Source organism: Acinonyx jubatus, chromosome B4 (assembly GCF_027475565.1).
Source record: "Acinonyx jubatus isolate Ajub_Pintada_27869175 chromosome B4, VMU_Ajub_asm_v1.0, whole genome shotgun sequence".
Classification (NCBI taxonomy): Eukaryota; Metazoa; Chordata; class Mammalia; order Carnivora; family Felidae; genus Acinonyx; species Acinonyx jubatus.
The window spans coordinates 44,108,644-44,221,081 of record NC_069387.1 but is presented as its reverse complement, the minus strand read 5'-3'; the positions used below and the strand labels follow the sequence as shown (position 1 = coordinate 44,221,081).

At 39.6% G+C, this 112,438-nt stretch overlaps 3 protein-coding genes and 1 pseudogene across 9 annotated transcripts; 3 read left to right on the top strand and 1 right to left on the bottom strand.

Annotated features, from left to right (window-relative positions):
• Positions 1-13,119: 13,119 nt before the first annotated feature.
• STYK1 (serine/threonine/tyrosine kinase 1) lies at positions 13,120-58,227 on the top strand. Of its 4 annotated transcripts, none has more exons than XM_027035570.2 (10): positions 13,120-13,208; positions 41,656-41,800; positions 42,480-42,614; positions 45,017-45,283; positions 45,988-46,169; positions 48,743-48,826; positions 51,180-51,388; positions 53,189-53,229; positions 53,841-53,937; positions 56,675-58,227. In XM_027035570.2, the coding sequence occupies exons 2-10, from the start codon at positions 41,755-41,757 to the stop codon at positions 56,877-56,879; spliced, it is 1,266 nt and encodes a 421-aa protein (XP_026891371.1). In that variant the 5' UTR covers positions 13,120-13,208; positions 41,656-41,754; the 3' UTR covers positions 56,880-58,227. The 4 variants fall into 4 exon arrangements, with proteins under 4 accessions (XP_026891371.1, XP_014917293.1, XP_053081805.1 ...); XM_015061807.3 differs by lacking the exon at positions 13,120-13,208 and adding an exon at positions 13,268-13,425; XM_053225830.1 differs by lacking the exon at positions 13,120-13,208 and adding an exon at positions 19,389-19,542.
• Positions 58,228-59,225: 998 nt separating this feature from the next.
• Positions 59,226-63,715, bottom strand: LOC128316352 (40S ribosomal protein S20-like; annotated as a pseudogene).
• Positions 63,716-64,872: 1,157 nt separating this feature from the next.
• Positions 64,873-73,980, top strand: MAGOHB (mago homolog B, exon junction complex subunit). 3 transcript variants are annotated; one of them, XM_027035566.2, is made up of 5 exons: positions 64,880-65,057; positions 68,712-68,814; positions 69,779-69,889; positions 71,848-71,930; positions 73,629-73,980. In XM_027035566.2, the coding sequence occupies exons 1-5, from the start codon at positions 64,897-64,899 to the stop codon at positions 73,726-73,728; spliced, it is 558 nt and encodes a 185-aa protein (XP_026891367.1). In that variant the 5' UTR covers positions 64,880-64,896; the 3' UTR covers positions 73,729-73,980. The 3 variants fall into 3 exon arrangements, with proteins under 3 accessions (XP_026891369.1, XP_026891367.1, XP_026891368.1); XM_027035567.2 differs by having other exon boundaries at positions 64,884-65,057; positions 68,756-68,814; XM_027035568.2 differs by lacking the exons at positions 71,848-71,930; positions 73,629-73,980 and adding an exon at positions 70,579-71,841 and having other exon boundaries at positions 64,873-65,057.
• A 5,295-nt stretch (positions 73,981-79,275) lies between these two features.
• On the top strand, positions 79,276-111,563 carry LOC106965724 (killer cell lectin-like receptor 2). 2 transcript variants are annotated; one of them, XM_027035564.2, is made up of 8 exons: positions 79,276-91,889; positions 92,326-92,362; positions 93,509-93,625; positions 95,187-95,276; positions 96,435-96,641; positions 98,538-98,680; positions 100,769-100,875; positions 103,544-111,563. In XM_027035564.2, the coding sequence occupies exons 3-8, from the start codon at positions 93,511-93,513 to the stop codon at positions 103,701-103,703; spliced, it is 822 nt and encodes a 273-aa protein (XP_026891365.1). In that variant the 5' UTR covers positions 79,276-91,889; positions 92,326-92,362; positions 93,509-93,510; the 3' UTR covers positions 103,704-111,563. The 2 variants fall into 2 exon arrangements, with proteins under 2 accessions (XP_026891365.1, XP_014917292.1); XM_015061806.3 differs by lacking the exon at positions 92,326-92,362 and having other exon boundaries at positions 79,278-91,889.
• The last annotated feature ends 875 nt before the right edge of the window (positions 111,564-112,438 follow it).

Sequence of the window (112,438 nt, the reverse complement as noted above, 5' to 3'; positions counted from 1 at the left end):
GTCTTTCAAACATTTTTTAAATGTCTTAAAAAACACTACGCACTCCCTGGGTTGCCTGGGTGGCCCGGTCGGTGGAGCGTCCAACTTCGGCTCAGGTCACGATGTCACAGCTCGTGAGTTTGAGTCCCATGTCTGGCTCTGTGCTGACAGCTCAGAGCCTGGAGCCTGCTTTGGATTCTGTGGCTCTGTCCCTCTCTGCCGCTCCTCCGCTCATGCTCTGTCTCTCTCTGTCTCAAAAGTAAATAAGCATTCAAAACCAAAAAACACTCTACTTCCCGGCACTGAGATTTTTTTGCCCATCTGGTATCTTTACTGTTATTCCTTTATCAGTATAGGTAGAGTCCTCTCATTTGTACTGGCTATTCAACGCTTCAGTTATATAGCTATCCATAATTTTGTCAGCCCTCTTACTGGATATTGAAGCTTTTTTTTAAAATTGCAATTATACTTTATCTCATAGTTCTAACATCCTTACCTCTAAACACTGTCGGTTTCTGGTTTACATTTATCCTATTGCTGGAGGGAAAAACAATAACAACGAATGCCGAAGAGTTGGAAAGTCTTCAGTAGTGGACATAAGTACGACCCTAAAACACTGGTTGAAGGTACAGAAGAAAGAGTACGAATTGGATGGGCCTGAAGTAGGTTTGTTTTGTTTTGTTTTTTGGTTTTTGTTCCTTTACAGCAAGGTATCGGGGACTTGAATTGCTTTACCAAGAGACAGAGGCTATCTGGGTGAGAACATAGCCAGAGATTAACTAGAAGGCTATCATCCGGTGGTCACACATTAGCTGTAATTGGTATAAGGCTCATGAGTTTTGCATGTTTGATAGAATAGCACCTGTTGAGACAATCCTGCACCCGAAATACTTGCATGCTTTTCATTTGCCGAGAGTGATGCTATCACAAATAGCTCAATTGACACGTTGTAAGGGGCTCCTGCATTTATTGCAAGGGTGCAGTTTTTGAAAGTACTTTTGCTCTTAGTGGAATGGAAAAATGTATTTATACAGACTAATCCTTTGAGATTCTTGAATAAAGTTCATAAATCTCTAATAATGTTAAATAAAAAAGCTCTTTAAATCTTGGAGCCAATGCAGGTTGAAACTTTTGGGAGCTTGTACTTGGTTTCAGTTGAAAAGGGGAGAAGACAAAATCTCTTGACTTCAGAGGAGTGATTTTGTATATTATGGCATAAGTGTCTTTTTTGTTTAATAGGAAAAATCTAGAAAGGAAATTGGCTGATATAAATCTCTATAAGTTAGGTAATCTCATCCAGCAAAGGTAAGACTTCATCAGTTTCATCATTCTCTTAGGGTGAAAGCAATTCATCTGACAAACGAGCTCCAGAACCACCCAAATCTTCACTATTAATAGGGCCAGTAAACTGTAACGGGACTGAAATCCACACTGGGAATGTGATACATGTTGCTTACTTTGTTGATCCCTCCCTACCCTTCTGTGGTTTGGTGGGCAGTATTCTATTGAAAGGATTGTAGAATGGAGGCATAGTGATAAAAGAGAGGAGAAATCACTGCTTTGTTATTACCATAGTATCTTTCCTTTCCTGCATGGATCTCACTGTTTAATTCATAGAAGATTTCACACTGGTGGGGTTCGAAATGACTCCTGTGCCTCCCGGGTGTACGGGACACCACTGGTGAAAGTCCTTTCATCAGTTGAGGCAGAGCTTCTCGAGCAATAAAAATACTGGGAAAGTGTGTGTGTGTGTGTGTGAAGAAATTCTTAAACTATTAAGAAATTCTTAAACTATTTTCCAGAATGGCTGTTGCTGAATTGTGTCCCTCCCAAATTTATGTTCTACCCCCCCAGTAGGGTTCTAACCCCAGTAGGGTTAAGTTCTAACCCCCCAGTAGCTCAGAGTGTAACCATATTTGGAGATGTGGTCTTTAAAGAGGTGATTAAGTTAAAATGAGGCCGTCAGGGTAGGGTCCAAAAGAACTGGTGCTCTTACAAAAAAAAGACACGTAGGGTTTGCGGGCACAGAGGGATGACCACGTGAAGAGGCAGCAAGAGGGCAGCAGTCTGCAAGCCAACAGAGGCCTCCAGAGAAACCAAATCTGCTGGCACCTTGACCTTGGACTTCCACCTCCAGGAATGGGAGAAAATAAATTTTGATTGTATAAGCCACTCCATCTGTGATACTTTCGTGCGGCAGCCTTTGCGAACTGATACCATTTTAATTTGCAGCAGCAATGTATGAGCATTTCTCTACATCCTTGTCAGCATCTGGTGTTGTCCCTTTAAAAATTTTAACACTTCTATAGTACGTGTGTGGTGATACTCATTTTGGTTTTAACTTACATTTCCCTAATGGCTAATGATGTTGAACGTATTTTCATTTGCCTGTTTGTCGTGTATTTATGCGCTGGAAAATGTCTCTTCATGTCTTTTATAAAATTTTTTATTGCACTTTGTTTTTGCTTAAATTGTCTAAATTTTGAGAGTTCTTTATGTAATCTAGATATGAGTCCTTTGTCAAATATCTGATTTGTAAATGATTTTCTCTCAGTTTGTGGCTGGTCTTTTCACCCTCCTTAACACCACATTTTGTGGAGCAAAAGGTTTTAATTCTGATGAATTCCAATTTATTATTTTTTCTTTAGGGATTATGGTTTTAGTGTCGTACATAAGAACTCTTCACCTAGCCTAAGCCTTGAAGATTTTTTTTTCCGTTTTCCTCTCAAGATAATTTTTGTATGAGATGTAAGATTTAGGGTGAGTTTTGATTTTTTTGCCTATGGATTTCCAATCATCCCAGAAACACTTCTTGAAAAGACTATTTTTATTTAATTGCACTGCTTTTATAACTTTGCTAAAACCCAGTTGACCTTACTCATGTGAGTTTAGTTCTGGTGTCTTTCTTCTGTTCCACTGGTCTAGTTTGTCTTTCCCTCCACCAACCACACATTGCCTTGAGTACTGTAAATCTTACAATCAGGTAGTGTTCCTCCCACTTTATTCTTTTTTTCAAAATTATTTTAGCCATTCTAGTTTTTTTTGCCTCTCCATGTACATTTTGGAATAATCTTATCTATTTCCACAAAAAGTCTTGCTGGGATTTTGATAAGAAATGTATTAAACCCATAGATCAATTTGAAGAGAATTGACATTGAGTCTTCTAATCCATGAACATGGTATGTATCCGTTTCTTCAGAGCTTTGGTTTCTTTCATCAGTATTTTGGTTTTTAGCATACAAAAAGAACATTCTTAGTGAATGTTCTATGGGCTTCTAAAAATAATTTTGTTATTTTTGGGTGGAGTGTTCTATAAATGTCAACTAGATCCTATTGATGGTGGTGGTGTTAAATTTTTCTATATTTTTTGCACTGAGGGAACATCTAACTGTCTGGGACCTGTGGCTTCTGCTCCATGAACATGATACTGCTGAGTTTGGGGGGAGACAAAAGAAATCTGGGGCCCTTTAGTAACTGAGTTTGTCAAAAAGACTTATGAGCCAGGCTGTGTGAAGTAAGGGCATGATCTTAGTACCTCTCCCTCTTTGAAACCTCCGTTATGGACTCATTAGACCTGACTTAAACCTATCTTAACTCCTTCAAATGTTCAAGAAACTGGGTGGGACAAAACACAAGATCATAAAAATTTTGTGAAAAAAAGTTAAGTAATTATAGTATCATTAACTTAAAAACTTTAAAGGTTCTTGCATAAATGAAGAATATGTTAAGTACCAACATTCTCATTGTTTTGGACCTTCACAATAATCCTGGCTAGTAGTTTTTTGTTTTTTTTGTTTTTAAGTAGGCTCCATGCCCGGTGTGGGACTTGAACTCACAACCCTGAGATCAAGAGTCACATGTGCTACTGACTGAGCCATCCAAGAGCCCCCTGGAAACTTTTGTTGCTATTTAAGTAAGGGCGTTGTGGATCTAGGTCACACAAATTTATTTATAAGGCTCAAACTCACAGAAATGGAGGCTACAGAGAGAAAAGCCTGGAAGTGAGTAGATGTAGGTTCAAGTCCAAAGCTGTCACAATCTTTAACCTCAGGCTACTCATCCAACATCATGGTCTCAAGGTGTTTGCCTGAAAAGAAGGAGTCATATGGATCAGAGGTTTTCAACCAGTGGTCAGAGTGAGGTCATTTAAGAATTATCCTCGGGGCGCCTGGGTGGCTCAGTCGGCTAAGCGGCCGACTTCAGTTCAGGTCACGATCTCGCGGTCCGTGAGTCCGAGCCCCGTGTCGGGCTCTGGGCTGACGGCTCAGAGCCTAGAGCCTGCTTCCGATTCTGTGTCTCCCTCTCTCTCTCTCTGACCCTCCCCCGTTCATGCTCTGTCTCTCTCTGTCTCAAAAATAAATAAATGTTAAAAAAAAAAGAATTATCCTCAGCCCTCCCTCCACTCAAATATGCCATTGTTCTTTGCGTGTTACTCTGCCAAGGTCACGCCTAGGGATGGCACGAAAGAATTGTATTTCACTGGCTGAGATTTGTAATCTATAGCTGTACGTAATTGAAGGACGAAGGCTCGTGGAGACCACAGTCAATGTAGAGTGTTCCCGGTGTGTGGGAACATTGTGCAGTAAGTATAACTCCAATAAGGGAGAGGCTGAGCAAGGATTACACACCTTGCCTTCTCTGCTCACTTAGTGTCTCTTTAGAATACTGTTTAGAATTCTAAACAATTCTAACAATTGTTTAGAATTGTTTAGAATACAATCTAAACAGATTGTAATATGAGAGCCTTTCTGACAAGTATAGTTTGAGGTAACCCTGAAGTCATTCAAAGGAAAACATACTAGTAAAGGTTAAAAATCACTGAAGTCGTTTTCTTTCTTTTTTTTTTTTTTTTAATTTTTAAAAAAGTTTACTTATTTGAGAGCAAGCGAGTGAGCAGGGGAGGGGAAGCGAGGGAGGGAGAGAGAGAACCCCAAGCAGACTCTGAGCTGACAACCCCTGACATGGGGCTCCATCGATGCAGGGCTCAATCTCATGAACTGTGAGATCATGACCTCAGCCAAGATCAAGAGTCAGACGCTTAACAGACTGAGCCACCCAGACGCCCAAAATTCCCTTGACGGAGCTGAACTTTTCAGGCCTTTCCTTCTTTGCTTCTCTGTTTAGTCTTTTCCTCCTCTTTCTTCTTATTCACGTTAGGAGTAAATTACTGCTCGTGCTGTGTGCAATTGCTGGTCATTCCCATCATCCCAAACAAGCAGCAATCGATGGATCTTGAGATAGTGATTTAATTATAGCAGTACCATCTTCCCTTACATATATGACCCCAGTTCAAAAAGTTGTAGACAAAACCCAGGAAGATTTTTCCAGTGCTTCGACTCTGCACTTCCCTTCCCGATCTCACTCCTCACAGTGCCCGTTTGTGTACTTCTAACGTAGAGTGTGCAGGTGGGGGGTGGGGGTGGGGTGGGGGGAGAGGGGTTCCCTGCCACAACGCTCAGGAATAAGTTCCCTGAAGTTCATGAACAGAAGACTCAGTGGTACAGTTTTTCTCATGATATTTTGCTAGTGATTCCAAGCAGAGTTATTTACATTTTAGATATACCATCGAGAGCAGTCATCTCTCTGTGCTTTTCATCATTCATTCTAATTAAAAAATCAATTTGAGGGGCACCTGGGTGGCTCAGTCGGTGAAGCCTCCGACTTGGGCTCAGGTCATGATCTCATGGTTCTTGAGCTCGAGCCCCGCTTGGCCTCTTTGCTGACAGCTCGGAGCCTGGAGCCTGCTTCAGACTCTGTCTCCTTCTCTCTGCCCCTCCCCCACTCCCACTGTCTCTCAAAAATAAATAAACATTAAAAAAAAATTTAAAAATCAGTTTGAATCCATTTTTTATTTTATTGTTTTCAAATTCTTTTTTTATCTGAGAGAGAGAGAGAGAGAGAGAGAGAGAGACTGTGAGCGGGGAAGGGGCAGAGAGACAGAGGGAAAGAGAATCCCAAGCATGGAGCCTGATGTGGAGCTTAATCCCATGAACCGTGAGATCGTGACCTGAGCCAAAATCAAGAGTCAAATGTTTAACCGACTGAGCCACCCAGGCGCCCCTGAATCCATTTTTTAAAGTAAGCATATACCCTGATACATGTATATTTTTAGTATACAAACCCCATGTACGTACATATGAGTATCCACTCACAGCATGTGTTATAAAACAAAAAACAAAATTGCAAGATGAAATATTTTGCAAATATTTTATTAATGTAACAAACTTCTTACTAAAGTACTTTAATACTAATCAGTATAGTGATTTAAATGTTTCATTATTTGTAAATGTGTCTACTTAATCTACTTTTTGTTCAGTTTAATTTGATAGTTGATTTCGACGGCTGTAACAGCAGAAAAGAATATACAGTTTCGAATGGAAGAAAGTATTCTGGCCCCGTCATACGTATTTTTTACTTCATCGACCAATTATTTAAATGTTTTTGTTGAAATTTACATAACTTCCATTTCCCTTGTATCAAAATAGTTTATGTAAACCAGTTAGAAATTGTTACATAACTTCCAAAATAAATGGAAACCACTTAGGATAATTTGCAGAGTTTAGAAAATTCTTTTAAGTTTTATAATATGTAAATATGAGAGTATTCTATGTGAGACATTTTTTACTTCAGCAACAAAAACACCAGATGATGAATAGTGACATTTCCAAAAACCTATTTTGAACCCAGCAAAGGTTCTTTTCAAAGAAATTCCATTTTCACTCACCGTGAAGAATTTTGCTCATTGTAAAAAATCACTTTCCCTTTGAAGATGTTCAATTTTTTCTAAAACTATCTGCTAGGTAGCATATTCCTGCCAGCTACTCATCATAGAAAAGAATAAATTTAGGAGACCTGACTTTATGTAAAAAGAAAATAGTTAATATTTTATTTTATTTTTTTAAAGTTTATTTATTTTCAGATAGAGAGACCATGTGCTTGCGTGCACGTGCAAGTGCAGGAGGGATGGTGAGAGAAGCAGGGAGAGAGAATCCCAAGCAGGCTCCATGCTCCCAGCAGAGTCCGATGTGGGGCTTGAACGCACGAACTGTGAAATCATGACCTGAGCAGAAATCAAGAGTTGGATGCTTAACCGACTGAGCCACCCCGGTGCCCCAGGAAAATGCATAATATTTTAAATGTGACAATTCTCTTAAGTACTTTGACAGTTGTTTAACACTAAGCACCTGGGTGGGACAATTTTCTTTTTCTTTATTTTCCTTTTTTGAATTTGGAATTTCCTTTTAAGTCTGGTTGACATCCAGTGTTGCACTAGGTTCGGGTGTGCTTCACGGTGATTCAAGTTCTTTATGCCATGCTCACCCTAGGACAGTTTTAGGTATTAGTCCCCTTCTTATTTCAGAGTATTGCTCTGTTTATACCATTTACTGGTTTGGGTTTTATAAAACAAACCACACTGATCCCACAGGCGGCATCATGTTAAACCCGCACGAACACATCCATCTTGCAAATGATCGACTCCGTTCTTTCATTCATAGCCCTCCTTTGCGTCGGGATGCCTCATCTTCCACGTGCAGCTAACACGGACGCTGTGACACACAGACGCGGAGGGTGCCGTCATCGCTCTTCTATATGAAAACGGAGTGAATGTTAGTGAAAGCTGGCCTTCACGTGTTTCAGGATAAAAATACAAGCAAATCTTGGTATTTTCCTCCTAACTTAGGTAGCTTTCACTAATGTAACCTCGGCACCCAGCGTTGTAAATCTGTGGTCTTCTACCTTTATTTCAAGACATACTATTCCCCATGTGGAGAACAGTGGCTCTGGAAAGTTGGAGGTGCAGAGAGATGCACTGTGGATCCCGCATGATGTACCAGTGACCACACATGCTCATGTCATCTGATCAAGGCGTATTTCCCCCTAGGTTCCGGCTAGCTGCTGTAACGACCAGTCTGAAATTTCAGTGGCTTGATAGATTACACTTTTTCCTTGCAGATGTGCTTGGGAGGGTGGCTCCCCTGGGCAGTTTTCCTCCCGAGGGCTCCTTAGGAATAGTCTCCTCCCATGCCATGGTGCTGTCATCTTTAATATGTGGTCTCAGCTTGTCCCACTGTCATCCAGCAGGTAGATGGGGAAGTGAGAGGACAAGTCTGTTTTGGATCGTAAGGGCAACATCACTGATGCTCAGTCCCTGGGCCAAGAGCTAGTTACGTGGCTGTACCTAGATTTAAGAGGGCTGAGCAAGGCCTTAACTGCATCGGGAGAGAGGAAATGGGTTAGGTGAGCAGATCTGACCATAATCTCTGCCCCAATTCCAAAGCGTGATGTGTTAGGAGATGAATCTGGGCTTTGATCGTGGTCTGATTGACTATAAGATCTATGCTTTTCTCTTTATGCTACGTTGCCCTGCAAAGCAAAGGAAGGACCAACAAAAAAGACTAGTTGGTTCTTCGTGCTGCACTTGGTAGGGGCCTAGTCAGGTCCTCAGCTCTGCTCCCTCATAAACCTTCTACTTGTTAGCTCACCGAGCATTGTTTATTGCTGTGTTTACAAAATATGATTTGTTACAAATGACATTTTAATAATCTAAACCTAAAAACTTCCCTAGGCTTAGTGATATTTGTCTCCTCCCTATTCTAAGATGAATTACAATGATATATGACAAAAAAGATCAAATCAGTGAAACATTGACAAGAGAACGAGGTGAAGGACGGATGAGGTTCGAGTCAAGACTGAAGCAGAATTGAATACGTTAGCCATGAAATCATATACATAATAGGGCAGGCAATGAATTTGGTTCTAAGATTTGTAGCAACTATGGTTCTAAGATGGAAACACAAATAGTTATAGGGTGCACTGAATCTATGAGAAGAATTAAATCATTTGCTTCAAAAACATGTACAACCACAATAAATATTCAAACCAGAAGAAAATATAACCCACGGAATGTTGGTTCATCCATTCATCTATTTCATGATGGATGAATACTTATCGAGTGACTACTATGTGTCAGATACTATTTTAGTTCTGGGGATACATCTGTGCAAAGAATAAAATTCTGGCCTTATGTAATTAAGGAAGAGAGATGATAAATAAATGATGTTTTAGTACGTGTGGGGCTGCTAAGTCCTAAGAGGGGGAAATGGTAAGGGGGATAGAGGTACCAAAATGGAGTGCGTGGAATGGTCATGAAAGCCTTCACTGACCAGATGACATGTGAACAGAGAACCGAAGGAAGTGAGGTGATCAGCTGTGCAAAAATCTGGAACGTTCTAGAAGCAGTAAATGGCAAGGACACTGGTCTGGGAACATGTTTAGAGTTTTTGAAAGCAGGAAGCCGGGGGGGTGCAGTCAGAGAGGTACTGTGGATCTTGCATGATGTAACAGTAACAACATGTTCACATCATCTGATCAAGGCATATTTTCCCCTAGGTGATGCTGAACGCACTTGACAAATTTCCCTCGTTGGTTTTTCTTTTTCTCTACTCTACTTAGACCACTGCATTGGTATAACATAAATGAGTCCTTAACAGGATTTGGGTTTCCTAATCTCAATGCATTTCTTAATCACTTCTTAGAGACTTTAGATATTTATATATATTTTAAAGTTGAGTTTTTTAATGTTTATTTTATTTTTGAGGGAGACAGAGTGCGAGTGGGGGAGGGGCAGAGAGCGAGGGAGACACAGAATCCGAAGCAGGCTTCAGGTTCTGAGCTGTCAGCACAGAGCCCGAAGTGGGACTCAAACCCATGAATGGTGAGATCATGACCTGAGCAAAAGTCAGACGCTTGACTGAGCCACCCAGGTGCCCCTAAAGTTGAGTTTTATTATTAATTTTCAGATATTTAAGTACAAGTATGTACTTAATAAAGCATTTAACTTGGAAAGAGATCTTGGTTCGGATCCTGACTCGGAAGCTGACTTTCTGTAACCATGGAGGAGCCATGATTACCGAGTCTCAATTACTCTACAGTAAAGAAATACACATTCGAGGCACCTGGGTGGCTCAGTCAGGTATGCGTCCGACTTCGGCTCAGGTCATGATCTCACCGTTCATGGGTTCGAGCCCCAAATTGGAATTCGTGCTGACAGTGCAGAGCCTGCTTGGGATTCTCTCTCTCTCTCTCTGCTCCTCCCTGACTCATGCTGTCTCTGTCTCTCAAAATAAATAAATAAACTAAAAAAAAAAAAAAAAAAAGAAATACGTGTTCTTCACAGTATCCATTTTCTCTGCCCCATAAAGCTGTTCTAGGGATCGAAGAAGATGGTGAATCTCAAAGTATGTTGAGACTTGAGTTTAAGACCGTTACTTCTTCTGATCTGCTTCCCCTATTCGATAAACCTGTGCCAGATATTTTGCTAGGGTCTAGATATAGTGATAAATTGTGGTGTCTGCTCTCAGGGAGAATATAGACTAATAGAAAAAATAAAGAAACTTCTACCAATGAGAAGCACTCTGGGTGCTAAGAAGATGGAGAAGGACAGTCTGTGTAGGAGAGGATTCGAAGTGAAGGTTGGGAACACTTCTCAGAGGTGAGCTGAATCCTAAAGAACCAGGAAGAATTATTAGAAATGTTAGGAGAGGAAGGGCAGTGCAGGCATAAGGACCAGAGCGTGCAAATGATTATGGGGTCAGAGGACATAGTACTTCTCATTTATTTTTTCTTATGGTAGGGAAAGGGAATGTGAACAGTATGAATGAAGGATATTGAGGCTGAGGAAGAAGGAAGGTGTTTATGGAGATGTGTAATCAGTAAGAGATTTCATTCTTCAATAGTGTCAAGATTCCAGATGGGAAGAGGTGTTCCATGGCAAAACTTGCTTGTTGGAGAAATCATTCTGGCAGCAATACGAAAGATGAGAGGGTGGTGAGGCTGAGGGATGGAGACTCATTAGAAGACTTACAGAGATTCAGGCAAGAGAAGAGGGGGTGAACTCAGTGGAAAAGGGGAAAGAGGAATGATAGAGATGTATAGGTAGGACTGTCCTTGGTGCCATCTGTTGAGCTGGAATGGGGTAGAAAGAGTGATAAGCCTCAACGCAGCATTTCCCAGCTTAAAATTTGCACAGTTAAGTGGATTTGGTACTCTAAACTTGAAGCTTCTTAGAGAGACTGGTAGCTTTTTGGAAAATCATATCCAGAGAGTGTTATCAACTAATTGGGGTCACTCTTTAGAGAATTATTTAATGGCACATTTTAAAACCCTGTTCTTTTACTGTTATCAGTGAGGTACATAGAAATATATATATATATATATATATATATATATAATAAATATATATGCAGTCAGCACAGAGCTCAATATATAAATATTTATAAACATATATATATTTCTATGTACCTCACTGATATATGTATATATATCATATACATGTATATGTATATGATATATATATACCTCACTGTATATATATGTATGTGTGTATATATATATATATCTATATATATATATTTTTTTTTTTAAGTAGGCTATACACCCCACATAGAGCTTGAACTCACAACTCCAAGATCAAGAGTCACACATTATACTGACTGAGCCAGCCACGGGGATCTTGAGGTACGTAGAAATTTTTAAATATTTATTTATTTATTTATTTATTTATTTATTTATTTATTTATTTAAAGGGCACAAGTGAGCTAGGGGCTGGGAGAGAGAGAGAGAGAGAGAGGCGGAGCTCACCTGAAGCGGGGCTCATGTATTTTTTCCTTGAAGCAGGGCTTGTGTTCACCTGGTGTGGGACTTGAACTCATGAACCACAGGATCATGATCTGAGTCAAAGTCAGATGCTTAACTGACTGAGCCACCCAAGCACCCCTCATTTTTTTTTTAATCAACTTGTAGTTGACCATGTCTCAATAATACAGCCAGAAAAGTGTAAGTTGGAGATTTGATTCAGGATTATTTTTAATGTTTTGCATGAAGGGGACTGAAATAACATAAAATTTAAAACAACAACAACAACAACAACAAATGTACAACCCATCAGAGCTTGCACAAGTAGAGGTTAATAAAAATCTAGATTGTTATTAATACTTTCAGATAATATTAGTTAATATTTATATAGTGCTCTTGATTTTTGAGTACTTTCAAGTGTATTTTCTTTCTCTTTCTTTCTCTTTCTTTCTTTCTTTCTTTGAGACAGAGACAGCATGAGCAAGGAAGGGCCAGAGAGAGAGGGAGACAGAGAATCCCAAGCAGGATCTGCAGTCAGCACAGAACTCAACAGCTAGAACTCAGGAACCATGAGATCATGACCTGAGCCAAAATCAAGAGTCTGATGCTTAATCTACTGAGCCACCAAGGTGCCCCTCAAATATATTTTCTTTCTTTTTCTTTTTTTAATGTTTATTTATTTATGAGAGAGAGAGAGAGAGCAAGAGAGAGTGAGAGAATGTGATAAGGAGAGGGGCAGAGAGAGAGGGAGACACAGACTCTGAAGCAGGCTCCAAGGCTCTGAGCTGTCTGCACAGAGCCCGACCCGGGGCTCCAACCCACAGACCGTGAGATCATGACCTGAGCCAAAGTCAGACACCCAACCGACTGAGCCACCCAGGCGCCCCTCAGAGAGCTCACCTGCAGTAGAGAAGCCTCTAGAGAACTAAAGAACCTCAGTGTGTAAATTTATTGTACCCATATTACATTGCCCCTACCTTCTTTCTGTTCAGGTACTCCTTTCTGTTTGATATGCTATCGGTCCTCAACAAACTGGTCCCCTACTTCAGTTATCTGTGACCCGCGTTTCTTTACCAGAACTTGTATTAAGTGTTAGTATCCAATTTGGAATTACTTCAGCTGTGTATTTTCTTCAGTGTTTCCTGTGATTATAAATGCCACGTGGGCAGGTAATAGAACTACTTCTGTTTATGCTACGTCCCTAGAAGAGAGCCCAGAATGTATTTAGACAGTATGTGCTAATGACCGATTACCTACTAATGACAGTTTTGTTTCCACTTATTCCTTCGCGATTTCCCAGCAAAGGCTTGAGGTGGAGATTATCCCAGGAGAGGACTGACTCATCAAGCTCAAATTCTCCTCGAACCCGGACTATTGCGAGCACCGACGAAGGCTGCTGCTATGAGGTCGGGCATGAGGTGGCGTTGTTGCGCTTTATCATGACTTTTTTTTTTTTTTTTTTTTTTTTTTTAACCTGGGCTGCCTTCTCCACAACGGACCATGTAGCGATCTCTAGAGGAGGAACACAGTAAGCAGAACAGCAGCAAGTGCAGCTTTTACAGCTTCGGCAGAGGTTTCCTGCTGGCTGGTGCGCGGTGAGTCCCGGAAACCTCAGTTGTCCGCAGACTTCCCCTTGTGGGGAGCCCGCCCCAACTCCATCCTTTGCGGGCAGCCACGCCCCACAGTGGGAAGGAGGGACTGAAAAGCATTTCCTTGAGGCTGGCACACCTTGTCACATCCAAACCGATCATTTTCTACCCCCCTGGCTGGGCCGGTTCCATCTGAGAGCAGAGTGGCCGGAGGAGGGACACGGTAGTGACCTGGGGTTCAGGGGTAGGGGCGTGGGAGGTGGATAGCTTGGGCGTTTGGGAGGGAAACGGGGGAGAAGGCCAAGAGTGGGAAGGTTGTGAGAGGCGGTTCGAATTTTATCTGAACGGGCAATGATCACCAGGTGAACGAACCTGTATTTCTTTGGAAGGAACATCTTGTGGATTTTGACTTTTATGTTTTTATGATTGTACGATGTGATATGCTGTTCCGTGTTGACCGGATTTTTGCTTTCTTCTGAATTTGTCTTCTCTTTTTCTGTGTCTCTTTCCCTTCTACCTACCTGTCAATGTCATCCCCATTTGTCTCCTTTTTCCCTTTCATTTCTTTTTTGAAAAAAAAAATTTTTAACATTTATTTATTATTGAGAGACAGAGAGACACAGAGCACGAGCAGGGAAGGGGTAGAGAAAGGGGGAGACACAGAATCCCAAGCAGGCTCCAGGCTCCGAGCTGTCAGCACAGCGCCCAACGCGGGGCTCGAACTCACCAACTATGAGATTGTGATCTGAGCTGAAGTCCCTCCTTAACTGACTGAACCACCCAGGCGACCCTTTGGTTTCTGTGACTGTGGCGTCTTTCTGTTAGGAATCCCCATGCCATCTGAGTTTCTCATACATTTCAGACCAAGCTTTCTTCCTGCTACTTAGCGAGAATCATCAGTGGTTGTGGGAATCAAGCACCAGAGCTCCTGTAATGTGCAGCTCATGCACACACAGTGAAATGCACCTGGAAATGGTGACTTCGACCTGATTGACCCTCCTCAGTACTCCTAACACTCAGCGAGGGGCCATCTGGGTCTCTCAGTGAGACATGGGGAGATACCATTGATCCTTGATCATCCCGGGTTTGAGTTAGGTGGGTCCACTTATGCATGGATTTTTTCACTAAGTACAGTACAGTACTGTAAATGTGTTTTCTCTTCCTTACGATTTTCTTAATGGTGCTTTCTTTTCTTTAGCTGACTTCATTCTAAGAATCCAGCGTATAATACGTGTGATATGCAAAATATCATACACATACAGTGTTGCTCGATTGTTTATGTTATTGGTAAGGTCGACTGTAGGCTATTAGTAGTTAAGTTTTGGGGGAGTCAGAAGTTTTACCCCTGTTTTCTGCTGCACAGGGGATCGGTGTCGCTAAACCCTGTGTTGTTCAAGGGTCAACTCTATGGGCATACTTTGGAGATATTGTGGGTTTGCCTTCAGACCACTGCATTAAAGTGGAATTAATATTGGAATGAAGTGAGTCAGATGAAATTTTTGGTTTTCCAGTGCAAACAAAAGTTATGTTTAGTCTGTATTGTAGCCCGTTAAGTGTGTAATATGTCTACAAAAGCCATGTGTATACCTTAATTAAAAATTCTTTCTTTCTTTCTTTCTTTCTTTCTTTCTTTCTTTCTTTCTTTCTCTTTCTTTAAAAATGTTGATTTATTTTTGAGAGACAGAGACAGAGTGTGAGCAGGAGAGGGGCAGAGAGAGAGGGAGACACAGAATCTGAAGCAGGCTCCAGGCTCCGAGCTGTCAGCACAGAACCTGACGCGGGGCTCGAACTTAACAAACCACGAAATCACGACCTGAGCTGAAGTTGGACGCTTAACTGAGTGAGTCAACCAGGCGCCCCCCAAATACTTTTTTTTTCTAAAAAAGGCTGTCATCTGAGCTTTCAGAGAGTCATAATCGCTGATGGCAGACCACTATAACGAATACAATAATAATAAAAAAGTTTGAAATATTGTGAGAATTAGCCAAAATGTGACCCAGAGACACAAAATGAGCAAGTGTTCTTGCAACAAAAAATGCAAAGTTGCTACAAACCTGCCATTTGTAACAAAACAAAACAAAACAACCTGCAATACCTGTGAAGCACAATAAAACAAAATGCTTTAGGACCACACGCCTGTGTTGCTTCCGTGAAAATCATACACTCTTCCTTGAGTGCCTTCATCACTATTAGCTTGCTAGGGCTGCTCTACCAAAGGGCCACAAATCGAGTGGCTTAAGCAACAGAAATGTATTGTCTCACAGTTCTGGAGGCTGAAAGTCTAAAATCAACAGCCATGTTGCTTCTCTCTGAGCACTGGGAGGGAAGGATCTATTCCAGACCCTTTGCTTTGGCTTGTAGATGGCTGTCGTTATGTTGGTATGGCATTCTCCCTGCATATGAGTCTGTCTTCAAATTTCTTTCTTTTTATTTATTTATGTATTTATAATGCTTATTTTGAGAGCATGTGTGCGTAATTGCAAGTGGGGGAGGGGCAGAGAGAGGGAGAAAGAGAGTTCCAAGAAGGTTCCGAGCCACCTTTTGAGACAAAGAGAGGGAGAGAGACAATCCCAAGCAGGCTCTGTGCTGTTAGTGGAGAGCCCGAGGCAGGGCTTGAACCCACAAACCATGAGATCATGACCTGAGCCAAAACCAAGAGACCAATGCTCAACCGAGCCACCCAGGTGTCTCCAAATTTCCCCCTTTTTAAAGGACATTGGTCGTATTGGATTAGCGCCCACTTTAATGACCTCCTTTTATGTCTCTATTCCCTCTGTTAAAGACTATTTCCAAGTAAGGTCACGATCTGCGGTACTGGAAGCTAGGACTTCAGTGTATGAACTTTGGGGTGGCACACTTCGATCTGTAACAGTTCCTTGTTCTTTCATTATGTACATACTCAGAGTGAGTTGAGTGTCGCACAGAGAGTTTTGTGATTCTACGGCTCTGTTTTATTTTTTTAATGTTTATTTCTGAGAGAGAGACAGAGCATGAATGGGGGAGGGTCAGAGAGAGAGGGAGACACAGAATCTGAAGCAGGCTCCAGGCTCTGAGCTGTCAGCACAGAGCCCGATGCGGGGCTTGAACTCACAGACTGTGAGATCAGGACCTGAGCCGAAGTCTGAAGCTCAACCGACTGAGCCACCCAGCCGCCCCACTACGGCTCTGTTTTAAACTGAGGGTGTTAGTTTCCTATTGCTGCGGGAACAAATCATCCCACATTTGGTGGCTTAAACCAACACAGGTTTTTCTCTTCCAGTTCTGGAAGTCAGAAGTCCAAAAGGGGTTTGCATGCCTTCTGGAGGCTCTAGGAGAGAATCCCTTTGCTTGCCTTTTTTTCAGCTTCTAGAGACTGCTTGCCTTCCTTGGCTCAGGACTCTCTTCCTCTATCTTCAAAGCCACATCAAATGTTTCTCACAGTTCATTTGCCGGCAGTGACACCTGTGCCCTTTTCTTCCATATTCAGGGTCTTTATGATTACATCAGACTCACGGGCTAATCTAGAATAATCTCCTCATTTTAAGGTCAGTGGGTTAATTCCACCTGCAATCTTAATTTCCTTTTGCTATTTTAACACTATTAAAAACTAACATATTCGGGGCACCTGGGTGGCTCAGTTGGTTAAGCATCCGACTTTGGCTCAGGTCATGATCTTGCCGTTCCCGAGTTTGAGCCCCACATCAGGCTCCGTGCTGACAGCTCAGAGCCTGGAGCCTGTTTCAGATTCTGTGTCTCCCTATCTCACTCTGCCCTTCCCCCACTCACTCTTTGTCTCTCTCTCAAAAATAAATAAACATTAAAAAATTTTAAAAAAGAAACGAATATATTCATAGTTCTGGAGATTTGGACATAGATGTGTTTGAGGGGCCACTGACAGCCACACTGAGCTTTGAATAACTGGGTTTTCTTTATTGGGTTTATTGTCCTGTTTTCACTCTGAAGGATCAGTGTTTTGCTTGCTATGTGTAGCAAGGAACTTTATATCCCTTTTATAAGAGAAAACCAGCATCCTGTCTAGTGATAGAGCTAAAAATGTGTTCCCATTGAGCAGAAACCTGGGTAGCATGATGCTTCTATCGAATACTATTAAAAACGACTCCCCATCCCTTGCACTTTTAGCATTACAGCTTAATTCTTTATACCCAATTAATTTGTATACATTATTTTTTCATAAAAATGTCTTTCTAGGGGCGCGTGGGTGGCTCCAGGCGGTTAAGCGTCCGACTCTTGGTTTCAGCTCAGGCTATGATCTCACAGTTCGTGGGTTCAAGCCCCTCCCTGGGCTCTGCGCTCACAGTGCGGAGCCTGCTTGGGATTCTCTCTCTGCCTTTTTCTCTGCGCCTCCCCTGCTCTGTCTCTCTGCCTCTCAAAATAAATAAATAAATAAACTTAAAAATAATTTCTTTCAGATCCAATGTTATTTTTATCGGTGAATTTAGCTGTGTATTTATCGAACAGCCGTATGAATTTTGACATGTGGGCAGACGCTGCTTTAGGCACAAGGGACATAGCAAGGCAGAAAGGAGCTGGGGTCCTTAAATTCTTGTTGTTGTGAAGGTGTCCCTCTCACTTCCTTCTCGTCCTTCCCCCAGTCTCAATTCCCCACCACATCCGTGGCTTTAGATGTGGCTACTGCTCTGTGCCTATGTCTGGGCTGTACTAACGAAGGACCTAAGGAAGGAAATTGCCATGCCCTCGAGGAAACTACCAACTGTTTGGGAAGAAGCAGATAATAATAAGCAAGCCAATGAAGCACTGAGTCAGCTGGTTGGGTATTCAATGCTCTATATTAGCATATCACCTCTTGGACATGGTTTCTAACTGGGAAAAATGAAAGTAGAAGGGAATGAGCGCACACATACCAAAAAAAAAAAAAAAAAAAAAAAAAAAGTGCTTGCACAGACATCAGCGTAGACCGGAATGAGTCCTGTCCTGAGTCCAGGGACCTGAAATCTGGTTTAAGTGCTTGCACCCTTTTTGCGAGCAAAGAACAAGGGACTTACTTCAGTGTCCTTCATTATTATTATTATTTTGTTATTATTATTGTTATTATTTCCTCTCTTAACAAATGAAGGGTTGAGGTAGACTGGGAAACCTCCGGGGATTCTTCCAGGCTTAAAACAAAATGAGTCTTTTATTTTTGAATTTCTCACAATTTCTCTGAGTTTCCGAAGCAGAATAATAATGAGGGGACAGGTTCGAATTCAGCTGGGGAGATGGTCACCTCTGGGCCAGAAAGGAAACTGGGGATGGGGTGCAGGGGTTTCTATCCATCCCTTGACTTCAGCCTCCTTTCCTGAAGGTACTCTTACCCGTTCAGGTCAGGTGGCCTTCACTACTTTTCTCCTGTCTACAAAGTCAGCTGAATTGGGCAGTGCAGATTCCTGCCGCCTCATGTTGTGAATGCCATTTCCTAAGGGTGAGTTTTCAGGGAACAGAAGGATCTCCCTAGGCTCATGCCTCCTTTAACCCTCATCAGTCTCTGTTGTGGCCCAACTTCTAAGAATCGTCGCCACCCACAACTCAGCCAACCATCAAGTCAATACAGCTAATTCTCGGTAATGGCCATGATCAAATCAACTTGAAGACAGTGATTGCATGTTTCAAACCTGCACTTTTAAGATTTTTATGAACTAAATTACTGGCAAGAATTATAAATGAGAAAGGAAACCTATTTTAATTTTCCTTCTGTTATAGCCTCAGCCATAGTAAACTGCCCCATCGGTATATATTTGTAGAGCAGTGGTTTTCAATGTTGGCAGGTAACAAAATAGATAGAAATATGGTGCTATTTCCAGAATACTGATCTAAATTAAAATTATGACATGTATATAATTCTAGGCTCTGTCAGAAATCTACTAAAAACAAATTGTAGCAGATGCTGTAGGGTAAGAAAAAAAAGTATGTTTCAAACTGTACATTGTGGCCATAGGTAAATTTCAATAATACACGTTTACATAAAATACACAATACGCAATACACAATTACATTTACACAAAATACACAATACACAATTACACAAAATACACAATGATACACAAAATAGTACTCGTATTTTAAGCCAATTAGCTTTCTAGAGAAATCTTCCAAGTTATTAGCTTGTGTCTCATCAGTTTTTTGTTTTTTGTTTTTTTTTTTTTAGTGTTTATTTATTTTTGACACAGAGAGAGAGAGACAGAGCATGAGCAGGGGAGGGGAAGAGAGAGAAGGAGACACAGAATCCAAAGCAGTCTCCAGGCTCCAAGCTGTCAGCACAGAGCCCAATGCAGGGCTCGAACTCACAGACCGTGAGATCATGACCCCAGCTGAAGCCAGACGCTCAACCGACTGAGCCACCCAGGTGCCCCATTGTCTCATCAGTTTTGAGTGATTTAGCCAAATGCACTGGATTGTTGGGTAAATGCAGAGTTTTGTGTTGAACAACTCTAGGAGACACCATTTATTTTCTATTCATATTATGCTATCAACTCAATGTTGAAAAACATCTGCCAAAGACGATAATTTGGAGTTTGGAGAAATTGATCCAAAGCTCTTCTTTTCTGACAGAACTCTCTATCCAAGCCACCCCCAGTTTGTGTCCTTTGGGTCAACTTCTCCAAAGTCCCTCTTACGTTAGATGGGGCTGGCTTGCCTAAGTGCTCAGTCCAGGCCTCAATCTAGTGCTCCTTCTGGCCAGATAGAGACTAAAGCAGCAGGAAAGGACTTGATTTATCTGAGTAGTAGAAGTCACAGGCTTGCTTCTGGTTCAAGGAAGGAGGAGGAGGCGTAAGAGAATGCCAAATATTTACCTCCATTACCTTGTTTTCCATCAGATTCATAATCAGATTCCACAAATCCAGCCAGTCTGGTCTGAAGCTGTCCTGCGTCCTACCTCTGTGGTCCTTCCTCGTAGGTCTCCATGCCCGATTCCTTTAGCGTTGCTGGGGGCTGATCATTAAGTGTGAGTCAAAATGAATTCTGGCAGAGGAAGAAGAAAGAAGGAGAGTATCCCCTAAAATATTCATAAAGCCCGGAAGTGCCAACAATTAAAAACACAGCCAGAATGTGAAGTCTCGAGTCTTCAACCTGGGGCATGCATGGGGTAGAGATTTCCAGAGGCTCGTCCAGACACATTAAGAGCCCAAAGACCTGGCAGGCAGAAGAAACTATGAAAGCGTACGCACATTATGAACTGTACAAACTGGGATCCTTTTCCTTACCCTCATCCCTCCAAACCCCAACTGGAAAAAAGGGGGATCAAATATCCAGCCAACCTTATGAAGGGTGGAAAATTGTAGGGAAGGAGCACTAGGTGGAGATTCAAGACACATAAGAGTAGTCTTAGCCTGAGTGTTAACTGGCTGTTGGAAGATACCTCAATCTGTGCCTGAGTTTGCTCATCCATAAGTTATGGAGGTGAGGGGTTTTTTTTGTTGTTGTTGAGTTCAAAGGACTCTTCCGGTTGTTTAGGATTCTGTGGCATTTCCGAGTGTGCTTGTCAGGCAGAATAAGCAATGGAAGGCAGGGTTGCTGTTTTCATTGTTTCTGTAGCAGCGAGTATGGCCCAGAGGAAACAGCAGTGGTTACTTAATTTGCAGCATGGGAATAGAATGGCTTTTGGGGGGCGCCTGGGTGGCTCAGTGGGTTAAGCGTCCAACTGCAGCTCAGGTCATGATCTCACACTCCGTGAGTTCGAGCCTCCGCGTCGGGCTCTGTGCTGACAACTTGGAGCCTGGAGCCTGCTTCAGATTCTGTGTCTCCTCCTCTCTCTGCCCCTCCCCTGCTCATGCTCTGTCTCTCTCTGTCTCAAAAATAAATAAAAACATAAAAAAAATGGCTTTTTGATATTGAGAGTCGAAATTGTTGTATCTTCATCCCTTCTTGAAGCCCAGGCATCTCTGCTACCACCAAGTGACCTTGATTTCACTCCTTGTCCTTGTCCTCACCCACATTCCACTCTTAGGATGAGTTAATAATGGATTCATGATGAAGGGGTTTCATATCCGATTAGGTTTCTGATTTATCTTCTGACCCTAGGAGAGTCCCCTTTTCACTCAGACCTTAGTTTCCACATAATGGAGTTGCTAAGGTAGCCATGGATTATTCTGAATTGGTTTTCTATTATAAAAATGAAGATGGGGCACCTGGCACTTAACTCACTTGGTTAAGCGTCCGACTTCAGCTCAGGTCATGATCTCGCGGTTTGTGGGTTTGAGCCCCACGTCTGACTCTGTGCTGACAGCTTGGAGCCTGGAGCCTGCTTCAGATTCTGTGTCTCCCTCTCTCTCTGCCCCTCCCCTGCTCACGCTCTGTCTCTCTCTGTCTCAAAAATAAATAAACATCATCAAAAAAAAAAATGAAGATGGGGCACCTGGGTGGCTCAGTCGGGTAGGCGTCTGACTCTTGATTTTGGCTCAGGTTATGATTTCATGGTTTGTCAGTTCGAGCCTCATGTCGGGCTCCGCACAGACGGAATGGAGCCTGCATGGGATTCACTCTCCATTTCTCTCTCTGCCCCTCCCCCACTTGTGTGTTTTCTCTCTCTCTCTCAGAATGAATAAATAAACTTTAAAATCTATCTATCAATATATATAGATATATATCTATATAACTATCTATATAACTATATCTACATAACGATCTATAGATAGTTATCTATCTATCGATATCTATATATATCTATATATATCGATAGATAACTTTGAGAAATATACCAATTCTATAGGATTGGGAAAAAAATATTAATAAGCCAAATGTGACTTTATAACTATCTGTAAAGCATCACTTCTTCAGCACATCACATTTATCTTTCCAAGTCTGCTCTCCTTGGGCTGATACTGAAATTGATTATTTTTAATTCACTGAGTTAGCACTGACCACGGAATGGAGGCAAGCTGACTTCAAAACCAAAGTATGAGCTTACGTTATCTACAAACAGATGGGCAATAAAGATTTGATAGTATCAGCAAGGTTGCAGGTTGTGGGTTTATAGGTATTCAAAAACTATGTGAGATAAGTCACTCACTAAAAGGAGTTGAACGCTGGGCTAGAACTCTCTGTGCTAGATGGAGGTCCTTATAGTTTCACATGTGAGTTACGGGATTTAATGGTGGTATTAGGGACTGCTCCTTTGCACCTCTCATTTAAGCTCAATCAATAATATTTTGGGTGCCCAGGGAACAGTGTTCTCCATAGGTTTGATGTGCAGAAGCATTTATGGATAGGAATTTAGAGATGTGACTCTGGGTACCAGAGTCCTACCAAATTCAGGGCAATGTGAGGAATCAGATGAACTCAGGCCCGTCAAAGAAAATAAACTGGGTGCTGATGCTAAGAACTACAAAATGTGCTCTATAGTGTGTGCCTTTATCCAAACATGAGAAGGATCAGAAGTGGCCTTTTAGTATGCTATGGTACCATATGTAAATAGCATGTCTGGCCAGCCTCTAGGAGGCATGTATTGTCCAACCTGTTCTAGAATGGACCTTCTCAGAGACAGAGCATTCTGTGACATTGCCGAATCATACACAAATTCCGGTTTAACCTTTAGAGGCCATGGGACTGTATGTCATCATCAACAACAAATGAGACTTGCACACTGAAAACTACAAAATATCATTGAAAAAATTAAAGAGGATCTAAGAAGACTTAATATCGTTAAGATGGTAGTACCCTCTCAATTGATCTGTACGGTCAATGTAATCTCTACCCCAATTTTTTTTTTTTTTTTTACAGAAATGGCCAAGCTGATTCTAAAATGCACATCATAACATAAATGTCTTAAAATATCCAAAACAGTCAAAAAGAGATCAAAGATGGAGGAGTCATGTCTAATGATTTAAAAACTAAGTTTTTTTTTTTTAAATTTTTAATGTTTATTTACTTTTGAGAGACAGAGCATGAACAGGGGAGGGGCAGAGAGAGAGGGAGACACAGAATCCCAAACAAGCTCCAGGCTCCGAGCTGTCAGCACAGAGCCACACGTGGGGCTCGAGTTCGCGAACCGTGTGATCATGACTTGAGCCCTAGTCAGATGCTTAACTGACTGAGCCACCCAGGTGCCCCTAAAAACTCACTAAGTTTTAAAACTAAGTAATTAAAACTGTGTACTATTGGCATAAAGATAGACATATAGACCAATGGAACAGAATTGAGGGTCCTGAAAGAAACTCATACCTATGGCCATTTGATTTTCTTTTTTATTAAAAAAAATTTTTTTTAATTATTTTTCTTTATTTTTGAGAGGCAGAGAGAGACACAGCGTGTGTGGGGGACGGGAAGAGAGAGAGGGAGACACAGAATCCAAAGCAGGTTCCAGGCTCTGAGCTGTCAGCACAGAGCCTGATGCAGGGCCCGAACTCATGAACCATGAGATCATGACCAGAGCCAAAGTCGGACGCTCAACCGACTGAGCCACCCAGCCGCCCAGGCCATTTGACTTTCTATACAGTGCCAACACAATTCATTGTGCAGACGCACTGGATATTAACATGCAAAAGAATGAAATTGATTGCCTACTTCACAACATTTGCAGAAATTAACTCAAAATAGGTCAAAGATCTAAATGTAAGATCTAAAATCATTATTCAACCATAAAAATGAATGAAGTACTGATTTATGCTACAACATGGATGGGATGGTTAATTTTTTAAAAAAAATTTTAATGTTTTTATTTATTTTTGAGAGAGAGAAAGAGAGAGAGAGAGAGAGAGAGAGAGAGAGAGAGAGAGAGAGACAGAGCAAGCAGGGGAGAGGCAGAGAGAGAGGGAGACGCAGAATCTGAAGCAGGCTCCAAGCTCCGAGCTGTCAGCACAGAGCTGATGTGGGGCCTGAACTCATGAGCTGTGAGATCATGACCTGAGCCGAAGCTGGATGCTTAACTGACTGAGCCAGCCAGGTGCCCCCAGGATGGTTAATTTTATGTGTCAGTTTGACTGGGCTGAGGAATGCCCAGATGATGAGGAAACATGATTTCTGGGTGCCTCTGTGAGGATGTTTCTGGAAAAGATTAGCATTTGAATCAGTGGACTGAGTAAAGAAGATCTGCCCTCGCCAGTGTGGGTGGACATCATCCAACCTGCTGAGGGCTTGAGGAAAGCAAAAAGATGGAGGAAGGGTGAATTTTCTCTCTCTTGAGATGGGACACCCATCTTCTCCTGCCCTCCACCATCAGAACTCCTGGTTCTCCAGCCCTTGGGCTCTAGGACTTACGCCCATGGTCCCCCGCTCTCAGGCCTTCAGCCTCACACTGAATTGTACTACCAGCTTTCCTGATTTTCCAGCTTGCAGACAGCAGGTTGGGGGACTTCTCGGCCTCTGTAATCTCATGAGCTAATTCCCATAATAAATGTCCTCCTATATATTTGTCTATATATCTACATCTTTATATCTTATTCATTCAGTTTCTCTAGAGAACCCTGATTAATACAATGGCTGATCCTAAATGCATGCTAAGTGAAAGAAACCAGACACAAAGCTACAGACTGTATGATTCAATTCGTATGAAATGTTCAAAATAGGTAAATCCAGAGACAGAAAATAGGTGATTGCCAGGCGCTGGGGAGAGTGGGCATTGGGGAGTGACTAGTATTGGTACAGATTTCTTGGAGGGCATGATGAAAATATTCTAAAATTAGATAGCAGTGACGGTTGTACGATTTTGTGACTATAAAAACCACTGATAATACACTTTAAAAAGGGTGAGTTCTTGGGGCCCCTGGGTGGCTCAGTCGGTTAAGTGTCGGACTTCAGCTCAGGTCACGATCTCATGGTTCGTGAGTTGGAACCCCACATCGGGCTCTGTGCTGGCAGCTCAGAGCTTGGAGCCTGCTTTGGATTCTGTGACTCCCCCTCTCTCTGCCCCTCCCCTGCTCACACTCTGTCTCTCTTTGTCTCTCAAAAATTAAATAAACGTGAAAACAAATGTTTTAAAAGGGTGAGTTCTCTGGTATGTGAATTATATCTCAGTCAAAAAGAAAGCAATATTGAAGGTAATTCTAATTTTGAAAAAAAAAAAAAAGGAAAGAAAAGGAAAGAGAAGAAAAGAAAAAAATAGGTTTTCAAGAATCTGCTAGGAAGATGATATAATGTCAGAAAATAGATTCCAAAGCCATACAACCTGGGAGTTCCAAATCCCTGTTACTAGCTGAGTGGTCCAGAGCAAGTTACTTTACCTCTCTGTGACCCAGAGGTCATTGGTGCCATTGTAACTATATGCCTACTAGGCTGTAATGGGAAGCAAAAACCAGTATGAAGGAAGCTGTGCTGCATGTAAGTGACGGTTAAAGAGGGGCAGAGCAGGGCAGGGTCCAAAGCAGATTGCTTCATTGGTTTATTGTCTGAACTCTGCTCCAGGCTGACTCACGGAAAGACACTGGGTGTAGTGGAAAAGGAGGAAGAGATAATATGGATCCAAGATACCATATCTATATTTAACCTTTCCTGGCCCTGGAAAAGATCCAAAACTATGTTAGGAGAGACACATAGAGGAGGGCACCAGAGCAAGGGATGATGAAAAGTATTGGATAAATTTTTTGTTGCTCAGTTTAAATAAATATTAGACAGAAATGTTGAGGGTTTTCCTCTGGTTTCAGACAATAAACTTAAGATTTTGTTCTCTCGTCCTGTCTCTACTGGGACCTTGCTTCATCTTTCAATTCAAAATGAGATCAGACAGGGGCACTTGGGTGGCTCAGTCAGTCAAGTATCTGACTCTTGATTTCGGCTCAGGCCATGAGCTCATGGTTTGCGAGTTCAAGCCCCGCATTGGGCTCTGTGCAGAAAGCATGGAGCCTGCCTGGGATTCCCTCTCTGTCTCTCTCTGTCCCTCTCCTGCTCATGCACTCTCTCTCTCTCAAAATAAATAAATAACCATTTAACAACAACAAAAAAAGATCAAACAAATCTTTAAAGTTCATGTCACTGCCACATTTTTATTCCCAGGACAGATCAAGAAGCTAGGACAGTGGCAGGTGTTTGTAGCAAGATTCACATTCCTTTGTTTTTTCAATTAATTAATTAATTAATTAATCAATCAAAGTTTTATTTAATTGTAGTTAGTTAACATATTTGCAATATTGGTTTCAGGAGTAAAATTCAGTGATTCATCACTTAAATACAACACCCAGTGTTCATCATAACAAGAGCCCTCCCTAATACCCATCACCCATCTAGCCCATCCCCCTCCCACCTCCCTCCATTGACCCTGTTTGTTCCCTATCTTTAAGAGTCTCTTACCGTGTGTCTCTCTCTCTCTCTCTTTCCTCCTCCCATGTGTTCATCTGTTTTGTTTCCTAAACTCTACATATGAATGAAATCATATGGTATTTGTCTTTCTCTGATTTATTTCGCTTAGCATAATACATCTAGCTCCATCCACATTATTGCAAATGGCAAGATTTCATTCTTTTTGACCACATCCCTTTGTTTTAAACTGCTTTAAGATGTACTTCCCATTCATGACTTTTCTTTAGATCTCACTCTTTCTGTCAGCATACAGCAGAGAAGGACTATATTACATAGCCATTTTGAGGGAATGTTAGAAAGGTGTCACATTTCTTACTTAAAAAAAAATAGAGAAAACCCTGTTGTTGACCTTTCCTCTGGTTTTACACTTCTGAATTCTCTTCTTTATGTGAGTATATGTTGTATACCCTTGGTTTCATCATCGTTTTCCTTTCTTGGATTCTAAATAAATAATTATAATGCCTTGTATTTTTACTCTATATATTTCATGGTGTTTTACATACAAACCTCAGACCAAGACATGTTAATTAGCTTGCTTAAGGTCACACACAAGATGGTGCTAACCCAGTGTCATAACTGAGATCTCACATCTCCTTTGCCTGTATTAGGAGAGGATTCTTTCTTTTCATTCTACATTTCTCCTAGAACTTTCCATTGAGAAATAATCTAGGTGAGGAAAATATAACCAATTCCAGGGCAGAAGGCAGCTGAAGCCAACGTGAAGATCAGTGCTGGGGCCTCATTATACTGGAGTCCATGCTAGTGTACAAATAGTGTTATTTAAAGTTCATTTGATCACAGGGTTTTCTCCAAAGTGCATCTCATATCTGCATTAATCTCTGGCTTCCTCAAAATCACTGGTATTGATATATGAGAGGAGAAAGAGTATGATTAGCAAATGATAGAGCAATAAGTAAGTAGAACTGGCTTGAAATTCTTTGAAATACCAAAGCCTTAACACCAGCTTAACAGATCTCCAAATCATTTACTATAGAAATGCTTTAATGGTGGAAAGCAAGGTACATCAGAAAAGAGGGCAGTGGACCTGTGGGGGCAGGGGAGAGGGAGAACATGATAATACGACCTTGGATTTCTGAATTCCATCAATTTCTTTTATTCTAAGACTTTAAAGTCTTGTCCTGTGTTTTATCTTATTTGTCTTGCCAGAATGTCTGATTAGGCAGTTCAAGGATTATGATCCATTACTTTATGGATCAGGAATTAAAACCCAGAGATGTGATAAAACCTGCTCCAAATGATAAAGACAGAAAGGGAGAGAGAAGCAGAGATAATGTTAAGATATGGCTGCCAATTTAGAACTGTATTAAACTAGATCCTGATGAATTTTATTTTTTATTTTTATTTATTTTTATTTTTTTTAACGTTTATTTATTTTTGAGACAGAGAGAGACACAGCATGAGCGGGGGAGGGTGAGAGAGACAGGGAGACACAGAATCTGAAACAGGCTCCAGGCTCTGAGCCATCAGCACAGAGCCTGACGCGGGGCTCGAACTCACAGACCGCGAGATCATGACCTGAGCCAAAGCCGGACTCTCAACCGACTGAGCCACCCAGGCGCCCCAATCCTGATGAATTTTAAATCTGCTTATATCACTTTACCTATGAACATAAGAAAAATCCCTTTATTAAAAACTTTCATGAACGTAAAATTGATATATTTATTCTATTGTGTAGCTGTATAAAAATTTGGCAGCCCTCTTTGCATTAGAGCTTTCCAGAGAAATAGAGCCAACAGGATGTTTGTGTGTCTATGTGTGTATGTATATGTATGTATGTATGCCTATATGTATCTATGTATCATCTATTGAGATCTAGTTTGAAGAATAGATCTGAGCCTGGATGGCTCAGTTGGCTAAGCATCCGACTCTTGATTTTGGCTCAGGTCATGATCTCACGGTTTGTGAGATTGAGCCCTGTGTTGGCCTCTGCACCGGCAGTGCAGGGTCTGCTTGGGATTCTCTCTCTCTCTCTCTCTCTGCCCCTCCACTGTTTGTTCTCTCTCTTTCAAAATAAATAAATAAACATTAACAAAAATTAAGAATCTGTGGATAGTTGGGAAGTCCAAAGTCTTCAAGGTAGACCAGCAGGCTGGAGACCTAGTGAAGTGATGCAGTTTAAGTCCAAAGGCAGTGTGCTGGCATAATTTCCTCTTCTGGGGAGGTCAGTCCTTTTCTATTAAGACCTTCAACTGATTAGATGGGCCATATGCACATTATGGAGGGTAATGTGCTTTCTTCAAAGTTCCCTGACTTAATTCTTAATCTCATTTTAAAAATGCCTTCACAGAAATATCTAGAATAACGTTTGATCAATTATCTGGGTACCATGGCCTAGCCAAGTTGACACATAAAATTACCCATCACACACCTCTTCATGAAAATTTAATTTTATTTCTACTTTTAATTTTAATACAGTTTGCATAATTGTATAATTATAATAGTAATTTAAAAATAACAATCATTATTTATTAATAATTATTAATAAATAATAACAATCAATTATTATAATTATTAAATAAAATGATAATTTTTTTTTGCATGTTCAGAAACATCTTCCATTAAAAAAATCCTTTTATGGGGTGCCTGGTTGGCTCAGTCAGTGGAGCCTGCAACTCTTGGTCTCAGGGTTGTGAGTTTGAGCCCCATGTTGGGTGTAGAGATTACTTAAAAATAATATCTCTTAAAAAATCCTTTTATAATTGAGTCTTAGGAGAGAAATTACTGGGTCAAAATTATGAACGTCATTCAGACTCTTTTCTTACATTGCCAAATTCGTTTCCATAATGTAGAAATTTAGATTCCCTGTTAATGTGTAAGAGTGGGCTTTTTAAAATAGGGTTCTTCAGAACATCAGAATTCTCTTTCTTTTTTTTTCTTAAATGGAAATGCAAAAATTTCACATCTTGGTTTTACTTGAATGTATATTATATAATTACTAGTTAAATTGAACATCTTTAATCTTAACATCACCCTTCTCCCATATTTGTTAAACACTTTTATTTGATGTATTGGTTTTCTTTTGATTTCACTGTTTTTTTTAATTTTTAATTTTTATTTTTTAATTTTAATTTTAATTTTTTTTTGAGAGAGAGATAAAGAGAGAGAGAGCCTGTGTGAACAGGGAAGGGGGGCAGAGGAAGAGAGAGAGAGAATCCCAAGCAGGCTTCACACTCAGTGTGGAGGTTGACATGGGGCTCGATCCCATGATCCTGGGATCATAACCTGAGCCAAAATCAAGAGTCAGATGCTTAACCGACTGAGCTACCCAGGTGCCCCATGTTTTTCACTTTTCATGACCGTTTATTTATTGTCATCTTATTAATTTTCTTACTATAGTTACTAAGTTATATAGAATTTCTGTTTTTATGCATTGATCCTTTCTTTGTGGTTTTACTTTTTCTGTTGGAAGGATTCTTCTATTTATTTATTTACTTGTTTATTTGTTTATTTACCTTATGCATTTGTATCTCTTTTGTTATTTATTATTTATTTTTATTTTTAAATTTACATCTAAGTTACTTAGCATTTAATGCAGTAATCATTTCAGGAGTAGATTCCAGTGATTCATCCCCTACGTGTAACATCCAGTGCTCATCCCAGCAATGGGATGGGCCCCTTGCTCATTTAGCCATCCTCCCATCCACAACCCCTCCAACAACCCTCAGTTTGCTCTCTATATTTAAGATATTTAAGAGTCTCGTATGTTTTGCCCCCTCCCTCTTTTTACATTATGTTTGCTTCCCTTTCCTTATGTTCATGTGTTTTGTATCTTAAATTCCACATATAAGTGAAGTCATATGATATTTGTCTTTCTGTAATTCCGGTTAGCATAATACCCTCTAGTTCCATCCACATAGTTGCAAATGGCAAGATTTCATTCTTTTTGATTGCCAAGTAATATTCCATTGCATATATATACCACATCTTCTTTATCCATTCATCTGTCAGTGGACACTTGGGCTCTTTCCATATTTTGGCTATTGATAGTGTTGCTATAAACATGGGGGTGCATGTGTCACTTCGAAACAGCATACCTGTATCCCTTGGGTAGATACCTAGTAGTGCAATTGCTGGGTCAGAGGGTAGTTCTATTTTTAATTTTTTGAGAAAACTCCATACTGTCTTCCAGAGTGGCTGAACCAGTTTGCATTCTCACCAGCAGTGCAAAAGGGTTCCCGTTTCTTCATATCCTCGCCAACATCTGTTGTTGTCTGAGCTGTTAATTTTAGCCATTCTGACTGGTGTGAGTTGGTATGTTATTGTGGTTTTGATTTGTACAGGAATCTTTTCTTTTAATCTTACCTAGTCCTCACCAATCCCATATAACGTACAATGTTAGTTTTTGTTTCTTAAAACATATAATCATTTGTCCAACTAAAATTTATTTTTGCACAGGAATGAAGCAAGGATCTAAATTATTATTGCCAAGCGAGTAACCATAATATGCATATGATGCATAATCCACATAATGATAATCAATCTCAACAGTTCACAACCTGGCTGTAATTTAGTGTCTCCTGGGAAGCAGTCCCTTTTTTCAGTGCTGATAAGTGAAATCATACTTATGGGATACATAAACATCATAATTTCTTCTAAGGTAGGGAGTGAACCCCACATGGGCATTTTTTAGAAAGCTCCCTACAAGAGGCTAATGTGTAGCCAGGTTTGAGAATCTGCTTGTTCTGTTTCATGCTGACTTCTTTATATTAAATCCCTAAATATGTCATTTATTTCTGGGATATTTATGTGCTCTGTTAAGCTTACTCTCTATTTTTGAGTGTCACTGTGTAGGTTAGTGTGTGTGTTAGGCTTTGTAACATATTCAGGCCTAGAATATGCTTCTTGCCTCAAATCTTGTTTTGCTTTTGGAATGAGAGATTAATGCATGTTGGGATATCACTAGTTCTTATCCTCATCTTGCTGGAGCCCTAAGTTTGCAAAACAAAAACAAAAACAAAAACAAAAACAACTGTAACAAGCCCTTATTCTCCCCATCCTCATTTTCTGTTTATTCTCTGAACTACCCCCCTCTCTAGCTCCACTACTGCTTACTCTTTCTAGGACCATGAGTGATCTCCATTCTGCCTCTATCCATTGGGCCACTTCTCTGAGAGAGTGATTTGAGATAAACTAACTAGGTTTTGGAGGTAACTTCTAGGTAAAGGTCGACAGTTCGGTGATACATTCACATGTAGGTGAGAGTAAGCAACTTGGGTTTATAGTGTGGTGAGCAGAACAGTAGGGGCAAGCGGTCCAGGGGCACGTGGGTGGGCGTGAAGTAGAGTATGGATGGGGTGATGGCCATTATTCAGGTGCAAGGCCATCAGAGTATCTATCAGGAGGGGGATGGCTTTCCATTTGTAGTAGGACGTCAGTAACCAGACTATATTGTGCAGTTCTTATCTCATGAAAGAGGATTGATTTAGGCAGAGAGGACAGTGAGGGCCTATCCACTTGTGAGACATTCAGGATAGGACTCCAGACTTGAGAGTACTTGGGTACTCAGCATGAGTACCTGGACAACCTTACGAGAAATGAGCGACCTGTCTTCTCAAACTAAGGAGGGCGGCAAGAAGGATAGGGAGAAGGAGCCGAAACTATTGATCTCCTTACTGCCTCCATCCAGATTAGTTCAGGGATTTTACCCAAGACTGGGTAAAAATGTAGCCAGCAGATAGGTGGTGTCAATGGAAGCAGCTAGAAGGCGTTGAGACATTTAGGGACAGAAGGTGAATTAATTAACTAATTAATAATATACCACCATGTAGCATTCTATCTGTTTTATACCTTAGTTTACAGCATTGTGCTCTTGATCCGTCTTGTTTAAATCTCCCGTCCTCAACATGATTGTCAAATTCAGAGACCTCTTAGCAGGTGTAATACTTAGACTGTCCAATCGTACATAGTTGCCGTATGAAGTTTTAACACCCACGTTCCTTTATGATTAACTTCCTCTTCGCACACAGGACTACGTGGAGTTAGATATACCAATATTATAAATATCTTGACAATAGGGGTTTTGTTTTGTTATCTGGAGTTATATACGCTTACCTGATTGGTACAGCTATGTGACTACCTCCCAACCTGGGAGACAGGTGAAGAAGGGAAGGGGGAGGAAGGGAAGCACTACTTTATATTGATTGTCAGTAATGGGCCCAGCACTATGCTAGGTATTATACGTAAATTATCCTGGAGAGCTTTCCACAGTCTCGGGAGAGAGACGTCATTGTCTCCGCTGACAGATGGCCAAACGGAGGCTCAGAAGGTTAGAATGACTTATACACAGTCTGGAAGAATGTTGGACCTGAGATCCAAATAGAAGTCTGACTCCAAATCTCCTTCTCTTGCCACTTCCCCGGAGGAAAGTACAGGCAGGGCAGGGATAGGAAGGAAGCTTGTGAGCTTCTGGGGCTGCTGGGATATGGGTAGAAAGAGGCAGGTCTGCAGGACCTTCAGAATTTGAGAGGCAAGGTCGTCTCACTGGTTGAGGGGACTTGCTCATTGCCCTGCCCCCTTTTCTGGTGTGACTCATTCCTTGCTGCTGTCTGTGGTTCTTCACTGCCCTCAGGAGAGAAACAGGTGTCCCTCTCCCTGAACTAGGAAGGGAAGGCATGGCAAAGTCAGGTGTCCTGCCTTTGGACGCTTGATGGATCACCTATCAAACCGGAACTGGCACCTCTGTTATCATAACACCAGCTCAGTGCTGATTCCATCTTTCCCAGCTTCCAGACTGCTCAGCTCTGAGGCACACGGAGCCACTCTTAAGGAGGGACTCTGCTGTTTGCTCCTTGCTGCGCAGAATGAGGTTCCCGGGGGCATCGTTTTCATCTCGCCAGGCGTTTGTGGTTGTGTACCTGGGATTACCTTCTCTGCGCAGGATCTTTACAGGGACCCGCCCTGTGTGACACAGCACTTCACACATTTCCTGCTTGTGACATCCCCTGTCCATTGTCTCTCTGCCTGCCCGGGTCCGGGACTCATTTATCAGAGTATGAGACAGCGTGTGTACGTGTGTGTGCGCGCGCGTGCACGTATGTGTGTTCCTGCCATCTTTCGCAGAATGCCTGCCTTCTGTCCCTTTTCAGTGTGGCTCTCCCGTCTGCCAGAGGGCAATGTGCTAGAATGGGCGGGAAGAGTGGTAGAACAGGGTGGAGCTCCTCACTTACAGGGGAAATTGCTAAGACTTCTCAGGTTCCAGAAGTCCCCCCACTGCCCCTGAATGAAAAGTCTAGCAGAATGAATAGCAGAGAGGGGGACTGATCTTTGGAAATGCAATGTGACTGGCCACAGCAGCAGCGAAGTGTTTGAAAGAAGCCCCAGGGAGGCGTCTCCTCTGGCGTGTCCAACGGGTAGGAGAAAGGAGACGCAGATAGAAAAGAGGCGATTCTGCGTTTAGAGGGGGTGGTAGTTGTGTGTCCTTGGCTTTTCCCTTATTGAGAACCCTTTTTCGTGGCGCTTGGGTGCCTCAGTCAGCTAAACGACTGACTTCGACTCAGGTCATCTTCTTCGGGTCAGTGGGTTCGAGCCCCACACCGGGCTCTGTGCTGACAGCTCAGAGCCTGGAGCCTGCTTCGGATTCTGTGTCTTCCTCTCTCTGCCCCTCCCCCACTCTCGCTCTCTCTCTCTCTCTCTCTCTCTCTCTCAAAAATGAATAAACACTAAAAAATAAAAATAAAAAAAAAGAGAACCCTTATTCTGGGCTGGGGAAATTGTTGATTGGTAATCTCGGGAAGAGAAAACAATCAGCGAGATAATGTCTAATTTGGGATATATCATTTCTGGGTTTTTGAGGTTTGCTTGTGGTAGATGGAGAATTATGGAATCGAGAACGTGAAAAAGAGAATGATAATTATAATAAAAATAAAATGTATTGAATTTGGGCGACACCTCAAAGGACCTAAAATTAATCTCTGCAATCATATTAAAAACCTCATGGGGTGGGTAGTGTTACTGTGATTCTTACTTAGATGTTAAGGGGCCTGTCTGTCTTGCAATCACAGTACTCCTCTCCAAAGCAAATTTTTTGGGAGCTTCCAGGATACAAATTAGGCTTCTTCATCTCTACTGGGTCGTACATGTGTTTTAGGAATTTCTGCAGACACGTTAAAATAAGAAGGAAGACTGGGACGCCTGGGTGGCTCAGTCAGGTGAGCATCTGACTTTGGCTCAGGTCATGATTTCACATCGGCCCACATCAGGCTTGCTGCTGTCAGCTCAGAGCCCACTTCGGATACTCTGTCCCCCTCTTTCAGTCCCTCCCCCGCTTGCGCTCTCTCAAAAATAAATAAAACATTAAAAAAATAAGGAAGAAAAGCTGATAACACCCAGTCTCCTTATTACAAGACCTTTGTTTAAATAAGGTCAGGATTCCCAAGCACCATGGGAGCCTCTCTTCTAATGGTTTCAAAGTGCATTTCAAGCCCTGGGTCTCTAGGAAGGTGGGGGAGGGGGAGGATCAGAACAATCACAATCCTTCAGTATCTGAGGAGAACAGGAGGACAAGGGATTCCCTCTGGGTGACCTCCCCTTCTCTGTGCCTCATCCACCCTAGGAGATATCACCCGGCAGAAGGCAAGCTGTCTACACTAGTCACATCCTCTGGATCGAAAGAGGCTCACCTCTCCAGTGTGCCTTTGCCTGTACTCCTTGTCCTCTGGCAAGTGTGCTTCAGGAGAAAGGTGGGGCCTTGGGCATTGCATGGTGCTCCCAATTCTCAGGCCAGTGCCCTGTCCTCTGGGAGTTCTAGCTCCTTCTGGACCTTCATGCTCACAGTGAGAGATCGCCAGTCCTGGAAACTAGACCCTTTCCCTCAAAAAGGGATTTAGGATGGAGATCAAATCCAGGAAAATGAACAGACAAAGAAAATGATCCAAGATTCCATAATCTGGGGAGTACTGGGGGAAAGTTTCTGATTCTACCTTTATCTTCTGGGTACAGTTTGAAGACAGACATGCAGTCATTGTCTGTGGCCCTCTAAGACCTTGGAGCACACACTTAACAGGCAGATTCTCCTCCCTTGTGCTTTCCAAATTCTGTTGCATTTGTTGGTGAAGTTTGGTTTCTGCATTACGGTTTCTATGATTCTTTTGGATTCGGACATAATTTCTTCTTCCATGTGAGTGACAAGTACAGATGTGCAGTAAAGTGGTTTAAGGAATATTGGGTTTGTAATTAAAAGACTGGGGCATGACACCTTGCTGTGGCATTTGCTTGCTTTTTTTTTTTTTTTTTTTTAACCTGGGCTTATTCAGAATTGAATCTTTTTGAATGTTTTAATGTTTATTCATTTTTGAGAGAGACGGAGACAGAGTGTGCGCGGGGAAGGGGCCAAGAGAGAGGGTGACTCCAGGCTCTGAGAATCGGAAGCAGGCTCCAGCCTCTGAGCTGTCAGTCAGCACAGAGCCCAACGTGGGGCCCAAATTTGTGAACTGCGAGATTATGGCCTGAGCCAAAGTCAGACACTTAATCAGCTGGACCATCCAGGTGCCCCCAAATTTAACCTTTTCGGACCTCAGTTTCCCCGTTGTGTGAAAGTGCCTAGCATCACACCTGGCACATTATAGTTGCTCGACATATGTTTATTGGAGCTGAAAATAGGAAGGATGGCTTGCTGTTCAGAATGTTAAAGACTAATTTTGGAATCCTGTAGATAGATCTGAGCAATTCTTTTCGATCTCATTTCCAATTTAACACGTTCATTCCATTAAATGGTGTTTTGTTTTGTTTGTTTTGCTAGGACATCTCATGGATGAGGAAGAAGGGGGAGGGGAAGAGGGGAGTGAGCTGGAAGGCAACTGCCTCAGTCTGGGGGCTGCTACCTCTGTATGTTTTACTCTCCTCACCCAAAGCCTTTGGGTCCTCTGCCCCAAGGTCCATAGCTATTAGTAACTCCCTTACCCAGTGTGGCATTCATCTGGGTGGGTGGGTCACTTGTCTTTATAAAAACAACATGGCTGGCAGATCCATTTGTGTTGATACACAGGTGGTAAGGTTGAGGGTGGAGGCTGGTGTAACGTTTAACCATATTTTACGGGAATGGGACCAGATGTTATATGGAGATCAGTCAAGTGATTTCTCACAACACTTAGGCAGCTGGAGTGCAGGAGAATGGATCTAATTTTTAAAGTTCTGTTTGTACCCATTCATCAACCGATGGACATTTAGGTTCTTTCCATGTTTGGCTATTGTTGAAAGTGCTGCTGTAGACATTGGGGTGCAAGTGTGGTTTATACACACAATGGAATACTACTTGGCAATGAGAAAGAATGAAATCTGGCCTTTTGTAGCAACGTGGATGGAACTGGAGAGTGTTATGCTAAGTGAAGTAAGTCAGGCAGAGAAAGACAGATACCATATGTTTTCACTCATATGTGCATCCTGAGAAACTTAACAGAAGACCATGGGGGAGGGCAAGGAAAAAAAAGTTAGAGAGGGAGGGAGCCAAACCATAAAAGACTCTTAAAAACTGAGAATAAACTGAAGGTTGATGGGGGATGGGAGGGAGGGAAAAGTGGGTGATGGGCATTGAGGAGGGCACCTGTTGGGATGAGCACTGGGTGTTGTATGGAAACCAAGCTGCCAATAAGTTTCATATTCAAAAAATAAATAAATAAAATCATAATCATAAACAAATAAAGTTCTATTTGTAGATGTATTTTGGTAAGATGAGTTTCTTCTGGACACCCATGAGTAAATTGCTGATCATATCTGGGAGACTATTGTGCTCACTGGACAGAAGTGTGGCTCGTGGGGGTTGCACTATTCTTGGAAATAGAACTGTCTTTGTGTGTAATGAAACAGACAGAGAGGGGACGTGGCGTTATGCTTGCATCGTGCCTATGCATGAGGGTTTGGAGAGTTTACATTAAATAGTTAGCTTAATTTCAGTTATAGTCATTCGACTCCAGACTCTAATTGTGCGAAGATTTGAGCTGCACTGTACTCCCCATTTCATACTCCTTTGTATCTCTTTCTTCATCGTGCTGTTTCCTCCTCTCGGTTCTCAGTTCAAGAAGGGAGCTACACTTTTCAATATGCCGACAGAAAGAAGCAACTGAGAAGAGAGAAAGTAAAGAATGAGAACCACAAGTGAGGCAATAATATTGTTTTAATGAGAGGCCTGTCTGAGGGGATTTGGCCTTGTAGATATAGGTATGTGAAAGCTATAGGCAGCCTACGTACGTATGTTCCAGCCACCAAATAGAATGATCAGAATAAACAATTTCACAACTTTTCTAGATCCTTGATTCCAGTGGCTTGAATACAGTAAAACCTAGTGATACATGGTACCAAGGAGAGAACTGTGGGGTAATGTTTTACATGCGTGAGGATTTTACAGTCTAGGTAAGGAGAAGAAGCAGTAGCCAGTATTATTTTTTTTTTTTGAAGATTTTTTAAAATTTATTTTGAGAGAGAGAGAGTGAGTGAGCAGGGGAGGGACAGAGGGAGAGGCAGAGAGGGAATCTGAGGCAGGCTCCATGCTGCCAGCGTGGAGCCCAATGTGGGGCTTGAACTCATGAACTGTGAGATCATGGCCTGAGCCGAAACCAAGAGTTGGACACTTAACTGATTAAGCCACCCAGGCACCCCTTGAAGATTTAATTTTTAAGTAATCTCTACACCCAGCATGGAGCTTGAACTCACAACCCCAAGATTAGAAGTCGCACACTCTACTGACTGAGCCAGCCAGGCGCCCCTATATATTTTTTCTTAACACAGTCAGAAAATGGTCTAGATATAATAGAAGGGGATAGAGTATTCGTCATATTGTACAGAAATGTTGGTCAAGAACATTCTTCTAATACATAGGTTAGAAGCTAACCAATAGGAAAAGTCATCCTAGAAGGTTTGGGCACCAAGGCATGTGTTTTCTCACACTGACACACTGGGCAGGCAGAGTCGTGTGGTAATTGAATATAAACTGCAGAGAAGAGAGTGATGTAGAGAGGAATATTGTTGCTACAGGCAAATATGAGCATCTTCTGATATAAATGCTTTGGTGGGCTCTAAGTGGTAAGGTAAGTGTAGGCTTCCATGCATATGTGGGTAGGTATGCTTGGGTGTGCATACCTTAAAAATTCTAGACTCATGTGGTATGTTCCATATGTCTCTAGCCAAACTGTGATAATTGGAAAGAGCTTATCGTACAAACACGTGGAAAACTATCTACTGAGTGGGCCTCACCATAGCCCTATACATTTGTTTCCTTGCTCCAGCATCTGATCACATTGGGCTTCTAGTTGTTAATAAACCTAGCTTCTTTAAAGTATCCATGCACAGGGGCGCCTGGGTGGCTCAGTTGGTCAAGTGGCCGACTTCGGTTGAGATCAGGTCATGATCTCACGGTCCGTGAGTTCGAGCCCCGCGTCGGGCTCTGTGCAGACAGCTCAGAGCCTGGATCCTGTTTCGGATTCTGTGTCTCCCTCTCTCTGACCCTCCCCCGTTCATGCTCTGTCTCTCTCTGTCTCAAAAATAAATAAATGTTAAAAACATTTTTTTTAAAGTATCCATGCGCAAGTGAACCTTGTTCAGGAAATGTAATAGAAGGTTATATTGTATCCAAATGACCACACTGTGCCCTGTAATAAGTGTGATATGTAGGTGCCAGGGTCTAGGCGTGGATTTGAGTCATTGGGTGTGGGTATGTTTGACCACGTGTCTGTAGTTGAGTCTGGCCCACCATGAGCAGTTCTAAGTGAGGATACATGCGCACACAGGCCTTTACATTTCTTTCTTCAGTATGTATTAGTGGGTTCGTGTTTTGGCTTCTGGGCAGAGCTCGCAAGTCGGGGCTGGCTGCTGACTGACTTTTTCTTACTGGTACTGTGGTTAAGAGAGATTATGTTCACAGAACATTCCCCAGAGGGCCAAACTCGTTTAACTGGCTGCTCCCTGGATGAACACAATTACATCTGATAATGCCCTGAAAGGGAAGTAAGAGGAAAGGAAAACAAGAATGAGAATGGCAGTGAGAAATTTTCAAACGGCTTTTGAGTTCACCTGACTGAGCCAGTGTTTTATTATTTAAGATCTCCTTCTCCACCTTCTCGAGGCTCTCTGATTCTGGCCCCGTCCCAGGGCTTTTCCTTCCATGGGGTCTTGTGGAGTTGTGGAAACGTTCTCAACCACCTTTCACCTTGCCTTTTTGGCTTATAATCAAAGGAGATGGATGTTGTTATCTTATAATTCATTGACTGCATAGATCCCTTTTTAGGTACAAGCCCACCGATAAGCAGGTGCCTCTCCTCTGTGCTACTTTCTTCCTGGCTACTCCTCTGTTTGCATGGGCTTTTGTCAACAAAGCACACACCTGTCTTTCTTCTGGGTGGTAAGAAAACTGTTTAACTCTCATCTCCCCATAAAGAAGAGTGAAAAGGGGGTGTGGCTGGAACTGGAAGGTCTCTTTGTATGTGTTTCCAGCACTAAGTGACTCTGCCTCCGTAAGTCACACTGTGGTTATTAGGACCAACAATAAAGCACAACAGACAATGTAGTAAAAGACCACCTAATATGGTGAATAGCACATATGTACAACATAGTATAATATTATATAAGCTACAGCTCTGATTCGTAAAGTTTTACCTCGTTATCAAATCACTGCAAAACTAGATCATAAACTTAGGATCACCTAGACAGTGGGAAAAAAAAAAAAAACAAACACCACTGTTTTTTTTTCCAGGTCAGTCAGCATTGACTAGAACCAGGCAAGACTCTTGTTAACCAAGGGCAAAATAAGGTTTGTAGATGGATATGAAAAGAGTGGTAACCACCAGTTCGCTTCAGAAAGAAAGAACCAAGTTTTTGGACGTGTAATTTCAAATATATGCTGATGATGTAGAATTAAAAGTGATGTACATAAAGCATCTGTGGCCCAATAAGCAAGAAACTAAGAACTACCGTTTACTTGGAGGAGAATTGGGACTGGGATAAATGGAGAATGATGGGGTGGGAGAAAGATATTTATGGTATATCACTTTACCTTATTATTTTATATATATATATAAAATATACCTTATTACCTTATTATTTTATATAAAATAAAGGTAAAAATATATACATATAAAATATAAATTAAGGTAAAATATAAAATAAAATAAGGTAATATAAAATATAAAATAAGGTAAAATACCTTATTATTTTATATATACATATATATGTGTGTGTGTGTATATATATATATATATATATATATATATATATATATAGTTTTAGAAAGAGAAAGAAGATGGCTTGGTTGCAATAATCCCTTTAATCTATCCACTTGTTAGAATGAATGCCTGTGTCTGTCTATATAGAATGGGCAGGAGAAGGTCCAATTAAAAAATAAGTAATACCCAGAAAAAAATTAAACCTGCTTAGGGTTTTTTTAAAAAATGTTTATTTATTTTGAGAGAGAGAGAAAGAGAGAGTGGGGGGGAGAGAGAGAGAGAAGAAAAGAGAAGAGAAGAGAAGGGAAGGGAAGGGAAGGGAAGAGAAGAGAATCCCAAGCAGGCTCTGCACTGTCAGCACAGAGCCTAACGTAGGGCTGCATCCCACAAACTGTGAGATCATGACCTGAGCCAAAATCAAGAGTTGGATGCTTAACCAACTGAGCCACCCAGGCACCCCGAACCTGCTTAGGATCATAGGGTAGGTAGATCATTCCCATATTGCCTGTGGACCACAATTGCTCAGACAGGTACTATGGACTCAAGCATTGGAGCAGCGGTCTTGGGTAGAAGGGAAGCCTTTGAAATGATTTGAGAAATAATGGCATGAAAGGATGAAGCCAGATCAGGGCTATACTCCCTCTATAATAGAAAAAAGGAGGGGCGCCTGGGTGGCTCAGTCGGTTAAGCGGCCGACTTCCGCCCAGGTCACGATCTCACACTCCGTGAGTTCGAGCCCCGCGTCGGGCTCTGTGCTGACCGCTCAGAGCCTGGAGCCTGTTTCAGATTCTGTGTCTCCCTCTCTCTGACCCTCCCCCATTCATGCTCTGTCTCTCTCTGTCTCAAAAATAAATAAACGTTAAAAAAAAATTTAAAAAAAAAAAGAAAAAAAAGAAAAAAGGAAAAATGCCAGGAAAAAATAAAGTTCTTCACACTTAAGTATCAGGCAGATGGATAAGATGAATAGATGACTCAGAAAGTTCCAGGTAGTCATGTACTTAATACCTAATGATCTATAGAGGTGTCTTAAAACTCTCTATGCTCCATTTAATGTTTTTTAGAACAACTCAGTCCTTGGGAATTCTTCTCAGTGGTGCCCTGTGCATTCTCTGAGGGCCAAGCATAGAAGTGGACAGCTGTGTGGCTGAGATGAGAGGGTCATGACACGAATGCTATTGGAATGCAGTCTCAGTGACAAGCTGTGTGGTAAGGACAAACACCACAGATGCCTATCTTCTGATTCTAGGATGACAGAGACTAAGGTCTGCACAGATTCTAGAAGGAGGATGAGATGACTTCTAGTAGAAATGAAGACGGTGTTGATAAAGGAATGGGCACACAGGAGGTCATTTTCTTTTTTATTTAATGCTTATTTATTCATTTTGAAAGAGAGAGAGAGAGAGAGAGAGAGTGCTCGAGCTGGGGAGGGGCAGAGAGAGAGGGAGAGAGAGAATCCCAAGCAGGCTTTGCACTGTCAGCACACAGCCTGATACAGGGCTCAGTCCCATGAATCATGAGATCATGACCTGAGCCAGAATCAAGATTCGGATACTTAACTGATTGAGCCACCCAGGTGCCCAGGTCATTGTCTTTGAAGAGGGGGGCAAGTGCCAGAGATCCAGATGTTGCGTCCTTAACCCCAGCAGGAAAAATGGAAGATGAGGCACAGAGCACACTTGATAGGCTGAGAAGCAGGGACACTGGGGTCTCTGATTAGAGAGCTGCTCCCTGTAGTGGTTCCACTGTATGCAAGTAGAGGGGAAGAAGGAAGAGATGATTGTTTCATGTATGAGGAGCTGAGAACGGGTGGATAGGGGAAGTTGAGTGAATATCAGATTGGGGTTCTTTTTCAATCTCTTCTTTTCCTGCTTGATTTCCTACCCAGTTGTCCGGGAGCAGCAGTATGAGATCATCATCATCCCAACCATTCTGGTGGGCACTTTCCTCATCCTTCTTGCGGTCATCCTGTGGCTTTTTATCAGAGGGCAAAGAGCTCAACAACAGTCTCCTGGACTCAGAGGTAAAACTCAAAGTGGGGCTGGGGAGAGGCTCAAGGAAGATGGAGATTACAGAAAGTAAGACCCAAGTGTCAGTGAGCCCACGTCTATAAGGTGAGGTCCCTGCTGTGGGAGAGGAGGTCTGGGGCCCCTCTTGTGGAGTTGAATGGAGGTGAGCTCTTCTCTAGGAAGTCATGAGTAGCAACTCATTATGTGCTTGGTAGTTGAAACTACAATAGGCAAGAGAAGCTTCATGTGGCCTGTTTCTGTCTTCTTTTCCTACTGCACTATCAACTATTTGGCCATGTGAGTGTCTACATATTGGGAAGGAAGATTAGTAGGTAAAGCCCAATGCCTTGTTACCAGCCTTGAAGGATGACATTTTACTCTGTAATACGTCCCAGCCCTGCTCTGTGCTCCTGGACTATGTGATGAAGAGGGGTAGCCTTCATAGCAGTCTCTGAAGTGTTAAGTAGGAGATGATGTCCTGTCCTGAAAATATAATGCAAGAGATTTAGCTCACATGAAACTAAGGGTGAAAAGAAGGAAAAAAATTCCCGACAGTGATCAGAAATTGTATAGTGGCTGGTCCTCAATCCCTCTCTACATTTTATCCCCACTGTCTTTGAATTCACTTACAGAAAAACTTCTCAAAGGAGTTGTCTAAACTCATTCTGATGACTTTTACTTGTCACATTCTCCGAAGCTTTTATCCCCACCACTCTGCCAAAACAATTATTTCCAAGATCACCACTGACAGCTATATTGAGTCCTCATCGTGGCCTGTCAAAAGCATTTGACACAGTTTTGTACCTCCTCCTTCTCGAAACACTTCATTTTTCCTTTTAAATCTACAGTCACTTCCTAAACGATCTCATTTTCAGTCTTATGGATTCAAACACTTTCTCTGATCTGAGTCTAGTCCCCCTTGAACTCCAGATTCCTATATCAAACCACCAATTTTGTAGTTTGGATCCGATGCACATCTTTGTAATATGCCCAGAACGAAGGCCCTGCAATTCCCTCACAAATGTCCTCCCCCAATCGTCTTTTCTACTAGTAAATGGCAAGCCCTGTCTTCTATGTGTTCAGTCTAAAATCTTGAAGATTTCCTTGACTCGTCTCTCTCTTGCATTCCATGTCCAATCCGTTAGCAAATCCTGTCAACTCTATCTTCAGAATAAACCGAGGCAGCTCTCACCTCTAGTAGATCCTTGTAATACACGCCTAACTGGATTCTCTACTACCACTATCCCTTTATGGTCTGTTCTCCACAGGACAGCAGAATTATTCTTTTAAGGCCTAAGTCAGTCCTGGCCATTCTCTCCTTGAAACAAAATAGAATGTTTTTTCTTTTTAGAATTAGAAAAGCCAAAATTCTCTCAATAACCTTCCATGACTTGGGCACTCTCTGGCCTTGTCTCATATAATTCTCCAGTTATCCCATATGGTTCCAGCTGTACTAACTTCATTTCTCTTCCTTAAATATGTCAGGCATGCTTCTTTCCTGATGCCTTTGCTTTTACTGTTCCCTCTGTCTAGAATATCCTTCCCAATACAAGTATGGTTTGCTCTTTAGTTGCTTCCAGGCGTTTCTCAAATGTCATCTTATCAGAAATCCCTTTCCTGACCTTCAAATGTAAAATAGCATCATTGGTGTTTCTGACTTTGCTATTTTCCTTCATAACACTCATCACCTGGTTTGTTATTATCTGCTTCCTTTCTCTTACCATTAGAGGGTAATCATAAGAATCTGGACTTTGCCTATTTGCAACACCTAGAACAATGCCTGGCACACAACATGTGATATTTGTCAAATAGATGGAATGAATGAATGGAGATTTAATGAGAAGAATGAATTTCTCATTTCATTGGAAATGAAAAGTTGACTAAGAAAAGGGGAAAATACCAGAAGATTTTTTTTTGACTGAGGCTATAGGAAATATGCAATAATTAACTTTGGGAACATCTTAAGGGAGGAAGAATAACCATGGCTTGGAGTTGAGGAGTTATCCATACCGTCCTCTCCATCTTTAAAAGCCATTTGATCGACTTAATCAATAGCCCCTACTGGTAGCTACTGCTACCTTTAAGTACCTGGAGGTAGAGTACCTATTCAGGAACTTCCTTAATTGTCTCCATACTATACTTATACTGAACTATAATCCCGAGAGAGACAGAAAGGAAATGTCATTGCCACTTTCCAGAGATCCATCTTGAGTTGTCTTAGAAGTAATGGGGTTATTATAAATATTCTAGAAAGGTTGCTATTGATGCTGGTTCACAGAGAAGACTCAGAAATTATCCTCACATTGGGCAGAGAGAAAATTGCTAAAGGGACTTCCTTGCCAGTTTGTTCCAGGTTCTGTTCTCCTAGAGTCCCTGGGGTAGGGAACCGGTGGTTGGTATCATCTTTTCGTTCTAGGCATTGCCCCTGTGCCTCCATCTAGAGGCTTAAGCTTGGAGGCAGCAGGTCATGGAGGAAGCGTGTTTGTGCCACTTGAAGAGACATCGGTGGAAAGCCTCCTACAAACCATGACTCATGTTCTGGCTAAGCTGCAAGTGCCCCGGGAGCAATTCTGTGATTTTCTGGAGCAGATCCACAGTGGTAGTTATGGAGCCATCTATCGAACCAAGATGTACACTGGGGACCCTGCTAAGCCAAAGAGCGTTGTCATCAAGGCTTTGAAAGGTAAAAGGAGAAGTGTTTGACTTCCTTTCCCCTTTTTCACGTTTCCATTGCGAGCCCTCAACAGTGAATGCTGACAAGCTTGCCGACATGAAGACTAATCAACAGATAGCTGGGATCACCATTGTGTGCAGAATAAGAAGGGAATAGAAAGTGAAAACTTGAGGCTGAAATGTTTTCTTTAGGGACCTTACCTAGCTCAAGCTTGCTTATTGAGGCTGCTAGAACTCAGTTTTTCATATGGATATTACTTGCATGAGGATTTTGAAGTTGTTCCTTCTTTTTCTGCACTATCACTTTCCCTAATACTGTTTTCTTCCCTTCCTTTCTTCCTCCCTCCCTCTTTCCCCCCCCTTTTTTTTTCATATGGGCCAGTAATAGGGGATAGAAACAACAGAACAAGGATAGGATAAACAAGAATACTAATCAAAAGGCCTAGGCAGTGATCATATTTGAATGTGAACACTTGTCTATTTAGGCAAATGAAAGCCTATCCAGTTCTAAAACCTATGATTCTATGTTAGCTTTGACAAAAAAGCAGTGACATTGAGGATTATCTTCTAATTAGTTCCCTTTCTGTTTACTTTTTGTCTATACTTACTCTCCTTTGGAGCTTTGCCATCTGAGGTTGCTTCCTCCCTCATACCTCCCATTTTATAGGTAATGTTCTGACTGCTTACTTCCCATCGCTCTCCTGTCCTCCACAGAACCAGTTGGGCTCTATGAGGTGCAGGATTTCTTAGGGCGAATCCAATTCTATCAGTACTTGGGGAAGCACAAGAACCTGGTACAGCTGGAAGGCTGCTGCACAGAAGGGCTGCCGCTCTATATGGTGTTGGAGGATGTGGCCCAAGGAGACCTGCTCAGCTTTCTCTGGACCTGCCGGCGGGTAAGCGGTAGCGTAGAGGTGTTAGGAAGGAAAGGCTTGACTTGGCTGATTAGCTGTTCACATGTCAATTAGCCTGGCGAATGACGAAGCAGAGAGACATTATAGTAACGTAACAGAATGACTGAGTATCACCATCCAATAGAACTTTTTATGATGATAGAAATGTTCTATATCTGCTCTGTCCAAAATGGTAGCCATTAATCACATGCGGCTATGGAGCACTTGCAATGTGGCTGATGTGACTGAGAAACTGAATTGCTAATTTTATTTAATTTTAAATAATAAACTTTTAAATAGCCACATGTGGCTAATGGCTACCAGATTGGGCAGTGCAGATTAGAATATGAACTCTACGCTTTGCATCGTACTAGCTGTGTGACTTTGGGCAGGCCACCTCTCTGAGCCTGAATTTTCTGAATCTGTAAAATGGGGATACAAATAAATTATTATGAAAATTAACAGAAATTATGCATGTAAAAACTCTTGTTAGTACTGCTTGTAATTTTGTTGCTGTTAGTCTTAAAAGTGTGTCTTCTATTCCGTAACATTGCTCTAGTATGCCAGGGTGGATGAGGCGAAATCAGCTTGAAAGTTTTTGTACTTTAAATTCTTATTAAAAAAAATTTAAATGTTCAGAAATTTCCAGACTAAAATGCAAGTTCTTTTCCTAACAATTTTCCTACTTCTCTATATATTCGTCTTTCTGAAGTGCTGCATTTTCCTAGTTAGTTCCTCACTTACCAATGGACAAGTTCAATATTAATCAAGCCTCCTCAATAGACTGATTATTTTACTACTAATTGTGTATGATAAAGGGACCCTGTTTTCATCCAAACGAGGTACAAACAGGATGATGTGCAAGTCTTTAGGCGTTTAAATCTTTTTAAGAGGTTATCCATCTGTAACTTGTTCTCTGCTGTAACCTCACTAGCTTCTATTTTCAAAACAATTATGCTTCTTTATTTTAGACCATTGGAACATGCTTTCCTCATTACACCAAACTTCTCCCTTCTCTTTTTTGCATAGTCATTGTCCACTCATCCTTCAGATCTTTTCTTGTCACCATCATGTGCTATTTTCCATGACTTTCATGGTGCATATATTTATGCATGATTATTTGATTATGATTCACACGTGTTTGTCACATTGTAAGATCCGGAAGGCAGCAGATATGTTTATTTTGCTCCCTCTTGTGTTCTGAGGTCCTAAGATGGAACATGGCACATATTAGGCATTCAATGATGATGTGTTGAATTAATGTGCTTAATTATCGCTCTCTCTGACACACACACACACACACACACACACACACACACACACACACACACAAACTATCCCAGGAAAATTGTTGCTTTATCCAGGGGATAGTCTTATATATATTTGTATTTCTTACCTTCCGTCATTCTGTGATTCATCTACATACATGTTTTTCCAGGCCACTAAATTATTGTACTTCTCTGCATATCTGAGAATCTCTGATATTAGCCTCTCCTTGAATCTTAGTCCCTATGTTTTTGTATCTTTTCTTTTGCCTTGATACTTGCATTTAAGAACTCTGCTTATTAAATTCAACACCCCCAAAATAAATAATCCAGTAAGAAATGGGCAGAAGACACAAACAGACATTTTTCCAAAGACATACTAATGGCTAACAGACATGAAAAGATGCTCAACACCACTCATCAACAGGAAAATACAAATAAAAGAAGCCCATGAGATACCACCTCATGCCTGTCAGAATGACTAAAATTAACGACACAGGAAACAACAGATGTTGGCAAGGATGTGGAGAAAGGGGAACTCTCTTACACTGTTGGCGGGAATGCAAACTGATGCAGCCACTCTGGAAAACAGTGTGGAGGTTCCTCAAAAAGTTAAAAATAGAACTACCCTACAATCCAGCCATTGCACTGCTAGGTATTTACCCAAAGGATACAAAAATACTGATTCAAAGGGGCATATGCACCCCAATGTTTAGAGTAGCACTATCAACAATAGCCAAACTATGGAGAGAGCCCAAATGTCCATTGACTGGTGAATGGATAAAGAAGATGTGGTGTGTGCAAAGAAATATTACTCAGCCATCAAAAGGAATGAAATCTTGCCATTTGCAATGATGTGGATGGAGCTTGAGCATATTATGCTAAGTGAAATAAGTCAGTTGGAGAAAGACAAATACCATATGATTTCACTCATATGTGGAATTTAAGAAACAAAACAGATGAACATAGGGGAAGGGGGAAAAAGAGAGGGAAGCAAATCATAAAAGCTTCTTAACTATAGAGAACAAACTGAGGGTTGCTGCGGTGGGGCGGTGGGGGTGGGGGACGATGGGCTTGATGGGTGATGGGTATTAAGGAGGGCACTTGTGATGAGCACTGATGTAATATGTGGGTGATGAATCACTGAATTCTGTACCTGAAACCAATATTGCCCTATATGTTAACCAACTAGACTTTAAAGTAAAACCTATAAAAAGAGAATATCTCTGTCTCTCTCTCTCTCTCTTTTTTTTTTTTTTTCAAATCTGTTCATGTCATTCTGATATAATGCTTTTATCTTTGTCTCTTTAGGATGTGATGACCATGGATGGCCTTCTCTATGATCTCACAGAAAAACAAGTATATCACATCGGAAGGCAGGTCCTCCAGGCTTTGGTAAGGCTGGGCAAAATGACCACAGATAGTATGGATGTTTCTTGTTAGCCTGGTATTTGAAATCATATTTCTAATATTTATATTTCCAAATGGGGTATACATTATAGAGAAAATCAAATGGAAGTTAGGGGGCAGAAACCTAAGCACTGATAAATTGTTTTTGCTTCTTTCTTTATGAACTGATTTAGATAATATACTACAAGATGGGTAATTCTGGGCAGAAAGTAGTCAACTTAGGGTTTGTAGAAGGAACAGGACAGGTTTTAAAAGGTTTCTCAGTCTTGGGGCACCTGGGTAGCTCAGTTGGTTGAACGTCCTACTTTGGCTCAGGTTGTGATCTCGTGGTTGGTGGGTCTGAGCCTCGCATCGGGTTCTGTGCTGACAGCTCAGAGCCTGGAAACTGCTTGGGATTCTGTGTGTGTGTCTCTCTCTCTGCCCCTCCCCCGCTCATGCTCTGTCTTTGTGTCTCAAAAATAAAATAGACATTACAAGGGTTTCTCAATCTTAAAGGTCAAAACTCAGGGCCAAGAGTTAGATGCTTTATACTCTTACTTTCTCATATATACTAACATGAAGAGATATAAAATGGCAAATAATGAGCAAGTTGGGAGGAGACACAGGAAGAGAAACCAAATGGGTGAAAGGCTGCAGAGCCACAAGGAAGTGTACAATTTTGTACTTGAAAAACAAGAAAGACTAGTTCAGGACACGCTTGGTTGGAGACTTGTTTTGATACCAAATGTGATAGGAAATATATAAACTTCAAAAAGAACAAGGAATAGTGGGAAAGAAGATATCAGAAGGGGCAACAGTGAGATCATTCCTTCGTTTTAAACCAACTTAGATAAAGAGGTAAGAGAAAGCAAGATTTAAGAGAAAAAAAAATGTACCTTTGTCAGGATTAACCAGGAAATTTAGATGACAATTTCTATGAAGTTATTTAGATAATAGTGTTTAACATTGGCATTTGGTATAGAAAATCAGGGTCTGTGAGGCTACTAGTTTAAGTGTTTGGTATATCTTGCCTCCTTGAGATGTGAAATGTACCAGGGATATAAATGGAATCTGGGAAAGCTTAGAAAAGAAGGAGTGAGGTGCGAAAGAGCAGTAGTATATATGTATAAATGAATATTGTCTACAGCGTTTGGAAGGCCTAATTGGTATGTCCCCTTGATAAAGTCTGGGTGTCAGAATACAGCCTACCTTGTATTCTGAGTCACAACTGTGGTGGTGCCCCACACGGATGCGTTGACCAGGTTACCAGGTTCAAGATTACCAGTTACAAGGCAATATCATACTATCTTTTTTCTTAATTTTAACAACCACAAAGTCACGACATTATTTAATTCTTTAATAATTTCTTTGCTTTAAAACTTCGCCTCACGGGGACAGAAAACTGCCAGTCACTGGTTCCTTCATCATCAAGGACTGGAAATGACCATCTTACCCTCTCACTTTTTTTTTTTTTTTTTAATGTCATTCTTGTTTAGCAGTCATAGACCTCAATCTCTAGCTTTTTGGTCATGTATAGATTTTCAGCTTCTTATCCCTTGAATAGCCTGATGTTGGGGGGAAAGGAGTGCAGCAAATCAGCATCATCCAGGTGCAATGGTTTTTAAATGCTTTGTTGGCTGTGCTAGAATCATTGCGACACTTCATAAAAATAAAGATTACCAGGTTCCTCTTCCTAGATTTTGGTTAAGTACAGCTGGTGTGGAAAGTGTGTGTTTTTTCAAAAGCTCTCAGGCAATTAATTCTTATCTGCAGCCTGGCTTGAGAATTATGAGTAGAATTTGTGGTACTTCCTATGAATTAGAATACCTCGTTCTGGTTACTACCACTCAAAGCGGTGGGGCTTTACGTAATCATTTAGATTTATCGCAAAGGTATTTCCCTAACTCACCTTAGTTATTTTAGGGACAAAATGAGATGGTATAAAGCTCTGTGTAAATTCATTACTATGGCCCTCAATTTCACTGTGTATATATTACCTTGTTTGGGTGATTGCTGCTAGAGACTTGAAACCGGCTTCCTTTTCTGATAGCTAGCTGGGTCCTATCTGAGAGGAATGTAAAGTCAGGCAGGAGTTAGAGCTTGACTCAGAGCGGGTGATCATACTTTCCAAACCTTATTAAAGCTATCCGGGTTATTTGTTCAGTTTGGTAATCCTAAACACAGTGCAAAAATGTGCGATTCATTAGAGTGCCTTGGAAGTGATATGTCGTTATCAATGAGGCTTGTTCAGAGTTGAAAATGTCCTTGTCTTTTTGAGGATTCCTAGGACTGTTTCTCCTTGTCTGTGACTCGAGCCATGACCTCAGACAGCTGATCCGTCTTTATCTTATGCTGACAGGAATTTCTCCAGGATAAGCATCTGTTCCATGGGGATGTGGCAGCCAGGAATATCCTGATCCAATGTGATCTTACTGCTAAGCTCTGTGGATTGGGCCTGGCTTATGAAGTCCATGCCCGAGGGGCCATCCCAGCTACTTACCCCATACCTCTCAAGTGGCTCGCCCCAGAACGGCTTCTGCTGAGACCAGCTGGCATCAGAGGAGATGTGTACGGTTTGTTCCTGCTCTTTGGACTTCTTCCCTTCTTTTTTCTCTATTTATTTTGGGGAGATAGAGAGAGAGAGAGATTGAGCGTGATGGGGTGAGGGGCAGAGAGAGAGGGAGAGAGAATCCCAAGCGGTCTCCCTGCTGTCAGTGCAGAGCCTGATGCAGGGCTTGTTCTCTCTAACCGCGAGATCATGACCGGAGCTGAAATCAAGTCAGAGCCACCCAGGTGTCCCAGACTTCTTCCCTTCTTGACCTAGGTGTCCTCCAGTCCCTGACCATGACTGTGTCTATTGTCAATTATGTCTACATGTGAAATCTCTATTTAGAAGTCAGACAGACTCTCAAGGGGAAATGTGTGTTTTGTGACAGAGCTCATATTGGGCATCTGGCTACAGTCCTTTTTAGTGTCTTTTAAAGTTTGACTCCTGTATTAGATTAGCAGCCATAATTAGGAAAGAGAAAAGAAAAATGAAAAGATTATTCATACCAATATCCAAGGATTTAATCTAGTAGAGTCCCCTTTATCTGAAGGAGGTAGGTCCGCTTAATCAAAAGCTGTTAAACTAGTAATTATTAAAATAAAAAGAAATATACATACTTCAAATAATTTATTTTGGCTTAAAACGTATAAATATGTGTGTATTGATTGGTCTTTTAGGGGAGGGCCAAGGCTTTTTCTATGAGGACGGACCTCCTAAATGAAGTTATACGTTGTATTTCTTGTGTAAAAGCATGCATAATACATTGTTTTTGAGTTTTTGCGTGAGATGATTCTGAGTGAGAAACTTGAAAAAAATTGTGAAGCAATTTGACTGCAGACACTGATTATTATTTTTTCCAATTTTCTACTGTTGGCTCTCCCACACAATTGGACAACACTTTCTTTTTAGCAGCTTATTTTTATAGAATACTTTCAAAGCATCCAACCTAGTTTTCAGGAGCTAATGCATTTTTTTTGCATTGATATTTAATTGATTACATAATTACATTGATACATATGATGGCATAAACAGTATTGTAAAGAATCATGATTGGTTTTTGGTAACCAGATAATTCAGCAGCTTGGAGAAGCACAGAGAGGTAATATAGAATATCTTACTAGCCTGAATGTTGTGAGCAGCAGAAAAAAAATAGAACATAAGTTAATATGGTGAGTCAATCAAAAGACTTCCACTGCTGCTTCACTCACATCTGCTTTTCAATAGGGGTCTGGGAGTAATAAGTTTAACTAGGAAATATGGCTTGTTTAATGATGATGTTATAGAATAGTGAAATATACATCTCTCAAATCATATTGCTCTGGCAAATATCTATTCCCATTATGTGTAACGCTTGCTCTGTTAATGTGTTTCCTAGGTTTGGGCAGTTAGAGCTATTGAGGAAATAGTAGATAAATGATTAAAGCCTCACTGGGATTTGTGCTAAGAATAAAGGTTAGAATTTCAGCAGGAAGAAATGGAAAGGATGAAAAGGATGCACAGGGTCATTTCTTTTTGTTTGTGTAGATGTGTTTGTGTGTTTCCATAAATACACACACAGTGTAGCAAATAATAATAAACATCCATTAATGTGAAATGTAGAAGAAAGGAGACATAAAGCCAGTCCACAAAGAGATTAGACTTGAAGGGGATTGAGCAGCAGTGCTTTTTAATTACTTTGCTTATGTTATCAGATGCCCTTAATTTCCCCTTCATTGTCTTCTTTATAGGGTTCTTATTTGAAGACCTCTGAGAGTTGAAATGAGCTCTCTTTAAGAAAGGCAGAAATAGAAACTAAGTAAATGGCTTTGTTTCTTTCACAGCTGGTCCTTTGGGATCCTGCTTTATGAGATGGTGACTCTAGGTAAGGAAGGTCCCTAAAGTAGTATATACCTGGATGCAAATATCCAAGTATGTTTATTTGAGTGGGGGGTGGCATATTCTGAGGAGAGGTTTCCCTACAATCTCAGGTTTGAACTGGGCTGACATGAAATCCCCCTCATCCTTTTAGTTTTTTGTTTTTGTTTTTTTTTTGCTTTCTTTTCCTTAACACTTTACCAATTCCAAAGCACATTTTAAAGTCCAAAGAATAATTCCAAGGGTGATTTTGTATAAACATAAATGTATTGTCCTGAGATGTATTAATCCATTTGATTGAGAAAATGCAGTATTTTCCCGTGCTTGGGGAGTAGAGGGCACATCTCATTTCTCACTTTGCTTTGGTACTTTTGTAAAGACTCAACATTATCCTAAATTTTCAGGTTTTTTCCTCCCAAACACCTTTTCTACCCCCCAGACTCTCTAAGCTGTGTCCTTACTTGATCACCAGGGAACACTTATATTGTCTCTGGTATTTTCCCCTTGGCTCCACCTTTTGCAGGCAATTAGCCCCAGTGCATGAAGAGTCATGTTATAGTTGGTATTCTAGAGGACCTAAGGTTCCCTTGCTGCTCTCCTTTTTTTCCATGCCAACAGGGGCACCGCCATATCCTGAAGTTCCTCCAACCAGCATCCTGCAGCATCTCCAAAGAAGAAAAATTATGAAGAAACCAAGTAGTTGCACGCATACCATGTAAGTGGCTTTTAGGACCTACTCTCCTCTCATTACAATGCCTTTTTGATCCCCGTCGATCTTGCCCTTCTAAAGTGGCTCAGATGATCCCTATCTGTCCTTTATGTGCTAATATACAGCCTTAGACATACCTATGCGGTTAAATACATCTGCTCATATATCATATATATTTACATATGTGTATATGTGTGTGTATATCTGTGTACACACACACACAATGTTGAAGCAACTACTGAGAACTATATGAGGGTTCTAAGTAGATAAAGTTCAACTCTTTCAGAACCTTCTAAAATAGGTAAGGAGGGGACCAAATCCAACGCAAATATAGTAGTGTTTTGTCTGTCTAAATGTCAGTATCAGTCAGAGACTACCAGCCTCAGCTCTAATATGGCTGCCATAAAATCCATTCCCCTAGTTACTCACTGACTCTCATTAGCGTTTAACTTTTAAAAACTATGGACTATCTATTTTTTCCAATTCTGATCAAATTAGAAGTCAACCAGAAGAAGGAGGGTAGGAAGAAATTAGAAAGATGGGAGGAATAGCCAATAATGTCAGCAGAAAGGGACAGCTGGTGAGCCAATGCAGAGGCAGAAAATGGAAAAATTAAAAATTACACACAGAGTTTCAAAACCAATGAAGTACAAAAAGGGCTTGTTAAAGAATATAAGGAAAGGTTAAAATATTTATAAGAAGTCAGGGGAGAATATATTAATATACATTTCTTATAAAATTATTGGTATTTATAAATTTTTCAGTGTTGAAAGGGTAAATTTCCATCACCTGAGTTTAACATCAATGAACAGTGACTGTATCAAGCAGATTATAAGTGTTAAATATCATAACTATATACACACACACACACACACTCACACACATGCGTATGTATAGTATAATAATACTGCGTGGATACACTGGAATGATTGTTGAAAGCTTTCTTGTTGGCTTTTTAAAAAAAATTTTTTTTTCAACGTTTATTTATTTTTGGGACAGAGAGAGACAGAGCATGAACGGGGGAGGGGCAGAGAGAGAGGGAGACACAGGATCGGAAACAAGGCTCCAGGCTCTGAGCCATCAGCCCATAGCCTGACGCGGGGCTCGAACCCACGGACCGCGAGATCGTGACCTGGCTGAAGTCGGACGCTTAACCGACTGCGCCACCCAGGCGCCCCTTGGCTTTTTTAATGTGTAAAAAGCTGTCCTTTATATTGGGGGGGGGGGGGAGACACTGAACCAATAAAGTATCTGATCTTCAAGAATTTAGTATTTGGATGAGGAGATATCTAAAAGCAATATGAAAATCAACATAAAATGGGAGGCCATATAAAAGAATGATGAAAAGTTCAGACTCAGGTCATAGAGTCAAAAAGACACATGTTCACTCCTAGTCCTGCTACTTTACTGAACATTGTTGACTTTTCTTGAAATAGGTATAATGATAATCCTACCTCAATGTTATTGTGAGGCTAAAATAAAACAATGCATGTTAAGTTCCACTACCATGCCTTATAAAATAAATAAGTTCTTGCTAAATGTCATCAGTGTTATTAAATTGGCATCTTTTACACTGTATGACAGTGAGGAGTGTGGGAGACGCAGTGTGGGCTGAGGTTTTTAAGGGAAGGTTGCACAGAAGAATTGAGACCTAAAACAAACCTGCAGGAAATGATGACCATAGAGGGTATTCGAGGAATTGGGCATAGCACCAGCAAAGACAGAGTTGGGTGTTAAAAACCACATCTAAGGCATTGCAAGACACTGACTTAGCTGGAGGAGAGGGTTCAGTTAGGCAAGGTCTCTGACGCAGAGAAGCTAGCAGGGAGGATGTCGGCTTTACATGGAAGCCACTGTAGGTTCTTGAGAGGGATGAGACATGAAAAAAGTGTCTGATAACAGACATTATTCATTCTTTGTAAACTGGGCTGAAGAGAAGACAGCTTAAGGTGGTAAGTACTTTTATCTAGATTAAGGCAATTTCCTGGAGAAGCTAAATAATAAAAGAGGGAAATGGCCTGGGTTAATGAAAGGAAATATTTAATTAACTAGATTACTCAAAATAATATGAATCATATTATTCTTCTTATTGTATTCTTCTTCTTCTATTTCTTATTTTCCTGGCTTAGTGTAGCTTTTACTGGGAGACACCCTATAGCCATGGCCTGTCATGCTACAAGTTAGTAACATCTAAAGATGAGAAACACTTAACTTGTGAGAGTTTTTGGTAATAAAATGAAAACAACTGCTTTGTCATACCGATTCTAGTTTGAGAAATCCTCAGTCATTCCTACTATAATTTTTTTTTTTTTGGAGTTTACTTCTTTATTTTGAGAGACAGAGCAAGCAGGGGAGGGGCAGAGAGAGGGGGAGAGAGAGAGAGAATCCCAAGCAGGCTCCGCATGGTCAGCGTGGAGCCTGATGCAGGGCTCCAACCCACGAACCACAAGATCATCACCTGAGCGGAAACCCAAGAGTCAGATGCTTAACCGACTAACCCCCCCAGATGCCCCCAGTCATTCCTATTATGAAAAGGACCCTGATGAGAAGATGATGTTAAGAGATTTAGTATTAGGAAAAGAAAGGAATATTATTCCCTGGAAAGAATATAAGAGGACAATGAGAAGTAGATTAAACAATCGCGGGGTGGTTGTTGTTGTTGTTGTTAAGTTTTACTGGAAGAGATGTGTTCCTCAAATATTTGCCTTGTCAAGGAAGTCGGTTTCTCTTGCTCCCCTTTCAGGTACAATCTTATGAAGTCTTGCTGGCGCTGGAGTGAGGAGAGCCGCCCTTCACTCAAAGAGCTACACTCACGCCTCGAAACTGCCGCTCGATCTGCCAATGACAAGGCTGTGTTGCAAGTGCCTGAGCTGGTGGTGCCTGAGCTGTATGCAGCTGTCGCAGGTATCAGCCTGGAGAGCCTCTCCTACAGCTACAGCATCCTTTGAAGATCCTCGGGCACGAAACATTGACTGGTGATCACATCCTATTGAAAAGAACTCCTCCAAGGACAGAAAACAGCTTTCTAGCGGGACATAAAGGGAGAAATAGGACCTTCCCCTACACATTTCCCTGGACACCTGAAGTGATGCGAGATGAGGCTCTCCACACCGTCTACCATGGAGACTGAGGAGTACAGTTTCATCTCTGCTGTCTCAGTCCTGAAGATCCAGGGTAGACGGTGGTGGATAGTAGCGTTGCAAAGAAGGGCTTGGAAATCTCCAGTGTTTGTCTGGCATTGCACTCATAAGCTGGCCCTCCCACCACAGGCTGGTTTCCTCTTGAAGCATGCCTCTACCTAACTTATTACAGGGCCCAGAGAAGTTGCAGTCAGCTGAGGGGATAGAAAGCTGACAAAGAAGCTGATGAGAAAGAGAATTAAAAGGAGTATAGATGTGCACCAAGGTCATCCTTCAAAGAGGTGGTGGAGGAAGGAGATAAAGTTCTTCAATCCTGGTCCATCCTTGCGGGACTGGAGGAGGACCAGGAAGGCAAACTTGTGAGCTTCCCTTTGGGTACAGATAGGAGAAAGATGGTCTCCTTTTATCTACTTATGAGACAAGTGAACTCTCCTGGAAATACTTTTAACTGGAGCTGGAGGGGTCCTTTCATGATTAAGAACATTCAACATCTATTGTTCATCAGACTAGCTTCCTGGTCCCCATAAGACTAGGGAAACTGAGCCTAGAGTGTCCTTTAGGCTGACAATGAATATACAGTTGACCCTTGAACAATATAGGTTTGAAATGTGTGGGTTCCCTTACACATGGATTTTTTTTTCTTGATAAATGCAGTGCAATACTGTAAATGTATTTTCTCTTCCTTATGATTTTAACATTTTCTTTTTTTCTAGTTTATTTATTGTAAGATTACAGTGTATAATACATAGAACATACGAAATATGTGTTGATTGACCGTTTATGTTTTTGGTAAGGCTTCTGGTCAACTGTAGGCTATTACTAGTTAAGTTTTGGAGTCCAAAGTTATATACAGATTTTTGACTGTGCAGGTGTCAGCGCACTTAATCCCTGTGTTGTTCAAGGGTCACCTGTACTATGTATTTAATAAGTAGGAAATGTGAATGCTTAGTAGTCCAGAAGGTCTTTAAAAGGGTTAGAAAACGATGTCATCTGAGACAGAAGGATGGTAGTTTCTGATTTTCAATCATTCACTGATGTACTGTGAAACTTCATTAAATTAATATTTAGTGGGTAAAAATAGGATTTTCTAGTATATAGCTGCCAAAATCTCTATAATAGGGAGCATGAAAGTAAATAAATGGATATTTATTTACATATAAATAATAATGTAATTATTATTATAAATGATAATATAAATAATAAATTAATGTCAACAGAAAAATTCAAGAGATAATCTACATTGCCAGAACACTGATTCCTCACGTGTAAATGGGGATAATACCTACCTCACAGGGTTGTCGTGAGGACTGAATGAGAATATATATATTTGGACAATATTTGGCACATACGTGCTCAATAAATGGTAGTTTCGTTATTTTTTCCCTTCCTACTCATATCTATTTCATTTAAAATCTGCTGTAGCCAAAAGGAGAACCTCAGTCTGCCAGTAATACTGCAAGGCAGGACATGCTTAAAGATGGTATGATACAGGGACGCCTGGGTGGCTTAGCTGGTTAAGCGTCCGACTTCAGCTCAGGTCGTGATCTCACGGTTTGTGGGTTCGGGTCCCGCATTGGCCTCTGTGCTGACAGCTCAGGGCCTGGAGCCTGCTTCAGATTCTGTGTCTCCCTCTTTCTCTCCCCCTCCCTCGCTCACACTCTGTCTCTCTCTGTCTTTCAAATAAATAAATAAATGTTAAAAACATTTTTTTAAACAAGTCTCACATGACTAAAATAACGAGGTCATCGTTTTTGTGTGAGCTTCTGGATGATGATAGTAGCCTCCTACTGTTTAAAAATACTGAAAATATCATGATGATGACAATTTATCTGAAAAAGTTATCTGTGATTTTAAAGAATATTCTGGGTGCTCTGGAGGGACATCTAAGGCTGCCATAGGAAACATAGCTGGCAGCTGAAAATTTTGTAGAAGTTGGAATCCTGATGGAGTCATGATCAGTCATTCAACTGAATAATGATTCTTGCATCTGTAGGAATACCACAATGATTCCTCAGGATTTAAATGGGTGTTAAGCTGCAATAGGGACAAGGGAGATAGAGTGGCTTGGCACAAAATGATAAAGTCCTATGGAATCTCGTTGTTTCTTGCCTGTTCACATAAGTCAAATTTACAAAATACTTATGTATTTATTCAAATATTTTTAAAAAGGTGAGTGTTAGGGCCAACTGTGCCAGGCATTGTTCTAGATGTCGGATAAAACAAACAGAGGGCTTTTGATTACAGTCTGGAAAGAGACTGTATGTATATATTTGTGTAGGTATAATTATAAATTATGGTTAAGCACTATGAGGAAAAAGTATAGGATAGTAGAATGAGATGTAAAATGAGGGCCTCCCTGAAGAGATGGTATTTAAACCCAGACAAAAAGTGAGGAGAGGAACCATCCAGGAGAGGGACTGTATGTGTGAAAACTCTGGGGCAAGGAAAAAAAAAAAGCATCATTTATTTGAGGAACTGGAAATAGGCAAGTGGATGGGGACATACTGAAGTTAGGAGAAAAGTGGTGCATAATTAATGGGACAGCTGCTCTTTCATACTGCATGTTAAAATATGTTCTGGTAGGAGGGAAATCAGCAATCAGATGATTGCTATTTAAAATTTCATCCATAATTTTATTTGTTTTTCTGGATACAGGTTTGGAAAACTGGATACAGTAATTGCTCATTCTAAGAAAACTGGGTCTTTTCCTCACTTGGCCAGGCTCTTTCCAAAAGGAGGATTATATTTCTGGCATTTCGACTGGTCAGACAGTCATGGTATTTCCGAGCTAATGAATGGAAAAGAGAATTAAAATATCTACCATTCAATTATGTTGAATCTGGGCTAGCCTTTGTATTATTGTTTTGATTCCTTCCCTCCCTTGATCCCGTTTTCCCAATTTATGCTTTATTGTTCAAAACAGCCTCTAACACAGCCAGGAACTGAGCGAACATCCACCTGGATACAAATTAGAAGTTGAAAATGTAGTTTAACTTAGAATAGTCTGAACCAGTAGTTTCAAATCATGCTCAGGCAGAACACTAGTGTTTTTCATGGTAGATTTAGATATTTTGTTATTAAAATGGAATAATTTCTTCACCATTTTTAAAGAAAAAGTAAGCTAATGGACAGAATCTTCTTAATCTTAACCTCGCTATAGTAATTTTTATTAAATTTTTGCTTTACCATATCTCATTTGAACAAATAAATAGGGCAAGTACAATGGAAAACTGGGGATTTTTAAGTGTAGCTTAATTTAGAGACTGTTTTTACTTGTTTTGAAAATAAGGGTTAGTGGTCGTGCTTTGTGTTAGAAGCATATAATATTGTCATACACTGGAAAAAATTATTAGTTTGAATGATGGAATTAAATATATCATCATGTCATAATAATGTAGCAATAGCGCTCACCATATATGAACATATCTGAGAAACAATGATGTGAAAATTTTGGTATTTCTCCAGGATAGTGTTTCTCTTACTAAAAAAGCAACACCACTGAGTGATTAAAATGACATTATGTTAAAATTCCATAGAGAAGGTATTATAGAAGAGAGAAGAGAAAGGTGGGTGGATGGAATAAAGGCTGAAATAGACCATCTCATTCTGACATTAAAAAAAAAAAAAACTTTAAATTACCTTAGACTGCTGTTTTAGATTATATAATATTCTTGATTTATTACTCTGGTCCATTTAATGGAAGGAGATAGTGCTGGAAGCTTTTGTTCTGTAAATACAAAAGTAAACTATTCAAAAGCTACTGATTAAGAAAAGAAAAGAAAAGAAAAGAAAAGAAAAGAAAAGAAAGGAAAGGAAGAGAAGAGAAAAGAGAGAAGAGAGGAGAGCAGTCGAGAGGAAAAGAAAGAAAAGAACAACAAAAAACCTGTGCTCTCTAGTGTTTATCTCACGAAATTCATAACATATTTCTGAAAATTATAAGTAGGAATAACTTGATAATTTTAAATAGTGAGGCAAAAGGCAAAAGAAGTGTGAGGATAAAGCAGATTTGAGAGACCAAAAAAAGAAAGAGTTTTAGATGCAGGGAAAATCAGAACGTTTAAAAAAGACTAAATTAACACTTAAGAAATAACCATCCCTGACCATAGCCCTCTGACTTGATTCATTACCATGAAGCTGAAAACAATAAACTTAAAATTCATTATTTTATCAATGAATATTATGTATTTGACTAAATCATGAAGTCTTATTTTCAACTGGAGTTGGAAATAAAATGTGTATTTCTTAACTGCTTCAGAAGGGTCTTTTAAAGCTAACCACAGATAGGTTACGTTAGCGAAGACAGAAATAATTCTTTACTTGGCTTCATTTAGGCAGCCCTAAACATTTATTTTCATAAATGAACCGTGGTGATACTAGTAAGTATGCTCTAATTTGAAGCCTACAGCAACTGGGATTCAGATTTATCAATGTTTGAAAAATATTTTCACTATTTCCAGCCCAACTAAAAGTGTATGAAATGGTTCTTATATCACTTCACTGTCCAACATGGTAGCCAATAGACACATGTGGCTATTTCAGTATTATTTTAAATTCATACCCATGAAACCTTTAAAAAGAAAAAAAATCACTCCCTATTCTCACTAGCCACATTTCAAGTGCTCACAAGCCATTCAGAACATTTCCACATCTGCATCGTATACCATCCAAGAAGACCACTTTGCAATGCTTATCATGATACAAGAGAGAATGACACAAGAGATTACTTTTTCATATATAAAGGATTAAGTGAATATATTTTCACATTTCACCTTAAAAACCGACAGGGGTTAGAAAGGGTTAGTCTTTAGCGCAGAAGTCTTTTTAGGGGATTAAAAACAGTAATTGGCCTACAGATAAAGATCTTACTACTGCATTCCACATGCACTATTGGCATAGTCATAGTTCTGGAACCGGTAGCTCTCTTACGTAAGCATGAAGATGAACATTGGCATGTGAGCCAAAAATCTGATGGATATGTACTGGGGAATCTAAATATATTGAATGAGGCTCCCGGCACAACAAACAAACAAACAACCCAAATGGATTATTGCCTATATTTTCAGAGACACTATGGAATACATGGTCAGATTTCTATGGGTTATTCTTGTAGTAAGTACAGTGACCAACTGATCTCGGTTTGCCTGGGTCTTTGCAGGCTTTACAACTGAAAAGTCCCACATCGCAGGAAACTCCTCAGTCCTGGGCAAACCAAAACAGTTAGTTACCTTAGTGTTAAGGGATAGTGCTTTATGTCTCTTGTATATTTTCCATAATGGCAGCAAATAATAGGAACTGAATAACTTTTCTCTATTAACATTTATACAATGGTTAATATAGATTTCTACATTGACAGTTATATAAGTGTTAATATAGACTCAACATAATCTGGCCCAGTCTGCCTTTCTAGTCATTCCACTTTTATGAACTTTATGTTCTTTTTTTTTTGTTTTTAATTTTTTTTATAATTTTTTTTAATGTTTATTTATTTTTGAGACAGAGACAGAGCATGAACGGGGGAGGGGCAGAGAGAGAGGGAGACACAGAATCAGAAGCAGGCTCCAGGCTCTGAGGCATCAGCCCAGAGCCCGACGCGGGGCTCCAACTCACGGACCGTGAGATCGTGACCTGAGCTGAAGTCGGACACTTAACCGACTGAGCCACCCAGGCGCCCCTGAACTTTATGTTCTAACTATAGTGAAGTGTTTGGCTTTCCAGAATCACGCACTTTCATACCACTGTGCCTTTGTTCAGGCTATTTTCTGCCCTGAATGCTTTCCCTCCCTTTTGACCATACACTGAACTTACCCAACAAGGTCCAATTCAGATCGTACATCTACACAGCCTTCCTTGATACTTCCCTTTCTTCAATTTCCCCTATTCCCCAATAAAGTGGCTTGCTTCTTCTGCTGTACTACCAGCATTTAAAAATTTGCTTTCTTTTCTTTTTTAACAACTGATAATCAAGTTATTAAAAAAATTGATTTAAGCATCTGCAGTGGTGAGTTCACCCTCAACTCTTGGCTCAATACTCTTGGAAGTAATCTTGTTTAACAAACTCAAAAGGACTGTGCAAATCAATGAGTCACTTGTAGATCCTCATCTGAAAATGATCCTGAGTCTTAGAACCTTCACCACAAGGAGTTTTTCTTGTGGTGAATCTAGCAGGCATCTGAACTGGTCCTTTCACTTTGAGATTCTTTCCCTTTGCATCTCTGATCAAGTCAGCATATACCTTCTCCAAAGATTTTAAGTTGTGTCTGGTTATAATAATTCTAATTCAGTGAATTGCCACCTCTGGTTCCACGGGTGTCTTTATGGTGTCTTTAAAAGCCATGGCTGTGGTGTGGCTTCTTCATGACTGGTTCCTTGGAGAGAGCTAACAGCAGTGAGCTGGGAACAGGAGCAGGCAAGTCCAAAGCTCCTTTGTAGCTGCGACTGTATCTTCCTAAAAAGAGCTAAAAATATTCTTGTAATATTTGCTTCCTTGTGCTAATATCTGACTACATGTTTGCTTTCTTTTCTAGACTAAACTTCTAAAGGGCTCTATCATTATTACCAGTGTCTGTCCATTTCTGGTACATAAGAAATGCCTGTATGTTTTTATAAATTAAAAAAAGTTATTGTTTATTTTTGAGAGAGAGAGAGAGAGAAGACAAGTGGGTGAGGGACAGACAGAAAGGGAGACACAGAATCTGAAACAGGCTCCAGGCTCTGAGCTGTCAGCACAGAGCCCGACGTGGGGCTCGAACTCATGAACCGTGAGATCATGACCTGAGCCGAAGTCCGATGCTTAACCCACTGAGCCATGCAGGCACCCTTGTTTTTATAAATTTTAAAGCTTATTATATATGTATTATCTCATTTGATCTTCTCAACAAAGATTGACAAAGTTGATCATAGGATATTCATTCAGTTGGTGAACAAACAGGTGTGGACAGTGACTAAGCAACCAAGGTTAGTAGAGCATAAGTGATGGGAATGAATCGCAGGTCTTCTGACTGCCACTCTTTATTTTAAATACTGCTGAGGGTTAAAGGTCACCCAGCAGAATTACTCGGTTGGTAAAAACAGGGTGATCAATAATATTTGAAAAGTAGACTCCGTAAACGTTCCCCTTGTCTTTCCACCTCCTTCAAAACCCATTCCACACTGGAGCATTCTTTCCCCTCCCCAATGTAATTCTCTTCTGGTAAGAAACGTGGGTTAAACCATTTGATCTTCAGTCAAATTGCCAAAACTCCACAGGCTACTAAAGATTAACCCTTGCTGAATGGTATACGTTTTACTATTAAAAGGAACTCTTTTATACCGTGACTTCAGGGATCTTTAGTTTCAGTGTGTCTTTCAAATTTCATACCTCTTGTTTGATAGGCTTCTAGCTGTCAGCTAGCTAGCAACCGTGGTGCAAAGGGGGAAATCTCCGGTTAGGAATCTAACTGCAGGAAAGGGTTGTATTCCAGGTCAACCATTCGGATTCTGGCTTTATCTTTCCTCACTCCACCAGTGAAAGGCGAATTCATGCCACACCCCCCTCCTGAGGGCAGGGTGCCGCGAGAATCAGAGACCCGAAAAGTAAAAGCGACTTGCACACCTGAATTCTCAGCCCATAAAAAAATACTATGACATTTTCACACTTCTGTGTTTTGCTTGTAGCACACGATCTACTTAATTTTGCAAAAAAAAAAATGTTCTTCCAACCTTGCGAAACCAAGTTCAGGTCTCCCCAGCGCCTCCGAGTCTCTCCCGGGAGAACCCGCCTTCCCGCCTTCCTCCGGTCACCGGGGGCCAGAAAGGCACGCCCGCCGCGACGCTTTTACCCTGGGCGATGACGTCACTACCAGGCGCCGGGCGGCACGTCGGCCAGGCCTCGGGCGGGCTTCAGGGGGACGAAAATGGCTATGGCCAGCGATTTCTACCTGCGCTACTACGTAGGGCACAAGGGCAAGTTTGGACACGAGTTCCTGGAGTTCGAGTTTCGGCCAGACGGTGAGCAGGGGAGCGGCGCCGCCGCCGAGCGCGCTGCGCGGCTGGGGGGAAGCGGAGCGCAGAGGACGCGGAGGGGGCGGGGTGGGCTGAGCCGTCCGCCGTGGGCTGGCGAGCCTGCGGTGGGGGCTGGGGCCACTAGAGCCGAAATACACACGAACGAAAGTCTATCCGAGGCGTACGTTGGTTCCGTGAAGAAAAGAAAATTGATCGGTGTAAATTAATTCAGAAAAATCGAACCCTGCCAGATACTGAAAACTTGGGGGTAAGCAGAATCCTGCATCCCGCGCACCGGAAGGGACCTGAAAAGGCATCTCGTGTACTTGACGTCATACCTGAACATTTTGAAGAACATCCCATCGTGCCGAGGCCCAAGGGATGCTGAAGGTCTTCCGGTGACCAGTTAATTTTCGGACTCCCCATTCAACCATTGTATTCATCCAGGCCCTGCCTCTCAAGCCACGTGTGTAGGAAAAGGACCTGCTCAGAAGAGGGGAGCTTTTCAGTGTAGAAAAATGAATGTAATGATGTGTTTAGGGTGCTTAAATACAGTTGTTTGCCATAGGATGCGTTAAGAATACAAAAGAGGGGGATGGTGAGGGCTACGTGTAGGAGGCGTCAAGGAAAGCTTCCTTGAGAAGGTAACAGTTGAAATTGCAGCTGGTGCGCAGGGCTACAGGAGCACTTGTCTCCCGGGTTCCCAAACAGACCAAATCGGAGGCTCGTTGACAAATCCAAAGGTAGAGAATCTACTGATGGTGAAACAAGAAAGTTTATTTCAGAGAGGCCAGCACCGGAAGACAGCGGACTAGCTTCTCAAAGACGTCTCTAAAATGCCAAAAATACTTCCAGGTTTATGTAAGGAAAACGTGGGGCAAAGGTGGGTGGGTTCTGTGCCGGTGGACCTTGAATTTTAAATTGATCATTGTCTTGGATTTCAATCCCAGGTGAGGTCTTGCTGGCTCCGGGCAGTCCTTGTTGCTTGAGGGGGTAGTTTTGGTTCCCATTAGGAGATACTTTGCCCTTAGGGTCTTCTGCAGGAGCCGAGAGACAAGCTGGAAGGAGGAACTTAACTAAAAAGTTTGAGATCACAATGGAGGCAGCTGAAGCCCTCTTTCAAGATGATTTTTTTTTTTTTTTTAGTTTTTTAACATTTATTTATTTTTGAGAGAGACAACGAGAGAGAGAAAGACAGGGGATGAGTAGGGGAGGGGCAGAGAGAGAGGGAGACACAGAATCCAAAGCAGGCTCCAGGCTGTGAGCTGTCAGCACAGAGCCCCATGCGGGTCTCGAACCCACAAACTGAGAGATCATGACCTGAGCCGAAGTCGGAAGCTTAACCGATGGAGCCACCCAGGAGCCCCAAATGAGTCTTTAAATGAGAATAGGATGTTCTGGGCCTGTGAGGGAGAAAACCATTCAGACTGCTGAAAACAGCATGAGCAAAGGGTGAACGGTCTGCTGCCGTGTAGGTGCAACATAGTCTATCTTTTGACAGCCCCGATTCTCTCTAAAGAGAAGTATTACTGTATACTGAACTCTCCTGGCAACCTGGGCAGTCCACCCGCCTAGGCTTTTCCTTCTTTGAATGCGTGTTATGTGCTGGGCAACAAGTAAATACAAAAATTGAGGATACAGTAATGAATAAGACTCTAATTTCCATGAAGGAGTTATGTCTTGGTGGGCGACACAGACATGAAACTAGCCATAAAACAGCGTGGATATTGAGTGGTGCGATATGTTTTGGGCAAAGTTCTGTGGGAGTGAAAGAGTCGAGAAGGGGCATGTGGGTCGGTTAAGTGTTTGACTCTTGATCACAGCTTAGGTCTTGATCTCAGGGTCGTGTGAGTTTAAACCCTGTGTTGGGCTTTACGCTGGGCGTGGAGCCTACTTTAAAAAAAGAGGAAGAGAATCAGACGTTGAAGGAAGAACTCAAGGTAACTACAGCCATGCAATTTAGAAACTGTAATCACTTTATTCTCCCTTGTTCTCCCCATGTCTCTTCTCAGTTTAGCTAAGGAGCCAAATTTACCTGAATGCTCCATCTATTCTTTTTTTAGGTGATAATCTTCTTAGTGTCTTTGCCTGTGAACAGCTTTCAGCTTGCCTATATCCTGTTGAGCCAGTCACGTAAATTAAGCAATGTGATATTATCAGGGAAATCTCATGCCAGGACGGTGGTTCTCATCCAGTAATCTGCCATCACACCATTCCACATACTTCCTTCAGTAGTGAGGGGATCACCTCATTAGGGTAACATCAGAGATCAGGACCATATTACATCTGTCCCTGAGCAACTGACTACAGCCATAAGGAGAAGCATGCATCAGGGAGTACAAAAGTCAACGATGGATTAAAATTAACTATAGGTCAGCTAACTGGCCTACTTTTTATCTAGAAGCATTACATAGCATATGCATCCTAGTGACAGTGCTAAAATATTAGCATTGCCATATTGTATAGAGAACATTTTGGAGTAGTAGGGAAAGTGTGAGTATTGGAAGAAGGTGGATCCAGATCTGAATCTTTGTGTCCCTGGGCAAGTAACTGAACTCTGTTTTCTCAACCATGGATAGATGAAGCACCGATTAGATTAAATGCTCTGGGCAAATCACTTAGGACCAATGAAGACATAAAACATAGGCTTTAAAAGAAATGTCAGGGGCGCCTGGGTGGCGCAGTGGGTTAAGCGTCCGACTTCAGCCAGGTCATGATCTCGCGGTCCGGGAGTTCGAGCCCCGCGTCAGGCTCTGGGCTGATGGCTCGGAGCCTGGAGCCTGTTTCCGATCCTGTGTCTCCCTCTCTCTCTGCCCCTCCCCTGTTCATGCTCTGTCTCTCTGTGTCCCAAAAATAAATAAAAAACGTTGAAAAAAAATAAAATAAAATAAAATAAATGTTAGTTCCTTTTTCAGATTCCCTGTCTAGTTCATGATAATAGCTTAAGCAAATGAGCCTTAAAAGTAACTCTCCTAAAGGGCGCCTGGGTGCCTCAGTTGGTTAAGTGTCGGACCCTTGATCTGGGCTCAGGTCATGATCTCATGGTTCATGGGACTGAGTCCACATTGGGCTCTGTACTATCAGCTTGGGATTCTCTCTCTCGGCCCCTCCCCAGCTTGTGCTCCCCCGCCCCCAATAAATAAATAAACTTAAAAAAAAGGCCCTCCAATTATATTGAAGGCATGAAATATTTATTTATTGAAAAAAAATTTTTTAACGTTTATTTATTTTTAAGAGAGAGAGACAGAGCATGAGTGGGGTCGGGGCAGAGAGAGAGGGAGACACAGAATCTGAAGCAGGCTCCTGGCTCCAAGCTGTCAGCACAGAGCCCGACGCGGGGCTCGAACTCATGAACCATGAGATCATGACCTGAGCTGAAGAAGTCGGATGCTTAACTGACAGAGCCGCCCAGGTGCCCCAAAGTCATGAAATATTTAAAAATTATGTTGAATACTTAAAAATTCTGTTGAAGGTATGGAGTATTTGAAAATGACTAGCTTCAGCTTTAGCTTTTTTTTTTTTTTACCAGCAAATACAGATCTAGCATTGATCTTATGCTAAAAAGGCAGAAACTATTAATAAAAAAAGTGGTAGTGTAAAATGGTCTTTATCTTCAAAATTGCTTACAGTGTCATTTCTTTCTTTCTTTATTTTTTTTAGCAGTTTTTGCTGTTATAGATTGAATTTTTTTCCACTCCCCACAGGAAAGCTTAGATATGCCAACAACAGCAATTACAAAAATGATGTCATGATCAGAAAGGAGGTAAGTTCTTTTTGAATGTCTAATTTTTTACATTTAGACCATTTTTTTCAGATCTTTTTTGAATTTACAAAACTACATCTAAGGCTATATTACTATAAAGAAGCCACTTTATAGATTGAAAAGGGATTCTATTTAAATTAGATATAAGTATTTAAATTAGATATAACTATTCTATTTAAATTAGATATAACTGTAGCATGTGTAACATCAAAAGAAGCAATCTGAATATCTTAAATTGTAGACCCACCTTTGAACATATGATTTAGTTCATTTTGTCTTTATGTCACATTCACTATTTAAAACTAATTGATAGTCAATATTTAAACACAATATGCATTTTATTTTTTTTAAGTTTTTATTCATTTATTGGAGAGAGAGAGAGTGAGAGAGAGAAAGAAACCAAGCAGAGGAGGAGCAGAGAGAGAGGGGGAGAAAGAGGATCCAAAGCGGGCTCTGCCCTAGCAGCAGAGAGCCTGGTGCGGGGTTCAAACTCATGAACTCCTGAGATCATGACCTGAGCTACCCAGGTGCTAAACACAGTGTGAATTTAAATAAAAAGCTCAAAAGTTAGGGATAAGAAAAAGTTCAGAACAGTAGCTGTGATGTTTACTTGTATTTGCCTCTGTTCACCTTATAGATTTTCCCCTATCACCATTAACCACTCCGGTAATTGAGTCCCATGTTATGAAGTCCAGAATCCAGGGTTTTAAAAGGAGGCTAGTGTAAATTACCTTTTTTTTTTTTTTTAAATTTGGAGACAAATGTATATTCAAGGAAAGGGCAAGAGAATGAAGAAGAATCCTATGGATGAGTGATTCTTTCTCACCTTGTAATTTTGGAATCAGCATTCGATTGTTCCCTGATACTCCCTTTGAATATTTAGTGTTTGTAACATTGTATGATTATTTCATTCTGAGTTGGGGGAAGAAATAGACATGAAATTTTTACTGGAACTTATTTTCAGGCTTATGTACACAAGAGTGTAATGGAAGAACTGAAGAGAATCATTGACGACAGTGAAATTACAAAAGAAGATGATGCTTTGTGGCCTCCCCCTGACAGAGTTGGCCGACAGGTTGGTGTTTAGTGGTTCTTTAAATGCATACGTCTTAAAAGTTGGTAACATAATTCATTGTTACGTTTCTCCTTATTTATTTAGAATAGACCATTGGTTCTTTGGTTTTCCATTTAGTAGGCACCCGGTAAATCCTGTTTAATTTTGTTTCACTTAGGCTCATTTCCTGTGCTACCTCTGAGTAGTAAAGGAGTCAATGCATAGCTCAAGATTTAGACCTCTTTCTGACCAGTCCTCTCTAGCCTCCCCAGTTAAAGCTATGATGTTTTCACGCTATTATGAATAATTTCTATTGTGTATTACTTCTATTAGGAATAAGTACAGTGTTTGTTAAATTCAAGACAGGATTCTTATTGACTGTAAAATTTACTTTCTTCATTTTTATAACTTTGAGAACCCTTGTTTGCATCCTTATGCCCAGGAGAGGGATTTGATTGGTGTCTTTGTTCGAACTGACCATTGCTTTTGCCTCATATTCCCTTTAGAGTAATTAATGTTTCTCAGAGGGCTTGTGAAGAACTTTGAAGGTTTCATTTCACTCTGTAAAAAGATAGTTTGATTGGGTCTTTTCAACTCTTGAAGACATGAGATACAATTCCTGGAGGAAGAAACACTTAATTTCACTTTTTTATGTTCCTAAGAATTATACTTTATGTCACCTTCTTTGACTTTATATTACTTTCTTCTAGAAGAAAATGTGGAGAAATCGAATAGATGCTGACATTCTATAGCAGTCACTTAGCTCTTCTGTTTAAAGAAACATTATTTAGGAAAGCAAAGGTAATAGTTAACAGTATTTATTTTATGCATTGAAACACTTTAAAAAAATAAATTTAAATCTCAGTTTGCTTTATGCAATGGGTACATTTGTACTAAAAAACAGACAACAGCAGTAAACCTTTTATCTCTTTTAGACTCTGGGAGAACCCAGTATTTTATGTACCCACTTGATGATGTGTTTATGTTTTGGTTAGTGGGGAGGGTTAAGCATGTTCCAGAGATCATCCATTGGATCTTTGAGTCAAAGATTTTATGATTGATTGAGAGCCTTAGGTAATTCTCCATATTGTGTGTGCCATAAACTGTGTGTAATTAGGTCTTTTGATCAGACATACAGCTGAGATTGTCTTTAATGGCATTTGTTATTTAACCTGATAAATCACTACAGACAGAGCCTCTTGATCATTGGTTTTAGATTTGCAGATAAAATATAGAGAAAAACTTATCCAGTAATTATGGCACACTGAGAATGTCTACAGTATGTTGTATTTGTTTTAGTAGTGCTTGATTTTAAATGTTTTGTGAAGTCAAACAAGTGTGAGTCTTTCAGTGTTAACAGCCCAGGATTCAAATATGAGTACTGTCACTTATTAGTGGTTGTAAATGTTGATGTTTTTCCCTATGCTTTATGAATCTTGTATTTTGCATTTGTCAAATACCCTGATAAGGGTATTTTAGGGATTACAGAGTATGTTTTAAAGTCCCTAGCAGCAGGGCCTCATACACAGTAGATCCCAAAGTGGTGCTGTTAATACTCTGCATTTCTGGTAGAATGGTTGAGTGTGCTTATATTTATTTATTAAAAATAGGTTTTTACCCATATTATTATTTTTACAACATTGTGCTTCAAAGTTATTTCTTTAGTTTTTATGGACATAAGAAATGTGCATGTGTCATTCATATTTATAGTGTTTTCTTTATGAGATCTCTGGAAAGCAGTTCTTGGTTGATCCTAATATTGGGGACTCCTGAGCATTCGATGAGGTTTTTATTTTATAGACATAGTTTATGTCTAACAGGTCAAGTTCCTTTTCCTTTTTCTTTTCTTTTTTTTTTTTTCTCCTCTATGACTGCTAGAAAACTCGCAGCTACAATTGGGACCTCTAGGTAACAAGAATACAGACGCTTCTGAGATGGAGTTTTATATTAACTACATGAATCTATTTTGTTTTTTTCAGGAACTTGAAATTGTAATTGGAGATGAACACATTTCTTTTACCACATCAAAAATAGGTTCTCTTATTGATGTAAATCAGTCAAAGTGAGTATGTTAAAGTCTTTTGACTAAATTGACGTAATTAATTAGAGAGGCTCATTTTAGAACAGTAGCCAGTTTTCTAAGATTATTTCGGTGGCATCCTATCAGTTTATTATGCAGATGTAATTCTAACTTTTATGTCATTAAAGGCTTGCTATCAAAGTGGTTAGCAGCGTATTTTTGTGATTATCAAAAGAATGTTAATCTGACAACTGTGTACAATAATGACCACGTTGTAATAGCTATTTTTGGTAAAAATCTGGGTATCTTTTTACAGAGTTTAAAAATTCCTTATTGGATTATATCATCCATTATCACATCATCCTCATCTTTGAATTTAATATTTGAAAGAATTTGAAAAAAGTCATTATAACTTAAGGATGGTTTTAGCTTCCTCTGTCTTTCCAACTTTGTTTCCTCTGGGCCTTTGTAGGACATACTGTTGTTTTTGTCTGAAAAATTTCTCTACTTGGAGTTACTTTTCTCTCTTTACCCCTCAAAATGTTTTCTTAGTATTTTGTCCTATCACCCTAAATTGTAATAACTTATTTATTTGCTTTTCTGGCTTGAATATAAACTCCATGAGAACCTTGCTCTTTCTCCAAAGTTAACACAGTGTCTGGCACAGGATAGGTACTTGGTAAATATATGTTAGAGGAAAGGAGAAAGGAATGAATGTATAGTAACTATTAGATACAATAAAGACCGACCAGATACTTTTAAACTATCACATTTATTTCCCCACAGTGGTGAGGATGTGGCTGGCGTTCATATCCTAAGTGGGATTTTAAATTGGTACAGTGTTTTTTGGAAAGCAGTTTGATAATTGTGCATCAAAAGGTGCTAGCATTTTAAATTCATCTTTGACTTAGTAATTCCATTTCTGAGCATCTATTTTAGGGAAATACTATAAATAATGAAAATGCTTTATTAGTCATAAAAATGGTCATTGGAGTCGTACTTATAATTGGGGAAAAATCCAACTGTTTAACAAAAAGAGAATTGTTAATTAGAAATCATTTGCGAATTATTTTTCATGTAATGGAAAACAACGTTAAAAAGGGTACAAGGAACAGGGGTCCCTGGGTGGCTTATTCGGTTAAGCATCTGACTTTGGCTCAGGTCATGATCTCCCGGCTCATGAATTGAGGCCCCAAATCGGGCCCTGTGCTGACAGCTCAGAGCCTGGAGCCTGCTTCAGATTCTGTGTCTCCCTCTCTCTGCCACTCCCTCACTCGCATTCTGCTACTCTCTCTCTCTCTCTCTCAAAAATAAACATTTAAAAAATTTTTTTAATCAGAAAGGGCCAGGGAATGCTTTTAGTTATGAAAATAGAGAAATGCCAAAATATTCATAGTTTTTCTGTAAGGAGTGACATTTTATAGTAGTATGAGTATTATTTTTTCTATCTTTATAATTATATCTGCTTTATATATTTTTGCTATGTATAGTTCTTACTTTGATAAGAAAATAAATACTTGAGTATGAAATGAATACTGGTGAATAAAATTTATATTTTTTGTAGAAAAGATAGAGAAAGGAAATGAAAATTATTCAGTATGTTCATTTTAGTTGCAGCAAATCCTTCCTTTCTCCTGGATTCCTTTGTTTTGTTTTTTATTTTGTTTTAGGAATTAACTTACAAAATTATATGTTTCATTTTAGGAACAAAAAAGTAACTTTTACCTTTTTAAATTTTAGGGATCCTGAAGGCCTTCGAGTATTTTACTACTTGGTACAGGACCTGAAATGTTTAGTTTTTAGTCTTATTGGATTACATTTCAAGATTAAACCAATCTAAGTTGTATGTTTTTTTAAAAGCTGTTTTTATATTTAATTAAGGGATGGGTTTGTCACTTACAATATTGGGATTTTTATAAATGTGAAACTCTTGTTTTGTATGCCCACTGAAAATAAGAAAATACATAAACAGGCTTAATGGTTCTTCTCACTTGGGTCCAAGTGGTTTAGATAGTCCTCACACATATTAAATTCTGTAAATGAAAGCAACTTTTTGTTGAGATTTTGCTCCAATAAAACATATCAAAGCCTGCATGGAGAGTGGTTTTTTTTTGTTTGTTTGTTTTGTTTTTGTTCTTTTTTCCAGAAGGGTACGTCTTTTTATTCACTTTAAGATCATAAAGAATTGTTATGGTAGGACATCCTATGGCAGAAGTTCTTTCATGCAGCCAGAGTTTCATCATTAAAGGCAATTACGTGTTACCTTTATTACTTCCATACCTAATGGGACTTAATTTTTTGGTGCCTATAGAAGTTGTTTACAGAAGGTTCTGGATTTTTTACATTTATCACCAACCCCCCAGGAATTATTAAAATTTAAATATTTTTGGTATAATCAATAATGCCTAAAGGGTTACAAGAGTAAAGTCAGCACCCCAAGTTACACACATCTTTTATTCTGCCCGTATTCCTTATTTTCACAGTAAATTTTGTAAATAAGATATTTCACAATATATTTGTGTTTCTGTAGGAACTAAATGAGTTCTCAGCATGACAAATTATTAAAAATTTAGAATTTACACGCACATGTGTGTGTGTATTTTAATTTCTAATGACCATAGTTTCCACTCGTGATTTTCAGTCCCCTTCAGCGTCTTTCTGATAGACTTGGTCTTTCATTATTTCTCTTAGTAAGCATGCCCCTGGTATTCTTTCTCCATCTGAACCCCCACTTTTTAAAGGGGGCAGTCCTTGTAGTGACGATTCACTTGCCCCGGGACAGTGAGGATGACCTTATTGGGAAGAATTAGTCTCTGAATATGTGCAGTACTCCTGAGCTACATTATCTAGAGAGGTTCTGGCCAGTAAACTTATTTGAGATAATGGAGATGTCCTCTATCTGTAGTTCAGCAAGGTAACCACCAGCTACTATGTGTAGCAACTAGTACCTGAGATGTGGCTAGAATAACTGAATTTATAGTCCTATTTAATTAAAAACATTTTTTAAATTTTATTACGAAAAATTTCAAGCATAGAAAATGTTTAAAAAAGTTGTAAAATGGACACCCATATGTCAAATCTAGAGTCTATAATTTTTTTTTTTTTTTACTGAAGTAAGGCTTATAAATCCTGTCCTGTTGATTTTTGACTTAAGAATGGAATAACTAGTATAATTTGTGTCAATAAATAACTTTTTTTAGTGCTATTTAGTTTTGGTTAAATTTTATTTATTTATTTATTTATTTATTTATTTATTTATTTATTTATTTATTATTGTCAAGTTTGCTAACATACAGTGCATACAGTGTGCTCTTGGCTTCGGGAGTAGATTCCCATGATTCATCCCTTACATAAAACACCCAGTGCTCATCCCAATGAGTGCCCTCCTCAATGCCCATCACCCATTTTATCCATCCCCCTGTTCTCCCACTCCCTTCCACCCTCAGTTTTTTCTCTGTACTTAAAAGTCTCTTATGGTTTCCCTCCCTTTCTGTTTGTATCTATCTATCTATCTGTCTGTCTGTCTATCTATCTATCTATATTTTTTCATTTCTCAACTTCCACATATAAGTGAAAACATGATATCTGTGTTTCATGGACTGGCTTCTTTCACTTAGCATAATATTTTACAGTTCCATCCGTGTTGTTGCGAATGGCAAGATTTCATTCTTTTTCATTGCTGAATAGTATTCCATTGTGTGTGTGTATGTGTGTGTGTGTGTGTTTGTGTGTGTGTATACCATATCTTTATCCATTCATCATTTGATGGACATTTGGGCTCTTTCCATAATTTGGCTATTGTTGATACCATTGCTATAAACATTGGGGTACATGTGCCCCTATAAATCAGCATTCCCTAATCCTTTGGATAAATTCCTAGTAGTGCTATTGCTGGGTCATAGGGTAATTCACATTTTAATTTTTGGAGGAACCTCCACACTGATTTCCAGAGTGCCTGCACCAGTTTGCATTCCCGCCAACAGGACAAGAGGGTTCCCCTTTCTCCACATCCTCACCAGCATCTGTTGTTTCCTGAATTGTTCATTTTAGCCACTGACTGGTGTGAGGTGGTATCTCACTGTGGTTTTGATTTGTATTTCCCTGATGATGAGCAAAGTTGAGCATCTTTTCATGTGTCTGTTAGCCATTTGGAGGTCTTCTTTGGAAAAATGTCTATTCATGTCTTCTGCCCATTTCTTCACTGGATTATTTGTTTTTTGGGTGTTGAGTTTAGTAAGTTCTTTATAGATTTTGGATACTAACCCTTTTTAAAAACAACTTTTTTTAATGTTTATCTTTATTTTTGAGACAGAGAGCACGAGCAGGGGAGAGACAGAGAGAGAGGGAGACGCAGAATCAGAAGCAGGCTCCAGGCTCTGAGCTGTCAGCACAGAACCAGACGCGGGGCTTGAACTCGTCAACTGGGAGATCATGACCCGAGCTGAAGTCCGACACTCAACTGACTGAGCCACCCAGGCACCCCTGGATACTAACCCTTTATCTGATATGTCTTTTGCAAATATCTTCTCCCATTCTGTCAGTTACCTTTTAGTTTTGTTGATTGTTTCCTTTACAGGGCAAAAGCTTTTTATTATGATGAGGTCCAGTAGTTCATTTTTGCTTTTCCTTTGGAGAACATGTCAAGTAAGAAGTTGCTGTGGCCAAGGCAACAGAGGTTGTTGCCTGTTTTCTCTTCTAGGATTTTGATGATTTCCTGTTTCATGTTTAGGTCTTTCATCCATTTTGAATTTATTTTTGTGTATGGTGTAAGAAAGTAGTCCAGTGTTGTTCTTCTGCATATTGTTGTCCAGTTCTCCCAGCACCATTTGCTAAAGAGACTGTCTTTTTTCATTGGATACTCTTTTCTGTTTGTTAAAGATTAGTTGGCCATACATTTGTGGGTCCACTTCTGGGTTCTTTATTCTATTCCACTGGGCTGTGTGTCTGTTTTTGTGCCAATACCATACTGTCTTGATGATTACAGCTTTGTAGTAGAGGCTAACGTCCAGGATCGTGACGCTTCCAGCTTTTGTTTTCTTTTCCAACATTACTTTGGCTATTTGGGGTCTTTGGTGGTTCCATATACATTTTAAGATTGTTTGTTCTAGCTTTGAGAAGAATACCGATGCAATTTTGATTGGGATTGCACTGAATGTGTAGATTGCTTTGGGTAGTACGGACATTTTAACAATATTTGTTCTTCCAATCCATGAGCATGGAATGTTTTTCCATTTCTTTGTGTTTTCAATTTCTTTCATAAGCTTTCTATAGTTTCCAGTGTACAGATCTTTTACCTCTTTGTTTAGGTTTATTCCTAAGCATCGTATGGTTCTTAGTGCAATTGTCGATTCCCTGATACCTCTGTTGCTTCATTATTGTTGAATAAAAATGCAACTGATATCTCTACATTGATTTTATATCCTGCAACTTTGTTGAATTCATGTATCCGTTTTAGCAGTTTTTTGGTGGAGACTTTCAGGTTTTCCATGTAGAGTATTATGTTATCTGTGAAGAATGAAAGTGTGACTTCTTTGCCAATATGGATGCCTTTTATTTCATTTTGTTGTCTGATTGCTGAGGTTAGGACTTCCAACACTATGTTATACAACAGTGGTGAGAGTGGATATCCCTGTCATTTCCTGATCTCAAGGGGAAAGCTCTTAGTTTTTCCCCTTTGAGGATGATATCAGCTGTGGGCCTTTCATATATGGCTTTTATGATGTTAAGGTATGTTCCTTCTATCCTGACTTTCTTGAGGGTTTTTATTAAGAAAGGATGCTGTATTTTGTCACATGCTTTCTCTGCATCTATTGGCTGGATCGTATGGTTCTTACTCTTTCTTCTATTAATGTGATGTATTACATTGATTGATTTGTGAATATTGAACCAGTCCTATAGCCCAGGAATGAATCCCACTTGATCATGGTAAATAATTCTTTTAATATACTGTTGAATTTGATTTGCTAGTATCTTGTTGGGAAGTTTTGCATCCATGTTCATCAGGGATATTGGCCTGTAATTCTCCTTTTAGTGGGGTCTTCGACTGGTTTGGGTATAAAGGTAATGCTGGCTTCATACAATGAGTCTGGAAGTTTTCCTTCTGTTTGTATTTTTTTGGAACAGCGTGAGAAGAATAGGTACCATGACTGGTTTAAATGTTTGGTAGAATTCTCCTGGGAAGGCATCTAGCCCAGGACTCTTAAATGTTGGGAGATTTTTGATAACCAGTTCAATTTCTTCACTGGTTGTGGGTCTGTTCAAGTTTTCTATTTCTTCCTATTTGAGTTTTGGTAGCGTGTGAATGTCTAGGAAGTTGTCCATTTCTTCTAGGTTATCTAGTCTGTTGGCATATAATTTTTCATAGTATTCTCTAATAATTGTTTGTATTTCTGTGATATTGGTTGTAATCTCTCCTCTTTCATTCGTGATTTTATCTATATAGGTCCTCTTTCTTTTCTTTTTGAGAAGTCTGGCTGGGGGTTTATTGATTTTGTTTATTTATTCAAAAAACCAGCTCTTAAATTCATTGATAGGTTCTACTGTTTGTTTGTTTTTGGATTCTATATTGTTTATTTCTGCTCTAATCCTTATTATTTCTCTTCTTCTGCTGGCTTTGGGGTTTCTTTGCTGCTCTGTTTCTAGTTCCTGTAGGTGTGAGGTTAGATTCTGTATTTGGGATTTTTCTTGCTTTTTGAGATAGGTTTGATTTATGATGTATTTTCCTTTTAGGATTGCCTTTTCTGCATGCCAAAGGGTTTGGACTGTCATGTTTTCATTTTTATTTGCTTCCATATATTTTTAAAGTTCTTTAATTTCCTGATTGACCCATTCATTCCTTAGTAGCATATTTTTCTTTCTTTCTTTCTTTCTTTCTTTCTTTCTTTCTTTCTTTCTTTCTTTCTTTCTATTTTTTTAAATTTATTTTTTTAAATTTACATCCAAATTAGCATATAGTGCAACAATGATTTCAAGAGTAGATTCCTTAATGCCCCTTACCCATTTAGCCCATCCCCCCTCCCACAACCCCTCCAGTAACCCTCTGTTTGTTCTCCATATTTAAGAGTCTCTTATGTTTTGTCCCCCTCCCTATTTTTATATTATTTTTTTTCCCTTCCCTTATGTTTATTTGTTTTGTCTCTTAAAGTCCTCACATGAGTGAATTCCTATGATATTTGTCTTTCTCTGACTAATTTGGCTTAGCATAATACCCTCTGGTTCCATCCATGTAGTTGCAAATGGCAAGATTTCATTCTTTTTGATTGCCGAGTAATACTCCATTATATATATATATACACACACACCACATCTTCTCTATCCATTCATCCATTGATGGACATTTGGGCTCTTTCCATACTTTGGCTACTGTTGATAGTGCTGCTATAAACATGGGGGTGCGTGTGTCCCTTTGAAAACAACACACCTGTATCCTGTGGATAAATGCCTAGTAGTGCAATTGCTGGGTTGTGGGGTAGTTCTATTTTTAGTTTTGTGAGGAACCTCCATACTGTTTTCCAGAGTGGCTGCACCAGTTTGCATTCCCACCAGCAGTGCAAAAGAGATTCTCTTTCTCCGCATCCTCACCAACATCTGTTGTTGCCTGAGTTGTTAATGTTAGCCATTCTGACAGGTGTAAGGTGGTGTCTCATTGTGGTTTTGATTTGTATTTCCCTGATGATGAGTGATGCTGAGCATTTTTTCATGTGTCAGTTGGCCATCTGGATGTCTTCCTTGGAGAAATGTCTATTCTTGTCTTCTGCCCATTTCTTCACTGGACTATTTGTTTTTTTGGTGTTGAGTTTGATAAGTTCTTTATAGATTTTGGATCCTAACCCTTTATCTGATATGTCCTTTGCAAATATCTTCTCCCATTCTGTCGGTTGCCTTTTAGTTTTACTGATTATTTCCTTTGCTGTGCAGAAGCTTTTTATTTTGATGAGGTCCCAGTAGTTCATTTTTGATTTTGTTTCCCTTGCCTCCAGAGACGATGTAAGTTGTTGTAAGAGTAAGAAGTTGCTGTGGCCATGATGAGAGGTTTTGCCTGCTTTCTCCTTGAGGATTTTGATGGCTTCCTGTCTTACATTGAGGTCTTTCATTCATTTTGAGTTTATTTTTGTGTATGGTGTAAGAAAGTGGTCCAGGTTCATTCTTCTGCATGTCGCTGTCCAGTTTTCCTGGCACCACTTGCTGAAGAGACTGTCTTTACTCCACTGGTTATTCTTTCCTGCTTTGTCAAAGATTAGTTGGTGTCATCTGCGAAGAGTGAAAGTTTGACCTCCTCCTGGCCAATTTTGATGCCTTTTATTTCTTTGTGTTGTCTGATTGCAGAGGCCACGACTTCCAATACTATGTTGAGTAACAGTGGCGAGAGTGGACATCCCTGTCTTGTTCCTGACCTTAGGGGGAAAGCTCTCAGTTTTTCCCCATTGAGGATGATATTAGCGTTGGGTCATTCATATATAGCTTTTATGATCTCGAGGTATGATCCTTCTATCCCTACTTTCTTGAGGGTTTTTTATCAAGAAAGAATGCTGTATTTTGTCAAATGCTTTCTCTGTGTATATTGAGAGGATCATGTAGTTCTTGTCATTTCTTTTATTGATGTGATGAATCATGTTAATTGTTTTGTGGATATTGAACGAGCCCTGCATCCCAAGTATAAATCCCACTTGGTCATGGTGGATAATTTTTTTAATGTATTGTTCTATACGGTTGGCTAATATCTTGTTGAGGATTTTTGCATCCATGTTCATCAGGGAAATTGGTCTATAGTTCTCCTTTTTAGTGGGGTCTCTGTCTGGTTTTGGAATCAAGGTAATGCTGGCTTCATAGAAAGAGTTTGGAAGTTTTCCTTCCATTTCTATTTTTTGGAACAGTTTCAAGAGAATAGGTGTTAACTCTTCCTTAAATGTTTGTAGAATTCCCTTGGAAAGCCATCTGGCTCTGGACTCTTGTTTTTTGGGAAATTTTTAATTACTAATTTGATTTCTTTTTTGGTTATGGGTATGTCCAAATTTTCTATTTCTTCCTGTTTCAGTTTTGGTAGTATATATGTTTCTAGGAATTTGTCCATTTCTTCCAGATTACCCATTTTATTGGCATATAGTTGTTCATAATATTCTCTTATTATTGTTTTTATTTCTGTTGTGTTGGTTGTGATCTCTCCTCTTTCATTTTTGATTTTCTTTATTTGGGTCTGTTCCTTTTTCTTTTTGATCAAACTGGCTAGTGGTTTATCAATTTTGTTAATTCTTTCAAAGAACCAGCTTCTGGTTTCATTGATCTGTTCTAACGTTTTTTGGGTTTCTATAGCATTAATTTCTGCTCTAATCTTTATTATTTCCTGTCTTCTGCTGGTTTTGGGTTTTATTTGCTGTTATGTTTCCAGCTCTTTAAGCATAAGGTTAGGCTGTGTATCTGAGATCTTCCTTCTAGGAAGGCCTGGATTACTAAATACTTTTCTCTTATGGCCTTCTTTGCTGCATCCCAGAGGTTTTGGGTTGTGGTGTTATCATTTTCATTGGCTTCCATATACTTTTTAATTTCCTCTTTAACTTCTTGGTTAGCCCATTCATTCTTTAGTGGGATGTTCTTTAGGTTCCAAGTATTTGTTACCTTTCCAAATTTTTTCTTGTGGTTGATTTCAAGTTTCATAGCGTTGTGGTCTGAAAATATGCATGGTATGATCTCGACCTTTTTGTACTTGCTGAGGGCTGATTTGTGTCCCAGTATGTGGTCTATTCTGGAGAACATTCCATGTGTGCTGGAGAAGAATGTATATTCTGCTGCTTTAGGATGAAATGTTCTGAATATATCTTAATTCCATCTGGTCCAGTATGTCATTCAAAGTCTTTGTTTCCTTGTTGATTTTTTGATTAGATGATCTGTCCATTGCTGTGAGTGGGTGTTGAAGACTCCTACTATTATGGTATTACTATCAATGAGTTTCTCTATGTGATTAATTGATTTATATATTTGGGTGCTCTCACATTTGGTACATAAATGTTTATAATTGTTAGGTCTTCTTGGTGGATAGACCCCTTAATTATTTTTTTATTATTTATTATTTTTTATTTTTTATTTTTTAAATTTTACATCCAAATTAGTTAGCATATAGTGCAGCAATGATTTCAGGAGTAGATTCCTTAATACCCCTTACCCATTTAGCCCATCCCCCCTCCCACAACCCCTCCAGGAACCCTCAGTTTGTTCTTCATATTTCTGAGACTCCTCTATTTTGTCTCCCTCCCTGTTTTTATATTATTTTTGTTTCCCTTCTCTTATGTTCATCTGTTTTGTCTTAAAGTCCTCATATGAGTGAAGTCATATGATTTTTGTCTTTCTCTGACTAATTTCACTTAGCATAATACCCTCTGGTTCCATCCACGTAGTTGCAAATGGCAAGATTTCATTCTTTTTGACTGCCGAGTAATACTCCATTGTACATATATATCACATCTTCTTTATCCATTCATCCATCGATGGACATTTGGGCTCTTTCCATACTTTGGCTATTGTTGATAGTGCTGGTAAAAACATGGGGGTGCATGTTAGACCCCTTAATTATGATATAATGCCCTTCTTCATCTCTTGATTGAGTAGGATCTTCTTTAACCTCCATGTACTTGGAGGCTTTCCAAATTTTTTCTTGTGGTTGATTTCAAGTTTCAAAGCATTGTGATCTGAAAATATGCATGGTATGGCTCAGTCCTTTTATATTCGCTGAGGGTTGTTTTGTGACTCAGTATGTGATCTTTTTTGGAGAATGTTCAACATGCATTCAAGAAGAATGTGTATTCTGCTTCTTTTCAATGAAAAGATCTGAATATACCTGTTAAGTCCATCTGGTCCAGTGTATTATTTACAGCCATTGTTTCCTTAGTGATATTCTGCCTAGATGATCTTTCCATTGTTGTAAATGGAATATTAAAGTCCCCTACAATCATGATATTGTTGTCTATACATTCATTTATGTTTATGATTAATTGATTCGTATATTTGGGGGTTATTATGTTCGGGGCATAAACATTTATAATTGTTAGCTCTTTTTGATGGATAGACCCCTTAATTATGATATAATTCTCTTCTTCATCTCTTGTTATAGTCTTTGTTTTAAAATCTAGTTTGTTTGATATAAGTATGCCTACTCTAGCTTTCTTTTGACATCCTATAGCGTGATAGTTGTCCATCCCCTCACATTCAATCTTCAGGTGTCCTCAGGTATAAAATGAGTGTCTTGTAGGAAGCATAGAGATGCGTCTTGTTTTTTTATCCATTCTGATATCCTATGTCCTTTGATTGGGGCATTTAGTCCATTTACATTTAGAGTGATTATTGAAAGATGGGTTTAGTTTCATTGTGTTATCTGTAGGTTTTGTGCTTGTGATGTTGTCTCTGGTCCTTTGTAGGTTTTGCTGCTTTCCACTCATAGAGTCCCCTTCAGGATGTCCTGCAGGGCTGGTTTAGTGGTCATGAACTCCTTCAGTTTTTGTTTGTCTGGGAAAGCCTTTATCTCTCCTTCTATTCTAAATGACAGCCTTGCTGGAAAAAGGATTTTTGGCTGCATATTTTTCCTAGTCAGCACACTGAATATTTCCTACCACTCCCTCTGGCCTGCAAGTTTCAGTGGACAGGTCTGCTACTACCCTTATGTGTCTACCCTTGTAGGTTAAGGTCTGATTGTCCCTAGCTGCTTATCAGAATTCTCTTTTCGTCTTTGTATTTTCTCAATTTCACTATGATATGTCATGGTGTTGATCTGTTTTTGTTGATTCTGAAGGGAGTTCTCTGTGCCTCCTGGATTTGGATTCCTGTTTCTTCCCCAGATTAGGGATGTCTCAGCTATAATTTGCTGAAATAAACCTTCTGCCCCTTTCTTCCTCTTATGGAACTCCTATGATATGAACATTATTTTGTTTCATTGAATCACTTAGGTCTCTGATTCTCCCCTGTGGTCTATTAATTTCCTTTATCACCTTTTCTCAGCTTCTTCCTTTTCCATAATTTTATCTTCTATTTCACCTATTCTCTCCTCTGCTTCTTCCATCCTTGCTGTCACTGTGTCTAGTTTATTTTGCATCTCATTTACAACATTTCCTAATTCATCGTGACTATTTCTTAGGTCCTTGATCTCTGCAGCAGTATATTCTCTGCTGTCTTCTATGCTTTTTTGAAGCCCAGCTATTAGTCTTATGGGTACTATTCTACATTCTTGATCAGATATGTCGTTTCTATCTGTTTTGAGCAATTCTCTGGCTGTCATTTCTTCTTGGAATTTCTGTTGAGAAGAATTCTTCCCTTTCATCATTTTGGCTAGTTTTCTGTGCTTTACATGTTTTAATAGCTTGTTATGTGTCCTGCACTTGCGAGTACTACTATATTAAAAAGGACTGTCCAGGGTCTGGCACTTCAGGAAATGTTTTTGGAGTGTGTTATGTGCACTCTGTTGTTGTGCCTTGGCTGCTGTATCTCACTACTTCTAGTGGTGTATTGGACCGTCCACCAGGTATGCTTTGATTTTTCATTGAAGCAACCCTGGAAAGGAGGACAAGGTGGGGGGAAGAAACCTTATTGCAAACTAAGAGATAAATGATTAGGGTGGATAGAGAGACCAGTCAGAGAATCAAATAATTTATAGGGCTTAATCCAGAAAGAGATGAAAATAAAGAAGAAGGAGATACAGAAAAGGTATAAAAAGAATATGGCAAAAGGTCTGATTACACAAACAACCAGACCAAGAAAGAAAAAAAGAGAGAAAAAAAAAAAAAAGAAAGAAAAAGAAAAAATATGCATAATAAGAATCGACTAAAAATCAAATCAGAAACTGTAAGTCTGAATCCATGGGAGGAGGAAAAAAATTAGGAGAGCAGAAAGATAAGGCAGGGAAAAAGAAGAAAAAAAAGAAGAAAAAAGTAATTAAAAAAAGAAAGAAGAAAACAACAACAACAACAACAAAAACAGACTCACATACAAAACCACAGGACAGTTGTCCAGTGGTGCCTTGGACCCCGTGGCTGTGCTCGTCTGGAGGAGGGGCCTACTGGTTCCGTGAGTGTCAATCTCACTCCTGGAGAAAAGCCATTGCTAGCCTCGGAGGGGTGAGGTTTGGTGTTAGGGGGTCCTGCCTCCACTGGGTGCCCCCTGCACTGGGTGCCGCTATCTTGTTCCCTTAAGCCCCACTGTGTTGGTGACGGGGAGGAAAATGGTGACACCCTAGTCCTCCCCCTGCACTGGGTGTCTCGAAACACACTGTTCAGGCAGCGCTCTCCAAGCAGCATGGGCGGGAGCAGGCCGGGTTTGTCCGGCTCCCCAGTCTCCCTGCGTCCCGGGCACTCTACTGGGATTCAAAACTCGGTGGCTTAAAGGATCCCTCTCTGCACGGACCCAGAATAGCACTACTCCGCCCGGTGGACAACGGGCCTCTGGCTGGCGCCTGCAGCGTCTTGTTCTTGAAGCATTAGTAAACCCTCTTCTCACAGCACTGCATGGAGGGGACAGCTTTCTTGCAGTGCGCCCCCAGAGCATTACCAAGCCGGGGGCCGGCTCTCCTCCCCACCAGGTGCACGCAGGGCAGCCCGCAGGCAGTGGCTCTGGTCCGGAGATAGTCCTGCAACCCTGAAATCTCCGATCTTCACTGCTGGGCTGCTTGCAAAGTAGAAACTGTCTCTCATCTCTCTTTGTATTCTTGTTTTCTGGACCGTGGTCCAGAAAGGTTTCTCTCTTGTCCAAATACAATCCCATACTTCCATAGCCTCTTTCTGCTCCTTTTGTTTCTCCACCGACGGGGTTACCTCCCTCTTCCTTGCCTCCGCAGCCACCCGATTGGTCTCTCCCAATTCTCAAACACGCACCTCTGAACTGCCAAGCTTCTCTCTGGCTCCTGGAGAGGTTCCAGGAGCCTGGATTCCTGGAATTCCAAGTGATCTCAATACTGCCGAGTTTGAGGGAGGAGGGAAGTTCTGGTATCCCTCTTGTTGACTCCTCCCTCTTGATTAAATTTAGGTAGCCAGTGTCCCTTGTGGCTCTCCTTTGGACAGTGTAGCTCTAAAGCACGTCTCGGTAGCCTGTTTGCCTTGGAGTACCGTCTGGTCTTTTGCCCTGCATAAACACGTATGAACACGAATGGCCATCCTCTTCAGGTTTGCCCTGGAACGTCACCCGATCTCCACGGTGCCAAGACTATACTGTCATCACCTGCTGGTCTCTTACGAAAATAAGCATATCTTCTTAAGTTGCAGACCTTGGTGGATATGCAATGTAAAGTCATGTTATAATTTTCTTAGACGTCAGTCTCCAGGAGGAAGGGAAAAACAAATTGCTCTTTTAACCTTCTGTAGGGCCACAATTTTTGGTTGCTCCTTGAGAGAATCTTTATTCTGAGTCTCCTGAGGAAGACATTGACTAAAATGGTGAAGATTGAGGGAGTTGGCGGAAATAGTCCTTAGATTAAAAAAAGCCTCTAATGTATTAACTCTGTTTTCATTCTCTGACTTCCCTCTAGCGCTGACTCACTTGTAATGCTCTGTCTCCACTATCTACTGTGTTTCCCATATTCAAACCAAGACTAGAGGATAGGTCATTAGGATAAATACTTTGTATTGTTTCTGGCTTTCATGTACCCTGTTTGAACTGGCTCTCCTTGATGGTAAGTTGCTAGCGGGCAAGGATCACTAAAAACTAAATTATGTGCTAATTTTATGTGAAACTAGATTGTTATAGCACTCAGGTCAGCAGATACATGTTCCCTTTCCCCTCTCCCCATAAAAAAGAGACCTCTTACAATAATCAGAGTCATTTCCCAAGTATTGGTTCTGTGCCCTGTCCCTCCTTTTGTTCCTTTTTGGGATGGAGTGTCACCACCCAGCACCTAGCACAGTCTTTTCCATAGAGTAGGTGCTTTGTAAAAGTTGATTGAGCTTGTTGTCTTTTGTACTTCCTGCCTTCAGATTATGTGTCTTTGTAACTTAGTCTGAGGTGGAAGAGACTCATTTCTGTCACTGTGCAAACCTTCCAACTGCCATGAATTTTGCATACACACATACCTCTGCCACAGAGCTGTATATTCAAATTCCTCGGAACAAGATGTGTCTTTTGGATGTGGTCCCACTGCGATTCTAATTTTCTCATGTATGGTCCAAGTAGAGCACTTTAACTTTGTTCAGCCAAGGAATAGATAAATGGCCCCGCAAAGAGGACCGGCGAGAATTCTTTATTTTGAGTTTCTAGGTTTTGCATCTCTGCTTCTTACAGTTAAGAGTACATGCGGATACTTCATCAATGTCAGACTGAGTTTATTCATGTGGACATTTTTAATGTAAATGAGAGCTGAGATTATTTTGTGTATCCATCATTAGACCATTTTGTTTGAGACCTGTGAACATGGGTTGTGCTGTAAGTTCAACCAGCGATCCCTGTGATTTTTTTTTTTAAAGATTTTTTGGGGGGGAGCAATTTTCGGTTCACAGCCAAATGAGAAGAGGAAGGTACAGAGATTTCCCTTATACTCTAGCTGCCCACATGCACAGCCTTCCCTGTTATCAGCATCTCTCAGCAGAGTGGCACATTTGTTATATTGGATGAGTCTCCACTGACACATCATAACCGCCTAAAACCCATAGTTTGTTTACATTAGGGTTCACTCTTGGCAGTGTGCGTTCTGTGAGTTTGGGCAAATGTATAATGACCATATATCCATCATTCTGGTCTCAGAGCTAGTATTTTCACCACCCTAAAATTCCCCTGGGCTCTATTCTATTTCTCCCTACTCTCATCCCCTGGCAACTGCTACTCTTTGTATTGTCTCCATAGTTTTATCTTTTCCATAGTGTCATAGTTGGAATCAGACAATATGTAGCCTTTTCAGATTGACTTCTTTTACTTGGTAATACACATTTGAGTTTCCTTTATGTCTTTTCATGGTTTGATAGCTCATTTCTTAGCGCTGAATATTCCATTGCTTGGATGGACCACGGTTTATCCTTTTATCTAGTGAAGCACCTCTCAGTTGCTTCCAAGTTTTGGCAATTGTGAATAAGGCTCCTATACACATCTATGGGCACTTTTAATAGTTGGCTTCTTAGCATTGTATGGTAATGAGCTAGAATAGAAAATCCACAGGATTTAATAAAAATAAAGAGCAAAGGTAAATGAATGGTTTGAGGGTGAGCTTAGAGTCTGAACTGTGTGATATAGTGGAGGGAACACTAATTCAAACATCTAACTTCTTAATTATGCCACTACTTTGCAGAGCTATTTTCCCTTCAACCCATGAACAGACTTTATCCTTTAGTGACACAGAACCCAAATAGCAACCTGAAATCCTTTTTTTTTCTTTTCCCATAATTTTTTCATGCTTACTTATTTCCTGAGATGGTCTTCTCATTTAGGTATTTAGAAATTGGAGGAAGGATGGGTACTTTTTGATTGACTGCTGGAGGGCAATTGGGCCAATATAAAAGATTTTGACTCTAGAGTGTTAGAACAGTTTTTATTGTAAAGACAAGAAGGACAAATGAGGTACTAGTTAGGGGAACAGGAACCTTCAAATGAAGTCTTTTGAGTTTTTACAGCAAGAGCCAGAAGTTGCTCAGTGTCATAAAGTTTAGGCATTAAGTCTAACAACCGTGGAGGTGGGAATCTTGGCTAGGTGAGGTCCACTTCTCAGGAGAGGGAGGAAGACCATCTTTTCGTAGGAGCTAGTGTTTATGCTAGACATACTTCACGTTCAAGAGGAGAAACAGCATGCTTCTGTGAAATGATAAGCCGCTGAGGTTTGACGGTGTGACCAGAAAGCTGGAAAGTGTGACTAGAAGCCGTGATCTAAGCTCCTAGCTGACAAAGTGAATACTGTCAGTAGGGGTTGAGGTAAGTTGTGTGGTTTCCCGAATGGAAAAAGGCTTTGCAGCCAAGCAGGCAGGAAGTAAGTAAACAAATGCTGTGTATATACATATGTTTTATGTATTATGTGTCTTTTGAGCAAAAGTGAATTCAGAAGACCTCTCACTGGCTTCTCTCTAAAATGGAAAAATCTAGATTTTATAGTCAATTCCTCTTAACTCGAACCCCCTTGCTCATCAAGCACACATGTAGGCATCGTATCTCTTGTCTGTGCTGCAGTTACGATAAGGGACCAGACAGACGTGGTAGTCACAGAGTTTACGTAGAGAAGACAGGCAGGTATGGAAGTGCAAAAAGGTAATCTGCAGCTGTCTAGGCTCCATCGTGAGAACTCTCCACCCTTTCATCAGCTATAAGGATGTAAATCAAAACAGAATAAAGGCTCAGCATTACTAGTGTCTCCACAGGGACAGGAAAATATAAATAGCTAGATCTGAGGGCACAGAATGGTTTTTCTAGGGCGGTAGTAGGATGCCGCCCACATTTTTCCAGTACTAATGTGCCTGCCTGCCCCTTCCCACCTCCTTTCTTCCGAGCGTCTACACTCCAAACCTCACATGTTAGGACAGAGAAACTAGCTCAGCCTGTCAGGACTTCTGGATCGCAGTCCTGGCTTTTCTGCTATTTATAGAACCTTGGGAGAGAGAGGGAAAAAATGACTATTTATTTTGAAGTCTGAGAAATCCTATCTGTAGTGCTAATCTCATTGAAGTCTTCCAAGTCTATCAAGTGAGTGATATTCTCATAGGACATGGGAGGAAACCGGCTTGAAGATCGCAAGTGACTGGTTCACATTTTTGCAGCTAGAAAGGATTTGAACCTTGGACCTCAAATAATAATATTTAACATGTAATGAGTGCCTACTGCGTGTTTACCAGGTCTGGTTGGCACTTGATAGACCCGGTCTCACTTAACTCTCATAACAACCTGAGAAGGCAAATATTCTCGCTATCTTACTATGATGAACCCGACGTTTTATAGGAGGGTAGTTACTTGCCCCACATCTCACAGGGAAGCTAGTGCTGGTATTTCAAGCCACCTCTGCCTGCTTCCAGAATTCATGCTTTGTAGCATGAGGTTTGTTGCAAATCCAAGCCCTTCTGAATCCATATTCTGTCAGTGCTTTATATTCAGTCAGGCCTGATTTTAAACATGGGTCAAGACTTAGCAAGAACGTGGGTGTTGGCAAGTCAATTAACTTCTTAACGTTAGTTTCTTCATTTGTAAAATAGGGACAGTAATAAACAGCTCTCAGCATTGGAAGGTTTTGATATGGTTGGATGTACAGTGGGTCCTCCAATAAATGATAGTGTCTCTCTCTGCCACTTTTTTGATCACCATGAATATTTCTCCCACCCCTGCTCCCAATGTTCTCTCAGCAGAACTGGTTTTATTTATTTATTTATTTACTTATTTATTTTTGGCACTAGGATAGAAGGCTAAGATCTTTCTCTGTTTGGAGATGAACAAAGTCGAACCAGGAGTGGGGTAAAGACAAGAAAATGCCCAGCAGCATGTATTCTTGAAGTGTCCAGAACCTACCCATGCAACTTTGCTTTGTCTTATTGAATTAAATTAGTCTCTGGGAGGTATTTCAGCTGAGTGCCTGCACATGATGACAAGTGGTGATTCAGAGATTCAGGACTGCTTTGGGGACAGCCAGGGACCAAACACTGGCAACATAACCTAGACATGGTGGTCCTAGCGGTGAGAACAGTCAGTAGCTGTGTTTGTAAAGTGGCATGGAAGTGAGGTGGGCAGCATGAGCAAACTGAAGAATGAGAAATCCTTCTAAAGGACAATGCTTTGGTTGTGGCTCGACGTGGTAAGGGAAAAAAAGAATAAGCAAGGAATTTGGTCAGAGTCGGGTGAAATAAGGGTGAGTTGTCTCTGCATAACCAATTTCTGTTTCTCATCCCACCTCACTCCTCTCTGCCACACCCCACGTTAACCATAATCATGTGATGTGAAGGGCAACGTCAGTTGGTTTCATAGATCTGTATGTCAGAAGACTGACAAGGACTGTATTACATGACAATGAACTTCAGGGAGATTTGGGTATATTCTGGTAAGGTCTGACTCATAGAAACAGTTGCAGAGATGAATTTCCTTTAGCTGGAAGGTTGAAGATCTTCACGAAGTAAGGTTCATGCACAAAACTCAAATGGAGGAATACTTCAATAGTATCTCTTCTTAAAAGATCAAACGTGAGCATTTTCTCACACACCTAGTGATGTACAAATGGGAGCAACTTCACTGGAAGGCATTTGGCAATATGTATCAAAGTTCTTTAATGTATCGATCCCATAATTTTATGTTTAAAAATTTTTTCTAAGACAGTATTCAAAAATAAGGCCAAATATTTTTTATGTTAGCAAAAAACATGTAAACCACCCAGATGCCCAACCGTAGGGGATTGCCTGAATAAATTGTGATATAATCTGTCTGGGTAATGACTATATATGGTTTTTAAAATCACATTGTAGATAAATATTTTTTAAATGAGGAAACATTTATTAGGAAATAATCAAAAACATCATGTATGGAACGATTCCAACTTTGATAATAAACCCAGTGTGTGGATAGAAAAACTAGAAGAATATACGTCAAAATTTTTGTAGTGGAATTATGGACATGTAAAAACAATTTCTAAAATACATTTATCTGTAGTACACATAAATGGAAAAAAGAAATAATACATTTTTTTCAAATAGCAACATGGAAGACAAAGTTTCTAACAGGCTATTTAAGAGTTAAAGAATTTAGTTACTTAGAACTTAGAACAAAACTGTGTTCATTTATATGTTCAGTCCTCAAATAATTGATTTTGACTGTTATTTTGCAAAGAGTTCGAAGTGGTTGGTTAGTTGAAATGGAGGAAGATATACCTCAACATCAGCCTTTTGATATAATTTCCTTTCACCACTTTGGTCAAGAGGAGGGGCACTAATTTTTGTAGTGTGAGCACCATTCAGAGACAATTCATTTCTGCCTTCTGTCTTATAGTCCTGACGCACACAAGGGATCCAGGATTGGAAAGGCCAGCTTCTTCCACCGCATTTCTGGATCAGTGTTCTCCACCTGCATCACTGCCTGGCATAGACACAGGTAACTTTTGCTTTTGCTTTCTCATATCTTTGTTATCTGAGTATCCTACTAGTCCCACTTATAAAGAAAAAATTCTCAGGAAAAAAGATGCTGGGAATATGGCATTTTATTACAAGTGGCTTGGCATGGATACAGGATTGCTAGAAAAGAATTTTCTAATGATCACATCAGAACTGCATGAACTCTAAAGGATGTGAAAACTACTGCAGCATTCACGGGAAGCTATTTTCTTTTTCTCAATATGCTGCGTGTTTTGCTTTATGTTGAGTTACTTACATACTATCCATCTTAAAGGACTGAATAAGTGAAAACACTCCTGTTCCTTAGGAAATTAGGGAAAATGTGAAGAAGTTAGAAAATTTTAGAAATTAATTAAAAAATTGAAAAAGGATATAGTTACATGTGCAATTTGTTTTCCACGTTTTCTGCTCCTTAGATATCATCTCTTCACACTGATTAATATAAGAACCAAGGTAAATTTTAGATGTTTACTATTTAATAATTTCTTGTTATATTGATATTAATATAGCTCAAATCCTTTATGGATATTAACTAATGACTGCCTATTGACAAATTTTATTTTCACAGAGGCTTCTGTGGCAACATCATACACTAGAAAATTATTTCTAAAATTCAAATATACATGGAATCATTTGGGATTAAAAATACAGGAGTCTTGGCTCCAACTAAGAGATTTTTTTAATCGTTATTTTTTAATTAATTTATTTTTGTTTTGAGAGAGAGAGCACGTGCAAGTGGGGGAGTGGGGCAGAGAGAGAGAGAGAGAGAGAGAGAGAGAGGGAGAGAATCTTAAGTAGGCTCGATGCTCAAAACAGAGCCCGACATGGGGCTACCTGGGATTATGACCTGAGCCAAAATCAAGAATCGAATGCTCAATCAACTGAGCCACCCAGGCACCCCTAAGAGATTTTTATTCCACACACCTTGCATGGGGCACTGGAATCAGATTTTTGAGCAATCTGTGATGTTAACCCTTAATAATTCTTTTGCAGATGGTTTATGGGATGTATTTTGGGAAACACTCTAGTAGAGTCATGTCATAACTGAAAAGAATGCAAGAACTTTGTAATATTTATATATAGATCTGAATGTGTATATTAAGGCTTTTTAAGGCAAGATACTTATATTTTTTCAGAACTTCAGAAACAGAATTTTTGTTTTTTGAATTGATAGTTTTAAAACGGTCTCAGTAATTTACAATGGTGCCTCAAATTTGCCCAACATTTGTATATGCACATTGAACATTTGGAGTTAAATTGGCTGGGTGAATATGACTCAGCCTATTAAGTGTATTGGTAGATTAAAAAAAAACACCTTTCTGTATTTCTAATCATAATGGCAATAATCACTAGAAGTATAAATGAGTTTAACAGAAATATTGAAAGGTTTTCGCTTTCCTATATATATCAGGCTCAGTCCACATGCTTTGTGCACTTGAAGGAGTTAAACACACCTCCCCTTACACATACAGATACACACACACACCTCTAGGTATGTTTCTTGTATATTTCTATAGACTGATACTGTAATTTTTCTTTTGAAAGAAATCATCCTGTTGTGAGGTTTTAATGCAAAACATGCTTCCCTTCTTCCTGTAGAGATGAGCGATCAGAAAGTGATTTATTCCACCCTGAGATTTCTTCAGTCTCCTTCAGAGTCACAAAATAGAATAAGGCCAGGTAGGACTCAAAGGCCTGGGAAAACTGATGACAAAGGTATGTGTCTTAAGCATCTCTTTCAAACTTTGACGTTTGAAAAAAAGTTCCTGTCTGTCCTTCAGGTTCTCAAATGGTGATAGGAAATGATAATGGCGTAGGTAGCAGAGCAAGTCTTTTTTTTTAAGTTTGTGAGAATGGAGAAATTGATGAATTCTTTTAGACTCATAAAGCCAATAAAATGTTTTTATTCAAATTTCTGATCAAGAGGAATTTTTGAGGCCATTAAAAGTGAAGGACAGATTACAGTCTCAAGAAAACACTGCATTTCCTAGAGAGATAAAGGTCTTAGAGACTGCTTGAAAAATGACAATATTTGTTAGAAACAATGTTTTTATTCAGATAGAAGGTGTTTTAGGTGTCTTAAATATTTACCAAACCTTAACAGCAATGAAGAAACAGAAAGAGCATTCATTTTTTTTTCTGTTCTCTTTTCTGTTCTACCTTCAAATATTGTCACGAGCTCTAAAATGAGAATGATTTTACTGTTTTAATTTAGTGACAGAGATACAGTTTTCAGATCAAGGACCTCAAAAATAGGAAGCTAAATATAATATTGTCTAGGGAAAAATAGAATTGATGAAAAAGAAATTTGATTTCTAGAAATTAAAAAAAAATTTTTTTGATGTATATTTATTTTTGAGAGAGAGAGACAGACAGAATGCGAGCAGAAGAGGGGTAGAGAGAGGGAGACACAGAATCCGAAGCAGGCTCCAGGCCCTGAGCTGTCAGCACAGAGCCCGATGTGGGGCTGGAACTCACAAACTGTGAGATCATGACCTGAGCTGAAGTCGGACGCTCAACCAACTGAGCCACCCAGGCCCCCCTATTTCTAGAAACTCGTTTAAGGATAGATCCCAATCACATTTCCAGCTTCAGAATATCCACTGTTGGCTACCAATTCCTCAATAATATTGACTGCTTTTTTGTTCCTCTTCATGATTAGTTGTGATCACAGGAAAGAGTATACAATGTCCGTGTGGATTCTTATAAATGTGTATTATGTCTATTGCCTTCTGTGCTTCTTTTTGAAAACTTGGTTAGATTTTTTTAAATTGAAGGATAGTTGACATGCAATGTACCTTAGTTTCAAGTGACAGCATAGTCATTGGACAGCTCTCTATTTAGTAAGGGAAGTACTTTTAAAATCCTATTGGACTGTTCTTATGTGTAGTGTTTCTACAGTGGGTGTATATCAGTCAGAAGTCTGAGACCTTATTTTTATTTTTCATAAAAGGGGAGAGGGGCAGAGAGAGAAAGAGAGAGAATCTCAAGCAGGCTCCTTGCTGAGCCTGACACAGGGCTGGATTCCATGACACTGGGATCATGACCTGAGCCAAAATCAAGAATCAGATGCTCAACTGACTGAGCCACCCAAGCGCCCCAGAAATCTGAGACTTTAAAACTGTAATTATTAGGTTATGAATTTAAATCAATTGGTATGATATGTTTTTGTAAAAATTTTAGGGAAGATTGTCTCTTTGTTTCAAATGGTATCCCAGGCTAAGGTTAGTAGGGGCCATGCTCTGCCCCTGATAATTATCTTTCTTTTTATTTAAAGAGTTTTCAGTGCCATGGCATCTCATTGCAGTGATTCTTGGGATCCTCTGTTTACTACTATCGGTGACAGTTGCAGTGTTGGGGACAAAGAGTGAGTAATTGAAATATATCCTTCAAGCCTGAGTAATAGCAGGGAACACTAATTGTGCAAATATTAATTGTGCTCCATTAATTGTTCCCCGACTCCCATCAGGGAATGTCCCAGGTGGCTCTTTCTGGGTGATTTTTTCCATAGACATGTCACAGTGCTATTTTCATGTTACTTACCTATTCCAGTGACTCTGTGGTTCAGTGAGTTGTCTTACTGTGTATAGTACATGATAACATTCCTCCAGTTACAGGACTTAGTCATATTCTGACTTTTGAGTTTAGATCACTGTGATTCTTAAACATTCTTCAAGAAATAGCTGTTCAGAAGAAATTATGACTTTCTTGTGATGTTTTTTTAAGTATTTAATGAAGATATAGTTTAGTGGAAAGAGTGATTCTGTACATGGACATTAGATGATCTTGAATACAACTTTTTAAATGTTTTTTTTAGTTTATTTATTTATTTTGAGAGAGACAGAGACGGCGTGAGTGGGGGAGGGGCAGGGAGAGAGGGAGAGCGTGAATCCCAAGCAGGCTCCGAGCTGCAGAGCCCCACATGGGTCTTGAACCCAGGAAACTGCAAGATCATGACCTGAGGCCAAAACAAAGAGTCAGATGCTTAACTAGTTGAGCCACCTAAGTGCCCCTTAAATTCAACTGTTATCTTTTATTTGAATTTCTTGACATTTCTCGAGAAAATTACTAATATGTTACACTCAGATAAATGTACATATTTAAATCTTTCTCTCTTTTCTTCTGTGGATATTCTATCTCCTCCAATAACAATGATGCTATTTCCTTATGTGTCTCAGCACAGTTTTTCATGCTCAGATGTGTTGTTAAAAGTTGATTGACTGATTTTTACTTTGGTACCTATTTATAAATGATGCACTAACTTTTAAAAAGAAACAAAACCGAATTATAAGGTGTTACCATCATAATTTTATTTATTTATTCTACACTCAGGTTACTAACAGTGTGAAATTTGGTGGTTCCATTTCTATGATTAGTTTACTGAGGTGTTACTTTCTAAATGTCAAATTACTCATTTAAAGTAATGAAATGGGTTGGTTATCAAAGTGAGACTTTCCTTTGTCTTACATTTTAACAGTTAAGCCGTATGAGTACTTTTATATTATATCTATGCTATTAATTTTAGTTTTTCAGTATATTCAAGAAAACCATCAGCAGAGGGAAAATATAAGAAATTTGAGTCAAGAGTACCAAATTGTGCAAAATGACAGCTACTTCAAGGAGCAACTTTTGACAAATAAGATTTTGGAATGTAACAGTCGTGAAAATGAAAGTCTTCAGCAGAAAATGAAGCAGGATTTTATAGAAAGGACATGCCAGAGAAAAAATATAGGTATGGAGGGAAGGGAAGATTGCATGATTTTCTTTTATTTCTTCCCCTCCCAGAAGGTTTGAGGCTAAATAGACAGGTTTACGATCTATGCTAGTGATCTAGGTTTACCAGGCAACTTTTTATTTCTACTTCTGAGGTAATATGAGTGTTCGGGTTTGCCTGTATCAAATATGAGACTGAGACTCCAGGAGCCATTTGGATTAGTAGGGCTCTATATTTCCCCCAAACTCAATGACAAGCCCTGCATTTCTACTGCTCCCAGAAGGTGAAATCGTGTGTCAGCTTCCCTGAAAACTTGGATCATTTTGGACCTGTGGGCAAATTAGGCACTCCGCTTTGTTGCTGACATGAAATATGGAGGCTGTAAGTAAAAATGTACTTCGGCTAAAATGGGCACAATGCCTTTCATTTGGATGCTCTTGGAAAGGTGATTGTGTGCGTGTGTTCCCATTCTGCCTTGAGTTGAGATATTTGGCCTGTATGCTCTCTGCAGTGCTCCTGCAAGTTTTGCCTAAGTGTTGATGTTTGTGCGACTCGGTGTGATAATACCGTTAAAAACATCCAAGAGATAAGAATATTACATTTCACATAATAAACTCTGTTATCATGTATAATGGTGGAATGAACTGACCTGGTTAATTAACAACTATTAAATATTTGTTTAGGATTTGGAGTTTACAAAGATTTTGCATATTTAATATCATTTCAATATGGTAGGTTGTAGGAATTTATCTTCTCTGTTATTAAAGAATCAACGCTATTTCAAAAATTTGATACATTATAAAATATATGAGGAAAAGAAAAAAATCCCAAAGAATGTTTCTTTTATTTAGAAGACATTCCAGAATCTTTTTTTTTTAATTTTATTATTATTATTATTTTTTAATGTTTATTTATTTTTGAGACAGAGGGAGACAGAGCGCGAGTGGGGGAGGGGCAGAGGGAGAGGGAGACACAGATTCTGAAACAGGCTCCGGGCTCTGAGCTGTCAGCACAGAGCCAGATGCGGGGCTCGAACCCATGAACCGTGAGATCATGACCTGAGCTGAAGTCGGATGCTTAACTGACTGAGCCACCCAGGCGCCCCCAGAATCTGTTTAAAAACTTACTTTTATTGTTTTAAAAACAGCTTTCTTGAGGTATTATTAACATGCAAAAGTTGCACATATTTATTGTATATCATTTGACAAGTTTGGACATATGCATATATCTGTAAAATCATCCATAATCAGGGTAATAGACATATCCATTACCTCCAAAAGTTTTCTCATGTCTCTCTTTTTGGGAGTGGGTAAGAACACACAAGATTCACCCTTTTAACAAGTTTTTCAGTGCACACTTCAGTATTGTTAACCAAAGGCATTTTGTTGTACCACAGATCTTTAGAACTTAATCATCTTGCACAACTGAAACTGTATACCCATTGAACAAAAAACTCCTTACTTCCCCCTCCTGTAGCCACTGGCAACCACCTTCCACTTTCTGTTTCTCTGAATTTGACTATTTTTTGTATCTCATGTAAGTGGAATCACGGAGTATTTGTACTTCTGTGATTGGCTTATTTCATTGAGCATAATATCCTCAAGGTTAATCCATGCTGTTGCCTATGCAGGATTTCCTTTTTCTAAAGGCTGAAGAGTATTCTATTGATTGTATATATCACATTTTCTTTATCCATTCATCCATTGAGGGACACTCGAGGTTGTTTTCATATCTTGGCTGTCGTGAAGAGTGCTGCAAGGAATATGAGAGCTATCTCTTTGCATTCCAGAATCTTGATGAACGTAATATTGTCATTATTGATGATACTAAGATTTTACTTAGTTATGGAGGGCTGATAAATATATGGCTCTGCTTAATGGAATAGCAGGTCATGTTTCACCTTATATGTTGCAGGCAAACTCTACGAAAGCCACTGGTCCTGTTGTGGAATAAAGTGTTACTATTTTATTCCTGAATATAAAAACTGGAAGGGATGTAAACAGACATGCCAAAGCTATAATTCATTTCTTCTGAAGATAAATGATCAAGATGAACTGGTAACATGGACTGTTACATTCACTTTTATTTTCTTGCACCAGGTCTCTTACCCCTGGACCCAAGATAATGAGGATGTGGCAATCCAGACAGAGGGAACTTCAGTTATCCTCTGGGTTGTATCTGTTGAGTGAGCACAAGTTGTGTAGTTAAGAAAGTTAAGGGTTCTGGAAAACCCTGCCTACTGATGGACATATATGATGCTGCCACTTACTAAGCATTCCTATATTATCTATTCATGATGACCATTAATATTTCTAAAATGGAAAACCCCCTTGAAGATTCACTTTGGGGTTTTGCATTCATTTCCTTTTCTAAGGCATCTTCAGAACAGCTCCCTGAAAAGCATGGCTCTCCTTCAATGGAGCTCTTAACCCTTTGGTATTTGCAGCCTGGAAGCAGTGGTTATTTATCCTTCTAAGGTGGCAACTAAGTACCTGGAGGCAATCTGATCCAGTAGGTACTATTAGGAATCCAGGAGCCAGACTGCCTGGTATCAGGCAAAATCCAGTTCTGCCACTTTCTAACTAAGTGACCTTGGGTGAATTACTTAGCGTCTGGGTCTCAGTTTTTCCAGCTGCAAAATGGAGATAATAATGAGTAACGTAAAAGTGGTAACAGTTTTACGAATTAGCCTAATGGTGATTTTCATTGCATCTGTACATCACATTTATTTGATCAATATTCTAATATATTGTATCGATGTATATATTTTTAAAATGAATTGTAAAAAGAGAAAATAAAGTGACAATATCAAAATTATCTTTTAAATTTATTACCAATAAAAACCATCCACACACACAGAATGTTTTTTACTGAGAAATGTTTTCAAAGATCAGTCTGAAACCTCTACTTATCACTTAGGAAAACAACACAAAATTTATATGCAAATCTAATAGATGTTTTAAATCACAACATAAAAAAAATTTATGATATGAAGTCATAAAATTATTTTTGTTTGTTGCAGTAAAACCCACTTAAATTTAAACCTATATTTTAAAATACACTCACACATTTGATCAGACATTATATGCCACTTTGATATATTACATTTTTTGACATAGCAAATATTTCCAAATACTACCCCTTTTCCCTTCACCCTTTCTGACTACTAAACTATAGCAAGCCTTTCTCAGCTCTGATGCACAACTTCTTATATATACTTCTTATTTTAATAAATTTGTTTTGAAAATTCCTTTCTTCATCTAAGAATATGTAATGATCACTGTCAGTATCCTTAAATATTTTTCTGGAGCATGATTTTGAGTAGTTTCATAGTGTCATAAATTATTTAACAAGTCTATTGTTAGATACTTAAATTTACATTTTTTTCGTGTTTTAAATAATTCATGAGACTGGCAGCCATTTTTGTTTTTTATTCTATTAAAAAAATTTTTTTTAAAGGAATGCTCCATTTTTTTTTTTTTAATTTTTAAGTTTACTTATTTATTTGAGAGACACAGACACAGCGTGAGTGGGGAAGGGGCAGAGAGGGACAGAGAGAATCCCAAGCAGGCTCAGAGACTGATGCGGGGCTTGAACTCATGAAACCACAAGATCATGACTTGAGCTGAAACCGACAGTCAGATGCTTAACCGACTGAGCCACCCAGGCACCCCAAGAGTTCTCCATTTAATTTTAATTTTAATTTTAATTTTAATTTTAATTTTAATTTTATTTGAGAGAGAGAGAGAGAGAGCATGAGCAGGGGAGGAGCAGAGAGAGAGGGAGAGAGAATCTTAAGCAGGCCCCATGCCCAGCATGGAGCCCAACTTGGGGCTCAATCTTATGACAGTGAGATCATGACCTGAACTGAAATTAAGAGTTGGATGCTTAACTGACTGAACCACCCAGGAACCCCTTGGCAGCCATTTTTAATACTAAGTAAATAATCTATGATAAAAAATTACTTCAGAAGATAAAAGCATAGGGATGGACGGGAAGAGAGGGTTTTCTAGGAAGTAGAGATGAAGGATGGTATGGAACATAGCAGAGTACCAGCCATAGAAATAGCTGGGACCTTTATCTGGTTTTTTCATTTATCTAACCAATGGGAGCTAGTCACATGATATGTTTTGTTTCCTTTACAGACCTTCATTCAAACCCAAACTTATTGGAATTACTACTGGATTGGATTATCATATAATCGAGGAGAAAGACAATGGAAATGGATTGACAGTGACCCACTTTTGGGGATGTAAGTCTCTGGAATGAATGCATTCAAACTCCAACATTGGTGTTGGAATCAGGATGTATCTGTATATAAAAAGAATCTTGTCTTGTTTCCCACAGTTTTCCCACAGAGGTCATTGGTAAGAACAAGTAGAATGATTAAGAAAATGTTTTAGGAAGTATAATTAAAAAGGAAGGGAAATGTCATGCAGATTATTAACAAAATTATGATCCTAGGCACATGCTCAGACGTATGTGTTATGAGGCACACAAAATAAACCAAAATTATAAAGTACCTCATTCTGACTGAATTATAGTGATCCCTCCCACAATGACAGATGAGTATTTTGAGGATACCCCAAATTCATCTGACACACCTTTGTAGATGGTCCCTGAGTTATAATGGTTTGACTTATAATTTTTCTACTTTACAATAATGTGAAAGCAATATGCAGTAGAATTTGTACTTTGAAAATTTCATATGATCTTTTTCTGGGCTGGTGATGTGCAGTATGATCTCTTGTGATGCTGGGAGCTGCGGCTCTCAGTCAGCCATGTGATCCCAGTCAGCCACGTGATCACAAGATCACCAACCCGGACACTTACAACCATCCTGTACCCATCCAACCATTCTGGTTTTCACTTTCACTATCGGATTCAACAAATCACTGGAGATACTCAACACTTGAGTATAAAATAGGCTTTGTGTTAGATGGTTTTGCCTAACTAAAGGCTAACATCGGTGTTCTGATCATATTTAAGGCATGCTAGGCTAACCTAGCAGGTTAGGTGTATTAAATGCATTTTTGACTTAGGATATTTTCGATACGTGTGAAATATTATCGCATCATATGATCTGTATATTGTTATATTATTTATAGACATAAATATACATTAGTATACACACAAACATGCATACATATACCTTCACTATGGTTTTATTTTGAATTTGTTTCTTTATGCAAGTAAGTGAGTAAGTAAGTGATCTCTATACCCAATATGGGGCTCAACCTCATGGCCCTGGTCGCATACTTTTCCAACAGAGTCAGCTAGGCACTCTTAAAGTTTTATTTTGAAGTGCAGTGTTTTGTAAACGCTTGGGTTTATATTTAGTTATAATCTTTTAAATTGCTCAATGACTTTTAAAAAATCTTAACTGTTACACTTTTGATTTCTAGGGATTCTGTTTTAAGTTTTCAAATCTTGCTAGTTACTCATATTTTCAAACTGTCTTTTGAAAGGTATCAAACATACTTGTTTATATTTGGTATCTGATAGTTCTAATATTTGAAGTCTGTGGGTCTACTCTATTGTTTCTGCTTGCTTTTGTTCATGGTGTCATTTCCTTTGTAGTGTTTAGTGATTTTTGTTTTTCTTTTTGAGCTGCTGTGGAAATTATTTGGGGACTGAGATGAAGGTTGCTTTTTCAAGGAATAATTAGCTGTTTTTGGATACCTTGGGGTATGGTGTATCTGGGCCACTTTTAATTCTAAATTTAGGTCCTACAAGTAGTGTGATTTTGGGCTGCAAACTTACAAGAGATGTCATGAAGGAGATTACTTCAATATAGTCATAGTGAGTACACTTCTAGGCAAAGACCTCAGAAGCATAGAACAGAAAGGCTCATGGGCCAAATTAAGATGACTAAATTGTACAGTTAATCAAATCAATTTAAAACAAATAGCACTATGCAAGGGGAAAGAAATGGGACAGCTTTTCACAGTGGGCTGGAATGGGATCAATTGTCAAACTCAGGATAGGGTGCCAGTGGGTAAAAGGATCACTCGAATCCTGGTTTAAGTAATCTTCATAGGGCCTGATTCTTCTGCATACTGCTTTCCTGATAATGGTGTGGTTTCTAGGACATCACTTGAGTTTTGACTAAGAGGGCCCACCAAACAGAAGGCTCTATGGCCAGCATACACATTTTCTCTATTGGGGAGAGGCAGGAACACGTAAGCCCGGCCACAACTGCAGCTTTTCAGTGAACCTGCTGAGCAGGTATGGATTTTATTTGAGTTTTTTAGGCAGAGGGCCAGTATGCATGTCATCATGGGAGGTGAGTTTAAGACCTCATGGATGTTGAGTATCTCTGTTCATAGTGTATATTTTGAGTGAGACATTTAGTGCTGCTTGGTTCTTTCTTCCTTTCCTGTGCTCTATTTATTGTATATATACCTGACATGTCTCCAAGTTTACTGATTTACTTATTCATATATATTTACTACATCTTATGCTTTCTGCCCATGCCTCATAAGATAGTTTCATTTATCTCCCTTCCTTCCTTCCTTCTTTCTTTCTTTCTTTCTTTCTTTCTTTCTTTCTTTCTTTCTTTCTTTCTTTCTTTCTTTCTTTTCTTTCTGTAAGAGATTTGGATATTCAAATACATAGCAAATACAAATTATATGAGGAATGGAAAGCAGGCTTACTGTATCGTGACTCCATAGCAATATTGCAAGGTAATTTTGCCTTCTAACAAAAATTCCCAGTGTAAAATAAAATGAGAGATTATTATGGGATCAAAAGGTTGATATTCTGTTTAATAGGCTAAGACCAAAAGAAAATCTTTTACTGATGAAGTTATAATATTTCCATTTTCTAGATATTTAGGCAATGGACTTAAAAAATTATAATTTATGTTATTGTCAGCTTCAGAATTAAACAGCTGAGCGTGTATGCTTTCTGTTCTACAGGCACTATGCATTCATGAATATTTCTGGGAGAGGACAATGTGCATTTTTATCTTCAACAAGAATAACAAATGCTGAGTGCTCTCAGATGTACAGTTGTATCTGTGAGAAGACAATTGGTGATATTTTCTTTCCCTGCTTCAATAATTATAAGAAAATATGAGATAGAATTTTGTAATTTTTTTTGTTTGTTGCTGTGATAATTTGTGATTATTTACAAACTAATGTTTTTGATAGCAGGACTTAGTTTACTGTGGAAACGGAGATGAGTTAGAGAAGGAAGAAAATGTTCTTTTTGGACTATGATTTAAGAAATCAGATACCTGATCTTTTCTTGAGGAAGAGGGCAAGATTTTGTCTTTGGAGAGCAATTTCCCCTCTCTTTAGTGGCCCTGAGAAATTCTCTCTTTCTATTTCCCTGAAGCAATTAGACATCTCTGATAGTCTAGTCTTTTCCTTATTAATAGGCTGGGTCTTTCCTTATTAATAGGATGAATCATTTAAATAGCCTCGGCTTTGAGGGATGGCACGATTAAGAACTAAAAAATATTTAGCCTCCTCTCTCCCATCTAGATAATCACCTCTCATTAAAATGTTTTTCTGTTGCTATAATTTTATACTTCCTGAATAGCTGAAACAACAGTACAGAAACTCTCATGGGGCACCCGGGTGGCTGAGTTGGTTAAGCATCCGACCTTGGCTCAGGTCATGATCTCGTGGTTTGTGAGTTTGAGCCCGGCGTCAGGCTCTGTGCTGACAGCTCAGAGCCTGGAGCCTGCTTCAGATCCTGTATCTCCCTCTCTCTCTCTCTGCCCCTCTCCTGCTCACACTCTGTCTTTCTCAAAAATAAGTAAACATTAAAAAAATGAAAAAAAGCCCTTTCATATAGTCTTTGCACATTTACCATTTGTTAATATTTTGTTCTATCTGTACTTTATAGTCCTTCTCTCTTTCCCCTCCCCCCACCCTGCTCACCTGTTTGATAATAAATCGGGGTCATTATGTCCCTTTCCTAAATGTTTTATTAGAACTGTACTTTGTCTTGTACAACCATAGTAAAATTATCAAAACCAAGAAATTTAGCATTGACAGAGTACTGTGTTTTCATCTATAACCCATATTCAAATTTATCAACTATCCTGATTATATCATTTATAGGCATTTTTCCTGCACGTTTCAGGGTCATATGATACATTTAGTTGTGATGTATCTTTTTGGTTTTTTTTTACATTTTATTTTAGAGAGAGAGAGAGAGCGTGAGAGGGGGAGAGCCAGAGGGAGAGAGAGCAGGGTCCATGCTCAGTGCTGAGCCCAACGCAAGACGATCTCACGACCCTGGAATCATGACCTGAACCAAAATCAAGAGTCAGTTGCTTAACTGACTGAACCCCCCTCTCAGGTGCCCCAGTTGTGATGTTTCTTTACTCTGGGAGAATTCCTCAGGGTTCTTTGTTTTCCTTGACCTTGACATTTTAAAATACAGCTTTATTGAGTTATTCTTTCATGCAATAAAACGCATCCATTTTAAGTCATGAGGTCAGTGGGTTTTTAACAAATGTATACATCTCTTAAACACCATCGGGTCAAGACATAGAACATTTCTATCACCTGCAAAAGTTCCTTTCTTCCCTCTCACTACCCACGGGTTCCCAGACAACCAGTTACACATTCTGTCACTAAAGGATTAGTTTTGACTGTGAGAGAATTTCATAATCATGTACTCTTTCATGTATCAGTAGTTCATTCTTTTTTTTCTTTTTCTGAATAGTATTCCATTGTACCAATGTACCAGAGTTGATTCCCCCACCTATGGATATTTGATGTAGTTCCTATTTTTGTCTATTACGAATAAACCTGTCATGAATACTTTTGTATAAGTTTCTGTGTGGACATGTGTTTTCATTTTTTTTTTTAAGTTTTTTTATTCATTTTGAGAGAGAGAGAGAGAAAGAGAGAGAGAGAGCATCTGCACATACTAGTGGGAGGGAGGCAGAGAGAGAAGAGAGAGAATCCTAAGCTGTGCTTACAGCACAGAGTCTGAGGCAGGGCTCCATCTCATGAACCATGAGATTATGACCTGATCTGAAATGAACAGTCTGACGTTCAATCTACTGAGCCACCCGGGTGCCCTCCTCCCCCCTTTTAAGTTCATTTATTTATTTTGAGATTTTTAAAAAATTTTTAAGTGTTTGTTTATTTTTGGGACAGAGACAGAGACAGAGTGTGAGCAGGGAGAGAGAGGGAGACACAGATTCTGAAGCAGGCTCCAGTCTCTGAGCTGTCAGCACAGAGCCCGACGTGGGGCTCGAATTCACAAACCATGAGATCATGACCTGAGCTGAAATCAGACGCTCAACCGACTGAGCCACCCAGGCACGCCAATTTTGAGATCATTTTTTAAAATTATTAAATACCTAGGAGTTTGATATTTGAGTCCTATGGTAAGTGCATGTTTAATTTCATAAGAAACTTCTAGTTTGTTTTCCAGTGGTTGCAACATTTTACTTTCCCAGTAGCAACATATGAGAGTCCCAGTTGCTCCAGATCATTGCCAGTACTTGATACTATAAGTCTTATAAAATTTAGCCATTATGGGGCGCCTGGGTGGCTCAGTCGGTTGGGTGTCGGACTTCAGCTCAGGTCACGATCTCGCGGTCCGTGAGTTCGAGCCCCGCGTCGGGCTCTGGGCTGATGGCTCAGAGCTTGGAGCCTGTTACCGATTCTGTGTCTCCCTCTCTCTCTGCCCCTCCCCTGTTCATGCTCTGTCTCTCTCTGTCCCCAAAATAAATAAACATTAAAAAAAAAATAAAATTTAGCCATTATGGTAGATGTGTAATGGTATCTCACTGTATTTTTAATTTACATTTCCCTGAAGACTAATAACATTGAGCATCTTCTCATGTGTTTTTTGGCCATTTGTAGATCTTCTTTTGTGAAGTGTCTGTTTAGTTTTTAGCCCATTGAAGTGTCCATTAAGTCTTAAGTTGGAGTTATGAGTGTTCTTTATGTAATTTGTATACAGATTATTTGTTAGATATATGTATTGCAATACTTTCAGTCTGTCTTCTCTTTTCATTTTCTTTTTTTAAAATGTTTATTTATTTTTGAGAGAGAGAGAGAGACAGAATGCGAGTGGGGGAGGGGCAGAGAGAGAGAGAGAGAGAGAGAGAAGGGGACACAATCTAAAGCAGGCTCCAGGCTCTGAGCTGTCAGCACAGAGCCTGATGTGGGGACGAACCCACAAACCATGAGATCTTGACCTGAGCCGAAGTGGGATGCTCAACCAACTGAGCCACCCAGGGGCCCCTCTTTTCATTTTCTTAATGGTGTCTTCCCAGAAGCAAAAGTCTTACATTTTCGATGAAGCCTAATGTGTTTGCTTGTTTGTTTTTTCTTTTTTGGTGCTTTTTATGCCTTATCTAAGAAATCTTTGCCTACGTTAAAGTCACAGAGATTTTTCTCCAATGTTTTCTGCTAGGAGCTTTATAGTTTTGATTTATATGTTTAGTCTGTACTCATTTCATGTTAATTTTTGGGTGTGAGAAAGGGTTGAGGCTTATTATTATTGTTGTTTTTATTTTAATTCTCGTTAGTTTACATATAGTGTTGCATTAGTTTCAGGTATACAATATAGTAATGCAACACTTCTGTACAACACTCTGTGCTCCTCACAAGATGTGAACTCCTTAATCCCCATCACTTATTTAACCCATTCCCGCACCTTCCTTCCCCCTGCTAATCAGTTTCTTCTCTATCATTAAGAGGCTCTTTCTTGATTTATCTCTCCCTCCCTTATATTTTCCCTTTGCATTTTTGTTTTGTTTCTTAAATTCCACATATGAGCGAAATCATATGGTTTTGGTCTTTCTCTGACTGTTATTATTTTGCTTAGCATGATGCACTCTAGCTCCATCCGAACCATTGCAAATAGCAAGATTTCATTCTTTTTTTATGGCTGTGAAAGTAGTATTCCATTATCTATCTATCTACCTACCTACCTACCTACCTATCTACCTACCTATTATCTATCTATTATCTATCTATCTATCTATCTATCTATCTATCATCTATCATCATCATCATCATCTCAACTCTTATCTTTCCATTCATCAATGGACACTTGAGCTGCTTCCATAATTTAGCTATTGTAAATAATGTTGCTATAAACATAGAGGTGTGTGTACGCCTTTGGATTAGTGTTCTTGTACTCTTTGGGTAAATACCCAGTAGTGCAATTGCTGGGTCGTAGGGTTGTTCCTTTTTGAGGAACTTCCATGATGTATTCCAGAGTGGCTGCACCAACTTGCATTCCTACCAACAGCGCAAACGGGTTCCCTTTTCTCCACATCCTCGCCAACACCTGCTATTTCTCGTGTGTTGTAGATGTTAGCCATTCTGACAGGTGTGAGGTAATATCTCATTGTAGTTTTCATTTGTATTTTCCTGATGATCAGTCATGTTGAGGATCTTTTCATGAGTCTGTTGGCCATTTGTATGTCTTCTGTGGGAAAATGTCTATTCATGCTTTCTGTCCAATTTTAAACTGGATTATTCATTTTGGGGGTGTTGAGTTATAGAAGTTCTTTAAGTATTTTGGGTACAAACCTTTATCAGATATGCCATTTGCAAATATCATCTCCCATTCTGTAGTTTGCCCTTAGTTTTGTTGATTGTTTCCTTCTCTGTGTAGAAATTTTTATTTTGACAAGGTCCCAGAAGTTCATTTTTGCTTTTATTTCCCTTCCATCAGGAGACCTTTCTAGAGAAAATATGGTATGGCTGATGTCAGAGAAGTTACTGCCTGTGTTCTCTGGGATTTTTATGGTTTCATGTCTCACATTTAGGTTTTTCATCCATTTTGAATTTATTTTTGTGTATGGTGTAAGAAAGTGATCCGGTTTCATTCTTTTGTATGTTGCTGTCCAGTTTTCCCAACATCATTTGTTGAAGAGACTGTCTTTTGCCACTGGATATTCTTTCCTGCTTTGTTGAAGATTAATAGACCATATAATTGTGGGTTTATTTCCAGATTTTGTATTCTGTTGTATTGCTCTATGTGTCTGTTTTTGTGCCACTGCCATACCGTCTTGATGATTACAGCTTTGTAATACAGGTTAAAGTCCGGGATTGTGATGGCCTCCAGTTTTGCTTTTCTTCTTCAAGATTACTTTGGCTATTCGTGATCTTTTGTGGTTCCATACAAATTTTAGGACTGACTGTTCTAGTTCTGTGGTAAATGCTAGTGTTATTTTGATAGGGATTACATTAAATGTGTAGATGGTTTTGAGCAGTATAGGTAGTTTACCAATGTTTGTTCTTATAATCCATGAGAATGGAATGTCTTTTCCATTTCTTTGTGTTGTCTTGAATTTCTTTCATCAATGTTTTATAGGTTTCATCTATAGGTCTTTCGTCTCTTTGGTTAGGTTGATTCCTAGGTATCTTGTTATTTTGGGTGCAATTATAAATGGGATTGTTTTTTTAGTTTCTCTTTCTTCTGTTTCATTATTGGTGTATAGAAGAACAGTAGATTTCTGTACATTGATTTGGAACGTGGACCTGTATTGAATTCGTTGATCAGTCCTAGCAGTTTTTTGGTGGAGTCTTTTGGGTTTTCTATACATAGTGTCATGTCACCTGCATATAATGAGTTTTACTTCTTCCTTGCCAATTTGGAAGCCTTTTATTTCTCCTCATTGTCTGATTGCTGTGGCTAGGACTTCCAGTACTATGTTGAATAAAAGTGGTGATTGTGGACATCCTTGTCTTGTTCCTGAGCTTAGGGGAAAAGATCTCAGTTTTTTCCCATTAAAGATGATGATAGGTGCTGGTTTTTAATAAATGGCTTTTCTTATGTTGAGGTATGTTCCTTCTAAACCTACGTTGAGGTTTTCATCATGAATAGGTGTTGTATTTTGTCAAATGCTTTTTCTGCATCTATTGAAATGATCATATGATTCTTATCCTTTGTCTTATTGATCACACTGATTGATTTGTGAATATTGAACCGCCCTTGCATCCCAGGAATACTTGATCATGGTGAATGATTTTTTTAAATGTTTATTTATTTTTGAGAGAGAAACAGAGTGCGAGCAGGGGAGGAGCTGAGAGAGAGGGAAACACAGAATCTGAAGTCGACTCCGGGCTTTGAGCTGTCACCAACCGCAAGATCATGACCTGAGCCAAAGTTGGACACTTAACCAACTGAGCCACCCAAGTGCCCCAGTGAATGCTTTTTTTAAAGACTTAAATGCATGTCTTTTTTTCCAGGTGTACAATATAGTGATTCACACTTCCATACATCACTCAGTGCTCATTACAGCAAGTGCCCTCCTTAATCCCTATCACCTATGTCACCCATTCCCCACCCACCTCTGTTCTAGTAACCATCAGTTTTGTTCTCTATAATTAAGAGTCTGTTTCAGGGCGCCTGGGTGGCTCAGTCAGTTAGGCGACCGACTTTACTCAAGTCATGATCTCACAGTTCATGATTTTGAGCCCTGTGTCAGGCTCTGTGCCAACGGCTCAGAGCTTGGAGCCTGCTTTGGATTCTGTGTCTGCCTCTCTCTCTGCCCCTCCCCTGCTCATGTTCTGTCTCTCAAATAAATAAACATTAAAAAAAAAAAGAAAATAAACTTCCTTAAAAAAAAAGAGTCTGTTTCTTGGTTTGCCTCTCTCTCTTTTTTCCCTTTGCTCAAATGTTTTTTTGTTTCTTAACTTCTACATATGATTTTACCATATGTGAAATACAGTATTTGTCTTTCTCTGACTGATATATTTCACTTAGCATAATACTCTGTAGCTCCACCCATGTCATTTCAAATGGTAAGATTTCATTCTTTTTATGGCTGAGTAATATTCCACTTGTCCAATATGGACACTTGGACTGTTTCCATAATTTGGCTATTGTATATACTGTTGCTATAAACATCAGGATGCATGTATCCCTTTCAAGAAATATTATTGAGACTATATAAAAATAAAAAGTTTCTACACAGCGAAGGAAACAATCAGCAAAACTAAAAGACAATCTATGGAATGGGAGCGATATTTGCAAATGACATATCTGATAAAGGTTTGTATCCAAAATACTTAAAGAACTTCTATAACTCAACACCCCCAAAATGAATAATCCAGTTTAAAATTGGACAGAAAGCATGAATAGACATTTTCCCACAGAAGACATACAAATGGCCAGACTCATGAAAAGATCCTCAACATGACTGATCATCAGGAAAATACAAATGAAAACTACAATGAGATATTACCTCACACCTGTCTAAGTGGCTAACTTCAACAATACACGAGAAATAGCAGGTGTTGGCGAGGATGTGGAGAAAAGGGAACCCCTTTGCACTGTTGGTAGGAATGCAAGTTGGTGCAGCCACTCTGGAATACAGCATGGAGGTTCCTCAAAAAGGTTAAAAACAGAACTACCCTATAATCCAACAATTACACCAGTAGGTATTTACCCAAAGAATACAACAGTGATAATTCAAGGTTAAAGGATTTTGTAACATGTACTGTTGAATTCGGTATGCTAGTGTTTTGTTGAGAATTTTTGCATGTTTCTTCAACAGGGACATTGACCTGTAGTTCCCTTTTTTAGTGGTGGCTTTGTCTGGTTTTGGTATCAGGATGATGCTGGTCTCATAGGATAAATTTGGAAGTTTTCCTTCCTTTTCTATTTTTGGGATAATTTAAGAAGAATAAATATTAATTTTGCCTTAAATGTTTGGTAGACTTTGCCTGTGAAGCCACCTGGTCTTGGACTTCTGTTTGTTGGGAGTGTTTTGATTACTGACTCAATTTCTTTGCTGGTTCTTGCTCCGTTCAAGTTTTCTATTTCTTCCTGTTTAAGTTTTGGTGGTTTTATACATTTCTAGGTATTTTTCCATTTCTTCTAGGTTGTCCATTTGTGGACATAGAGTTTTTCGTAATATTCTCTTCTAATTGTTTGTATTTCTGTGATGTTGGGTGTTATTTCTCCTCTCTTATTTGTAATTTTATGTATTTGAGCCCTTTCTCTTTTTTTCCTCACAAATCCGGTTAGAGGTTTTTAATTTATTGATTTCGTTTTTCAAACAACCTACACCTGGTCTCATCGATCTCTACTATTGTTTTTTTTCAATGTCTGTAGTATTCATTTCTGTTCTAATCTTTATTATTTCCTTCCTTCTTCTGGTTTGAAGTTTTGTTTGTTGTTCTTCCTCTAGCTCCTTTAGATGCAAGGTACGTTGTTTATTGGAGATTTTTCTTGTTTCTTGGCATAGATTGAATTGCATTATTTGTTAAAAAGACCGTTTAATCCTCAGTTGAGTTACGTTAGTGTCTTTGTAGAAAATTGATTGGCCATATATGTGTGGGCCTGTTTCTGGATTCTTTATTCTGTCTCCATGATCTGCATGTCTATTCCTGCAGTAATACCACATGGTCTCAATTACTGTAGTTTTACAGTAAGCCTGGGGATCAGATGTGCTAACCCTCCAAAAAACATTTTTTTTTTTTTTGAAACGATGTTTGCTATTCTGGGATCTTGTGTTTTCTCAAAATTTCTTTAAAATTGCCTAATGATATTTTGACTGGGCCTGCATTGAATCTGTAAAATAATTTGGGAGAATTGGCACCTTAGCAATTTGAGTGTTATAATTCACAAACATAATTTATCTCTCCACGTAGGTCTTCTTTACTTTCTCCCAGCAATGTGATACATTTCAGGATATAGGTCTTATACATATTTTGCTAAATTTATATTGTTTGATGCTATTATGAATTACACTTAACATGTTTTTCTAATTATTTCTTGTTATTTTGTAGGAATAAAATTGGGTTTTTTTTAGACTGAGCTTATATTATCCTATCACTTTGCTAAATTTACTTATCTCCAGTAGGACTTCT

Coding starts and splice junctions, on each gene's coding strand:
- MAGOHB (XM_027035566.2), top strand. CDS start 64,897: ATGACGTCACTACCAGGCGCCGGGCGGCACGTCGGCCAGGCCTCGGGC. Junction 68,815..69,778: donor ATGTCATGATCAGAAAGGAG/GTAAGTTCTTTT, acceptor ACTTATTTTCAG/GCTTATGTACACAAGAGTGT. Junction 69,890..71,847: donor CTGACAGAGTTGGCCGACAG/GTTGGTGTTTAG, acceptor TGTTTTTTTCAG/GAACTTGAAATTGTAATTGG.
- STYK1 (XM_027035570.2), top strand. CDS start 41,755: ATGACACGAATGCTATTGGAATGCAGTCTCAGTGACAAGCTGTGTG. Junction 45,284..45,987: donor TGTCATCAAGGCTTTGAAAG/GTAAAAGGAGAA, acceptor TGTCCTCCACAG/AACCAGTTGGGCTCTATGAG. Junction 48,827..51,179: donor GGCAGGTCCTCCAGGCTTTG/GTAAGGCTGGGC, acceptor TTATGCTGACAG/GAATTTCTCCAGGATAAGCA.
- LOC106965724 (XM_027035564.2), top strand. CDS start 93,511: ATGAGCGATCAGAAAGTGATTTATTCCACCCTGAGATTTCTTCAGTCT. Junction 95,277..96,434: donor TGCAGTGTTGGGGACAAAGA/GTGAGTAATTGA, acceptor TATTAATTTTAG/TTTTTCAGTATATTCAAGAA. Junction 96,642..98,537: donor ATGCCAGAGAAAAAATATAG/GTATGGAGGGAA, acceptor TATATGTTGCAG/GCAAACTCTACGAAAGCCAC.